The following is a 139,773-nucleotide window of genomic DNA, read 5'->3' on the forward strand; positions in this document are numbered from 1 at the left end:
GCAAATTGAGTTGGTTTTTGCAACACACAAGCCTACATAGGAAGACATTGATCAAAGTTAAGAAAATGACATTAAACCAATTTGACCAAGTAAAAATATAAATGCATAAGATTATTTAATTACTCATTATAATTGCTTTGAACGATAAATGTTAAGGGAAATAAACACGTATTATTGTAATATTATCATTGAATTTGCAAAATGGTACTAAGATTAGTTCTTAGGTTAATAGCAACGTTGTTTGAAAAATACATAGTGGATAATCACCAACCGTTAGAATAAAACAAAACTTAAAAATACACAGTGAAAAAAACAAAAGAATAAAACAAAACTTAAAAACAAAGAATCAGCACAAACAACAAACAACTGACTTCATAATATCGATCCCAGAGATAATCACCAACCATTAGATTGCTTCCAAAAAATAAACAACAATAACTTAAGACTTTATCCAAGGATTAACCAAACTTTAATTGAACAACTTGGAGTGTAGTGTGTAAATAGCCAACATTAATACGACCCACGACTTAACCTTCACACAAGTTAAATAACCAAATAAGAACAAGCTTCAACGTCAAATCTCACCAAGGATGTTCACTCCAATAAAAGCACTCGAAATTTGAGTAGTTATTGTCACTCATAAATATGTGAGAGGAATCAAAGCAATAGGATGTACTCACATAATCAAAATGAAGGCACAAGATATGAATAAAAGATCTCATGGAAAGATATCGCATACTTAAAAATATTTAAACCATCCGACCATAGTCCTTCCACACCTATTCTCCACATGATGAACCACACTTTTCCTTGGATCAAATAGGACTTTTACTAAAGTTGTAATGGGACTTAGAGTGATGGGTGAAACAAGAAAAATGTATGAAAAACAACAAAGTCTAGAGAACCAGTAATAAAGCATCCCTTGATAATGAGAGATTGTTGAACTTTGTGTCATGCAAGAGTAGACTCGAAATTTTGAGCTTTTCTTTTTCTCTTCTTTACTTTTCTTGAATTTGCCAATTCTTTTGATGAGTTACCATACCCCCTAACTTATGGTTTTGACACACTTTGGATATTGCACTTTTTTTCTCTTTTGATTTTGTTTTTGTTTTTTTGTTTTACAATATTTTTCACATTTGTTTTCTTTTCTTCTGTAAACTCTTTGAAGTCCTTGCATTCTTGAGAATGTCTTTAAAATATAATGCTTTACTACTTCTCTAGGAAGGGTAAGGATGTATATATTGAAGGGTTATTCGGGTACAGGTGATGTGGTTTAAACAAACGAATAGGCTCAATGTAGAAGGCTCAAAGGGTTAATTGGGGATAATTAATGAACGGGTTGGCTAGAAAGGCTCAAACGAAATAAACAAGGCCTATATCATTTCCTCGGATCCATGTGGTTTATGAAATATGCCTCAAATAGATAGTGAAAGTAGTTCTAGCAAACAATTTAAATATCCTCAAGTACTTAACCAAAAGAAGGAATAATGAGATCATAAAGACTTGTAGCTCAAGAAAATTAAAGAATAGTATATAAACACTCAAGAAAGAAAGTCATAGGCTCAAAAGCTCACATAAAGAGGGTTATATAAGTCACACTAGCTCTTATTTACAAGGACGGACCGTCCCTTTAGTTAACATGGGCTATAGCCCAAGCGGTTCCTTTTTTTATTTTTTATTTTTTTTATAATATAAAATAACGAACCCAGCACACCTACCCTAAGTTTCAATCAACATAAAATAACAAACCCAGCATTGACTTGGTGAAACAATGAACTTTTTTGTTTCGAGAACAAAGAAACAATTTGTAATAACCCAAAATAAAATATCTAAAAAGAAAGAAAATATCTAAAAAGTAAGGAAAATATCTTTAAGCAAAAAGACAAGTTTGCCATCGCATATTTTAATGGGGGAAATTTGACTTTTTAATCGAGAAAGAATTTGGGATTTCCACGTACGCCATTGCGTAGAGCGCGGCGAAACGAGTTCGTAGACACGGAGTAGACCCGAATCGGAGCCGTAACGAAGAAGATATGGTCTAAAAATCGCGAAGGGCAAAACGGTAATTTGGGAAAAAAGTCAGATTTTTATCCCTTTCTCTCTACTCTCCCCCGTCACTTTCTCTCTCCTCCCTCTCTCTCCCCGCTCGAAACCCTCCCGCGGCTCTCCTCCCTTCCAGCTCGTCCAGCCGCCGCCACACGGCGTCTCGATCTCCGCCGTGGGTACCATCGGGTCCGCCTCCCTCTCGCCGTCAAAACCTGACCGACCTCCCCCCTTGGGCCGCCCGGAGCTGATCGGAAAACCATGTTTTCCGACGGATGTTCGTCCGAATCCAACCCAACTTCCAGCTCAAATTTCTCCTTCAATTCTCCACCAAATCGATCGAGTAAGGTATGGTTTCTGAGCTATTTTTCACGTTCTAGCTGATGGATGTATGGGTTTCGATCGATTTTAGCTCTAAAGCGATCAATTTTCGACTTGAATTCTGGCTGAAACTTCGGCTGCCCAAAACTACTGTTTTCGGTCACTTTTTGGGGTATGTCCAAGAACAAAAGTGACTCCAAATCGCTTAAGACACCCAAGTCTGCCCGCGCGTGCTGGGGCGCGTGGGCGAGGATGGTGAAGTAATTCTGTGCAGTTTTGTGACCCTCGTGTCGTCACGAGCGCGGAGGATTTAGCGGATCTCGATTCTTGGGTGCAGTGTCGTCAAATCGTCGGATCGCGCTGAATTTCGGATATGTCGGTCTACATGACTTCAGGATCGTGTAGGATTCAACGGATTACGAATCGGAGTCCCGGATACTCCGAAATCGGGAACCCTGGAGCTAGGGTTTGGATTTTAAGCGATAACGCGATTTTGGCCAATCCGACCTTCCGTTTTGGACCAAACTCGCAGAACAAGGTTCCCTCTCTGTAAGGAACCTTCAGGGAAGCCCAGATTGGCCATCGGAGATCGTGGACCCACGGAGTCCCGGGTCGGCCGATCTGGCAGATTCTCGCTTAGCTGAGCGTCGGACCTTCCAAAACTGGTCCAAGTATCTAAAAAGCTAATGTGGGCTCAGGAGTAACTTGGATTGGAATGCACGTATTTCTAGGAGCCGGGGGCAGGGTGTTTAATTTAATTCTTTTTATTCAGCAAATTATTGATTTATTTTTTATGGATAATCAGGCACCAGAGGTCCGGTCAACCCGCAGCCTTCGAAAGGTCAACTTAGCTCGGACCATCTGTGAGTAGACTTTCTTTCATAAATGATTTTATCTAAATGAGCTATATAAATGATTTATAAACTGAGTTTACTTAATGATTTTATCGTGATTTTATATAAATAAGTTTTATAAATGAGTTTATCTGAATAAGTTTTATTATGTTTACGAGCATGATTAGTACAGAAATAGTTTCATAGTTTTGGGCTGCTTACTTACACATGCTAAAGAGTTATAGAAAACAGAGTTTGAGGCTTATGGCAGATGAAATAGCAGCACAATTTGAGATTTCAGTTATTAATCAGATTTTTCTAAAGGAATTTATTTTAAACCCACCTCGTACCCATTTTCTTTGGTGATTACCCACAGTTGGACCGATGTCTACGGACATCCAGTCCGATTTCAGTTTATGTCAGTGCACTTGACTTTGTCTCACGAGTTTCGGGGACGCTCGGACCGTGAGTGCCAGAATTTGTGGCTCGGCAGACTTGGTGTCCCGAGACCTGCCAGGATTGCGGCTCGGCTGACTCTGTGTCCCCGAGACCTGCCAGGATTGCGGATCAAGCTGACTACGGTTCCCTGCATCCTACCAGAGCGACTCGAGCTGACTTGGTGTCATCGAGGAATCTGCTGGCGGGACAGGCTTATCATAGTCCCCTGATTTCGCCAGTTTGCAGCTCGGGTAGACTGTGTGGCACCCGAGACCTGCCAGGGGAATTGACGGATATGACAGGGGTACAAATAGGTGGTATTTTCAAAGGATTTTGAGTTTTCTTTATTTAATTATGATTTCCAGTTATTTTATATCAGTTTCTCTGATTTTTCAGGCATTGATACATTTATATATTTTTGTTCAGTTATGCAAGGTTTGAGTACAGTGCTTTTATACAAGTTTGATTTTAGTGTTTTATGCAAGCTTTGATTTCAGTGCTTTTGAGCGAAATTTATCAAGCTTGAATATGATTTACATAGAATGCCTTGAGTTTAGTATGCTTTAAATGGAGAGTACGTATTTAGTTTTATTTAACAATTTTTATAATGGGGGTTATTATGGTTATAAAGTTGTTTCTCAGAACCTTATTTTTGTCCACTCACATTTTCAACCTGTTTTTCGCCCCCAGGCCGTAGGAGTGCGCGAGATCCACCACCGGGGCCATTCAAAGCTTCCGCGACACCACGTAAGGTAGAGTTTCGTAGAAAATCCTTGGAACCCTGAAAAATTTAGAAAATGCTCTTTTAGAGGTAATATATGTTATCTTTTATCTCCTTTTACCATTTATGAATCAAAATTTTGCTTCCCAAATTTGAATTTTTTTAAAGTTAAATATTCAAGAAAATAAATTATGATGATATAAACTTAAATTAAATTAAGAAAAAATTAAACAAAAAATTATTCTAGAGTTAAATCATTTTTAAACAATTAATAAAGTTGAGTATGAGATATACATGAATAATTCTATTTTAGATCGGAAAATTTTGGGTTTGAGTTACCTAGTATTAGAGATGGACTTAATAGGTTTGTACGCAAGGAAAATTTAGCTCATCCCATTTTGAAATCCTAAGTCCGTCCCTGCTTATTTAGCAATTTAAATCAAGTGACATTTGCAATCTAAAATCATATTAGATGGCTATGTGCATATAGTTTTACCAAGATCATAAAAATATGGCTAACATAAAGATAATGTAAAGAATTATTGTCATGCTCACATTGTCTTGGAAGTTAATTGAAAATAAAGACCAAATGTCATCATAGAATTGGAAAGTAGTTACCAAAAAACAAATAATAAAAAAAATCAAACTAAAAAGAAAATATTTTTGGGTTTTCTTGAATAAAGAAAAAAAAGGACAAAATGAAACCAAAAAAGAAAAGAAAAAAAAAGAAAATGCATAAAAGCACAAACCAGTTAAATAAAAGCAAAAATTGAAAAAGAAATTCAACAACAAACAACGCATCATGTAAAAGAGTTAATTGTGACTCTTATTGGTAACTTTGGATTGTATATACTTGCACGTGTGTGGTTTTATCAATTGAAGTATTGATAGTATTTCTGTTTATCATATCCATGAAGGATTTATTTTTACTTGTATTTTTTTTATACGTAGTCCAAGCATAATGTCGTGGATAAAAACCAACTTCGTTTTCGAATTCAGGCACTTGGGGATTTTTTGTTCGTTTTCTCTTTACGGCTGCCCAAGCCCATTCGTCAGGCTGCTGGAACAAAAAGACCCCTATAGATTGCATATACTTCAGTGAGGTTAATGGGGTCATTTGCATAAGTAAAATTTTTTTTTTCTTCAATGAAATCATCAATTTTTTGACAATCAATCAATGAAAAAGGGTCTTGTGAAAACAAAATGGAATCTTAGGGGGAGTTCGTGTAATTTTTGAGAGCCGATGGGGTTTGTGAACAGGAAAAGAAGAAAAAATAAATAAAGTTAATTTAAGACGGGAGTTCAGATCCTCCGTCTCACATGCGTTGAAAGATCTGAACTCTCTTTCAGATGGACATTATTCGTGACTTAAATAGTTGTGAAACCCTAAACTTCTGGACTTATTCGTGAGTTGCATATTCTCGACTCTCTCCCTTTCTCTGAGCGTTTCAACAAGCACTCGAGCAAAAGCGAAAGAAAATAATTCAAAAAGCAAAAGCAATTCTTCACAAATTGATTCATAGACCATGAGCATCGAGCCTGTCAACAAGTACTCGTTCTTCAATTCCTGTGGGAACCTAATTAAATCAAACCCTAGATCAAATAATTCCTACTATTTGGGGATTATTTGACCAAATTGGGAATTGATCAACCTAATTGGGAGTTACTCAATTTAATTGGGAATTATCCAATTAAATTGAACGTTACCTAATTAGGTTGAGATTTGATTTGGTTAATTACCACGATCCCCAATTAAATTAGGAGTTACCTAATTGAATCGGGATTTGATTTGATGCCTACCACAATTAGGGATTTGATTTACCCTAATAAATCAAATCCCTAATTAATCAAATCAATCCCAAAAAGGGGAGGAATAATTCCCTTCCATCTACGGAATTATTCATCTGAAACCCTAGCCTCCGAGACCACTATAAAAGCATGGCCACACACAAGGGTGGAGGTACGCCTAAATTCCTACTAAAACTACAGAAATTATTTCTCAAAAACCCTAGCCACCCCCTCTCTTTCTCTCTCTCACACAAGGCTCGGGCCACCACACATGGCTCCGGCCACCCGGTTTTCCTTGAATTACCTTACCTAACTTAGGCATCGGAGGGCCTTTGGCCAACACCCCCCGGGTGTGGTCCCTTTACTCCGATCTGTTTTGCAGGGAGAAAGAGAGGCAGAGAAGACCAAGGAATTTTGGGCGAATATTCTCGTGGGGAAATTTGCTCCCACAATTCCAATTCAATTTTCTAAAAAAATAAGTGTTAATTAATGTACTTCGTGCATTGTGGTTGTCCTAGTAATCCATTTGAGCTCCATTTGATGACTTAAGATTTAGGTAATCCACAATGTAGTTCGTGCATTGTGGTTGTCCTAAAAAAACAAAAGTTTGACTTTTCTTCCTCACTTATTTCTGATAATTGCTTGAAGTTATTCCTTAAGATTTAGGTAAACCCTAAACCCTGGCTATTGATAACCGTAGCTATTGTTGTTAGATTTAAAGCCTTTGAACTGAGTTTCAGTTCAGTTCAAAGTGTTGTCTTCTCTAAACAACCGAAACAATGACAACAATTTCAAATGCACCTCAACTTTCTTACCTATTCATTTGCTTTTGTGGTTTTCGATTTTACAACAGAAGCCATCCTCTTTCACATTCTGCAATTGCATGTTTTACAGAGTACCCTCTATTTTGTGGAGGTTGCGAATGTGAATTTTTTTGCAGAATTTGTGGTTTGTGCTGGCCAATTTTGCCGCACGCAACCATCATGATGTTGTTGTACGTTGGAAACAAAAGTTTGACGTTTCTTCCTCACTTGTTTCTAATAATTGCCTGAAGTTATCCCTTAAGGATTAGGTAAACCCTAAACTCTAGTTATTGATAACGGTAGCTATTGTTGTTAGATTTAAAGCCTTTGAACTGAGTTTCAGTTCAGTTCAAAGTGTTGTCTTCTCTAAACAACCGAAACAATGACAACAATTTTAAATGCACCTCAACTTTCTTACCTATTCATTTGCTTTTGTGGTTTTCGATTTTACAACAGAAGCCATCCTCTTTCACATTTTGCAATTGCATGTTTTACCGAGTACCCTATATTTTGTGGAGGTTGCGAATGTGAATTTTTTTGCCGAATTTGTGGTTTGTGCTGGCCAATTTTGCCGCACGCAACCATCATGATGTTGTTGTATGTTGGAAACAAAAGTTTGACGTTTCTTCCTCACTTGTTTCTAATAATTGCCTGAAGTTATCCCTTAAGGATTAGGTAAACCCTAAACCCTAGTTATTGATAACGGTAGCTATTGTTATTAGATTTAAAGCCTTTGAACTGAGTTTCAGTTCAGTTCAAAGTGTTGTCTTCTCTAAACAACCGAAACAATGACAACAATTTCAAATGCACCTCAACTTTCTTACTTATTCATTTGCTTTTGTGGTTTTCGATTTTACAACAGAAGCCATCCTCTTTCACATTCTGCAATTGCATGTTTTACCAAGTACCCTATATTTTGTGGAGGTTGCGAATGTGAATTTTTTTGCCGAATTTGTGGTTTGTGTTGGCCAATTTTGCCGCACGCAACCATCATGATGTTGTTGTATGTTGGAAACAAAAGTTTGACGTTTCTTCCTCACTTATTTCTGATAATTGCCTGAAGTTATCCCTTAAGGATCAGGTAAACCCTATACCCTAGCTATTGATAACCGTAGCTGTTGTTGTTAGATTTAAAGCCTTTGAACTGAGTTTCAGTTCAGTTCAAACTTTTGTCTGCTCTAAACATCCGAAACAATGACAACAATTTCAAATGCATCTCAACTTTCTTACCTATTCATTTGCTTTTGTGATTTTCGATTTTACAACAAAAGCCATCTTCTTTCACATTCTGCAATTGCATGTTTTACCGACTATCCCCTATTTTGTGGAGGTAGCGAATGTGAATTTTTTTGCCGAATTTGTGGTTTGTGCTGGCCAAATCTTGCCGCACACAACCATCATGATGTTGTTGTATGTTGAAATCAAAAGTTTGACGTTTCTTCCACACTTATTTCTGACATTCGCCTGAAGTTATCCCTTAAGGATCAGGCAAACCCTAAACCCTAGCTATTGATAATCGTAGCTATTGTTGTTAGATTTAAAGCCTTTGAACTGAGTTTCAGTTCATTTCAAAGTGTTGTATGCCCGAAACAACTGAAACAATGACAACAATTTCAAATGCACCTCAACTTTCTTACATATTCATTTGCTTTTGTGGTTTTCAATTTTACAACAGAAGCGGTCTTCTTTCTCATTCTGCCATTGCATGTTTTGCCGACTACCCTCTATTTTGTGGAGGTTGCGAATGTGAATTTTTTTGCCGAATCTGTGGTTTGTGGTGGCCAAATCTGGCCGCACGCAACCATCATGATGTTGTTGAACGTTGGAATCAAAAGTTTGATGTTTCTTCCTCACTTCTTTCTAACAATCGTTTGAAGTTGCCCCTTAAGGATTAGGTAACCCTTAAACCTTAACTATTGATAACCGTAGCTATTGTTGTTAGATTTAAAGCCTTTGAACTGAGTTTCAGTTCAGTTCAAAGTGTTGTCTGCCCTAGACAACCGAAACAATGACAACACCTCAACTTTCTTACTTATTCATCTATTTTTGTGGTTTTTGATTTGACAACAGACACCATATTCTTTCTCATTTCGCTATTTGCTGTCGTTATCTCCCTTTACTCTACGAGGAACACTCTCCGTTATCTTTCTCCCTCATCTCTTCTCCCTTTGCTATCCTTTTCCTCTGCCGGGAACTCCCTCCATTATCTTTCTCCCTAATCTCTTCTCCCTTTACTATCCCTTTACTTTATCGGAAACCCTTTCTATTATCTCTCTTCATCCTCTCTTATCCCTTTGCTCTCCCTTTCCTTTATCGAGAACTCTCTCAATTATTTCCTCCATTTGCTCTCCTTTTCCTCTACCTGAAACCCTCTCGATTATCTATTTCCTTCCTTTCTTCTCCATTTTCTCTATCGGGAGCTCTCTCGATTATCTCTCTCCTTCCTCTCTTCTCCATTTCCTTTACCGAGAACTCTCTCCATTATCTTTCCCTCCTCTCTTCTCCCTTTTCTCTACGGAGAAGTCTCTCGATTATCTCTCTCCTTCCTCTCTTCTTCATTTGAACTCTCTCGATTATCTCTCTCCCTCCTCTCTTCTGCTTTTGCTATCAATTTCCTCTTCTAGGAACCCTCTCGATTATCTCTCTACCTCATCTGCTTTTACAAACTTTTATTGATTTATATTTATATTTAATTTATGAATAATGTTTATCTTTTAATATGTATCATAGAGTAGTATAACAAAAAAAGAAATCACAATTGCTCGTCTAGAAAAATGTCACTTAGAATTGTTTCTCTAGAAAAATGTCAGTAATAAATAACTCACACTAGGCTCAGAGGGTGCCCTTGTTTGTAAATATCTTAAGGGAGTGAAAGGTAGAAAAAAGAGTTTAAAGCTAAGGGACACCGCGGTGCTTGACTAGAAGGGTCGACCGAATCTCCTAGTCCTAGTCCTTAATTGGCTCAGTGTTGTGGTTCAAATGAAACATAATATTATTCAAAGGATTATTGGTCAGAAACGTATGTCTTGTCCATAAAAAAAATGTTGTTAATGTGCTGGCCCACAGCTTTAAAATAAGTTTTACAAGCTTACACCACCCACAAGTTGCGACAACTGATACGAAATGAAACATCAATCCAACCTTGTCGTCGTGGTTCAAAACTTTTGTATTTTTTCCTCCAACTCGGTGAAAAGAATAGTATATGCGGGAAGATAGCATTAACTGACATTTTCTCCATAAATAATAATTTGCAATATTACAAAAAGCCAAACTTAATATCATATGGAAAAACTCTCCTAAAGTACAAACTCACTTAAAACATCACAACTGAAAATAAAAATAAAATGCATGTATCCAAATAATTATGTAAGAGGAAGAATCTTTGGGATCTCTTTTCTTTTTCTTTTAGGATAAGTTTTATATTTCATAAATTACCATATCCTGTGTTATTTTGAATTGCTTTATATCAACCATAAGGCGTAGAAATTCGTTTATTTCATAGATGCCTTATTCTTACGGATTTAATATATAAATCGACAAACCTTTTCATAAATGCAAGACATACAAAAGTTTGATATTTCTTCTGCGATTTGTGCTGGCTAGATCTGACCACATGCAACCATCATAATGTTGTTGAACATTGGAATCAAAAGTTCGACATTTCTTCCTTGCTTCTTTCTGACAATTGCCTGAAGCTATCCCTCACGGATCAAGTAAACCCTAAACCATAGCTATTGATAACCGTAGCTATTGTTGTTAGATTTGAAGCCTTTGAACTGAGTTTCAGTTCAGTTCAAAGTGTTGTCTGCCCTAGACAACCGAAACAATGACAACAATATCCACCTCAACTTTTTTACCGATACTTTTGCTTTTGTGGTTTTCGGTTTTACAATAGACGCCGTCTTCTTTCTCATTCTGTCGTTGCATGTTTTACCGACTCCTTTACAGTTCGTGGAGGTTGTGAAGGTGAATTCTTTTGCCGAATCTGTGGTTTGTGCTAGCTATATCTGGCCACACACAATAATTATGATTCTGTTAAACGTTGGAATCAAAAGTTTGACGTTCTTTGTTGCTTCTTTCTGACAATCTCATGAAATTATCCCTCACGGATCAGATAAATCTTAAACTCTAGCTATTGATAACCGTAGCTATTGTTAGATTTAAAGCCTTTGAACTGAGTTTCAGTTCAGGTCATAGTGTTGTTTGCCCTAGACAACCGAAACAATAACAACAATTTCAAATCCACCTTAACTTTCTTACCTATTCATTTGCTTTTGTGGTTTTCGGTTTTACAACAGACACCATCTTTTTTCTTATTCCGTCGTTGCATGTTTTACCGACAACCCTTTATTTCGTGGAGGTTGCTAAGGTGAATTCTTTTGTCATATCTGTGGTCTGTTCTGGCTATATCTGGCCACACTCAACCATCATGATGATGTTGAACGTTGGAATCAAAAGTTTGACGTTTATTCCTTGCTACTTTTTGACAATCGCCTGAAGTTATCCCTCACGAATCAAGTAAACCCTAAACCCTAGCTATTGTTGTTAGATTTAGAGTTAACAGGATAAAATCAATTAGATGGTGTTTGCATGTTGACTTCTTTTATACAATAGTACAGATGTTTTATAAGTAAACATATACTCATAGTTTGTGATGTAAGTTAGCTGGTCATCCCTTGTACTTTGGAAACCTTTTATGCAAGAACTTGCTTGGTATTTTTATTATTTTATCATTCTCAATTCCCTTATCTCTATGTATTCTCTATCTCCCCGCTAAGCAACGACCCCATTTACCTCGATTATCTCTATCACAACCAAGCAGCTTCTTGATTATATTTCTCAATCCCCTTCTATCTCTGTTTGTTCTCCCATTTGCTTTCCATATCTCCCTTTACTCTACCAGGAACTCTCCATTATCTTTCTCCCTCATCTCTTCTCCCTTTGCTATCATTTTCCTCTACTGAGAACCCTCTCGATTATCTCTCTTCATCCTTTCTTCTCCCTTTCATTTACTGGGAACTCTCTCGATTATCTCTTCTCCCTTTGCTCTCCCTTTTCTCTACTTGGAACCCTCTCGATTATCTCTCTCCCTCCTCGCTTCTCCATTTTCTCTCGATTTCCTCTACTGGGAACTCTCGATTATCTCTTTCCCTTCTCTCTTCTCCCATTACTCTCACTTTCCTCTATTGGGAACCATCTCGATTATCTCTCCCTCATCTCTTCTCCTTTTGCTATCCTTTTCCTCTACTAGGAACTCTCTCCCTCATCTCTTCTCCCTTTTCTATCCATTACCTCTACCGGGAGCCCTCTCGATTATCCCTCTACCTCATCTCTTCTCCCTTTGCTATCCCTTTCCTCTACCGGGAACTCTCAATTATCTCTCTCCCTCCTCTTTTCTCAATTTGCTCTCTCTTTCCTTTACCGGGAACTCTCTCGATTATCTTTCTTCCTCATCTCTTCTCTCTTTGCTATCCATTTCCTCTACCAGGAACTCTCTCCATTAACTCTCCCTCCTCTCTTCTCCATTTCTTTTACTGGGAACTCTCTCAATTATCTCTCTCCCTCCCCTCTTCTCCCTTTGAACTCTCTTGATTCTCTCTCTCTCTCTCTCTTCTCTTCTACCTTTGCTATCCTTTTTCCTTTATCGGGAACCCTCTCGATTATCTCTCTCCCTCTCCTCTACCGAGAACTCTCTCGATTATCTATCTCCCTCTTCTCTTCTCCCTTTGCTATCCATTTTCTCTACCGGGAACCCTCTCGATTATCTCTCTACCTCATCTTTTCTCCCTTTGCTATCCCTTTCCTATACCAGGAAATCTCTCGATTATATCTCTCCCTCCTCTTTTCTCCCTTTGCTATCCCTTTCCTTTACCAAGAACCCTCTCGATTATCTCTGTCCCTCATCTTTTCTCCCTTTGCTATCCCTTTCCTCTACCGGGAACCCTCTCGATTATCTTTTATATAGGAGAAGAATATAACGTGTAAGTAAGAGCTTCTCTCTTGGATTGAAAATATCCCTGATGGTGTTGTTGCTTACTTGGCTAACGCCTATATCTCTCTCATAACAGATTCGAAGGTAAGTTAAAATATGTAATTTATTCATATTTTTGGTATGATGTTTTGTTGTTTTAACAATTTTTTATATATTTGTTTTGTACATTGTACATGCTTTGGTATATTCCAAACAAGTTGTTATACTTCATTCTGATGTATTTTGGAGCAGTTTTGTGCTCTGGAATTGAAGATGAACCGTTTTGTACTCCACTCTATTTCCCTGCTCGTTTTTAATTGCCTATGTCTTAGCTACGTGCTCTGGTTCAACTTGAAGACACAATTATGTGATTAAATGTCTATACTGGATGACAGCTCTTACTTTTGACTTTGAAGAGTTAAATGTGTCTTTGGAAATTACATCAAATATGAATATCCATTAGGCTTGTATTTTGGAGCAGTTTTGTGCTCTGGAATTGAGGGTGAGCCGTTTTGTGCTCTTTTCTACTTCCATGCTCATTTTTCATTGCCTGTGTCTTAGCTACCTGTTCGGGTTCAACTTAAAGACGCAATTATGACATTAAATGTCTATACTGGATCCCAGCTCTAACTTTTGACTTTGAAGAGTTAAATGTGTTTGGAAATTACATCAAATATTTATAGACATTAGGTTTGTATTTTGGAGCAGTTTTGTGCTCTGGAATTGAGGGTGAGCCGTTTTGTGATCTCCTCTATTTCCCTGCTTGTTTTTAATTGTCTGTCTCTTAGCTACCTACTCTGGTTCAACTTGAAGACATCTATTACTTTTGACTTTGAAGAGTTAAATGTGTTTTGAAAATTACATCAAATATGAATATACATTAGGTTTGTACAGTTTTGTGCTATGGATTTGAGGGTGAGCCGTTTTTAATTGCATGTGTCTTAGCTACCTGCTCTGGTTAAACTTGAAGACGCAATTATGTGATTAAATGTTTATACTAGATCCCAGCTCTTACTTTTGACTTTGAGGAGTTAAATGTGTTCTAGAAATGATATCAAATATGAATATACATTAGGTTTTGTATTTTGGAGCAATTTTGTGCTCTGGAATTGAGAGTGAGCAATTTTTTACTCTTCTCTATTTCCTTCTCGTTTTTAATTGTCTGTGTCTAAGCTATCTGCTCTGGTTCAACTTGAAGACGCAATTATGCGATTAAATGTCCTTATCAAAGAACATTATCATATTTTGTGAGATATATTCAGCAATGAGTACCACAATTGAAGGTAGCGAGATATATTTAGCACTTCTAGATGTTCTATTTTGTCCAAAATAAATACCAAAGCCTCCTTGTGCACCGTTATGCTCTGAAGACTTAAAAGACCTTATGTTTTGATGTATAGGCAGGCAGCATGGCCTTTGCAAAATCTATGTCAAAAGGGAGCATAACTTTAAGCTCAAATAAGTTCTTGCAATGAGTACCAATAACCTTCTTGAATTCAGCGCAAAAATAAAAACAAGGAACAGCCAATGACACAAGCTCTTTCCAATTAATTCTTGATATCTTGTTCAAATCCCTCCACTGCTATGACATTCCAGGGTGGTAGAACAAGTTGTTTGAGGCGAGGACGTCTGCAAGAAAATTCGCCAGCAGAAGTCAGTGCGTTGACTGTCAATGGAGTATACCAAACTCATCAAATCTGCCAAGAACCGAAAAGCAACCGGATCACCAATGGGCACATACACATTTAACTAATCGAAGACTAAAATTTTAACATGTCCACAAATGTAACCTTCTTGTTTTTATTGTTAATTTGTGACTTGAATGTCTTTTTTGTTTTTGTTTTCTGTTTCAAACCATTTTCTTTCGTTGAAGCTCCTTTGTGTGCTCTTGTATTTGACGTAGTGTGCTCTTAAGTATTTGCCATATATTTTGTACAATGAACACTTTTGCCATGGCTGAAGGTGGAAATATACTCATTTTATATAATTATTTCTTCCATATCATACATTTTCTATACCACAATTTCGTATTTGAATTAATGTACAAGTCAAAAGTATGATAATATGCGTTGAGTTTTTAGATTTTCTCATTATACATCCTTCTTAATGCAAGTATATCCTACTCAACTTGTCGATCATAACTTCATGTTGTAAATTAAATATGATGGATGAAATATTAAACAATATGATTGGGTTTTAAATTTGTGTGCTTGTAGCTATATATGCTAGATTAGAGCAGCTCCAGCAATGCAGGCCAGCCCAAGGCGAGGGCAGGAAAAAAAAAAAAAAAAAGTCGCTCCAGCGTGCAGCCTAGGCCCGGGGGTGGTGTGGGACCCACCAACTCGGGCCAGCCCGAGGTCCAACTCGCGTGTTGCTGACGTCAGCCTCGCGTCACGCTGACGTCAGCGTGACGCCAGCTCCAACAGTTGTGTGCCACGTGTCGCCTCCCCAGCCTTCTGATCTGCTTCTCCAAATTAATCCAACGGCTGAGGCTTTTTTGGGCAAAAAAAATATGAAAAAAAATCGTAAATTTTTTTTAAAAATTCTTGTATTTTTTTTCTTTCTATAAATACCTATCAATACCCTTCACTTTCAACATCAATACTCTTACATTTCATTATACTTCTACTATTATTCACTCTTTTTACTCAACATTTTCCTCTTTTTCATCTAGCATTTTGATTTCATATTTTTATGGCTTCTTCTATCGAAACCGGAGGGGCTTGGAGCACAATGGAAGATGTTTCCTTGTGTGAGGCTTGGCTCCAAATTTGTCATTGTCCCGTGTCCGGCAATGAAATGAAATTTTTTCATATGTGGAAAAAAATTCATGCCGAATTTTGTGAAAAAATTCCGGGGTCTACTCGTACGGAGATGACATTATCCAGTAGGTGGAAAATTCTGAATAAAGAGTTGGGTAAATGGAGAAATGCCCTAGCAAAAACGATGGACAACTATAGAAGTGGGCAAAATTGTACTAACGAGGTAAGTATTTTATAATTTTTGTTTTCTTAAGTTTAATCTCCTAATATATATATTTTGTTAATATTGCTTGCATTTTCAATATTTTGTTAATATTTCTTGCAATTTAAATATTTTGTTAATATTTATTGCATTTTCAATATTGCTTGCATTTTCAATATGTTGTTAATATTTCATGCATTTTCAATATTTTGTTAATATTGCTTACATTTTCAATATGTTAAATATTTATTGCATTTCCATTTTTTTGTTAAATATTTATTGCATTTCCATTTTTTTGTTAAATAGATGATTCAAGCACAAATGTGGTTCGGTGCAACTGCGGGTGGCAAAAAAAGTTTCACTCATCATGAATGTTGGGAGGTGGTGAAATATTGCAAATGCTTCATAATTATTCCGACGGATCCGGAGGTTGTGTTAAACGAGACGCCACTCCGTGATTCAATGACATCGGATTCACCTCTCGATTCTCCTATGAGTCAAGACTCACCCATTGAAAAGGAGCCGAGGCCCATTGGCCGAAAGGCCACGAAGAAGAAGAAAGCGGGTAATTCAAGCAATCAAAATTCACAATTTTTGGAGGAAATTGCAAGGCAAAACGGCATAAGAATAGAAATGGAGCAAAAACGCCAAGATAACGAGTTGGCCCTTCAAGCTGAGTATGCACGAGAAAGGGAGTATTTGCGCAAAAAAGATATGGACAAGACGGATCGGGAAACCATGGCGATGGATACAAGTCATATGTCCCCTGAAACAAAACAATTTTGGAAGCTAGAACGAAGGGATGTTATGAGAAGAAGACTTTTCCGGGATGATGGGCCTAGCAACACGGATTGGTTAAATGATGGAAACCATTAAATCAGTTAGCATACCTTTTATGTATTTGTATTTTTCATGTTTTCTATTAAAGTTGTTGTAATTCATGTATTAGATTACTTTTTTAATGACTTGTATTAGATTTCTTTATTTAATAAACAAAGCATTCAATAAATTACCTTTTTATTCAACATATTCCATACTTCAAATATCATGCATGACTTTATTGAACAAATGAGGTTGCATTCTAAATCGCCTTCGAAAATCAACATCAGAGTACAAAGAAGTTGGGATAAAATAATCTTCCAAAAGATTCTTACCCCGAGAATGCCTATGTCTTTCCACATTCTGGCGCCGGCCGACTTGTGAACCACGACGGCGACCTTGGTTCTCTTCTTCTTGCAAAGCCACTGCTATGAGAACTTGCTCATCGACTTGTCTCTGCAACTCATTGATTTCATCTGCTCTACGGTTTCTCTCATTTGTTTCTCGCTCTTGCATCTCCAAGCATCTCCTAAATTCTTCCATTGAGAATGAAAGAAGTATGAATTCTAAACTCTGAGAAATGAAAATATAGAAAGATGTGGTGTGAGAAGTATGAGCTGAGCCTCTGGTTTTATAGAAAATTTTGGCAAGATAGACATGCCACGTGGCTTGATTTTATTGGATGAAAATCTTATCTGAAATTTGAAATTCATCCGAAATTTAAACCCTAATTTGTATGAAATTTGAATTTTGAAATTCATCCGAAATTTAAACCCAAATTTATCTGAAATTTGAACCCAAATTTATCTGAAATTTGAACCCAAATTCATTCGAAATTTGAACCCAAAAATTTATCTGAAATTTGAACTTTGAAATTCATCCCAAATTTGAATCCAAAAATCTTATTCGAAAATTTTATCTGATTATGAATAGTCTTGACACGTAGGAACCCGAAAATTTTATCTGAAAATATTACCCAAATTAATTATTTTCATTAAAAAATATGAGGAAAAAACAAAAAAATGAATAGTAATTGCCCTTAGCTAGGGCAACGGGTGGAAACACAAATTACTATTTGTAAGGGCAACCACTATTCACGTGAATAGTGGTCGCCCTATCTCCACCCTTGCCATGACTAAGGGCAAATGGGTGGAGTTGCTCTTAATAAGTAGATCTCCAAACAAAAATTAAAATTGGAAGTTTTAAGGCACATTACTGGTTTGGTCTAGCTGCCCCCAATCCCCACTAAAATTAAACGTTTATAATTCCTGGATATTGACAGTATTGGGTGTCGAAGAGGTGACCATGAGGGGCGAGGGGGTTAGCTTACCACTACGGTAAACTAAACTTATTTTGAGAAAATGTGAATTCATATTACACAAGAGGGTATTTTGGTAAATGTGGATAACTAAGCGCCAATTTAAAACCCAGAATTTAAAAGTTCGGTTTTTTTCCTTGTCCACCCATTTTATACTGGAGGAGATGGTCCCCCTTATTTTTTATTGATATAAAATCACATTCAGAGTCAGAGAGATGCACAGATAGCAAAGCAAGAAAGATGCTCATTCAATCTCAGTGCTCCGTACTCTCTCCCATTCGCCTCACAAACCCTCACCGCAGTTTACCAATCATCTCCCGCCATGCCCCTTTTAACGGTAATACGAATTTCATTCTTTGGAAATATATTTCTTTAAATTCAGTGAATATTTTATGATATTTTGTTTTCTTTCTCCAATTTAATTTATTATTGTTCAGCATGTCGAATGAATGGAGCTGTTGTGATCAGTACATGGTTGGGGAGGAAAAAGAATCGGGGAGTTACACTTTCGGCTACGGAGGAGCAGAGCTCAAGCCTCAATGTGCAGAAGAAAAGGTTCCATTGCTCTTCCAACTTTTTTCATTTTTTCATTTTCTTTGATGAATAAATTTAAGAGGCAGACTTAAATATAAGTTTACCCAATTTGGGGTTTTGCATTTTTACTTGTATGAATTTGAGATTGGCTTTACCATATCGGAAAGTTGCTTTCTTTTGTATTTTCTCTTTGGGGTAATGCTGCATTTTTGTAACACTTTAGCTAACCATGTGACGTAGCCGATGGGTGTTACTTGTTACATTAGTAACATTTCTCTAATTTCCATTTTACTCAGAAAGGTTGTTGACCACATATGCCTACTGAAAGCAAAGGAGGATTTATCTGATGAGGAAGAGAAGGATATGCTGGATTTTCTTTATACAACCCAGTATCAAATGCGAGGCATTCTTTCGGTATCATTAGGTGAGCTTTACTTGTATAAAATCAATAGTCAAAACAATGCTGTCTCAAACTTTCGAAACTCAAATACTTGTTTCAGTTTAATCGTTTTTCTGTTGTCTGATTTTCATTAAAACATGGCCTTATATGTTCGATCACATTTGTAGGACGTATCTTGAATGAAAATATCGACAAGTATACACATGCTGTCTACATGCGTTTCCAGAGAAAAGAAGACATTGGGAAGTTTTACGAGAACCCTTTCTACTTGCGAGTACTCAATGAGCATGTATTGCCTTACTGCCATGTATGCCCTGACATGTAAACACCGACACTCTGTGCTTTAGGCTTCCATTTCTTTAGTTTCTGCCTTATCAACTTTCCTTTGAGTAGTTTAGTATTTTTTTCAACTTATTGGTAATGTACATAAACAGGGATTGACTAATGTGGATTACGAATCTGAAGTAGAAGACGATATCATACCTATATTCCGCAAAGGAGAGGTTGGAAGCAACATCCTTCCCAATTTGGTTTTATTGATTGAATAAAATTATTTCGAGTTCAGATACTAGATTCTTTGTCTAGTACACAGGAGTTCACGTACTTTATATCTCATTTCTAATTATGGGAATGAAGATGCATGCATTCAAAAGAATTTTAAGGCTTTTAAAACTGTACATGACTTTGCTTATTGGCATTTAAGTTCTAATTTTTCTGAACCACTTTGGTTGCAACCTAACTTTCTAAACTCTTTTGGTTCTAGACATTTCCACGTGCTTTTTGTTTGTGATTTCTTGGATCTAAAAGTTCTTTCTCAAAAGGGAAGCTAATTGCTCTTGCAAGCAGGAATTCAACTTCGGTGTGGAGTTTGTGCTTCTTCTTTCCTTGGTTGATAATGCATCTGGACGCGTGGAAGAGGCATTGGTTTCTTTGGAAGGGCTTATTATGGGATTTCCATCCATAATAGTCCAATCTACTCAAGGTTTGTTTGAGCTAAAAGCTGATTAACTGCAAAACAAAGCATATTTTATTCTCTTAGCCCTTGTTTCTGTTTGTACAATATTTATTCTGATGATATAGTAGAAACTCCAATGTGTGGTATGAAATAATTATGTATCATATCTTATTAGTATTTGATTTTCAGGTCTGAATTTTAATCCCAGCAGCAAGGAGTTTACACATGGAGTAGTGATCAGATTTCGGTCTCGTGAGTTCTTGTTTGCATTATGTAGATTCACATACATGCCTCTGTTTTGTTGACTGTCATTCACTGGTATATTTTGTAGTTGACGCTTTTGAGATATTTGTGGGAAGCTCAGAGTACAAAGAAGTGAGTAGTTTGTTTCTATTTCGATCCTATTTTTCCCCATCAACTTCGGCATGAACCTAAATAGAATGCATTCTTATCCAAATCTTACTCTAAACCCAAAAAAGAAAAAGAAAAAAATATAGTTCTAAACATCTAGAGTCCATGATGAAAACTTTTAAGTGTTCCCAATCTTTTATACCAGCTAGTATAGAGTTTGATTCTTGCCTAATTTGAGGTGCAGACACATTTTGGAATTATAGCTCTTAGATTTGTCTCCATTGCAGTCGGCCGACATTTCATTAATATTTGGAAATTTTACAAAATTGCAGATATGGAAGTCTAAGTTTGATAAAATCACTCGGAAAACACTTTCGCTTCATTTTTCAGTTGATCCAGTCGGCAGTGAGATTATGTAGCGAAACTTCTTTGAGGTTTGTTTCCCCTGTTTGTCTAAACCACGGAATCTATGAAGAGTACTAAATCTTATAATGTATGAATAGAGCAATCTATTTGGTTGGAAGCTCTGTCTATCTTGTCTAAACGGAAAAGTGTGCAATGTATTGGTGTGACTCAGAACCATCTACCGGGCACTCAATCCATCTTGAAAAATCCTCTGTTCAAAATTCAAGCAATCTAATCAGTCCAATCCTTAGAGATCATAAGAGGTAAAAGTGTTTACCATACAGTAGGATCTGTATATTTTATTTATAATATTTCTGGTATGATTTCAAATCATCACTTGCATTTAGAGGAAAATTCTTTGTGAGGGATCTATATCATTCTGATCACTCAAACTTCCACAAAGCTGGGTTGCTTGTAACACTAATCTTCTTTGTGCTTTCAGGATGAATAAAAGAAACTAATTTTATATACATTGCATTGGCATATGTACTTAAAAAATTTCTACCTTCCCATTTGTTTTCTTCTAACATGGAAGTTACATCAGAGAATCCTTCCAAATCTATTGTTTGACCTCATATGGAAAAACAAACACACACATAAATATGCAAACAGATTATGAATATTTTAAGTTTCAATTATTTTATACTCCAGAAGAGCCAAAACTGTGCCCCACCACCCAGGACAAAATCAATTAGATGGTGTTTGCATGTTGACTTGTTATATACAACATTACAGGTGCTTTATAAGTACACACATACTACTAGTTTGTGATGTAATTAAGTTAGTTGGTCATCTCTTGTACTTTGAAAACCTTTTCTGCAAGAACTTGCTTTGTAGGTTCTGACTTTTTTCTTTGAACTATAATATTTATTTAGTGATAGAATAAGAAAAAGATCAAGATTATTCAGTCAGTCTATTTCTTCAACTAAGATATTCACCACATAATGCAGCCCCTCTTGAGAACATGTTTACCATTCAATCAAAAACTATTTACAGACTTACACGTTGTTCATAGACTAGTGTTGCTCACATTCTTTCCCAACTGGTCTATGAGACTATGAGTACCAAAAAAAAAAAAAAAATTGATTTACACTAGAAACTGATAAAAGTATTTGTCTGACTGAATAACACACTTAATTGCAAGAGGGCTGATCAGTTGTGAAGAGGGTTTGGTCCACTTGGAACTTCTCGTAGAGAAACGCCTTTGAGGGGGCTGATCTCATCTCTGCTGCTGGATACCTCTGGAGCTTCTGTGGAGAAATGCCATGAAAACCTGGAATAGGATTCAGATTTATCTGTTTGCTTGGATTCTTTAGCTGTCACTCTGTGGATGTGACGATAACTTGATATCTGACTGATCATAAGCATGATCATGAAGACCACACATACGACTCTGAGATGCTGAATTCTCATGATTCCTGAGATGATAAATTTCAGTATTTCTTACAAAGAAAGAGGAAGCAAGTTAGGAAAACTGAGTATGTTCTCTCATTCCGCAAATGCAAGCAGGCGTGAAGTCTTTTAATATGGGATGGCAACCTGTGGGAAAGATGGAGCCAAAACTCACAATTAATTCTACTGAAATGACATAAATGCCCGATCGTCGTTGCGTATTTGCGAAACATCCTTTAAAATACCCAAATTGCCCAAACTCAGAAAAATCATCTTGCATTTGTCATCTCTTTCTGCAGTTTTATGCATGTAGCTGTTGTTTCCAATATACTAATCGAAGATGGTTTGTGTTGCAGCCTTGCAGATCATTGCAGAAAGCTCTGAGAGTGTGAACAGATGCCTGTTTTTTTACTTCATTCTTATACATTTGAAGGCTAATCTGGTCTTTTAGTACCCAATGAAGTGTTAATGTGAAAAACGGTTTGTGATGGGCTGTGGGGAGTTGACTTAAACATTAATTGTTTCTTTCTATGCTGATTTTAGCTCATAGTTTTATTTGTGATGTAATTATTGGGGAAGACTTGAGGTACAGTTAGAGACACTTGGTACAAGATCCCACTGACACGTGGCATCCACGGTCTGTGCTCTTAGGGTTTGCTTGCTGCATCACCATCACGTGTTTAGGCTTCTAAGCTATTGATTTAATTCTAATTGGATATCAAAGGATGACCATCACATGACTAATTAAGTATATTCCAGCAGGATTATTAATAACAAGTTGTGCCATATATACACACAAACACAACCACCCAAATGTGGGCTCCCATTGATCCTTCTTCATTCTTCCAATCTTCCAATGACAAAATAATAGGGCCCATAAAAAAGGAAAAATTCATGAAAAGTTGATTAATGCGAAGAGAATTTAGAACAAAACAGGTCTGTTGTAAACCGGCAAGTGGTAAGGATGGATGAGAAGATGAATTATAATTAGGTTAGGTAAGAGTTTTTATACAAGAAAATTAGTAGGTATAATGTTACATCAACAGTTGACAGTTATTTACGTATAAATGCGGACTTAATTGACCATCATGATAGTAGTTTAGGTGGACAAGAAAACTGATGAGGTTTTGAAGTTTTCCAAGTGTGGCGTGTCTGAGTTGAAGTGAATCCATTCAAAGACAATGTTGTCTTCTAGTTTTTATAGTTTTCTTTGGAACGTCATCAGCTTGCACCGACCCTGAGAAATAATGCTCTTGTCATTGTTTGCAATTCGAGTCAAGATGATTAACTGATTTATGTTAAGATAAATGCCATATTAATAACGCTGGTGACGGTCTAGAATGTTTATATAGTCTCCTTATCATGATATGTATGTGGAATCTAAAACACATTTCGAGAGAAAAGTAATATATCATCGGCGCATATAATAACACTACTATATTATTGCGATATTAAATGTTAAGCATCCAACAATGATTTATTAAAAGAAATTTTTTCAAACATGGCATCTTAAACGAAAATCGTGATGGCAAAGTGGAGTTTTTTCTATTAGATTTATAAATCAATAAATCAATTCTAGAGATTAAGTCTACGAAATATAGGAGATCAATCATCTGATTGGATGCAAGACTAGGGCGCAAAGAGTATATGGTCTTCTGTCATTTGTTTTGGCATCCATTTCTGATAGACTAGAAGCCTAGACTACGGTCTAGTAGTAGCTTCACAACAGCCTGACAGGTTAGTTTTGCAATAACATTCTTTAATAGCTTCTTTTGGATCCTATTATAGAGAAAAACTTGCATGTCATGGACATAGCAAGGCTATCCCCGACAATCACGTTCCGACACTCGTGATAAGAATTTCACATAACATAACTTAATTAGATGGATAACAAAATAATGATATTCCCGTGGCATGCAAGTTCTTCTCCCTATTACGGGGCCTGAATAATTAGATTTGATACTTTGATTAGGACAGGCTCTAAAGCCTTGTACACATGCTCTATAGTCTCTATTGCTAGGGTTGTGAGAGAGACACACACACCTACCCATGACCTCTCATCGAAAACAAGTTTTGGTATGCTTTTGTTTTGTTTCGTTTTTTATATGAAGGATTGGGGAGGGGGTAATTAAACCTCGGACTTTGAATGCAAAAGTAAATGTTCTTAAATTCTTATTCACTTGAGCTACAAGCCCTTTGCGCTTTTATATTTTTTTTTCTTAGTTTGAGCTTTATTTGACCATAAGCATTTTGTTCAAAGCCTCTTCACGTTGTTTTAAAACTGAATTGAGAGCTTGATTCGGCTGTAAGAAGAACATTTCAGTAATGTTCTTTGGCCTTTGAAGCATTAAAACAGCGGCTGCCTAATTTGACTTCCTTTATAATAAAAGAAAACAATATTTGCTTCCCATTTTTCTTGCCTGCAAACATTTGTAAGTGATGACGACCATTGGACGCCTTGTCTTTGATTAAAGAAATGCACGGCAAATAAATTATTTCAAAACATCACTATACTTGTTACAGAAAAATAGGGATTCTTCTGACGTCAGTGTTATTTTGATGTTGAACTTATATGGAAAAATTCACGATTAATGTCCTTATCAAGGAACATTATCAAATTGAGTGATGGCTTGAATTTGCAATCTATTGGGTAATGGCCAGGCACAATCAAAATGACTGTTGTAGAATACGGTATTCACCTTCGGAGAAGTACGTAAATCACATTAGACTCTAGTATAATTTTTGGGCAGCTAAGGTTACAATTGATGATCTTTCTAGTCCAGAAAAAGTCCAAGGTTGCTTTGTTCATCAGAAAAAAAAAAGGAAAAGAAAAAAAAGAAGACCTTTATAGACGTATTCAGGCATAACACAAGCTATCTGCAGCATGAAAAGGAAATAGTCTACAAAAGCAAACTTTATTTACAGCATGTCCACATTTATGGTGCCCCTTACATTATGCAGGACTCCCTCTGACAAAAAAAGAAACGTATTGAGCCGTGAGGTCAAGGATTGACTTGTCGAGATGTTTATGTTCGACAATGGAGCCTGGAGATTCGGAGTCCTCTTTAAGGAGGCAGTGAGATATATTCAGCACTTAGAGCAACTCCATCCATTTGCCTTTAACCATGGTAAGGGTGGAGCTAGGGCAACCACTATTCACGTGAATAGCGGCTGCCCTTGCAAATAGTATTTTGTGTTTCCACCCATTGCCATGGCCAGGGGTGGGCACTCAAACCGGCAAACCGGAAATCCGAGCCGAACCACACCGAACCAAACCGGAAAAAAATCGAGTTGACCAAAAAGTCAAAAACCGAACCGGACCTGTTTGGACCGGTTTCGGGTCCGGTTCCATGTCTTCAAAAACCGAACCGGGCCGAACCGAACCGGTGAAACTAAAAAAATATATAATTTCAATATATATTTATATTTAATGCTATATTTTTAATTTCACTAAAAAAAACTTAATATTTATCCAAGTTCAATGTCAAAATATCTCTCTTTTCTCACTTTAATATTTATTTTTTATATGAAATTGAATAATTTGTTAATTTTCAAGTAAAAAAAATAATATTTCAGTTGAGAATTGTATTACAAAACAATTTTAAAAAATAATTTTTATAATCCGGTTCAAAACCGAACCGGAACCGGAATCGGACCGGACAATTTTTGAATTTTTTTAATTAAAACCGAACCGAAAACCGGTCCAAACCGAACCGTGCCCACCTCTAGCCATGGCTAAGGGCAATTACTATTCATTTTTTTGTTTTTTTCACAAATTTTTTAATAAAAAAATTAATTTATATAATATTTTTGGGTTCGTACATATCAATATTTATTATAAAATTCATATCTCAATCGGATAAAATTTTGGTATTTATAGAAAAAAAAAAAAGAGTATTTTTTTGGTTTTTTTTTAAAAAAAAATTCAATTTTTTTCATTTTTTTATTGCACAAAAATTGGCTGCCGTTGGATTGGAGAAAAAAATCTGATCGGAGAGCCCAGAGTGCGACACGTGGACTTTTAGTGGTACTGTAGCGCCAGACACTAGCATCACTGTAGCACTTCGGCACTGTAGCGATACTGTAGCACCAAAACGAGGGCTGGAGCTCGGGCCAACCTTGCCCTCGGGCCAGCCCAGGTTGCTGGGTCCCACCTTGCCCTCGGGCCTGGGCTGTGCGCTGGAACACTTTTTTTTTTTTTTTTCCTCCCCTAGCCTCGGGCTAGGCTATGCCGCTGAAAAGGCTCTTATAGATGTTCCATTTTGTCCAATATAAAAACCAAAGCCTCCTTGTGCACCATTATGCTCTGAAGACTTAAAAGACCTTAAGTTTTGATGTATAGGTAGCTGGCCCTTGCAAAATCTATGTCAAAAGGGAACATAACTTTTAAGTTCTTGCAATGAGTACCAATAACCTTGATGAATTCAGCGCAAAATAAAGACAAGGAACAGCCAATGACACAAGCTCTTTCCAATTAATTCTTGATAGCTTGTTCAAATCCACCCACTGACATGACATTCCAGGCAGGAAGAACAAATTGTTTGAGGTAAGTCTGCAAGGAAAGAGTGTCAGCATGATCAGACAATTTCTTTTTCAATCGAACACCAATTTGTACACTTTTGGAAGTGAAATTTAGGCATTCGGGCTGCGCAAATCAAGTGCATATTACTCGTGAATGCATGGAAATGGAAAATCAAATTTAGACATTTGGACTGCGCAAAAATTTACTCATTCTTTCCAAAAATGCATATTACTCGTGAATGCATGGAAATGGAAAATCAAATTTAGACATTTGGACTGCGCAAAAATTTACTCATTCTTTCCAAAAATATCATTGTTTTTACTGCAAACAGTAATAATTGACATTCACATATATATGATATCAGTTGCTCAAATTCCCAAACTCAATTAGTTCATATCAACATTTTTATGAGTTGCTCTACATTTTTACACTGAAGACGATATAAAAAAGAGAAAATGCAGCTTCATGTTATAATTAGAATGTTTACAATACGGATAGAATGTACAATGAGGCATACATCTGCTTCACAAATATCACTATATAGCATGATGCAACCTAAAGAAACCACATTGTATATGGCAATAACATGTGATAAAGGTGTGCTTCTAAAGCCATTTCAACGACCAGTGCTAGACCAGGCAGGCATTCACCTTAAGACAACTTTTCATGTGAAACAACTTGAACTAGGTGAACCTGTTTTACACACTTTAAACGAGAATGGAGGTCCTTGACTTCCTTGTCTTCCTATCCCAGCCAGTCAAATCAGCAGGTTGCTTATCCATGTTCCAAATGTATGCTACTTTCGTATTCTTATGCCAGGTATATCTCTCAAGCCCATCTTCAATGCTGTCTTTCTAAAGAGAGAAGGAGGTTTTTGCAAACCAATTGATTGACAAAATTGGTTGGCTTGCTCAACAAGTGTGGTTTTATCCCTGCCAATTTCCCTGATCGAGTTATAGTACCCAAGCCAAGCATGAAAGGCGGCTTCTTTGACACTACCATCAATCTTGGCTAATGAATCCTCAATCTGCAAGAATAAGCGAAAACCCAGCTTTATAAATAAGAAACCTGCACATGATTGTATTTCAAACTAACTGATACAAACAAGATAATGAAAACCTAGAAGCTACTAGCAGATATCCTAAATACTAATAAAACAAATATGGGAAATTTAAATGATCAAAACCTAGTTCATCACTAGGATTCAGGTATTGACTGCCATGTCTAGTAAAAATTCCAGAAATCTGAAATCTACAAATTGACTTAATTAATTATTTCATCAATGGTTGTTTTGGACCATGAAAAGAGAGCAAGCTTTAAGAAACTTCAACTTGTAAACTGTAAACACCACCTCTTTTTGATTCAATAAGTTTTTTTTTTTTCTTCAGATTTTATTCAACTTCATTTTAAATTTTGTTCTTTCCCATATGGTCAGAATTAGTATCTGAACTCAATAATGTGATTCAGAATTCAGATGCAAGTACAAAGAAAAGAATTGGAGATGATGCAAGAACCTTAAGTTTAGTGCCTGGATCCAATCGCAGCGTAGGAAATTTTTCAACAGGCAAATCTTTTAATTCATCCAGAAAATACTCCTCCCATGGTGCAAGTAACAATATGCCTTGTCCTTCTTTGCCTTCTCGTCCCGTTCTTCCAAGACGATGTATATATTGATCCCGGTCAGAAGGAATACCCACCTGGCAACAATCAGACTACATATTACTTTTACTACAAGTTAATGCAGCCACACAAAAAAACTCATAAATCAGTTATATTTAAAATCCTTTTTTCCTTCTTTGTTAGTTTAATGTGACATAGTTAATAGATGCAGACATTTATGTTCTAATGTGCTATGGTGAGTAGCTCTTTATGCATTCAAATATGTTCGAGTCCCCCACAAACCTCGATGCTGAATGAGTAATTTAATGGAAACAAATATGTGGCTGTTGGACCTCCACATAGCTGAATGAGTGGATCAATGCAAAGTGAGCTACTTCTGCCTCTAACATATTTTCAGAAAAACAATTCAACAAATCTCATAACCCCTAAATCTAAGTAATGATTGGGAAACTAATACTCAAGAAGAAACTATATACACTAACGCTCAATGTGAGAAGCACTACCATCGTCATTGAACATAAAAGCCAACACTTAACACTATACACAATGTAGGCTTGGGAATGCTATGTAAATCTAAGAAGAAAAAAAAATAAACTCCTGCTGAGCTACCGCCTCTGTATTCAGTTAGAACATATTAAAGTTGGTCCACTACATCATTTATGTACACAGAAAATAGATATACAAGTAATCTTGGCATATGTTAGAAAAACCAACGAATTCACATGTCAGTGATATATTTAAGGTTCAACCTATAAGAAAAACATAATTGGGCTGGCAAATACCTGAATGACCAAGGTAACATCAGGATAATTCATTCCACGTGCGGATACATCAGAGGTAACAAGAATCAGCTGTTTTGATACCTTGAATTCCTCAGAGATACGAGTTCGATAGAGTTGAGGCTTCCTGGAATGCATCTCCTTAACATTCATTTTCATTTCACGAAGAACATGATAGAGGAGGGATGTTACCATTCCAGTTGTACAGAAAACAATAACCTGAAAGGTACAACGTTAGGCCCTTTTCGTCCATAAAAATAAACATTAGGCCTCAGGCACATACAACACAACCAAACATTTGAATCCAAAAGCTATAACATCAAACCTTATAATTAGGTGATTGCGAGATATGCTCCATAAGAAGCTGGTGCACTATTTGAAAATGCAATTCATGTGGTTCAACAAGACACGACTGCTTAACCTGCACTCACAAGTAGAGATGGATTCATGACTCCAATTGTCATATTTTATGCTTCAGGTATTATCAGAACCATTTCAACCATATATAATAAAGTAATTAAAATGATGTACACCAGAACTGTTTCACATTAAGAGGCTGAACAGAGATGTGAAAGCAAGATTCATAATAATTTCTATATTGGAAACTACACCAACTGGTCAATGTTATATACCTTATCATGAGTTTCAACACAACCTAAACCCACTGTGTCAACAAAAGCATGGTCCTTTTTCAAGACAAGCTGTGATATTCGGCGAACCTGCATATCCATAATCAAGTAAAATCTGGGCTTTGAGTGGTTTCATACAGCAAAAAATACCAAGTGCCTAGTAAAATTGTTCCTTTAAACTTCAGACTTGAAGTATAAGGATAGTCGAACCTCTTTCGGAATTGTTACAGTAAACAGCAAGGACTGCCTTCGACGAGGCAAACAATCAACAATTTTCTCTATATCCTTCCGAAATCCTAGGTCTAGCAAGTGGCCAGCTTCATCAAGTATCAGCATTTTCAGTCCCATCAATCGCACCGACAAGCCTGACTTATTCTCAATGTGGTCCAGCAACCTGCCAGGAGTTGCAACTATTATCTGCGAAACATTTGTACAATGGATTTTTACTCTATTCACGACCACACTAAAATCAAGCAGGACTTTCAATGACCAAGCCAAATGTACAAACCTGGCATGGATTTGATTCTAGACGTTTCTGGTCCTCTTTGAATCGCGTGCCTCCAACTAATGTTTGCAGACCTATGCCATCATGGTACTTCAACAAAACATTTGTTTCTGCAGCTATCTGACTTGCAAGTTCTCTTGTGGGGCAGAGGATAAGAACAAGAACTGGAGACACCCGTTGATTGGTATTGCTAGTCTTAGCCTTCACAACTGCTTCAATAGCAGGAAGCTGTTTGTGTTTAACAAGAGAATTGAAAAGAGAGAACCTAAAATGCTATGAATCACTCCAAAATAACAAAAAGGTAAAATGATGTACCACAAAAGCTGCAGTTTTTCCAGTGCCTGTTTTAGCTTTGATCAATGCATCTTTTCCTGTAACAAATAAGAGTGAAAATCATCGCATACTGTTTGATTTTTTTTGTTAAAAGAATCGTCACACGCTTTTTTCAAGTCAAATAGGCCAGAGGACCAAGAAATTAACCATCGATCACATGATATGATCATATGAGTTTGGACAATTGATTAACAAAACGTCCCCTAGAGGACACCTTAGCGGATTAGAATCTCATCCACCCCTAGGATGACAGGGGTTTGAACTATAGTGGAGGCGTTCTATGTAATTTAGCAAGGAAAGAAAAACCAAATAACATGGCTAAAACAAGTAGCCAACTCCTCACCTTCAAGGCAAACAGAAAGAGCAGCCTCCTGTACCCTTGTCATTTGAATATAGCCAGCAGAAGTCAGTGCCTTGACTGTCAATGGAGATATACCACACTCATCAAATCTGCCAAAAACCGAAAACCAATCGGATCACCAATGGGCACATACACATTTAACTAATCTAAGACTAAAATTTTAACATGTCCACAAATGTAATCTAAGAAAACCAACCAAAGTACAATAATTTTCCATACCTCTTTCCACTAAGAATTGTCTCCTCCTGTTCCCTATCCTCCCCTCGTTCATTTGCAGCAGCATTTTTCTTACTAAGCTCGTACCTTATCGACTCGACCTGCTGCGCAAAATCACTCTCCTCGTCTAATGAATTAAGGGGCACCCTCCTCTTAATAATCTTCACATCATACTTCCCCAATGAAGCACTACTCCCTAATTTCCTCACATTTCTCCCAAATTTCGAATTCTCATTAGCAAAGGGCTGTACGGACTCACCTTCTGAATCGAAATCCGAGTCTTCATCGCTTGAATTATCGTTTCTCCGAAACCGCCCACGGCTCTGAACCGAGTAGTTCCTAACCCTAACCTGATTGCCACTCAAATTGATCAAATTTACACTTCCACCATTTCCCGCCAAATCATGACCTTTCGATATCAGCTTCCTCAGGTCTAACGGTGGTGCGGTAACCGATCTCGTCCGTGCGTCCGAGCCAACCGGTGGAGGCCGGTCATCAATCGGCCCATCCTTTTCGTTCCACAAATCTTCTGCGCCTTCTTTCATGAACCGATCGGCTAGGGCTTTAAGGTGCTCGTTGGGGTTCATAGGGTTGTGCCCGGTTTCTGAACCCTGATTTGAAAACGGGTCGGGTTTCCCGGCGACTTTGGCCCTGATTTGGGAGCGGAGACGGGCCTCGTAGAGCTCTTTCTCTTGTTCTAAGAGGCGCTTCTCCTTCTCTTTGGCTCGTTTTTCGTGCATGCGCTTCCATTTCCATTTGGTGACGCCTCCCGGGAAGGTCCGGGGCCCGCCGCCCATGGGTCGGGTCAGTACGAGCCTGCATAGAAGCTTCGAGAAGTCTCTCGACCGTTCCAAAAGGATTGAAGCGGACATTGTGTGTGGTTAGTGATTCAGTGATCGGAGAGGGAGGGAGAGAGAGAGAGGGGAAGGGTTTTACTGGTTTAGGGTTTAAGGAAGACGATTGGGATGGCCCTACCTTTTAATTTGAAGCTGAGGTTTGTCATGCTTCGCTATAAAATGGGCCTTTGTTGTTTAGGATTCAAGGAAGACGATGGTGTTGTTGGGCCTCCTTGTGTGTGGGTTTCAAATTTCAATAAATGGCCATTTCTTGTTATTTTCAGGTTTTTCTTTTTTTCTTTTTTTTGGTCACAATTTGTTATTATTTTCAATTTAAGGAAGAGAAAAAAAATTGTCGTAGAAGTGGTTAAGAGCGTTTAACCCACACACGAGTCCGAATCTTTTAAGTTTTTTTTTTTTTTTTTTTCCTAAATTCAGCGAAAGGATATGGAGTCATACATTTAAATACAACAATATTTTGTTAAAAACGTGATGAAGTTTAACACAAGGCATTTGAAGTCAAGTTTGCTAAATGTCAACTAGCTTTTGGTCCATTAATTTCTCGTTCTAGAAGACACTGGAAACTCAAAGTGTTGCTACCAACCTGTTGCAACTTGCAAGCCCATTGATGAAAACAAACAAAAATTCATGCAAGTTAAAAACCTGAACGTAGAAATAATAAGCAGCTTTGTCAGCCCTGACCTCAATGGATCTCAATCGAAATACTTATAATTTGTTGCGAACCAATCATAGACAACTTAAGACCATTTCATAAATTAAAAAAAAAAAGTCAATACGGGAATATAATATCCCCAACAATTCATGGTGGCTACGGGGCCGTAGACACATTGGAAAGCAAAAGCAAAAAGCACTTTGGAAAGATGTCATGGCATACGAGACCAGGTGAATCAACTTTGACAATTTAGTAGATAGACAAACTATAAATATCTTCAAGAACAGAAAGCAGAAGCACTTGGAATTCCTTGTAAACCATCATCTACAGAAAATGGAAGAAACAACAATCACTTTTGGGTCTAAGAGGTACATCATTCTTTCAATTTGTTTGTTAATTTCACCATTGAATTAAAATTCTTTCTTAATTTTGGTTTTGAATTTCCTCAAAATAGGATTGCAGTTGTAACTGGAGGCAACAAAGGGATTGGACTTGAGATAAGCAGGCAATTAGGTTCTAATGGAGTTGGGGTGATATTAACTGCAAGAGATGAGAAGAGGGGCACAGAAGCTGTTGAGAAGCTAAAGGCTTCTGGCTTCTCTGATGTGGTCTTTCATCAGCTGGATGTCACTGACCAAACTAGCATTGCTTCTCTGGCTGATTTTCTCCAAACTCAGTTTGGAAAGCTTGACATATTGGTAACTCTTTTGATCTCTCTCTCTCTCTCTCTATATGCATCTTCTTGTGGAAACTGTATGTTATCTTTTCTTCTCATCACTTTCTTTTTCTCAACCATTTATAACAGAAATGTGTTTTTTTATTACAAATATATTGCAGGTCAATAATGCAGGAGTTATTGGATCTTTATTCCTCACTGATGACAAAGAGAAGTTGGCAATTAGGCCTGAGGATGTAAGTTAATAACATTCAGATATTTCTTTAGGGAAAAAAAAAAAAAAAAACTAGAACTCAATCTGTATCAAGCTAAGCTAACAATTTTATGATATATATTTTATGTACTTGCATCACTTACTAATGAATATATCATTGATAAGAGCAAATACCGATGCAGCTTATAGGTCCCAATGGTATCAAGAACGAATATGTAAAGCAAACCTACGAGACAGCAGGGGATTGCTTCAAAACAAACTACTATGGAATTAAGCATCTCACAAAAGCACTTATTCCACTTCTTCAAAAATCCGACTCGGCAAGGGTAGTCAATGTCTCCTCTGCGTTGGGACAACTAAGAGTACACAGCACAACCGAACCCAAATCATAAATCTATTACAACAATGTGTTATGTTATGTTGTTAGACTGATATAAACGTATCGGTTTATTGATTTTTAGGTTATTCCAAATGAGGAAGCCAAGAAGGAGCTAGGAGACAGTGATAGCCTCACAGAAGAGAAAGTGGACAACTTAGTTGAGGGATTTTTGGAGGATGTGAAGCACAATTTGATTGAAGCCAAAAGCTGGCCTATTAATCAATCTGCCTACATTGTATCCAAAGCAGCTCTTAATGCTTATACCAGAGTCTTGGCTACAAAGTATCCTAGCATTGCCATTAACGCAGTCAGTCCTGGTTTTACCGCCACAGACATGAACAATTATACCGGTATCCTCACAGCTGAAGAAGCTGCTAAAGGTCCGGTGAAGGCGGCCTTGTTGCCGGATATTAGAGTTTCTGGCTGCTACTTTGAACAGACTGAATTGTCAACCTTTGAATGAAAATCTGAGATGTAAAATGATATAATTGTTTGCTTTTAATATACCTATGCACATTGTGACATGTACGTGTGTATGCACAATGTGTTTTGAACAATAAATTTTAGTTCTAATAAAGGTTTCAATTTCCAGATCTCTTCTCTTCTTTTTCAATTCATGTTGGAAAGAAATATCACTAAACAATGTGGTCTCATGTTAAAATTTGGGAGAAAGAGAGAAAGGGAGAATAAAATAATAAAATATTTGAGATTAGCTAAAATAGAGAACATTGCTGAAGAAAACACATTTTAAGTAGTTTGCTATAACGACATTACTTACTTATACATGATTCTGGATGATGCCACATGGCAAGCATGCCGAGAGAAAAGGATAACCATTTCCTAGCTTTTCAAGAAAGAGGTGATATAGAAAGGCGATGAATAGTGCAGGTTGATGTAGTGTGGGTGACGGTCCTATCACTTTATTTCATCTTCACCCGACATAAGTTTCTACAACTCCAGTGTAAGCCTTGCGTTGCCAGACAAAACAATTTCCACCGTACAGTGTATTTTGCGTACACCCAAGAGTGATCCAAACCAGACGTGACAAACAATACAAACTTGTCTTCCCCATGAATTCCTATGATGTTAGCTTTGCCAATTCTTTTGATGAAATTCTCGAAGAAAGTAAAAGTACCACATCGGATCGGAAACAAACATAACAGAAAATAATACTTCTCACTCAAATCTCTGACTGTTAAAGAAATTATATAATTTGTTTCCATAGAATCATAAATCATTTTTTACAAAAAACTTTTGACAGATAGCCTCCAGCCAGAAAGTAGCGACCCATTCTATGAAGGAACAATTTCTTTGTTTCAATCAACAAGAAGAAGAAATCATTCACAGGTTGCACAAATAGATCTTCAGGAACAACAGTTTTCTCCCCCTTGGAGGGTTTCTAAGGTAGGGCCATTTCTAATCTTTAGAACGGATTCTTGCAGCATTTCGTCTCGCGCAGCATCCCACAAAATATATCATAGACTGACATTGCACAACAAAAGGAAGGTCAGGAAATCAAGCACTCACAGGAGCATATTGAGAGTAAAAGTAGAAAGTCAGTTATTGAATCCTTCTCAACAAGAGACTAAATATATGAATATAGTATATTTGTTTTTCACTAATCTTCAGCCGTTTCGCATTGCATAGAAAAAGTGCCTGTTTTATTTTTTATTGGTAGTTCAGCTTTCAATATTAATCGAAGAGAATTCCATTAAGTTGAGAGAGAAAATGCTTCACCAGAACAACAAATAGAGCCACGTTAAAGATCGCAACCACTCTCCACTCAGTTTTCATGTATTGTGCAACTCCAGCCCTTGAAAATGATAGAAGTACGGCAAATATACGTGAGAAAATTTATACAAAAGAAGAAAAGATAATTGAGATAGAGGTGATGCTTACTTGCATGAATCGCAATTGTAGCACTTAATGTCTCGGGCATTTTTGTAAAGTTTGCAGTCCTTGTTCGAACTAACTGGGTGGAAGCTCATGTCATAGTGTGAAGCATTAACAGCAGGATAACCGCATCTAGGAATAAAGTTTAATCCCAGCAATTGGTATTATCAGTAAGATGGAGTTTCACTAGTCTGAATTATGTCTGAAATAAACTGCATATAAACTAATTAAACTTCCATGAACCACACATAAAATGATTGAGGAAAACAACTTTATTTGTTCTCTTCCCCACCAGACTTATGTAATAATATAATAAACACAAATATGTATAAAAATGGGACCTGACACAATCACATATCATAACGAAAACATTAAACAATTAATTTATTCTCTAGTAAAATCTTTAAAAATGTCCTTAAATAAGGATTTGTTTCTCAACTGTTAGATCAGAAATAGACAATTGAAATGCATAGTAAGTAAGATGTGTCTCAATGCATCTTAGTTGTCCATATCTTATCCAAGAAACAAATATATATATTTGAACACTTTAATCAAGGACCTTATTATAAAACATTTATGTGTACATAAATATAAAAGGAAGCATTCTGATTTTCCACTGGAAAGCAGAAAGACGCCCAGGAGGGTGATGGGAAGGAAACTTACCAAAGAACAAAACGACACAAAAATGAAAAATAGAAGGATGACACCTACTCAGATGGTGGTCGACAACAACCAGCCTCGATAGGGGTTAGCTTTGCCAATTTGTATTGCTTGAGAGTCTGCATCCGACAAGTTCAGTGAAACATCTTCAGTCAATGGAAAAGAAAAGGGAAAGAAAATCATAACTAGGTGATTGGCGATAAATGAGAAATTTAAACAAGTTCAGAATTGGACCTTATACTTTTTGGATAGGTTTTTGCAGTCATCAGATTTCACAAGACAACTCTGTAAGTGCTTCCAGTTACGGGTATTGTTCAACTAAAACAAGAAAGTGAATAACTGATATCAATAAATGCATAACAAAGTTGGGACTTCATATCAATATTTTACATGGCTAAAAGAGCAAAAGAAACTCACTTGTTTTACAAACCATGGACTGTAATCATGGAGTTGATACTCCTTGTACCTGACCAGACAAGAAGATATTAATTGCACCCATCATACCAATTCTAGCTGACCAGTGCATAAGAAAAAGAAAAAAAAGGATAAAGAAATAATTATCTTTTTATTCCTAAAGAGTGGTCTTTTGACAAAATAAATTTGAAACTTGTTGCTGCATTCATAAGATGATTTGAAGCTGCCAAACTTTTACAGATTCTTTTTTCTCTCTATATTTTTCATAGTACTGCTCAGATACTTTCAGGAGTAGATATTATAAATCAGCATTATACCCATCCGAAAAGCAAGATGAGGGACCAAATGAATGCTAACCTCAAGCCAGCTACGCTATGACCAGAACCATTATTTGTGACAATGAACCTACAAGTAAAGGCACAAAATTATGCAACAGCAAATTCATGAGCAGTAGTAATCTGTGCACTTATCGTGATATTCACGACACAGGCCCAATGAAAATTAAACCATTGAGGAGCAGATGTTGAATTGGTGTAAGCCAGCGAGTCAAAACTTACAAATTGAATTGGGGGAATACTAAATTCACAACATTAATTGCAGGGAGATTGAGAAAATATAGTGACTACTTAGAAAATATCACATATCAACTGTATCTTTTCGGGGAAAAAAAGTGTATCTTCACAGACATATTCCAGCGTAACAACATATTGACACAAGAAGGTACTTCATCATCCTAAGATACATGCTGAACCCCTATATCAGCTTGCATCTTAAGATACAAGCTGAACCCCTATATCAGCTTGCATCTTAGGATGATGAAGTACCTTCCAAATTAACCAATGTATAGTAGTATCTACATGAGGACTGGCCTTTACTAAATAAAACATGTCCAAGCACATAATACATCTTTCTGCGAAATTTTTTTTCAGACTAATCGCATCCAGGATATCTTTGGACATGAACTATAATACTAAATTGATTTTATTCTACCTCCAAACCATCTAGGATATCTCAATAAACATTGGTTATTATTTTATTTACCATGACGCCTAAGAATCCACCAAAAGAAGACAATAAGCTAACATATCCCATAGCAGACAGCACCATGGTCAGGTCATAAACAAAACTTCCTTTCTGTAGTACACGGAAATTTGGACCTTTAGACCAACCAATTTCATTTCAAATCCTAGGAGGTAAGCCAATAATATTTTGTCTTTCTGATCTAAATTACCCTATTTGGTTAAAAACATCCCACAGTCCCACAGTCCCACTTGTGACTGAAGTTTTTCTAAAATGTACCATCCAAATGTTACAGACCTTTAAATACATCTCTTCAGACTTTTCAATCAACTGTTGCAGAAAAATCAGATAATACAGAAATGCGACATGAAATATAAACTAAATTACATAATGTTGAGCTTCTGCATGATGTTTACTTACGCTAATACTGTGAACACCAAAACTCCCACCGATATGAAGCACAAGAGAATCAGATACTGCAAAGGAAAAGTCAAGGAACAAACAAGAAGGAAGATGGAAATACAATCTTAATAACAAATAAATCAATCAGTAAGGATACAATCCACAACAGTATGGAGCTATTTTTCAGCGCGCCCAAGAAGCCGATTATAGAGCTAACAGCCACAAAACACAAACATAAGTAGATTCCTTGATATTAACAGAGTTAAAATTGGAATATCAATGCAATAAAGAATCAGGTGACGGAAAAAGCAAAGCATACACTAAAAAGATGACGGCGCCAATGCCTATAACAGGGATAGTGAGGGATCTCCGACAGTTATCATGATGAGTGCTCATCCATACCCCAAAAACTGCAACGGCAATTGCTAACAGCTGCAGAATGAACATAATAACATAGTATGAGCATACCATAACAGAATGCCATCAAATTTCATGTACAGCAATAGCACATATCAGCTAGAACTTCTCACTACTTAAATTAGCTAACTAATAACATAAATTTCAACAGGTCTTCTTCGACAATTTGAAGTTGAAGAAACAAGCTAAAAACCTTATGCCGCTGCATGACAATGTAAAGACTAAAACAGAAAACTTTGCACAACCATGGACAAAACAAAAGCATCAAAATCATATGGTCTGAAAGAAAACCCAATGCACATTAACAAAACAAATTTTAGACCTTGGAGCACAGGGATTGAGCATCAAAACCCAGCAACAGAAACAAACCCATTTAGTCATTTAGGAGATAACTGGCCTTCAAATAAGCAAATGCCCAGAAATGGAGTTAACAAAAAGAACAAAAAGAAGCAATCTTTTCAGTTTTCGCAAAGCTCCCACAAAGAACAAAAGTTAAAAACATACCATGGTGAGAAAGTTGATCCATCTGATGACAAATGTGCTTGTTCCCATACCCATTTCTCTCTTTTCTCTTCCTCCACCCCACTATTTCTCTTTATCTAATCTTTTCTAAACTTTGCACTAAAGAAGAAGCAACACAGAGAGACACAGAGAGAGAGAGAGAGAGAGAGAGAGAGAGAGAGAGTTTTTTTCTTCAGGGTTTTGAATATTCTGGTTCTGAGCCGATGAAGCAAGTGGCATTCGGAGATAATTAAAGACAGGGAGGGGGGCAGAGGGGGGGATAATGATGACTTATGAAGGGTATTTTCGTCAATAGAGAACCGCATGCACATGGTTCATGACTCCATGGATTTTACTAGCAGACACGACACGACACCGAGATATAACCGAAACAAGGCCACGCTTATTCAGGAAGCTAACCTTGCAGTCAAAGTTGAAAGTACGACGTTGACTGTTTTTGTCGACGTTTCGGTTCACTGCGGCCATCATAGATTCTTCTTTTCTTTGTTTGTTGAGAATTACTTTCTTAGTAAATTTAAGTTTTAGTCATAAAAAAAATTTAACTTTTAAAAAAAGAAAGACAGAAAAATCTCTTAATTTTTAAACTACAGACATGTAAATGTAAATGATTCTTTAAGAAATTCAAAAATAAATAAGGACAATTTTGTCTATTTTGACTTCTTTTAAAAAATTTCTCACTTCTTTGGCCTTCAAACATTTTTACCAGTAACAAACGTGATATTTTTATTTCCTTTTTGTTCTTTTTTATAATCCATTGGACTGAAATTTTTTTTCTCTTTATATTATCTAACCTATATACTAAATATATTATCAAATTGCTTAAAAATAATGAGATATTGTGAATTTCATAAGTGACTAACAAAATCGAACCAGTAACTCGTGCTATAATTTTTTTTTTAAAATCTGAAAGTTGGAAGAGGGACGCTCAAGTTTGAATCCCTTAGTAATAGTGCTAAATTAAATAAATACTACTTATATTGATGTGATTTTTCATTATAGCTTGGAGGATTACAGACCCCTGCCTCTACAAAATGAACAAACAATTTCGATCCTTTTCTACCTCTCTACAAAATTTCTAAAGATGCTTGTCATGAATGAAACTGCCTTCTCCAAGTTTACAACCCAGATAACGAGAAAGAACAGAACTAGCCTACTCTGCTGGTACATGTTAGAATCAGAGACTTCATCTCTTCCTTGTCCAATGATGCTTGAACTATAACCTGCAAAAAGTAATGCAATCAATTATTGATTCTTCACTTTAATATAACTACTTAAGTGTCTACTTCAGGAAAATGTACATTTACATTGAGTTCAATAAAACTTTGGCAAAACCAGAGTATTGTGATCTAGTTCTGTTGGATGGTCACCAAAACTAGCAAAACCTAATTAACTCACCTCCTGTACTTCATCTTCAGATCGAGCAAGTAACTTATACTGATTCTCAAACATGGATGCCATATAAAACTGAATTTTAAAAGATAGATCCGAAGCAGATACTTGAGTATGGTATATTTTGAAAATGTACAAAGATTTAGGCAAGCTTGAACTAGTTTCTCTAACATGATACAAAAACACATGTTGTTTATCTGCAGTGGTGAGGCTCAAACTATAGCATTTGAGAGAGAGAGAGAGAGAGAGAGAGAGAGAGAGAGAGAGAGAGAGAGTCAACACAAGGTGATGCCTTGAGTAAATATTTGTGTCATGCACACATTGTTAGGTATCGATATGTGCGGTTTGTTAAACAAACTCATCAACCATGCAGCATCGACATGTTACTTTCTAAAAACAAGGGCATTATAAGTAATTTGGTGAGAATAACACAATTTGATCACTTCAAATGTGCCAATTTTCTAGCAGAAAAGGCTTATGTTGAAAAGGCTTTTGTGTTGTGTGTAGCTTCTAATCACTGTGTGTGTTAGAACGGTCAACATAAAAAGTAGAATAACAGAAGATGATCAATGTATCTGTTATTTAAAGAGTCGAGCCAAGTGGGTATACTTTTTTTAAACACGTGGCGGGCAATAGGCGCTAGGCGGTTCCAATTTTTATTATTATAATAAATAGTATAGCCCTCTGGAATTTTTTTTTTTTTTTTCCTAAAGCGTATAGCCACTCGGCTTTACTTGGTTCTTTTTTAAAATTTTTTTATATATATAGTATGGATGGTGTAATAACCCAAAACAAAATATTTAAAAAGTAACAAAATATCTAAAAAGTAGGATTAATATCTTCTAGAAAAAAGACAATTTTGCCCTCGCATTATTTAATATGGACAAAGTTGACTTTTTGATCGAGAAAGAATTTGGCAATTCTGCTTACGCCGTTGCGTAGAGCACGGCGAAACGAGTTCGTAGCCACGGAGTAGACTCGAATCGGAGTTGTAACGAAGAAAATACGATCAAAATATCGAGAAGGGCAAAACGGTAATTTGAGAAAAGGTCAGATTTTTATCTCTTCTCTCTCTCCTCCCCCGTCAGTTTTCTCTCTCCTCTCCTCTCTCTCCTCCCGCGCGATTCTCCCCCGACCTCCGCCTCTTCTCATCGACACCCCGGCCACCACAGGCCGGGTTGATCTCCGCCGTGGGTACCGTCGGGACCGTGACATCCTCGCCGTTCTTCCCCGACCCGCCGCCGACTTGGAGACCCCCGGAACTGGCCGGAATCTGGAGCTTTTCGCCGGATTTCAGTTTAAACTTCATCTCCTTCGTTCTCCTTCAATTCTCCACCAAATCGATCGAGTAAGGTATGGTTTCTCAGCTATTTTTCGTGTTCTAACTGATGGATGCATGGGTTTCGATCGATTTTGTCTCTAGATCACTCGATTTTCAACTTGAAAATTGGCCGAAACTTCGGCCACCGTGATCGGCCATTTTCGGTCACTTTTTGGGGTATGTCCAAGAACAAAAGTGACTCCAAATGGGGTGTTTTACCTAGGATAGGAGTTTGGAGTCTTGGTTCCGAGTTTTTCCGGCAACCCATAATCGCTTTGGACACCCAATCTGCCCGCACGTGTGGCGGCGCGTGGGCAAGGGTGGTGAACTGACTCTATGTAGTTTTGCGATCCTCGTGTCTTCACGAGCGCGTAAGATTTCGCGGATCTCGATTCGGAGTCCGTTTGAGCCCTAAACGGATTTTCCATATCGCGCGATCCTTGGGTGCAGTGTCGTCAAATCGTTGGATCGCACTCAATTTTGGATATGTCGTACTACATGATTCCAGGATCGTGTAGGATTCGACGGATTGCGAATCGGAGTCCCGGATACTCCGAAATCGCAAACCCTGGGGCTAGGGTTTGGATTTTAAGCGATAACGCGATTTTGGCCAATCCGACCATCCGTTTCGGACCAAACTCGCGGAACATGGTTCCTTCTCTATGAGGAACCTTCAGAGAAGCCCAGATTGGCCATCGGAGATCGTGGACCCCACGGGTCCCGGATCGGCCGGTCTGACAGTTTATCGCTTAGTAAGCTTCGGGTCTTCCAAGACCGTTCTAATTGTTTGAAAAGTCAAAGTGGGCATAGGAGTAACTTGAAATGAGTGCACGCACTTCTAGGAGCCGGGGGCAGGGTGTTTAATTTAATTATTTTTATTGAGCAGTTTATTAATTTATTATTTATGGTTAATCAGGCACCAGAGGTCCGATCGACCCACAAGAGGGACCTTCAAAGGGTCCAGCTAGCTCGGACCAGCAGTGAGTGGACTTTTCTTTCCTAAACGATTTTATATTTATATTTTATATTTGATCTTGAATAAGTGTTATTATATGTTTTCTGGGCATAAATTGCATCGTGAAATATCTTTATTTTATATAATATTTAGTTGAACAGCAGACTTGAGATTTTTGATACAGCATTAGCAATTTAGCTCAGATTTATCAGATTACGGAGAATTATCAGAGTTTCCAAAAATAGTTATTTTTGAACCACCATGTACCCATTTGTTTTTGGTGATTACCCACAGTTGGACCGATGTCTACGGACATCCAGTCTGATTTCAGTTACGTCAGTGCACTTGACTTTGCCTCACGAGTTTCGGGGACGCTCGGACCGTGAGTGCCAGGATTTGCGGCTCGGCAGACTTGGTGTCCCGCGACCTGCCAGGATTGCGGCTCGGCTGACTCTGTGTCCCCGAGACCTGCCAGGATTGCGGATCAGGCTGACTACGGTCCCTTGTATCTTGCCAGAGCGGCTCGAGTCGACTTGGTGTCATCGAGACCTGCCGGCGGATCAGGCTGACCATAGTCCCCTGTATCCTGCCAGTTTGAAGATCGGATAGACTGCGTGTTGCCCGAGACCTGCCAGGGGAATTGACGGATTGACAAGGGTACAATTAGGTGGTAGTTTAAAAAGGAATTTTAGTATTCTTATAACATTATTACTTTCAGAAATTTTATATCAGTTTACTTGATATTCGTACCCGTTTCTTACTTCATACATACATACATATACATATACCTATCGATTTAGATACTTTTTGTTGAATACAGTTGAATTTTAGACTTACATATCGAGTTATTTTTACCGTGGGGGTTATTATAATTGTAGACTGTTTTCAAGAACATTATGTTTGGTCCACTCATATTTTCAACTTGTTTTTCGCCCCCAGGCCGTAGAAGTGCGCAAGATCCACCACCGGGCCGTTCCTAGCTTCCGCGCCACCAAGCAATGTAGAGTTTTGTGGAAAAGTCCTTGAAACCCTGTAGACTTTAGAAAATGCTCTGATATCTAATTTTAGTAAGAAACTTGAGCTGGTGAATGGTTGTTTGGATGTATTCTGGCAGTTGGGTGAATTTATTTACTTGTTTCACAGGTGGAAAATTTTGGGTTTGGTCAAAATACAGGGGAGACTCTGCCGAATTTTCGGCAGGAGTCCAAGGAAAGTTTTCATAGTAACTGTAGCAGGAAGGGTAAAAGGGTCATTTGTGCCCGACAGTTGCCAGATGTCGGACACGCACAGGGCTTGGTTCGAATTCCAAAGTGGAATTGTGATCGGGTCCTGTCAGATGGCCATACTCTTTACATAGACACTGTGATCTTTTTTTATAATTGTTTTTCCCCTATTTTTCTTTATCTATAAGAGTAGTTTACTTTATCTATAAGAGTAGTTTAGAGCGTTATTCATTACTATTAGGTCATTAACCAAGTCTCTATTGTCCTCTTTTGAGGTTTTACATTACCAGAGTTATTTCCCATATAAAAAATTTAGCATTTTTACGTTTAATACTTGTGTTGTATATGTACGTTAATACACTTGTTTTTTTTACCAAATTTTCAATACACACACAAAATTCACGTATAATACACAAAAATTTCGCATACTATTGATTAAAAATTAATATCTATAAATAAAGTATAAACTAATGCAACTAGAAAGGTCATTTTTTAAAAATTTTACTAGCCTCTCCACACGCGCTTCCGCGCCTATGAGAAGCTTTTTAAAAAAAATATTTTTAAATTTATTTTAGAATTAAAAAAGATAATAGTTAGTTTTGTTGCATAAAAATAAGATCCATTGTCTGAATTTTCTTTTAATTTTAATTTTTTTAATATAAAAAGTGTGAATTTATTATATTGGTGAATCGCTTGGCGGGCAATAGGCTCTAGGCAGGTCCCCTTTTTAAAAAATATATATATATCATAGCCGCGCGGCTATACCCTTGATTTTTGAAAAATATATAAAAGTACAGCCGTGCGGCGTTACATAGGTCGTTTTTTCAAAGGGAGATTCACTATTATACCCAATATAGGAGCTCAAATTATTAAATTAAAAAAAAAAACTCTATATGAAATGGACTTTAGAAACACACCCAAAACCCATTTACAACATAACAAAAAGACTCTTAACTTCTTTTAAATTACAAAACTGCCATTAATTTTTTAAAACAAACCCAACCCAAAAACTCATTAAAAAAAAAGCCCAAAACACTCAATAAGGCATTAAAGTAATTTAATAATCAAAATTAAATTTAATAGGGCCAGCTATCTCTTTTTGGGTTTTTTTTTTGGGTATGTTTATAGAAATTAAATGGTGTATGGTTTATTTATAGTTTTAGTACTAAGAATGGGTATATGACTAAATATCTCTTTTTAAAAAATAGTATAGCCGTGCGGCTAGACTCAGGATTTTTTTTTTAACTGCGTATAAAAGAGTACAGCCGCCCGGCTTTACATGGGTTGTTTGTTTTATTTTTTATTTTTATAAATAGTATAAACGTAACTTCAATTCGAGCTCACTACGTGTTTACGGACTCATCTCGGTACGATTTACGTAAAAATACTAGTCACTTGCCCAAAATCCTTTCGGATTAAAAGTGATCAAATTACCCCTACCTCGAGAGCAAATTTGAAATTTCATAATTTATTAAATTAATTACATTATCGAATCTTTTAAATTTGGATCGGGATATTACAATAACAATACAAATCTTTATTGTAAATGTTTAACAAGTTTATAAAAAAAATTAAAATACGTAGAAAAAGATAAGTTACAAATGAACAACTATTCATCAAAACCATTCACTCTGTTCTTTAAGTAAATTATCGTCCCCTGAAAATCCATCATGTGCACTAATATTGGATAGTCCATGGAATTGATTTAACATATTTCCAGGGATAGAATTTCTGAGTTGGGTGGCAATCAAAACGGCCAAACAGGCTAGCAACAAAAAGCAGCTACTAAAAAGGTCAAAAACTATAAGCTTCTTGTAATCTACCAAATTATGTGGCTCTTAAAATATTGGAGGAACCTCTACGCAGTTTACTTTTGACTTCAAAAAAAAGCACAAATGGTCTAGGATTGTCAATCAGTACGCAGTTGAGTTAAACGAAAATAACACGTACACTTTATTCAAACAAAACATCGAACAGCATAGGGAAGACAGTTGATCTGATTGAGCTCTCTGGAAGTCTGGGGAGACAACCCTTGACGACCTCCTTCATCTGGTGAGCAGTTCAGATTATGATTATCTTCCTCTTTCTCTATCCTCCAAAAAGACAGGTTTGGCACTGGAAGCAATCATGCTTTTTGTTATCTTCCTTGCAGCTTTCGACTGCTGAGGTGAATGAAAAACTGTCATTTTCTTCAAATTCTGCGCATGCTCGAGCACATATTTTGCAAACTGAATTCCATTAGATCCAATGGAAAGCTCTATGGTTACTCCTTAAGTTGATGAATAAAAGAAATGTTTTGCAATCTCCAATATCCCATATTAAACCCAGAACACTACAGGAAAGGCAACAATCAACAAGCAAATCAGTTGAAATTTCCGCACCCAAAAAAAAACTAATAATGAAAGAGGGGGGGAAAGAAATAGGCAACACTTTCACTTACATCAGTTTTAGGTTCAAGGAATTCTGGGTCAGACATTATTTCCAAAGTACTCAAATTACACATTCCTTGAAAAGTGGAGACCATTCCTGGGACTGGCAAATCACGAAAGCTTCCAACATGAATAGACAAATAACAAACATTCTCTAATAGCAGTGGCATGAAATCTCCATAGAATTACTAACTAAAAGTTGAAACTATCATGGTTTTTGAAGTACTTGATCTGTCAAAGTACTATTACAAAGTTTCAGACTGACAATTCTAAAACAAACAAGAAACATCAACATGAAATTTCATTCTAGCCAGTATAACCAAAATTAATGAAAAATATAACCAAATTTTATTGCCATCAGTTTTCTGAAATTAACTTACCCCTATTGCCATGCTGGGAAAGAACATAAACTAAACAAGACAAAATTGAAAAAACAAAAACCATTAAATAAAAAGAACATCTTGAAGAGTAGTGTCTAGTTACCATGGTGGTCTCTCTGTTTAGAACAAGAGTTTCAACCTTGTTTATACTGCAGAGAACCTCAGACAATATTTTAAAGCAACGGCCATTAGATTCCAGAAAAAACTGGGCTTTTTCTAAAGACGTAGATTTCCCCAAACTTTGGCCAATCCATACATCATCCCCTGAAAATTTCAAGCACAAAACTAAAAGATTTCAAAGAGGAGCTTGCAATGGTGATCTGATTTATTCCAAAAATATCTTCAAGATGTAACTCCTTGACGCACTTACATGAACATGAGATCCATTTGAAAAACCCCTCATCTTCTATGAAAACATCATCCAACTTCAAGTGTTTCAGTCAATCGCAGTGTTTGAAAAATCGCAGTGTTTGCACTAAAGAGAGAGAGAGAGAGAGAGAGAGAGAGAGAGAGAGAGAGAGAGGTGTCAGTTTTTTTTTCTTCTTCAGGGTTTTGAATATTCTGGTTATGAGCTGACGAAGCAAGTGGCATTCGGAGATAATTACTGGGAGGGCGCCAGCCAGAGGGGGATAATGATGATTTATGAAGGGTATTTTCATCAATAGAGAACCGCCTGCGTATTGTTCATGACTCCATGGATTTTACTAGCAGACACGACACGCCGAGATAACGGAAACACGCTTATTCAGGAAGCTAACCTTGCAGTCAAAGTTGAAAGTACGACGTTGACTGTTTTTGTCGACGTAGTTCGGTTCACTGTGGCCAACATAGATTCTTCTTTTCTTTGTTTGTTGAGAATTAGATTCTTCAAACATTTTTACCAATAACAAACGTGAAATTTTTATTTTTTTTCGTTCTTTTTGGTAATCCCTTGGACCGAAATTTTCTTTCTCTTTATATTATCTGACCTATATACTAAATATATCATCAAATTGCTCAAAAATAATGAGAGATTGTGGATTTCATAAGTGACTAACAAAACCGATTCAATAACTCGTGCTGTAATAGTTTTTTTTTTTTTTTCTTCTCGAAGTTTGATGAGGGACGCTCAAGTTTGAATCCCTTAGTAATAGTACTAAATTAAATAAATATTACTTATATTGATGTGATTTTTCATTATAGCTTGGAGGATTTACAGACCGCTGCCTCTACAAAATGAACAAACAATTTCGATCCTTTTCTACCTCTCTACAAAATTTCTAAAGATGCTTGTCATGAACGAAACTGCCTTCTCCAAGTTTACAACCTAGATAACAAGAAAGAACAGAACTAGCCTACTCTGCTGGTACATGTTAGAATCACAGACTTCATCTCTTCCTTGTCCAGTGATGTTTGAACTATAACCTGCAAAAAGTAATGCAATCAATTATTGATTCTTCACTCTAATATAATCACTTAAGTGTCTACTTTTAAGAAATGCTACTAATGTCTGGGTTTTGGTTGAGAAAAGCAAACGCGATCATATATTAGATGGAATAACAATAATGGATGACATTTTTGGAATTATTTTCAATAAAATTTCTGTAATCAACTATGAAGGGTAGGGAAGCAGGAGGGTCATTTGGTCAAAGCATAAAAGTCGGACTTCAGGAACACGTACATTTAGATGAGTTCCATAAAAACTATTGCCTCTTCAGCAATGAATTTATCAAAAGCATGAGATTTTCAAATTCGGCAACACCAGAGTATCGTGATCTAGTTCTCTTGGATTGTCAATAAAACTGGCAAAACCTACCTCCTGTACTTTATTTTCAGATCGAGCAAGTAACTTGTACTGATTCTCAAACATGGATGCCATATAAACCTGCATTTAGAAGATAGATTGAAGAAGATACTTGAGTATGGCAAGAAAAGTTTAAACTATTTTGAAAATGTAGAGATTTAGGAAATGATAAGCTGAACTAGTTTTTCTAACGTGATATGAAAACATATTTGTGTATCTGCAGTGGCGAGGCCCAGCATAATATTGAAAATATAGCATTAAAACGGGGCAGAGAGAGAATCAACACAATGAGATGCCTTGAATAAATATTTGTATCACACACACATTGTTAAGTACCAATATGTGCAGTTTGTTAAACAAACTCATCAACCATGCATCATTGACATATTACGTCTTTTGAAATCTAGATTACTATACACTATGCAAATAATTCCTAACCAAATGCCACAAATCTAAAAGTTTTCGTGATTAACTTAGATGAAGAAAGTTACAAGACGACACTTCTTAAAGCACACAATGCTATCCACCTTCATATCAACCTTATATTTTTATCTACCTAACTGAATCCAGGAAATCTAGATCTTCATACCTGAAATATTGGAGCTAAGCCCGGGCTCAAGAAAAAACGACCTTTTAATACAGACTGGATTCCTTCAGTTTGCTGCAGCTCTTTTATAAGAGATTCTACATCAACCCACTGTCAAAAAACCATGGAATTGGATAATATGAATTAGCAATGGAAACATAATTTACATAGTCCATTCAATCGGTTACAAGATAATTTACATATGTATCATATAGGTTCATGTCCTCCCTATCAAACCACCAAAGAGATCAACATATGATGAATGAACTTAGATTGATGATCAAAGAGATAAATTAGATTGGCAACAACTAATAGCTTTCTGAACCAAATTCTGAGGCACCTTACTAATGCAGGTATATATACAAAGAGGCAAAATAAACTATATACATACTAACTTTTTTTTCCCTAGTCCATGCATCTTAAACAAAATAAGTTCTTGGCTTCTTGCTTATTTAAACCCTTGCAACTAAAAAGTTCTCGAAAACCTCCCACTTTACCAGCATTAAAGCCTCTTTTTTCACTGTTTCATTGTCACATATATGTTTCCTATTATTCTTAACTAAAGATGATTTTAATAATTACAGGTCACGAGTATGCTCTGTGCGGTGCACAACTATGATGATGTAACCAGCTAATAGTCCCTACTCAACATGTGAAAAAATAATAATAATAACCTCAGTATCTGCTTGTGCTGCTTCTAATCTCCCATCCACGCTATCACGATCACCAACCACAGACTCCAAGGCCTCCATCAATGGATCTGGCTGCCACAGATAGGAATTGATCTTTCTTTGAAAGCTCAATAAAAATTACAAATTTGTATGTACAAAAGGTATAAGTTATACATTACCATAATCTCCTTTAATGATAAAAAGATGCGTTCAAGTGAAAAATCCAGTTGGTAAACTTTTGCCTCCAAAATCTGAGATCAGAAAGAGTTTCTTTACATGTATAACAAGATACATAGAGAAAAGTAGCCTATAGAAATGGAAAGAATACAAAGCATTTCATTGGGTTCAGCCAAGAGAAAAGCACAAAATAATTGAACAGATAAGACAGCTTTTACTCAACCAAGATATATGTTCATCGTGCCTTCATTACTGGCCCAGTCTCAAACTTCAGAAGCATAGACTTAGTAAACAATAGTAAATATGCTACAGTTTGATCATTCACCATATTACCTGACCAACTTTGAAGTATGAAGAAGGATCCACAGTGGCATCCCAAGATATTTCTGTCTGATGGATTAATGCAGGCACTCCTTCAACCTACATCATTTTAATTAGGATCAGTTTTGATTAGAAAAATGGTTCAGTGATTATACCACAAAGCATGGAGCTCAAACCGGATGGTACCAAGGGCAGTTAATCAAGAAATAGTTTTGATTAGATAAATAAATACAAAAATCCTCATCATGGAACCAAACTGTAATCAGAACACTAAAGTAAAAAAACTTCCCAAGAAAATGAGCGGCAAACCTTTCAGTTACCTCAACAAAAATACCAAAATAAGTAATTTTCTTGATGCAGCATTTCACGACATCCCCGACTTGAAGTTTGGCCTGCCATAAGAATTTCCATAAGAGATTAAGACTACATAGTGCAGATTCGCTAAATGCTCAAAAAGCTTTAGAAAAAAACATGGCATTCAGACACCTATCAAGGATGAGATTACTTTTCAGTTATTTGGATGAAATAATAAACCCCAATTTTGGGAATAAAGGATAAGGGTTCACATAGAATTCTAATATATCTATCATATACAACAGTCATTTAAAGATAAATTTCCTTTCCAAGTTCCAACCACAAAAAGTACACCCCTTAGCATGTCATACTCAAAAATCTATTATAAAAAATGTGGTTTTCACCACCCTTCATAAAGCAAAAATATTTGGTTTTCGGAAAATATTGAACATGAAAAACTCTTGAATTTAGAAAGTGGAAATAATTGTTACCAAACAGTGTAATTTAAAGAATAGGTGCAAAAGATTAACAGACAACATGCCAGATACATCACAACTGGATGTGGTCTCTCACCATGAGACTTCTTTTTCTCTCAACCAACTCTTCCTTCTCTTTCGGCCTCACTGAAAATACAAGCTTCCCAAACTTTCTGTTGGCCAACACCACATTTACTTTTATTTTCTACAAAAGTAAGTTTTAAATAATAAATATTCATTAAAAGGAATAAAATAGTGACAATAGAGTTTCCAAATGCAACTGTCATTTTTCGAATTGCAGTTCACTTTCTTCAAACCTGGCCAACAAATGATGACAAGAATTTGATTTTCTCCTGGTCATAAATCATAAGAAGTTCTTCCAATTTCATATCTGGTGAAACTTCTCCGTCGTTTTTTATAACTACATTAGGATCCAGGCTTGGATTAAGAAGAGCATTCTTGTCCACAATATCATAACTTCCAATGATCCCCAAATTTCGCCTGTACAATGATGGGTCTAAGCCCTTTTGTCTCAACCATGACTCAAAAGCTAAGAACTTCCACTTGGAAGCAAGATTACGGTATGGCAGAAATCCTATTAAAGAGCGAAAAGATACCTGTCACAAAGGTTAAATCAAATTCAGAAAGGTGAAATGCAAAGATGTATGGTTAACAAAAAATAAAAGAAGTGCATTACATTTTAAAGCCTAGGAAGAATGCCTGAAGTGTACTTACAACAAAACCTCTGGTGCTAGCACTTATCAGTTCTACATCTCCCCTATCTCCTCTCTTAACCAGATTTTCAGCCATAACCCAATCAGCATCTTCATGTCCCTATAGTAATATTTATAGAGAATGAGGCCTTTGTAACAGGAAATAAATCAAATTAGGGAAATAACTAAGTCAAAAGTAAGAAATAACCTGACCTCAATGGGTGATGTAGAAAGGAGATTCCCAGACTCAACAAGATTACTTTCTGCTTCTTTAACAGATGCTTCTTTCACAGGTAGGTCAAATCTGTAAGAAAACAACCTATTAATCAGACAAAATAGAAACTTAATGGTGGAGACAAACAATTAAGACTGACTTTACTTACCTTTTTGGTTTTCCTTGTAGTGCAGTGTCTATAGACAACTCAACATTAGAAACAGGTAAGTTTGTATCGGACAGTTCACTCACAGCAGATACCTCTTCATTGGACTCCATAGTGCTCTGCTCATATTGCTGTAATCCTTAAAATTTCAAGCACAATATTAATTTGACAATCCTAGCTGAATAAATTCTATAATGCAACATAGAGTAGTACCTATAAGGGAGTCATCCTTGGATTCTTCAAGACTGTTTCTTGTTCCTTCGCTAGTTGCAGTAGATCCATACAAATCCTTCAATCCATTATTATCTTGAACATTATCAGTGGCACTGGATTCTTGATTCTCAAGTTGCTCATTATCATTTTCACTCTTTGTTTCGACGCCGATTGCTATGGGCTTTTCTAATAGAGTAAAACCACTAACTTCATCATTTTCTTCTTCTCTCCACTCTTCCAATTCTGCATCACCAATGACATTCCTGTCTACATCACTAGATTGCTCTTTTTTATTTTCACTACTTTTATCAACACTCGCCGCTTGGGGCTTTCTCAACAATGTCATATCACTAAACATCTCCTTTGGTTGCTCATTTCTCATCTTCACCGATAAATTCGGTTTTATTCTCAACCTCGACGACATATCTTCATCGTCATCCTCATAATACGAAGTTGGCTTTCTCAAAATAACATTAGGAACACTACTTTTAGTACGTTCCACAGGCTTGGCAACTGGGCGTCTCAGGTTCTTAATCTCGGACACTCTTGGCTTATAATCCACTTCAAATTTGACTCCTTTCTTTGGCACCGGTCGAACCAAGTTCAAACCATCCAAGGAAGTAGATGACTGAACTTTCCTGGGCCCATCAAAAGGTACCTTCTTTTCTTGGGTGGTTGGAACTTCCTTAGACCCATCAAAAGGTACCTCCTTTATCTCAATCAATTTACCCTTGTTCTTGTAAAAACTTTTCTCAATTTCCATATAAGTAGCTTCTGGGTTTGCTTTTCTACCCAATATCTACAACACAAAATAATAATATTCTCAAAAAAATTACATTTCAACAGAACCACTCATAAGAATATATACATACACATATACATACAGAGAAGATAACTCTTCTCACTTTCAATATAACTAACTTCTGGGTTTGCTTTTCTACCAATATGACAAGTTCATATGCAACTTTTAGCAAACAAATGCCATAATACACAAACAACACATACATACCTTGGCTAAAGTAAGTTTGGGGTCCTCGCCGATCAAGCGACCGAATTTCATCTCCATTTGGTCCAGTGGGTCTAGCCTCGGCTCTTCTTTGGAACTGAAAACAATGAATTTAGTATTCTTCGGCGGGAAAATTTGGGTTTTTAGTCTTCTTGATGTTCTGGATGAAAGTAAAGGAATTCTAGTTGAAGTAGGAAAGAAAGAGGTGGCGTTGGAGGTGAGGGTGAGAGAGAAGCCGTCCATCTCTTGAGAGATAAGGGAGCAGCCACGCTCTTCGGAATTCAGAGAGCGTTAATGGAGGCCATTCGGATAATCATAAGATTACTGAGTAAAGGCTTTGAGCTGTGAAACTGAGAGTGATTGAGTGACAGAGTGAGCTCTTGGAGATTTTGTACCAACGTGGCATTTAATTATCTTTTCTTTTTTTTTAATTTATTTTAAGGAAGGCAATTTAATTATCTTTTAACAAAATCGTAATTGTTAATTTCTGCCCACTGTAACTTTTTCCATGGGAAGCAATTACCATTCACCACCCCCAGTAATTATACAACAAATAATTTTCTTTTTTTGGTATTGTTTGTATAGAATTAGTTAATGTTATATATTCCATGGGAAGCAATTATCAGTCTAATTTCTTTCTAATTTTTCCTTCACTCTAATTATATAATACTTGAAAATGGAGCCCTTCTCCTTTCAAGGGCCTATCTGAATGAGGTTTAGTATTTTTTTTTGTCGTGAATATCTGAATTGGATTAATCGCTCTGTGAATTTGCATATATGTTTTTCAAAAATCAACTATAAATAAAGAGTTGAAAAATAAACGATTGGAGTTCGATATTTAAATATAATTATATATTTTAAAATAAAGTTTGTATGTGATCCATAACCTTCGAGCCCAGTACAACAAATTCCATTGACCCAACGAAACATAGCAGCTTGGGCCTTTAATTGTAAGAAAGATCGAGGATGTTACTTTCATTGCATTGAAATTTCAACTTCCTCAAGACATCGATTCAAATGATCAGCAAAAAAAAAAAAAGCAGAAATTCTGTTTTCCTTTTAACATGTTTTACAAATCATTAAAGCAAAAATCCCAACACCACAAGCTTAGTGGAGCATGGCATTGGGTGGTGCACATTTTTATGATTGCCCCTGTGGGGCTGAATCCTGTGCTGCTTCTGCTTCTCCCTCTGCTTCTTGTTTTGGGTCTTCTGCTACTTCTTGTGCCTTCTCTGAATCGGCTTCCTCGGGTTTCATTTCGGGCATTGGAGCTCCATTTTTCTTGACTGAAGCAGTCTTGGTGAGGTGGTTGTAGCTGCCCTTCTCCTTGAACAGTTGGGCAAAGTGGTGCTTGCAATAAAGAATGCCATCCAGAGCAGCACAGTTTGAGGGTGAGAGGAAGCAACCCCCATGATTACACCTGAAGCATGACTTGTGGTAAAACTCTCCCTCCATAGTAACCTGTATTACAAAATATCTCTTAGAATTCACCAAATCTAAAGCCACACCACATACTATTAATTACACGGTGCATCAAATTACAAACTGAAATAATATTCCACTCTCAATTTATTATCATTTACCTAATTTTTAAACGCTTTAAAATATTAATTTTGAAGTGTATGATAACAAATTTGCAGTGTGTTACATACGAAATACCTTGTGGTCACTTTGCAACATGTTAATTCGTGAGAGAGAAATGGGGAGATGTGGGATTCAAACCTTCTCTAGTGGATACACAGTTTTGGTGCAGACTGCACATTTGTCTACAGTCCCAGAGAACATTGAGGACAGTTTGCTAGGGGTCCTACCCTGTACATATAAAGAAGAATGTGTATAAGCTTTAGCAGAAACCAAGAACAAAGAAATATTAAGCATATAATAATGAGTTTAGGGTATAAAATGTGTACCAATTCAGTTTGTGACTTTCCACCTGTACATCAAACATATGGAACGAAACATTGTTAGGTCAAAAATGGGAAATCAGAAAAGAAGAAAAAAGAGAGAGAGAAAATGGATTTATATACCAAGATAGTTTGCAATGGGAAGAGGGATCTTACATGTAAGTTTCTTAGAGAAACTTCCAGACTCCCTGAACAGTTGCTCGAAATGAGGCTTGCAGTACAAAACTCCCTCCATGGAGGAGTAGCTACTCATCTGTAAAATACACACAAGCAAACAACTGCCTCATCCTACATCCAAAGCTTGTTTATTTCTTTCAGCCCTAAACCAAGTTGATTTAGAAGACCAATTTTAACTACAAGCCCATATTTGATATGCTCTTTAATTCTCCGGATTTTTCTACAATACGAGTTCACATTTTATGGAAACACGAATATAGTCTTTGTTTGATTTATGTTTCACCATTCTCCACTATAGAGTAGATGGATCACAATCCCTTGAATTATATATATTCTCATCATCTCTATATCTCTTGCAAAGTGTGACATATTAAGTTGTAAGATTATAAATCTAGACACACATTTAAACAAGCTTTCAAATTAAAATATATGTAAGTATATTCAAGCACTAATCAGTTAATACATTAATACGGTGCTAGCTAGGTAAAAAGTCACATGTATGTAAACCTACCGAAAGTTGTCCATTGCAATGACTGCATTTAAAGCAGGGCCTATGGTACGTGACACCATCAGCAGATAACTGGTCAATGAAATGAACAGTCTTATCACAGGCCTTGCATTTCTGTTGGGTTCCACTGAACGACATTTTTCCTGTTGTCCCAAAAATATCAATGAAGATCGCTCAACAGAAAAGATGGTTTAATAGGAGACAAATAATTTGCAACAAGATTTAATGAGCGTTCAGCAGGAAACCTTGGAAGTTCAATCTCCAATTGCTTGCAATTTGAGATTGAACTAACTCTGATTTTTGCCCATCAACTATCACCTTTTTCTTGTAGTTGGGGAAAGTAAATTAAAGGTCCAAAATCAAATGGGTAAATGAGTGGAGAAGGTAAGTTCCAAGTTGTATGGAGGACACGTGAAGAAAGTTCCATTGGTTTTGGAGCTTAAAATAACTCAATGGCAGATTGGTTTGACTGAGTTTTCCAGAAATAGGATCCAGGGTAAGTTTTAGCTTGTTCATTATGGGATTATTCCTATTTTTAGATCATATATATGTAACTCGATCAAATGGCTAGTAGCTAGAATGAGTTGTATATATATATATATATATACACACATTTTGATTGTGTAGGAATCTTTTGATGTTTTTTGAATCAAACCCTAATTTTATTTATAGCCTATATTATACAATCATGCATATGTCAAACCAATAAAAGGTTACCAAAATTTATTTTTAAATATAAACAAAAAAAGTTAATTAAATATTCAACATCTTGTGAGGCTATCCAAGGCAAATACATGTAGGCAAAATCAGTATATGTGTAATGGTTTACCTAATAGTATCACTTTATTATATGTTATGTGTTAAGAGCGTCCCACGTACCCAATATTTTATGTTCGATTTTTCATTTCTATATCGTTTGTAATTTTTTTATTTTATTTTATAAAAAGTTGTATTTTGTAATAGACAAAATTTAGGTTTACTTTTGAAGAAGAACATTGATATATATTCGTACAAAATCACATTTCCTCGTCTTGAATATCCATGAACAAAATAGTTATTAAACAGAAACCATATTTGTCTGGCTTTGAAATCGATTTGGACATCTAATACGTTCACGGGCCTCACGGCAGTAAAAATAATTAAACAACTCGTTCTCTTGCTTATATCACTTAGGGAAAAGTATTAGTGCACGTAGGAATTAACTTCATGGAAATGGTGGTTGTGGTGTTCAAGTTTCAACAATTTTAAAAGGTCACGCTGCCCAAGCCCAAGGATGATCCGCACGGCTTCTCCCATGGACCATTCAACTTTCCGACCACGACAACGGCAACCGCTTCCAAGGATGAAGCCAATGACAATAGTGTTTTCTGGAACGAATGGTGAATGTTTACTTGGTTAGTTGATCTCATACATATTTCTTCTCTCCCATCTCATGATTTTTCCCAATCCAACTAGAATAATAAACATGCCAAGCCTAATCAAATTGTTTTTGGTAATAAAATGCGAAGTCACGTGTTAGTAGGGATGTCGTTTTAGTTTATCAGCAGCACCACATCAGCTTGGCAAAGAATTGATATTTGATACAAGACTGATAAAATCGGCTACATTAATTATTTCTTTTTGAAAAGACGAATTTTATGTGTGATTGGCTCATACAAAATCTCATTAGATAAAAATGTACCACAGATGTTTTAGCCTTGGGTTACATAAATATATGCCCAACATTGGCATTAAATTTCACATGTTGTATACTAAAAACTATCGAGTGAAGCACACAAAACAAAAAAAACACACAAACACACACAAATTTCAAAAGTTAAAACATAGGATTTTCTTTGGTACATGCCCAATTTCACGGAATTTGTCAGCCTTCTCTTCTACCTTTGTACGTTCTTCCTCTTTCACATCTTCAACTATCGTCCTTTTTTCGTCTGCTTTCTTATGAATCTCAGCAACTTTGTTTTGCATCTTTTCTACGTACATTGCCTTCTTCCTTTCTAGTTTTTGCTGTCACATTTCAAAAGCAACAATAATCAATAGCCCTTTCTAATTAATTAATACATATATTCTTATGAGAATAAGCCACGAGCGTCAAAGTTTTGAATCGCAACTATATGACAACGTTTCATAAGTTATGTGTTCGTATCATATCTGGACACATTTTCAATCTCAAACTTCTTTTGACGCTCTATTATTATTGTCAAAAGATTAATGCCTTGAATCTAGTGTTAGTCCTATTAATTACCTCAAACTTCTTCTGTCGCGCATCAATGTATGCTTGCTTGCTGAGCTCCCATGCAACAACATTAGATAACTTTTTATTTGTCCTAATCAACAATTTCAATACATTATTGTTAGAAAATGTGGAAAGTAAAAACATAAGCTCTTAAAATAAATGTAATAATCAATTGTGCGAAGTTTCTCCTATCAAATAGAGAAATGTGTTAATTGCCAAAATGGTTTGGCAAAATGTAGAATTAGCATAGAGATTTGGGTCTTACTTGTTGTCTACTTTTGTTTTCTCGCTTTCTTCCCATGCTTTGATTAAACCCAACGACTTGGTTGACAAAACTGTTGTGCAATCACAACATAAACAGATTATTAATACGAGAATATAAACTAAAAGAACTTCAAGATGGTGCCCGGAAATTACCTTTTTTTATTGCACTTGTATCCTCTGCATGCACAACAAAAAATTTCCAAAATTAGAAGTCGGTCGAAAACCATTTGAAGAGAGAGAGAGAGAGGGTCAGAGAGAGATGTTTTACTTTCAAGAGCAGCCTTTTGCTTTTCATCGGCCATGGGATTTGGACGTAAAACTTAAATGCACCCTAATATCTTTGTAGTAAATTGAATTAGAACACCCAAACAACGAAGAAGAGAAAATCAAAGGCCTAAGAAGTAACTTCTTAGACGCTTCAATATTATCTCTGCTTTTTTCTTCTTCGTTCTTAGATGGCTATCTGGGTGATCACGGAAAGAAAGGTAATGAGAAAAAGAAAATATGAAGAAAAAAAATTAATATTATATATGCTGGTGAAAAAAGAATTAGAATATTTAGTGTCGAATTTAAGCGACCCTAAAGTTAATCTAAACCACCAATTACTATTGGAGGTAAACGAAGATAGTCCTCAAAGCTAGCCGTGGGTATTACGTTTTCCTAAATTTCGGATTGTGGGTACGTTGGTGGAATTACGTGGCATTCCTATTAATTTTTTTCACTTCTTCTCTAATTTTGTTTACATTAGAGTCCGAAGGACACTATAAATTGAGGAGTATCATAATCCAATAGGTTTAGGGGTCATATAAAAAAGGGTATTGATGTTATTAGTAGTGAAATTATTCATTATATGTTGTTGTTTATGCATAAATTCTGCGCGTCAGTCCCGACACAAGGACGGGTTTGACAGCCTTGTCTAAGCCTAACTGGCCTAACTGGCCTAACTGTCTAGTCTAAGCCTACCATTACACATTCAACAAAAGTAGACCAAATATCAACCGAACATTATATTCGGTTAAGGCTAGATTCAAACCCAATAAATTTAAATTGCATTGTTTTCTAGTAAATGTTTATTTATATAGACCATATTTCAACAAAACCCACATGCATGTACCTAGCTAGCTATGAGCTGTAGGGGCAATTCTGTAATTAACGAGACCAAATCTCAACCCATCGAACAGTTTCCGAATTGTGCTTCAAAAGCCGAACATAAAACGACCATCAAGTTGAATAAAATACAATTAAAAACGAACCACGATCTATTTGTATGTGTAGCATTATTTCATGCCATGCCACAATACACAAATTTGTCGCCAAGGATCCTTGTTAACACTTGTTACTGTGCATGCTTGTTTATTGTTCAAGGTGACGTACCACTTCATTATATATTTATATGGTTTGAAAAAAAAATGAAGGTCCTCAACTGTTTATCATAAACAAATCAATTTACTTGGTCATTAGATTTAATTAGCCGGCTTAAGCAGTCTGGCCCGCCCTGCCGGCTGCCCTCTTATCATATATAACCTCCATGTCTCATAGAGTGGAAGACGTACAATTTCGTCAAAACTTATAGCTTTTGAGATAATTTAAGTGCATTTATCTCTGCATCTAAGATCAATCATACTACGTTTAACTTTTAAAGAAATGAGGCAACCGGGAAGGTACTCGGGATTCATGATGCATGGAGGCATATCTGGGAGGACTGGGCCCCACTCATTACCCTTGGCGAGGATCAAGAAGATCATGAAGAAGTCCGGGGAAGACGTGAAGATGATATCTGGCGAGGCTCCAATTGTGTTCTCAAAGGCATGTGAGCTGTTCATAGAGGAACTCACGCGGAGGTCTTGGATGACAACCCTGGAAGGGAAGAGAAGGACACTGCACAAAGACGACGTTGCCTCGGCCGTCGTAGGCACCGATATCTTTGATTTTCTTGTGAGTTTGGTTTCGGATTCTTGCCATTCTGAAGACATCACGCCGGAGGAAAAGGAGGCATTGGGGGGATCATAGTTCATCTTTCTCTCAAAATCCCAAAGTGTATCTACGTTACTTATGAATATATATAAATATATATATATAAAGCGGAGGCTATGGTGGCGTCTTTTGTTGACTCAAAATTGAGTTGACAATTTTGGCATTGTTGTCTGTGTGCTTTATTTTTATTTTATTTTTTCAGTCACGACGAGATCCAACCCCAACACTCAGAAGGAGGCTCAACTCAAGGGTTTACTAGAAAGAAACTATTACTGCAGTACAATATATTCCGTCAATTAATATGTGTTTTAAAAGATTGGCTATAGAGTGGTATTTAATTCATTGACTCAAATAGGATGTCCATATTTGAAGGAAAATAATGACATAATTCCTATAAAGGAAGATAAATACTTTTATACCCATATGCATTGTGCCCCACTTTCTCTATCTTTCTTGTCACATGCGTGATAGATCACATAAGAAGAAAGATAGAGAGAATAAAAATCGTAGTGTAAGAGAATAAGGTAGTTTTCCTCCTCTCATAGTCACGATAGGAGTAGTGTGATCCCCAAATCCCACTCTAAAAATGTGAATGAAAAAATCTCTTCAGTACTTAAGGTTTAAAAGTCACCAACTAACTCTTGGTCTATTGATACTTCTCTTCCTAATATTGAAAGAAATTCCAACTTCGAAACCCCCCTAACCTCCATTGATTTAAAAAAAAAGAAAAAAGAAAGAGGGTTTAGAAGTCCATAAATAAACTTCAGCTTTATAATTTCTGCACCCTTCTCAGAGTATGTCGTGCAGGAGTGTCAAATATACATGTTCCCCTATTTATAAGGCGATGCACATTGGATTGGATTAATTTTGTAGAGGCATATATCTCAAGTAATAAAAGGTCTAAAGTTAATTTCTAGCTGCTAATAAGATATTAAAATTTCAAAACACCATAAGCATATACAATATCTCATCATCTAAGTAAATTAGGCTGAGAAGCAGCTAAAAACAATGCCATCACTCAGTCCACTAGAAACCATAACATCATGGTCATGATTTGGCCGAGCTTTTCTTCTCCTCTCCTCATCAGACCTTTTCGTAGAAGATTCAGACGCCATGCTTGAACTTTTCCCATTTCCACCAGCAGCAGCTGCCTTTCTCTCAACCCTTCGCTTCACAACATACTCTTCTGAAATAAAAACATCCATTTTTGTAGGTTTTTGTTGTGCTTTTTCCAAGTTTGGTGCCAAAAGAGAAAGGGTGAGCAAATATATATATATATCTATGGGGTTATGGGAAAGGAGGGGGATATACCATGGGCTTTGGACCCATGTTTTGATTCAAACAAGCAAACAAGTACTTTCTTGAAATGAAGAAATCAAGCGACAATTGTTTGGTTTCTTGGAAAACTTTGGCTCTTGTGCTTGTGTGTAACGGCTGCAAAAGCGCATGTGGAAAGCTTCCTTCCAGACAAGTACTGTTGTGAACTGACTAAAATTTCTGTGGGATTATGTGTCATGTCAGATTGTATATGATTTTTTTTTTTTTTAATGTTTAATTTTTGTTTTGTATTTGAATTCAGAATTTCCTTTAACAAAAGTAAGAGCCACTTGTCATGTTTACTAGAATATACGTTATTTCTACTCGATTGTAGGGTGCTTCTTCATTACGGAGTCCCGCAATGCGGATCCGTTACGAAGTCCTGTTCTTGACCGTCCGATGATTTGAATTGTTTATATCTCGCCCCTCTCTTTTTTTTTTTTTTCTCTCTTCTCTCTCCTCTCCTCTCTTTTTCTTTATTCTTTATTTTCTCTCTCTCCTCTCTCCCTCTCTTTCTTTTTTCTCTCTCAGCCAGTTTTTTTTCTTCCTCTTGTCATGGGGTGATTTTTTTTCTTCTTCTCTCTTCTTGTTAGTTTCTTGAGTCAGGTCATGGTGATGTAAGGTTGACCTAGGATAGCAGGATTCTTGGATTGATTGTCGTTCTCTTCAATCAGGTCATGGGGGAGAAAATAACAGACAGGGGAGGGGGAGCGAATGGGTCTGTGTCTGGTTTTCTTGTTCTCTTTTTCTTCTTCTTCTCTCTTCTGGCTATAGGACAACAAAACAAGGCAAAATAGCCGCAGCTCCAGCCACAGAGTCATACTCTTCCATACCACAGCTCCTGCAATCACACAACAAACCAGCATTGCCCTTTTGTCACTGTGCTCTACAACCACCACATCCTTATTATGCTGCAGATATTGCGATGAGGGATTGAGTTGCAGAGATTGGAAGAGAGAAGAAGAAAACAGGCGGAGAGAGAGAGAGAGAGAGAGAGAGGAGATATGTAAACGCACGGTCAAAAGTGGGCTCCATAATGGAGAAGCACCGCTCGCTTGTATTATAAACCTTCTTGTATTAACTCTTGACAATTTCAAGGTATGTAAGAGCATGTCTAATGCAAGGGCACGGCGAAAGTAGCTAGGTGTTGTTTTAGCCATTCAAAATGATATTATTAATAAAATCTAATCTCTCAAATTTGTTGTAGTTTTAGTGGTGATGAGGGTTCGGAGCTAAAACTCAAAATTTGTTATTTTAATTTATGATAAAAAATCAAAGCATAAAAAAGCAACACAAAAATTTATTTTTGTAAACAATTTTGAAGGGCTTGGGTATAACCCTTCTTTTGTTTTTTTTGTTTTTTTTTTCTAAAAATTTGACCGTAGGGCCTACTCTTGTCCAGGCCAGCCCTTAGGCAAAATCAGCCCCTTATCTTACTTTAGGGTAAATTGGACTAGCCCAAACACATGCATTAGAAAATATTTTATTTATTTATTTTTCATTTGAGGCCATATATGAACCTAGCCCAAGCTAGATAAGTCCCATTAGACTTCCTCTAGGGAGTTTGTAGCTCAAAGGTTAATAATAGAATAGTTATACATGTACCTATCACATTCCGGGATCGGCTCCGCCGTAGCACGATATTGTCCGCTTTGGGCCTCTCTTTCTGCCCTTACGGTTTTGTTTCTGGGAACTCACGAGCAACTTCTCAGTGAGTCACCTATCCTGAGATTGTTCTAGCTCCCAACTCGCTTGACTTCGGAGTTCCCATGACTCCGAAGCCAGTGAACTCCCAAACGGCCTCGTGCTAGATAGAGGTGGGCATGTACATATAAGGTACATCACCCCCTCTCCGTTGGTCGATGTAAGATGTTACATACCAATATTTCTGTTTGAATCCTATATTTTCCAATATCGATTGTATAAAAACATTAAAAACAATTTCAAGGTAGAAGAAAATGATATGGGAATGCATATAACTTTATTGATGTTAGAGGATCTGAGCTCTTATGATCAATGCATACGGTAACAAACATATTAATGAGGAAGAAGATGAGCATGTGAATTTTCTATCTTACCTAAATAGTTTTTTTTTTTATATGCGTATCTAAATAGTTTTTGCGATGAACTCTTATTTGAGTATTTTATTTTATTTTATTTTTCTTGTGATGAATCTTATTCAAATAATTAAAATAATCTAAATGGTGGTCAATGTTTGTGGCTGATTGAGCATGTGTTTTCTGGTCCGACTAGGCAGATTCATCCCTCCAAGTCCAAAGCATTTCGTGGTCGGTTAATATTTGTCAGTGTTTTGTTTAAGATAACGTAATTAACCACCGCCAAAAGTTTATAAAGTTCAAAAGTAAAAAAAAAAAAAAAAAAAACACATGTACAAAATCTTCAGAGCTTTTAGTTTTAGCTTTTACTAGAGTTAAAAGTGAAAAACATACCGACATACTTTTTCAGGAAGGAAATGGGAACTTTTTTGTTTCTTTACCCCCAAAAAAAAAAAACAAACAAACAAACTCTAGCATCGTTAATAAGAGCAAAGTTTAGGCCATAATTTAAGCCATCATAACAAACAAGAAGACAATAAAGTTGAAATATAGAGAAATTGGTGAAGACCAATAACTTATTGGGCCTCTCCAGCATGTTCCTCAAGAATTTCAAAAAACATTGAGGTCCCACAATTAAACGGTGTCCATTGGATTAACCTTGCATGGAAATTTTTTTATTTTTTATTGAGATATTTAGTCATATATTTATTCTTAATATTAAAATTATAAATAAACTCTACATCATTTAATTTCTATAAACAAACCCAAAAAAAAATATAAAAAATGACAGCTAGCCTTGTATGTACGAAGGTTGAGAAAGATAAAATTTATAAGTTTTTTAAATGAGAACAATAAAGAAAAGGAAGAAGAAAAAAAGAAAAGGCTTGGTGGCTTGGTGGGTATTACATTGTTGACATGACCCGTTTAATAAATGGGTTATTTGATATTTCAACGGGTTGGGAGGTTGACTTGAAATCCACCCATTTATCAAACGAGTCATGGCAGATTTACTCGAAAATGACCTAAAATTTTAATGCTTCAAATTGAAACGTTAATTTTCCATGTGGGGTTCAAATCGTGTATAATGTATCGGGTCATATAAACAATTACAAATCTATCAAACCCGGCTGTATAATCAACTTGTAAAAGTTGCATCCTTCGGTAACTTTTTATATAATAAAATACTAGCCCCTTGGCACATTCGTTTCTTTTTATTTTATATTTTATTTTTAGAATTAAGAAAAGATAACATGCATAGTTATGTTCCATAAAAATATGACCTACTATTTGATTTTGTTTTTAATTTTAATTTTTTTAAATATGAAAAAAATGTGAATTTACCATATTATCCTCATTTAGTTAATAATTTCAATTTTTAATTTTTGAATTAACTAAGGGTATTTTTTGGTATTTTGAATGTTTCACAATTCTCTACATTTTGCTTTATATATAGATTAGCATCTCTATACTCGCGGAAGAGAGACTTTTTTTAGTCATGCACGCTACGCGAGACTTATAGAACTTTTTATTTTTTTAATCTACATATAGGATAACTTTTTCACTTGTCATTATATTATTGGTTGGAGATAGCAAAATAATGCTACGTTCTATTAAAATTGCGACATGTGGATATTAATATATTTCTCCAAAATGACATTTACTCCCTCCAAAACCTCTGTCTATTCCTTTCTTCATGTGCTCAAAAGACATTTTCTGAAATCTTGAGACTGTCGAAAATCCGCGAACTATAATCCGAAATCACTATAAAAAGTTGCAACTTCTATCTACAAGGATGTAGTATTTTGCTCTAATGGTTTGCCCATGAATACATCCACTGGGAGACCCAATACATGCCTACTGTGGGTAGCTACCCACACTTAGGTGGTGAAACACTTTGCCAATATAAATAAGATACTTGGCTAATATTTTGCATGCAAAATCCCCACTCACCACCCTGCATAAGTAAAGCTTTGTATATTGAAAATATCAAGGCCCAAGACTTAATAAACATGTTGTCCAATATATACAGAATTAGATTTTGGCCCAAAATCATATATTAAAAAATTATTGAAATAGATTATGTGTTATAATATATATCGTATTGCCATGAAAACCTAGACTTTGTAGGAGTCGGGTACGAAATTGCTTTTTATTCCCCCAAATGAAAGCGTGAAGTTCTAATATATATGCTTTTATTTTTCATCTGCTCCTTGAAAATAAAGAGATTAGTTCCTTATGGTGTATGATAGAACTTCATGTATATTCTAGGGAATTATATTTATAATCCTTTTTTATTGAGGGATCCCTTAAATAATTTTATTTAAAGGACACATTTTAGGGTCCCTTACGAATTATTTTTCAACAATTTAAACCATTTATTTTTTAAGTTTACATTCATAGATCATCTTTGCAAAAAATTAGACAAATTGAAAACCGTTTCGACATCTAATTCTATCATACAAAATCAATGAATATGGTGCTTCAAGAAAGTACTAAAATTTCAAAAACTTAATTTATTGGTCAAATGATATCGGATTCAAGTGATTTTTTGTTTGTTTTGGTATATATGATCTTTGAATGATTATCTAAAAATAGACAGTTTGATTAGTGAAATAAAATGCTGAGTGGGCTCTACAAGGGTATCCCTCAATAAACTCTCTCTCTCTCTCTCTCTCTCTCTCTCTCTCTCTCTATATATATATATATATATATATATATACACACAGAGAGAGCTTTCATTGAGGGATCCCTCAAATAACTTATTTGAGGGATACCCCTTGTAGGCCCCACTCCGGATTGTTTCACTAATCCAAACCGTCTATTTTGTAGATACTCATTCAAAGATCATCTCTACAAAAAAATCACTTAAATCAGATATCACTTGATCATTTGACCACTCAATTGAGTTATTGAAATTTTAGTATTTTCTTGAAGCATCGTGTTCATTGATTTTATAAGACACAATTGGATGTCGGAATGGGTTCCGAATTGTCTAATTTTTTGTAAGGATGATTTATGAATGAAGACTTAAAAAATAGATGGTTTGGATCATTGAGAAAAAAATTGTAGGGTACCCTAAAGGGCGTCCCTCAATAGAAGGGAACTGTATATATATATATATATATATATATTTTCATGGTTGTTTATGTTAATGGTGTGTTTACTAATCAAGAATTGGAATTCTCATCAGGAATTGAATTCTACATATAGAGGATTCCTTCGTTTACTACACATCAAGGAATTGAAAAGTAAATGGGGTAAACACCAAATTTGGAATTGAATTCCTAAATTTAGAGGAATCCAATTCTTAGGTGGGAGGTAGTACTTTAATTCCTAGAAAACTAACCCATTAGGAATTCATCTTTTTCACCCATTATATCCTCACACAATTTTCAAAATTTCAAATTTGCCATCTACTTTAACCCAACAACAAAGACATTTTAGTAATTAGGACCACTCCTACTCCAATTCTGAAATCTAATTCCTCTCAATCCATATGGTTTAGTAAACAAAGGGACCATGCAACTTAGGGTGGAGAATAAAAAGGTTGAGGAGAGGAAGCATGGGGATTGCATGTATCCTTGCCAGCCACTTTCTCTTCTGGAAACACTGCAAGCATGAAATGAACTGAACCCAAGGAAATTTTTTTAATTTTTAAGTAACTATAATTTTCTGTTACCCAATTTAATTATGTAAATTACAATTCAACTATGATCTGTTTTTTAATTCTTGCATTCAATCTGTTTCCGGAGTTCATATTTTGTGCATATTCTTCATCTAACATGTAAATTTCTCGATCATACGGTCGTACCAGAGAGTGCATACCCTGCTGTAAAGAAAGACATAACAGGAGGGGGTTCAACTGAGAGAGGTATGTGGCTGATGTTCTTGTTACTTTGGATCAATTTTGGCTATAATTTATGACATGTATAAATCACCATCTTCTTCATGATGCTTTTTCAGATGCATTGTATGCACAAATTGAAACAGGGAAACGGTTGGCCCTAATTAAAGCATGGGAGGAAAGTGAGAAAACAAAAGCAGAGAACAAGTATGAGGGAGGCTATTGTGCTTTTTATAAGCTTAAACATGAAAATTATTGGAGTGTCTATTGCTTTACAATAATCATGATCTTTCATGCTTGATTAAGGTAATTAAATTAATCCAACATTGTCAACCATTGACAGGGCATATAGAAGAATGTCAACAGTAGAATTGTGGGAAGACAGCAAGAGAACTTCTGTGGAGGCAGAACTCAAAAAAATTGAGGTAAGAAAACCCTGTTTTGCAGTAGATTATGATCTTTAATAAAAATAAAATGAAAATGAAAATTGGAACTTTGTCGTCGTCGTGAAATAATCTTGTGTTACACCCTTTTGGACAGGAATTCTTTTTTTGTCATACCATTTATCTGACAATGTATTTTGTACCAACTTAACATGTACATTGCTTGAAATTAACACTAATTCATATAATCTAACTAAAACCCTTTTTTGATATTTGACCAAAATGTGTTTCGATCGACTAATCTGTGGGGACTAATGACAGGAAAATTTTGAGAGCAATGCCCCAGGGTGGAGGAGACAGCTGCAAAGTTTTGTTCTCCCGGAATTACACTAAAGAAATTGCTACTTGGGTGCTTCATCAGCCAGCATTCTGCAATTATGTAATTAACCATAAAAAATAAGGGAGAGGCTTGTTTTCCACTTTGGTTTGAGCTTTTTATTTCTAATGCAACATTTATAAAAATAAAATAAAAAACAAAGCAAACCATATAAACTTTTAGAAATTCTTCTATACAGACGTCCAGACGTTATTATCGTGTGGACGCCATGTATTTTTTACTATCTCACTCTGTTTTCCTCTTTGTTTACAATAACATTCACACAATAATAACATATGAACATCCGATGAGAGAATAACTGTATAAACTTTTGTTCTTAGGATTGGTAAAGTGTATAACAATTTACATATATAGCTATGAAAAATAGGCAACTTTTGAAATTTCTGAGCTCATTCCAAGCCCATTGCAATAATCCACCCCAAACACTTGGAATTAAACTTCCACTTCCATAAGCCCACTTGAACGTTGGGCTTCTAAATTTTGGGCCACTACTTTTCCCATTGCTATTATTTTTTTAATTTTATATTTTAAATGGTGGTATTGTATCCTCCCTTAACTAGTCCTACCCATCTACTTCTTGTTCCATCCACACAACAAATAAAATAAAAGCAATAATTTTACTCAATCCACCCACTAAATACACTATATGGTGTTTTTTTTTACGGACCATTGAGATATTTTTAATTACTTTAATTTACAAGAAAGAAACTTTAGACTCGAGTGCATAGAGACGGACACACTACTCTAACTAATTGGTCTAACTCACATTTACATTCTCGTTTACTTCTCATTTTTATTTTGATTCTTGCAACTAACTTATGCCGAACAGTTTGTGTCATATAGGCCCCATTCGCATTACTTGCTCCCAAAATTGGTTGAAATCTAAAGAACTGGTAGTTGAGTGAGTAGTGCTTGAAGAATTATGGCCCAATATTTGCTTCTCAGTAACCAAACACACGTTGCCAAACTCTTGTTTCTTTTGTTTTCCAGATGCTCCGTTTAAATAAAGTCAGATTCTGTTTCTAAATTGGATTTCATGCGTATGTTAATTATTATCTAACGAAGAAAAAAAAAGAGATTCATGAGCTCGCAGGCCCACTCAAAGGTCCCCACTCCCCACCCACCCCCTTTTTTCCACCCTCACTTGAGATTTCTTTCGTCACGTGATACCTGTTCACTTTGGGCTGTCTTAGCACGTGATTTTCTTTACTTATTTGTGTTTTCACTTTCGTATTTTTTATTTTCATCTTTTTCCCTTTGGCACTTGATGCTTGAACTAGATGTCTTTTTACATATAACACTATTTTTTTTAGCTCATACATACATATATATAACATTGTTGGAGAGAGACATAATACATTTGGTTTGCAAATTTTTCGTTATCCGTTTCTTTAAAATTCATGTATGATAAGAATTTTTAGGGTATTCTCGTTGTAATTTTATCGATCAGTTCTAAAAAATGAAAGAAAAGAAAAAAACTGTTTAAAAGAGAGGGAGAAAGAGAGAGACAGCTTGAGGTGCTTCCAGGGGAGCAAACCAAACCAATGGACCTTCTTGAAAAGTATCTTAGATGGTGTCTCTTTAATTATGCCTTGTAACTTTGCAAGAGCTGGTGTGCTTCCAGTTTTTCTATCTTTCATATGTTTGTGGATACCACCTTCACATGGGCACCTTCTGTTGTCTCTCATGTGTGCAAGTCTCATCATTTCCCATCTCCTTTGTTGGGATTCAGCCGAGTCCTTGTCCAACAAATTTTTTTATGACAATTATGCAAATAGGAACATAAAGATAAAGTAAAATGAAACCAAAAAAGATTAAGTTGTCTTTATATGATCTTTTTATTTCCACAAGCTAACCAAATGGCTAATCACACTGTGCACTTTGTATATGATATGTTGTCACATGATACACAGATAAAAGTAAGTACAAAGAAATCTTCTTCACATGACTGATCAAGCTCTGAAACATATGCAAGAAGCTAGCTAAATTTATATCTTAGACCCAAATTACAATTTAGATTTAAAAAAAAAACATGCATGAGCTTGTTTGGGACTGTTTTTTAAAGAAGCACTTATGCTCATAAGCTCTTTTTATAAAAGTGCTTTTATTATAAAGATGTCGAAATTTTCATAAGAAATTCAAGTGCTTCTCCAGAAAACGCTTTTATGACCTAGAAGCACTTCAAACATTTTATACCAAACGTTTCCCAAATAGACTCATAGTCTTTTTCTTGGATTAGCAATATTGTGAAAGATTTAGGCTATTTGCATGTGAGTCGAATCCTTGATTTTATATGTGTTCTAGAAGAAAACTAATTTGTCTTTGATGAAAATCTTGTTGCTATAATAATGTGCTTGTGATGATAAATAATAATACAAAAAGTTTAATGATTAGCTTTGGGTTCATTAATATTTTCAGTACCTACAACATGCGAGAGGTTGTTGAATTAGGTTTACCTAATAATTATAAGATTCCCAAAGTTGATGGGAAGTACATTGTTGCTCGCTATACATTTGAAGGAGAAAAAAGAAATTAAGAGAGGAAATTTATAGATCCATCTATTTTCCAACTTCATAATCATGATAATAAATATTTTCAACGACAATGCAGCTTGACCAACTTTTAAATGCTTAAATGGGTAATTTCATGCATTATGATCCTAGATTCTTAAGATTTGATAGCTTAATAATGATCCCAAAAAGTATTCCACTTCGGTAATTTGATGTACATAAGCTGTGTGACTCGAGCCTATATGTGTAATAATAATAATATATATGGATGCTAAAACTTTAAAGCCAAGATCTCAACCGACAAGTGGATTAGGGGTCCCTCTCATTGCTAATAAGGTGGAAAAGTTTTAAAGGGACCATCTAGCAAGTCATGATTACCATCTCCCCTCTGCTCTGCAACATTATCCTAAGCATCAATTTACATCTTTATCTATGCTTCTCACTGCTACTTTTCTCTGCAGATAGAGGCCCTTCTCCAACTTCTTCCTGGCTCCCCACCAATGACTTTTTCTTTATCATAATCTAACATGGGTTTAAAAGTCCATGCATTCATTTATAAGTTATAACCTTTAATTTTTCTGGATAACTCTTAGTGGTATGTTTACTTACTTGAAACGAGAGAAGTAAAAAATCAGAAAACTTAGAAATAAGGGAAGTAAAGAATTGGAATTATATTAACTGAGTCCTCTAGTTGATCCAATTCTTGATTTTGAGGCTATTGCGCTAATAATTTTAAGATTATGTTCTAGAAAATGTGGAGAAGCCAAGAATTGACATAATTCTATTTCTTCTTATACCCATTACTGATAAGTGAATTTGCCATTAAAAAAACTTCGGAATCTCTTAAAGCACCCATAAATCTCTCGGAGATTTCCTCTATTTTTGTTGAGATGTAAGGAAAGACTTCTCATCTATAGTAGCAAACTAGCGATTTTTCACACTTACGTATTTGCAGTATAGTAAAACATCTAATGAAAATCAAAGCACAAAAAGTACAAAGGAATTGAAAGATAGGAGTTTGCATGATTGTTGAGCTATGCAAATTAAATGCAATTCACAGGAACTCACGAGCACACCAAAAGGAAGAAACTAATTAATAGATAGAGCCATACGTGTGTGGTAAATGAAACCAAAAACAATAATGGATATGTCAGTCTGCTGAAAATTTTGAACTTGGCGCATGATAGAAGTAGTGGCGCATTACAATTTTGCATGGCCCTCAGCATTCAAGTAAATGGACCCCTTGTTCTGTGTTCTCTTCTCTTCTCAAACTTGTCCGTCACTTGCAATGAACTGTAGGAGGTTTGATGATGCAAATACAGTTGGCCACATTGATTTAGGCCAAACAACACATGGAGTTGTTTGTGACAAGACACAAGCATCCTTTAGGGTCCTCCTATGTTGTCAAATTCCGTTTTTTAATTTTCTTATGTGTGGGGCTTTTTCTTTTTGTTTGCTAAAATGTGGGTCGAAAGTTTCTTGTGGTTGAAGATATTGGAGAAGCTTCCTCTTAACCCTTTTAGCCCCCACCTCACTTCGGGCTCGTTTGATAACCATTTTAATTTTAGTTTTTAGTTTTCATTTTTTGTACTAGAGTATAGAGGAAAAGGAGGGAGAATGGAAGTGAGAATGAGAGTGGAGATGAGATTGAAAATAAAGATGAGAGGATAGGATGAGAGGGAGAAGTAACAAAAGTGAAAACAAAAACTGAATTCTATTTCAAATTGTTTTCACTTTTGTTACTCCTCCCTCTCATCCTCTCTCTAAATCTCATCCTCACTCTCATTCTCACTCTCATTTTCCTCTATACTCTCAACTGTTAATAACATTGTAACATTGAATTCAAAATCAATTAGTAATATAGAGAGAGATTTACGATTTAATCTGTTGCAAAATTTACATAGGTTGAGTCTTCATATTAGCCAACATAGAATGCAATAATGTGAGACTTTTGGTTATCACAACGCGCCTCTTAAATACGCTGTCAAACTATGTTAAGAATTTTGCTAACCTCAGTCATCTATGCGTGTGTGATAAATTTTAGACAGCTGATAAGACGTGGGCTCCATATTTATGGCATGTGAGTGATTCATTGTAACACAACTCCTACGTTATAAACTCGAAACATCCAATCAAAAAAATCAAATGTTAAGTAGTGAAAGAAGCTCAAAGTTTTTATTGACTTAAACGCAAGGCTTAAAATGTCGGATATTCTGAAAAACAACGTCCCTGTAATAGATATGTGCATAGACAGAGAGACACAGAGGACCACACAGCCACAAGATGAAGAGCCAAAAAGCAAAAGATGTACATGGGGTTGGGCATGGAGCCCATTCAAGGGCAGTTGGGTTGACAGTTATTAAAGTTATATATATATATAATTCAGAAACTCTCTTGGACTTTAGAAATTGTAAGATATTTACATGTCACATGTTTTACTTGGAAGAAATTGAGGTGGTGAGTCTGGTGCTGCCTGCAGACGCACGCTTTGCTTTGGAGCTGTGGAGGTGGAGTCAGTAGACTACTTATTGACTGTGGTTATAAGCTTCGGCCAACAGAAGAGAACAGAAAAGATGAGGCAGCTTTAAAGCCAAGCAAAGAAAAGAAATACAGAGACAGACAGACAGCAGCAACCCCAACTCCCTATCATCTTCCCACATCTAAAGCTTTCTTCTCCTGCCTCCTCCCACGTACCACACCTTAAAAGGTGTACCAGAATTTCATTGTTCCAAACCTACACACTCTAGCTACCCCATTCTCCGTCTTCTATCTTTCTTTTTACCCTTCCTTTTTTTATTTTGTTAATGATTTTTAATTTCGTAACATATGTGAATAAAACTATTTATACCATATTTTATATTGCTAAAAATGCATACCATATTTTATATTGCTAAAAATGCATCTTTTGCGAAAATGATGTCACATTAGAGTCATGGTACCCACTATTTATACCATATTTTATATTGCTAAAAATGCATCTTTTGCGAAAATGATGTCACATTAGAGTCATGGTACCCACACAAATGTCTCATATTTAAATGAAATATAATGTGGTACATACGTGAATGTGACACTCTTTTTAAGTAATGTCAAAATTTCAAGTAAACTTCGAATACATGAAATAACTAGTCAACATTTGAAGAAGAATGAAATGGATTTAAAGTGATACGTGTGTATAGTTATTTCACATCCAATTCAGATATACTACATCTAGTCAGTTCAAATACATTAGTCTAATGTATTTTCTAATTCTTGTAGTAAATTTAACCTTGTTAATGTGCATTCTTTCGTCCAAATGTAGCCCAAGTATTTGAGTGTACACCACATCAACCCCATGCTCATATCTTAATTATCACTGTGTCATCCATAGGGTTGCGGCAACATTACTCATATTGTATGGGTTGAAATTTATGGTTATGGAATTCAGATAGGATACTTTGGTATAAACGCTTCTTGGGAAATTAAAGTTTCTCTTCTCTATGCCCCTAACTTACCTAACCAGCAGTGCCATACAATACGACAGTCAAATTATACATATCTTAACGTGATTCGCTTGGTAAAAGACATTAGAACCAATCCAACAAGCTACCTAATTCTTTTATCAAATTTCGCACAAATCTTCTAATTCTAAATGCTCAATAAAAAATAAAAAAAATCAACAGTTTGATTTTTTTTGTTGCATCAAAAGGTACAATTCTGATCTCTTGGACTACAGGGGTCTAAAAATATATTTTCATTAAAATAAAACAATGAAACAGTACATCGACTTCAAAACAGACAGACCTCATTAAAATATATCAACCGTTCGATACTTGAAATGAGGTATTTGACAAACGAAAAATAATAATATTTAATTTATAATACTATTAGCTGTGGCTACTTGCTAACCAACTTGGTCATATGCCTAAACAACCCAATGAAGAATATAAAAAAACTAATAAACATCGAAAGAGCATCAATCAAACTGGGCTTAATATAATTTTAATCACACGTGGTTGAAAGTAAAGCAATATTTTTATTTTAAAATGGATTTATAATTCAACAAAGGCACAGTTAAAGCCTGCCTCCAGCTTAGGTTAAAAGTGGACTATAAGTAAACGCAAGGGGATTTTATGTTCAACTACCATTTACCTCTACTTGCCAAGTGCCAACCATAAATAGGTAAAAAGAAGAATTTATTTTCCCTTTCTTTCAGTTGCATACGCTAAAATTAAATAGTAATATAATGATTTATGTGACATTTTGACACTATGCAAGTTTTTTTTTCTAATCTCCATCATAAATAGTTAATACTATAACATTTTATTATGATTTTTAAAAGAGAATAAATAATAACGAGCCCTGCTATTAAAAAATATTTTAAAAAAATTTAGACATCAATTTTGAGACCATTTTGTCCTTTAATTTTCATTATTTATATTTATATGCATCTCAATTGAACATATCGGTTGAAGATGTTCATTCTTTTTGAGAAGAAGAGTCAAATGTCTTAATGCACCTTTGTAATTGTGAGCATTTTAATGCACCAATAAGCTAACAGTGTGTGGTTTTTATACCAAGTCAGCAGGTATTGGTAGGCATTAATATTCAGAAAATTAAGTGCTAGCTTTAATTGAAACCTACAATAATTTGTTGCTTTTTGGCTGGAGAACGCTCCAATTTGGTTAAATGTCATTTTCTTCAAATTTCTATAATCAAGGAAATTAAATTGGTCATTGCTGACCGACCGTTGGTGTTTCTTTTTAGGCCTTTTTTTTCCCGTTAATTAGAATGACTAAATTGACACTTCCAAATTAAGAAAACCCAACCAAATCCTTACATCACAATCCTTCACATTCTTTGTGGTAAAATAAAAACCCAACAAAACCCAGTTTCGAGTTTCTTGTCTTTGTCATCTGCCATAAACCCTGCAAGGGTCAGAATTGAAACGCAGCACATTTGGTCGGAAAAATCTGAAAGCTCTGTTGTTTGTGATGGGGGCATTTGCGGAAGCCAAGTGCCAAGGGCCCCCTGGTTACTGGCTAGTTTGTTTAATTTAGGAAGAAATTAAATTACTGGACCCAGCAAGCAAGCATGCATTCTTGGGTGAACTATAAATAGGAAAAAATGTGTAAGCTTTTTTTCTGGGGTCTTATCATATACAGAAGAATCCATTTGATCATATTCGAGTTTTTTTTTTTAATTTCCTTTTTCTTGAGAAATTAGATTAGATGGGAGAACCAAGCTCAATATGAAGATACAAATTTGTAAAATCTTGCTGGAAAACCCAGTCTTATTATTGTACAACCATTCGAATTAAATTCGGATACTCCATAATCCACTTTCTCGTAATGCGTAAGGTTAATAAATAAAATTCTAAACACATACGATCGTATGTAAATTATACATTGTTACTTATCAGTAAAACGCACAAGAAAGTTAGTAAAAGAAAGAGATGCCTTTGTCAAAATTGTTTATCTTCGAGTATTTTAAGAGGAAAAAGAAATGCTTATGCTATGTGACAATGTCCAAAATTTGATAGCAATTTTAACCACAATACAACTGGACAAACATGGGAGAAACGTTAAATTTAAATATCTGAATCAAATCAAAATAAAATCTTAATTGCTTTATTGGAATTTACCAAAAAATAAAATAAAAATTGCCAGAGTAATATAACTCCTGAAAACACAAGGGCATGTATGTCAAATCAAAAGTTTGACCCACTATAAAAAATTGGATAAAAAAACTAATTTATTTTTTCCAAATTAATTTTCTATTACCTTAATAAATCATAAATTATTTTACAGAAGCTTCTCCCTCAATTTTTTACGACATAAATATAAATTTCCTCCCAATTTTTCTTTTGAAAAAGTTAGAATACATGTGTCATCGCTCTCTAAAAGACTGTTACAAAGAGAGAAGAGAAAGCTCTTCAGATCTGCTTAATTTTGTTGTCTTCCGTGCATATCTCTCGAAACCATTCCCGAAAACTCACAGTCCAAGCTTCCCTGAAATCTTTTCATCGAGTCGACTCGCATTGATCCACCGAGTCAGCTACCTGTTTCATGCTCTGTTTTTAAGCCAATGAGCTAAAACTTCAAAAGTGCAGAGCTTGGTTCTCAGTTTGGATTGTTCACCGGCAGAATGGTGGTGTTCCGGCGGGTTGTACCGGAGCTCCGGTGAGTGTCGGAGTTCCGGTGAGTGTTCCGGCGAGGCTTGCTTTGGGTTTTGGATAGTGTAAAATGTTCAAGTCAGCGAGATGGAGAAGCGACAAGAACAAGATCAAAGCCGTCTTCAAATTGCAGTTCCATGCAACTCAGGTTGTTTAACACTCATTGCCTTTGTAATTGAAGCTTTGTGATTGTTTTTTTTCTGAATTGGGTATTGTTTGGTGTCTGAGAAAATGCAGGGAAATGAAAACCAAATAATGTTTTGTTATAGAAGTTTCAATCTTTTATGTCTGACTCGATGAGTGTTTAGAACCGGAGAGCTGATTATTGCATACTCAATTTAGCATTTCACTGTGAGCAAAATGTTTATTTTCTTTCTTTTCTTATCCTGGCAACTAAGTGGAGGAAATTGAAGAATGTGAATCTGTGAATGTGATTGAGGTGTTGGAATTGTATAATAAAAGTGTGTTTTTGTGTGATTTCAGGTGCCAAAGTTGGGTGTGGATACATTGACGGTATCTGTTATTCCGGGGGATGTGGGAAAAGCAACTGTGAAATTAGAAAAAGCTACAGTTCGAGATGGGAGCTGTCGATGGGAAAATCCGGCCCATGAAACAGTAAAATTCGTCCATGAGCCGAAAACTGGGAAGATCAAGGAGTGTCTCTACAACTTTGTTGTCTCAACTGTATGAATTATTAACAAAATGTCAAGCATTGAATTGTTAGATTTTTTTTTTTTTTTTTTTTTTTCTGGTTAATATCAACTTTGTTTATGAATATCTGATTTCTTTTAACATGTGTGTAGGGATCTTCTAAAGCTAGTGTTCTTGGGGATGTTTCTGTTGATTTTGCTGACTATGCTGAGGCTACTAAAACTTCCTGTGTCTCTCTTCCCCTTAAGAATTCTAATTCTAATGCAGTTTTACATGTTAGTATTCTCCCACTTTATCTGGTTTTAAAATTCTACAGCGCTGCTGATAACTAGATAAAGACTACAATTTGATTGTTGCGTCTTATGAACCTCTTTTTGTTTTTTAATAGGTTACCATTCAAAGATTGCAGGAAAACGTTGATCAGAGGTAAACTTGTATTTAGTTTCCTTAGTCTTTGGAGTTTGCTTTTATATGAATTCTGATTTTTGATTTTCCCCTTGCCTGGTAAATTTTAAAGAGAGGAAGAAGGCTGTGAAGATGCGACTGTTAAATCCCAGGATAGAAGCTTGAAGAATCACTTAAGCAATCATGATGCAGATGAGAGGGTTTTGATCGTGAGTTTCATGCCATACATACAAAGAATGCATATATATTTTTTTTATTATTGAAAAGTTTTTTTATTTGTTCCTAATTATCATACATCAGTTCTTCTTTCTGTTGAGATGGTTGGAGGGTGGTTGAATAGATGATAATAAAATCATTTCAAGTTTAATGTGAAGATCTTCTTTTTATTGTTTTGAAATTTTCCTTGCTGATTCACAGGATGAAAGAATCAATAGAACCACCCAAAATGCTGATTTCAATCGTAGGGCATCTATAGGATCTGACATTACATTGTCAAGTTCTGACAGCGGTTCTGGACTCGATACTCCTCGAGAACATGGACTGAGAAGCATTAATATCGGTCATGATCCTTCAAGCTTTCCGTCATCTCTTAGTCATGCCTCAGTACAACATAAACCTGCTGTTTATACCCCGACAACAACCTATGACGAGCATCAGCGATCACAATGGGCATGGTCTGCAGGTTCTGAACATGGAGTAAGTACTGATGGTTCAACAAAGAGTTCTCACGACACCCTTCCAAGAGAAAGGCCTTCAGATGACGAGATCGAAAAGCTAAAAGCTGAACTTGTTGTTTTAGCTAGACAGGCAGATATGTCAGAGTTAGAATTACAAACATTAAGGAAGCAGATAGTCAAAGAGAGCAAAAGGGGGCAGGATCTTTCAAAAGAAGTCATTAGCTTGAAAGAGGAGCGAGATGCTTTCAAGGCAGAATGTGAAAAACTAAAAGCCTTTCAGAAGAAACGTATGGATGATGCACAAATTAAACACAGGTTCCAGTTAGAAGGTGGAGATCTGCAGGCTCTTGTAGATGAAATCAGACAAGAACTAAGTTATGAGAAGGACCTGACTTTCAATCTCCGTTTACAGCTCCAGAAGACGCAAGAATCAAATTCTGAGTTGATTCTTGCTGTACGAGACCTGGAGGAGATATTGGAGCAGAAGAATAGTGAAATAGCTGACATTTCCAACAGACCAGAATCCACTGAAGATGCTGCAGGGTTGAAGGCAACCATCTCAAAAGGTGGGACCAGTGAGGATGAGGAGCAGATGGAGCTGGAGGATCTTGTTAAGGAGCACAGCAATGCCAGGGAAACACACCTGCTTGCGAAACAGATTGCAGACCTCTATAGTGAAATAGAAATCTATAGACGAGACAAAGATGAGCTTGAGATCCAAATGGAGCAGCTTGCACTTGACTATGAGATATTGAAACAAGAAAACCATGACATCTCATATAAACTAGAGCAAAGCCAACTGCAAGAACAACTTAAAATGCAGTATGAATGTTCATCTCCCTCTGCTAGCATGAATGAACTTGAATCCCAAGTTGAGGATTTGGAAACAGAACTGAAGAAGCAGGCTGAAGATTTTTCTAATTCGTTGGCTACCATAAAGGAACTTGAATCACATATCAAAAGCTTGGAGGATGAACTGGAGAAGCAGGCACAAGTATTTGAAGCTGATTTAGAAGCTGTGACATGTGCGAAAGTTGAGCAGGAGCAAAGAGCCATCCGAGCAGAGGGGGCACTGAGGAAAACTAGATCCAAAAATGCTAATACAGCTGAGAGGCTTCAGGAAGAATTTAGAAGACTCTCTGTGCAAATGGCCTCAACATTTGATGCAAATGAAAAGGTAGCTTTGAAAGCAATGACAGAAGCCAATGAACTGTGTGTACAGAAATGTCAACTAGAAGAAATGCTCCAGAAAACTACGGAAGAGCTTCAGGAAGTTAGAAATGATTATGAGGCAAGATTGCAGAAGATCTCCGACCAAATAGATGAGAAAACCGAACAGATAGAACAAATGTTAGTGGAAATTGAGAATAAATCCAAGCAGCTTGAACATCAGCAGAAGCAAGAGGAAGAAGTTAAGGGGCATTTCTCCCAGGTGATCTTACAGCTCCAGTCTGAGATTGATAGGCTTAAAACTGAAAATAATAGCCTTTCTGAGCAAGCAGAGGAAAACAAAAATTTGAGAGCAGATTTGGAACAAATGAAGAAATCAATTGAGGAAACTGAGATGCTGATACAAAGTGGAGATGCGGAAAGAATTGAGCTGGTGAGTACAATTGCTATGCTGAAGGAGGAAGCAGAGAAGTCATTGGAGAAGTTGAATAGAATGAGGGAGCTCAAAGAAGAAAAAGAAGCGATAGTTGGACTCCTACAGTCGGAACTAGAAGAGCTTAAAACTCAATGTAATGACTTGAAACATTCGATATCTGAGGATGAGGTAGAGAAAGAAAAACTTAGAAAGCAGGTCTTCCAGCTAAAGGCTGACCTGAGAAAGAAGGAAGATGCATTCACAACCATTGAAAAGAAGCTCAAGGATAGCAATGGACGTGCATTAGTTTCTGATGGAATTAAATGTACTCACAGAAACAATAAGTCTTTGCCAGTTCCTAAAGGTTCAAAAGAAGTTGCAGGTCTTAGGGAGAGAATAAAATTGCTCGAGGTAAATTTTAAATTCTTAGTCATATATTGAAACAATTTTGATACGAAACTTTATTTATGAAACGATCTTTATTTTTATTTTTATGAAAGATAAACCAAGAGAAGATCAGTTAAATTTGCAACAATAAGAGAGGATATTAAAACCTGTAAACATCTTCTGATACATCCAAATCATTTTCTAGCTACTGTCTTTATTGATGCATGAGCAGATAATGTCTCTAATTTTTAATTTTTTAATTTTACAGGGACAAATAAAGTTAAGGGAAGCTGCTTTGGAAACCTCAACTGCTTCATTTTTGGAGAAGGAAAAGGATCTTCAAAACATAATCGAAGAGTTAGAGAGCAGGGTGGAAGAAATCAATCAGAATAGTTCAGTTATGAAGGTGGGTAATCTCTTAGTATTACGTAATGCACCAGATACAATGCTTATGCTTATAAGAAGGATTATGATCTAAAAGAAAAATCATATTCCAACAAAAAAAAAAAAAAAAAACGAAATTAGATTGTAATGCTATTTGATACGGGATTACCTACGTAAATAGGCATTAGTTATAGGGTTTTAGATGTGAGGCATATTGAGCAAGAACATTGACTTCGAGTTTAGGGTAGTTCTCATCTTGCTCTAGTTCTTCTTCTTCTCTTCTTACTCTAATTCTTGAATAATGTCTATGCTGAGCTTTTTGCCTTTGCCATTAAATGCTGTCTAATTGTATCTGAAGGTATTTGTGCAATCATCTTATGGTACAGGTAGGCAAAGATATCACTGGTATAACTTCAAATGAAGAAGAGAGGAGTGGATCTGAATACTTGGGCCACTCAGCATTATTGCCCAAAGAAAATGGAAATGATATGTCTTGTATCAAGAGGTCTGATTTGTAGAAACAAATTATCAATTTCACTGAGTCAGTTATTTTTTTGTTTTATACGTTTTACAATTTTACTCTGCTTGTTCCTAGTATGCAGCAAGTTACTGAAGTACTGTTTTTTTTTTTTTGGGCCTTCCACAGTGCTGATGAAATGTCATCAGAGCAAGAACCAAGACTCGCCAATGTGGATCATAGAAATGGCTACCATGATGACTTATTAACTGAATTAGCGTCAATTAAGGAGAGGAATACATCAATGGAAAGTGAACTAAAGGAGATGCAAGAGAGATATTCAGAGATAAGTCTCAAATTTGCAGAGGTAGAAGGTGAAAGACAACAGCTTGTAATGACAGTACGCAACCTCAAAAATTTGAAGAGGAGCTAAAAAACTGTTCATAATCCTATATTACCATGTACAGTTAAAACAACTGGAGTATGTTCACACCAAAAATCAAGACCTGACAGTTCATTGCAGTGAGTAAATTTATGCACACAGGTCATATAATTTTTCCCCTCACTTGCTTTATGCTGTGTGTCTTCTCCCATGTCTAATGTAGTTCATGTGGTTCAGTGTTCTGTCCATGCTTTTTTCTGTGATTCTTTTAAAGCTTATCAATGTTCTCATGTCCAACATATATGACGATTATATCATTAATATATTCTTTATATTTTTTGATCCTTTCAATTTTGCAGCTCTTGTTAATATTATCAGAAGAGTTGTACGTTTTTATGTGTAGAGTATCTATATATCTTAGTATAGTTTTTGTACTTCTGGCCATGGCCAAGAGTGCAGCGGTTTTCGTGGACTGAACTCAATTAGCTTGTGATGCGTGGCCAAAATCTACACCCTTGTTTCTTGCCTTGGCCTCGTGAAGGACAACTGACCATTAAAATTTGTGGAGATCAAGTACCACACCAGTCAAATTATGGCTGCTTCAATCTATATGTGTTCCTTTGGCTGGTGGCCTTCTGGTAGGCATTAGTAGTTGTGTTTCGTTCTTTGAGTATTATAGATTAAAAAACAAATCTCAAAATTGTGGATCAATTGGTTAAGAGCATTTACTCCTGCACCCAAAGTGCTAGGTTCGAGTCCCCCGTCCCCCAATATTACTGTTAACTAGGCATGTTATGCACTTAAGTTGTTTTTTACAACTAACATCATGGTGTACTACTTCAAATTTGAAAGGACTTTTGGTGATTGGTCTTATTGTTCTATGCTGACAACTAAGATGTGGGTGATTTGGGTCATAATAGTTAAACAAGAGGTAGATTTCTAATTAGAATTTGTAACTTAGCAATTGGATGTTTCTAATTGTGGCCTTCATTTTCACGTTTTATTTCCAAATGAAGTCAAGTTGCCTATAATGAAAATTTATTCAGATGCATGCACTTATTAGACAGCTATACAAGTTCCAATAGGCCTCATCATTTGGCCCGCGGGCTCATGGGCTGATAGGGGCCTGCCTGGCCCATTGAAAAAAAGCCCTTCTCCGCCCGTTATGGGCTTTGAGATTGCCCGGCCCGCCTTGGCCTTGGGTGTTTAAGCTCGGTCATAGGTCCGGCCCGATTAAGCCCAAGAAAGTCCGACCCAGCCCGCCCACAAAAGCCTAACCCGTTAGGCCCGCATACATATATAATTATGTATAAATAAGAGTTTAGGTTTAGGATTATATCACTTAAATCACATATATATAATTTGTTTCATTTCATTTACTTTTCTTTACTCATTACTAGTTTATAATTGGATGATTAGCACATAAATATGTGTCAATTGTTAATCCAACAATTATAATTGGATGATTAGCACACTAATCATATATATAAGATGAACAACATATCATATCACTAAATATAATCATATCATGAAACATAATCGTACCACCAAATAAAATCATGCTTTTCTTGAACACATCACCAAATATTTGCATATTTATTCATACCATCCTTTAAAAAAATATTTTTTTGATACTTATTATTTTTTAAAATTATTTCTTAAAACGTATTACGATCTAATTATGTAATAATCTTAAAAATAATACATGGTTTTTAATATTTTTGTGAAAAATCTTATAAGTTGTGTAATTTTATTGGGTGTTTTATGAATTTGGTTTGAAGTAAAAATATTGGAATTAAGTGAGTTTAATCTTAAATTTGGACTAAAATGCCTTTATGATTAAGTTTATGATTTTTTTTGAATGAAGCAGGGTCCGACCCGGCCCGATGGGCTTTCTTAAGCCCGGCTCATGGGTCGGGCTTGGGCTTTGAATTTTCTAAAAAAATGCGGCCCGACCCGGCCCAATATTTTCTCTCTCCTCTTTAAAACTCTGCCCGACTCGACCCGGCTCATTGACGAGCCCTAAGTTCCAATCATGCATGCTTGCCTGCTGCAGAAAATTTGTACATTCACTATGCATCAAGAAAAAAAAAACATGATACACATGGAATTCATTTAAACAAGACCCACAAAAAAAGGTGGATCGAGAGAGAGAGAGAGAGAGGACTAAAAGACTAGGCTACAGCTAAGCTCCTAATCAACATAGAGTCCAAATCCTTATCTGATTAGAAGACCACATTAAGTGGTTCAAGACATTTTAACTTCTTACAAGAGAGAGAGAGAGAGAGAGGACCTCTGTCAGGATATTAGTTTAATTCCAGGCTTAAAGCATTGTTGGGTTGTGTTAATACATGAAATATTAGCTTGCTGTATAGGAAAATGGAAAATATACTATATTAGGCTGAATTAATCTGCTCAATCCCACAAAATCTCAATTAAAATTCCAACAAAAGGAAACAATAAGAGAGGTTCCATGAGCAACAACATTGCCAACCACAAAATCGGTCGTATTCACATAGACCAAAAACGAAAAAAAGAAAAAGAAACCAGAGTTACTAGCTCTAAAGATGTAAGCTCATAATTGATGTCTAATTAATCCATAAACAGTGACAAGGGCCATGATAAGGGAGTGATCTACATGAGCCTCCACCACCAAACTCAGCACATCATCTCCCAATACAACTCCTGAACTTGACTGCTTTCTCTTTGCCTCTGCTACAAATCCTCCATTGCTGTCTGTAATTCTAAATGCTGATGATTTACCCCCCAAGGCTTCTAACTTGTAGCTGCAACTGGTCTCAGATCCCATGCTTACTTTATAAGAACACTCGTTATTTCCAAGAATTGCTCTACAACTTTTCCTCACTCGAAACATTGGCCTATTGGCACCAACAAAAGTGTTGCTTTTGTAGCCCTCCCAGCTTAGAAAACCACACATTTTCTTCTCACAAACAGTGAAGAGAAGCTTGCCCCGGAGATCCATGAGATAAACTTCGTTGCTGTGCTTGTTGTCGTAGTTATCGATTCGATAAACGATTTCTCCACTTTCATCAAACGCAGTGCATCCGTTTCCTTGCATCACAAGCGATTTCATCCATATGGTGAATGTTTCTCTCTTTGAAGTCATGTACTTGTTAGAACACGATGAAGTACTAGCAGTAGAGCTAGAAGGAGCTTCATGGCTGCCGTTGAGTATTATGAGAGGATGTATCTTAGCCATTTGAGAGCTGAGAGAGATGAACCAAAATTTTGGTTTGCGTGAGACTTCTTCAATATGAAGTTACTATTTTATACTCCACCCAAAATTGGGAAAAAACCATTGAGAGAAATTGGTATATAATAATCGTTTGGTCATCACGCATCCAAAGAGACCTCCACGTTTTAACCTATATGTGCATGTGATATGTGGTGTGGGGATATGTTCATAGCCACACGTTTTATTTTTCTTTTTATCAAAATAAGTTTATATTGGTGATTATCTTCGACATTTTTTTGACTCCTTGTAGGCTGTCTGTCCAGTATTAAAGGAATAGAGATTTTAACATTATTTGGTTGCTCACATGGCTAGCTAACGGGGACTTGTTGTATATTGTATGTTAGTCTATCGACTTGTCAGTAAGTTATTTATTATTTGTTTTTAATTTATTTTCATTTTAATAAAATATTGTTTTACGTATTTGCATGTATATCGAAAAAATTAATTATGGTTTCTATAATTTTGTTCATATCCGTATCCTTATTATGATTTGATGATAATTTAATTAATATGGGGAAAGTGTCACACGTCCTCTGTTGTGGGTGGCTATATCTGTAAGGAATCTTGTGCATAAGGGACGACAAAAGTGTTTATTTTAACTCTCATTCCTTCATCTTCCCTTACTTCTTGACCGGCTTAACCCTACTGATTTAAAATGCTAACAGATCTAATACAATGGTATGCATGAGAGAGTTATTCAGAAAAGATAAGGAAAGAGAATAACTTGTGTCTTTATATTATTTGTTTTTTGAGAAAGCATTTATCCTTATTCTATTTACTTGTGTCTTTACCGCACTACGAAGTTGATAATGATATTATACATATATTTTACTTATTCGTAGGAAGATATTATACATTAAGTAAACAATTGTACAATATATATATAAGTTCATCAATGTCTTGGGAGGGCTTTTCTTTTGTTTGTTATTCAATCAATTTATCCTAAATATATGGAAGAAGTTGATGCCATGAACAACAAGATATTGTTTGTTTTTAGTTATCAACTTATCGTCATCCTCTTATGTTGACTTCAATCTGATCCAAAAATATAATGGCATGAGGGTCATTGTTTGTGCAAATATTATCGTGGAAGAATATTCGCTTCAAGATTTTTCGCCTTTTGAACTTCTTTCTCTCTCTATGGGGAGAACCAAATGACCGGAGCCGTGTATGAAAATATGGAGACATGAGAGAGGTGTGGCCGGCGACAGTTATGGTGCCATCGACTTGGAGAGAGAGAGTGGAGTTTCTCAGGAATTTTTGCTAGGTCTAGGATTACCTTGTGTGTTGAATGTAGCCATGTATTTATAGGGCTCTAGGCATCTAGGGTTTTTCAAAGAATATCTTCTTATTGGGATCAAATCACTAACTAATGATGATATCTCCAAATTTGGATAATCTTAATTGGTGATATTATCTTTTAAAATAAAGATAATATCCCTATTTTTTTAGTATCAATTAATTTGTCAAATAAATTGTCTCAATTAATTGACATAAGAGATGATCTTCTTGTCCACGTGGCGCCTTGTGATTGAAAGCCAAATTATTTGCTCCCACAGTCACAATAGCGAGAAATTTGTGTGTATTAAGAAGAATTTAAAATCTTGTCCATTGTTACTATGAATGTGAAGTTGTAAGCCAGGAACTGAATGGAGTTAAGATGAGTTCATATTGAAAACTACAAGAACATGAAATATGGGTAAAAAAAATCATTTATGTTTTGATTTCATTCTATACACCACTATTTGCTACAAGCATGGATATGTATATTTGATACAGCTAACTCTGAGTCATATTTGATGTCTAATTAAGCCATAAATAGTGACAAGAGCCATGATAAAGGAGTGGTCAACATGAGGCTCCACCACCAAAGTGAACACATCATCTCCCAAAACGACCCCTGAACTTGACTGCTTTCTCTTTGCCTCTGCTACAACTCCTCCATTGCTGTCTGTGACTCTAAATTCTGATGATTTACCACTCAAACTCTCTAACCTGTAACAGCTGCTATCAGATCTCATGGTTACTTTATAGGAAAACCCTTTCTTCTCAAAAATTGATCTGCAACTTCTTCTCACTTGAAACCATGGCTTATTGTTATTGACACCACTGCTTTTGTAGCCCTTCCAACTTGGAAAAACACATATTTTCATCTCACACAGGGTGAAGAGAAGCTTTCCTCGGAGATCCATGAGATAAACTTCGCTGCTGTGCTTGTTGTCGTAGTTATCGATTCGATACACAATCTCTCCATTCTCATCAAACGCAGTGCATCCGCTTCCTTGCATCACAAGCGATTTCATCCATATAGTGAATGTTTCTCGCTTTGAAGTTATATATTTATTATTAGAACAAGAAGCAAAACCAGTAGCTGAAGAAGCCTCATCAGTAGTACTGGGTATTATGAGGGGATGAACCTTGGCCATTTGGGAGAGGAGAGATATATGAGACAAGTTTAATTTTTGGTTTGTGAGACTTGAAACAAGTTAGTAATTTATAGTCAGTACTGAAATTTGGGAACTAAGAATAAAATCTAAGACCTCCACGTTTTATGTATGTGCATAGAAATTGGTTTAAAGTGGCTTGAAAAACGTTTTTAGAGCTTTAAAGTAGTTTGAAAACCTTTTTTTAGAGGATCCATCGTGTGTGCAAGTATACATATACACATATATATTCATACCGATCCACATATTTTCGACATTTTTTGACTACTTCTAGGCTCTCATGAGTATTATAAGAGGAACTTGTCGGGTTTTTGTGTTAATTATATGATCAATTTCTTAATCCTCTTACCAACAAATAATATTAATTATATGGAATCTGTCAATTAATTATGATAATTGAGGTCTTATCTGTTAGTACATGGTTTCTCAAATATATGGAGGGTGACACGCTTATTTGTCGCATTGAGTGACTTTGCAAAGAGAAGTCATTAACGAATCTTAAGCCTGTTTAAAATTTAGTATGGCTATTTAAAATTTAAATAAATAAGATGTGACCTAAGACAAACATGGAAAGAACATATTTGTGTTGTCAAAAGAATAAAAAAAAGAAAAGTGAAAAGGAGATGTTGGCTACTTTGCTTGTACTTCTGCCACGTTTATAACTTTTTAAAGGCCGCCTCCTTATGTAGAAAGTCCAACTAGCTTGTACAAATGGGATTCTCTTCTCATTTTATCTACTCACTTTTGAAGGTTCTACATGCTCTCTCTCTCTCTCTCTCTCTCTCTCTCTCTCTCTCTCTCTCTCTCTCTCTTCAAATTTAGAAGAATCAAAGTAATTAACATGATCGGAGCATATATTTGGCCTCTCTCTTCAAATTTAGAAGAATCAAAGTAATTAACATGATCGGAGCATATATTTGGCTAAGGAGAAGCCTTGGAGAAAGGAGCTTTTAGAAAATGAAAATAACTGAGTTAATAATTAATTACTTTATAATATCCCATATTGATACAAGTGGGGTGGAATTCCCACCAAAAGGGTTGGAATCTTGAGAAAAATTGGTCAAGAAACTCAATTGATTTCACTAAGAACCACCATTTGCTACAAGTATATATATGTATGTATGTATATCTATTTCACACAGCTAATCCTAAGTCAGATTTGATGTCTAATTAAGCCATAAACAGTAACGAGAGCCATGACAAAGGAGTGATCAACATGAGGCTCCACCACCAAAGTGAACACATCATCTCCCAATACAACTCCTGAATTTGACTGCTTTCTCTTTGCCTCTGCTACAACTCCTCCATTGCCATCTGTGATTCTGAATTCTGATGATTTACCACTCAAACCCTCTAATCTGTAAAAAGTACTATCAGATCCCATGGTTACTTTATAAGAAATCCCTTTCTTTCCAAGAACCGATCTCCAGCTTTTTCTCACTTGAAAAAATGGCTTATTGGCACCATTAATTTTAAACCCCTTCCAACTTGGAAAGCCGCACATTTTCTTCTCACACACAGTGAAGAGAAGTTTTCCGCGGAGATCCATGAGATAAACTTCGTTGCTGTGCTTGTTGTCGTAGTTATCGATTCGATAAACGACCTCTCCATTTCCATCAAACGCAGTGCATCCGTTTCCTTGCATCACAAGCGATTTCATCCATATTGTGAATGTTTCTCTCGTTGAAGTCATATGTGTATGAATAGTACAGCTTGAAGATGCATCATCGCTATTGGTACTGTTGGGTATTATGAGAGGATGAACCTTGGCCATTTTGGGTGTGAAGATATGAAAGAGAATACTCGATGTGTGTGTGTGAGACTGCTTCATTCAAGTTACTTAGTAATTTATAAAATGTTTTCAATATTAGTTTATATGATCATCCAGAAATCCACGTTTTTAATGTATGCCTTTGTGCATAGAAAATTATACGAAATATTCAAATTAATTATGCTTTCTATTTTTATTATTTTTATTTTGTATTCAAGTTGTAATGTATGTTATCATACCAAAACAAAAAAGTAGTTATCTCTAGTTCTGACGTGATCATAAATTAATAATGGAGTGTATCACGCGGTTATCTAGTAGTTGGGTTTAGGGGTTAGGGTTCTTTTTTATTTGTTGATTAATAAATTTCTCTCGTATCGTCAAAGTTTTATATCAATCGAATTTCTTAATCCACTTATATCAATGAATCACTTATACAATGTTATCTTTCGCCAACAAATTATTGGTTTGGATGAGTATGATATTAATATTGAGTGCTTATCTTTTAATTAGTTATGGTTACCAATTTGTGCATGCACTCTGCCATAAACTAACGAACAAAAGGAACAATGTAACTATACATTGATGTTGATTCTATTCCCAAATATGTTAACTAAAGAACTTAAATTTATGACGTGGCTATTTGTCGCATTGAGTCAAAAAGGAAAAGGAGATGTTTGCTACTTTGCTTGTTGTTGTATTCCCCCCCTTGAACAAACTTTTTTTGGGCCGCCTCCAAATGTTGAATCACCATTTTGCTGAGGACCAAAAAGGGGCCTTTGCATTAATTTTTCTAACTAAATTTTAGTTAAAGTTGTTAGGATGGCTAATTTTTATTTTTATTTTATTTTTATTTTTTTTTTGTTGCTGCAGATTAGAATCGATGGCACACTTTTGTTACTATTATGGCTCCTATTATTCTCTCGGATCAAAACAAATGAGATACTTGGTGAATTATTTGAAATATTGGTGTTGAAGTCTGAATCTTTTCAGCCAATTAGATCGGCTTCTTTCGTCATTCAAACCACTCGTGTGGGCTTAAAAGTCTCTTTTTAGGCCCAAATCATTGTCTTTCTTCAATTGTCGTTATTTAGAAGCTTCACTCGTTTTAGGCCCATGAATGAACATCTAAGTCCAAACAATTAGATATATAAATATATACACACACACTTCAAGTGGTCTGGTGAAATACGTATATTGATCTTATTGTCATTCTCTGACTCGTTCTAGGCTCTATATATACATATACAATAGAAAAATAATAAAGGGGATTTCAACATTATTCGGAGGGTGACACTTTGCTGGCTAACAAGGACTTCGCGCTTTAATCTACATATATATCAATTTCTTATATCTCTAGCTAGTTGTGGTTGTGATTTTAATCATAATTTAATTATGGAGGGTATATCACGCGGTTATGATCTAGTAGTTAGGGCTCCTCAGTACTTGTCACATTGTGTGGTCTTGCCTACCGCTTTGGGAACAGCATGGGCAAATTTCACAGAATCGTTGATGATATAGAAATTACAAATTAAATTGATAGGATATAAACTAATTGAGTCTTTAAGCATTCCGAATAATTACATTAAACATTATACAAGATGAGGAAGGAAGATGAGGGCAACTTTCACCAATTGTTTTTACTTTAACTAATTTATCATAGTAATATGGAAAGAATTGCAAAAACGTCTTTCGAGTTAAAACCTCACACTGGAATGGGTGCATTCGCCCTAACCAACCAATGTATTAGATTTATGTGATTAAGTTAGGGACAATAATCTTGAACTTAGTAGTGGCCATGCCGGTCTAATACACAACATGATTAATGGATCTTCATTACCTCAAGCCAAATAAAAACTCCTATCAAATTCTGATTTCCATGTGATGGTCATTGTCTTTAAGAGATAGTTAACGCAAGCCAAGATGAGTATAGACTGATAATCAAAACATGAAATACTTCCTTTTTGTACCGCCAACGAGAAGAGGAAATGAGAAATGAGAATCAATTCCTATTCCTTGATAAAGTGGTCATGTATTACTTATGGAACACTATAAGTACAAAATTGGCCCAAAAAAGACTCAGTTGATTTCATTCTAGATCTGCACACTAGAAGAATATAGTATATACATGCATATATGTATCTGAGACAGCTCTAATTAAGTCATATTTGATGTCTAATTAAGCCATAAACAGTGACAAGGGCCATGATGAAGGAGTGATCAACATGAGGCTCCACCACCAAAGTGAACACATCATCTCCCAATACAACTCCTGAACTTGACTGCTTTCTCTTTGTCTCTGCTACAACTCCTCCATTGCTATCTGTTATTCTGAATTCTGATGATTTACCACTCAAACCCTCTAGCCGGTAACAGCTGCCATCAGATCTCATGGTTACTTTATAAGCAAACCCTTTCTTTCCAAGAATTGATCTGCAACTTTTTCTCACTTGAAACAATGGCTTATTGGCACCATTATTTTTATACCCCTTCCAACTTGGAAAAAAGCACATTTTCTTCTCACACACGGTGAAGAGAAGTTTCCCACAGAGATCCATGAGATAAACTTCGTTGCTGTGCTTGGCGTCGTAGTTATCGATTCGATAAACGATCTCTCCATTTTCGTCAAACGCAGTGCATCCTTTTCCTTGCATCACAAGCGATTTCATCCATATTGTGAATGTTTCTCTCTTTGAGGTCACGTACTTGTTATTAGAACATGAGGAAGTGCTAGCAGTAGAAGCATCGTCAGTCTTGGATATTGAAAGAGGATGAACCTTGGCCATTTGGGAGCAAATTAGAGATGAAAGAACTTTAGTCTTTGGTTTGTGAAAGAAGATACTTGGTGTGTGATGATGAGAGTACTTCAATCAAGTTTGTAATTTATACTCCCTCAAAATGAGAGTATAATTAATGCAGTCTAATTAAATATTAGTTTCTTAATCCAAGAACTCCACGTTTAATTTGTGCACACAATTATGTAATTGCATAAAATAATGAGAAGCATATGGGATATGTGCCTAGAAATTGTATATAAATTTTAATTTTAATTGGTTTTTTTAATCAAAATATTATAATTTTGGTTTGACAAACATTGGTTTTAAGAGCTTCTTATATCTTATTGAAATTATCTTGGACATTTTTTGACTTCTTCTAGGCTCTCACGAGTATTATATGAAATATGCAATAGATTAATTTACAAAGGGGATTTTAACATTATTCGGATGGTGATCTTGATGGCACATGGCTAGCTAAGAAGGACTCGCCGTTTTCTGTACATATTTTTATGTTTTGCAAATTAATTTATATAATTTATGGGTTGTTGTTCGTTTGTTGTGATTTTATCTTAATTTTCTATTAATTTGAGGCCCCGAAAACTGTCACATTGCGTGGGGTCTGCCAACGTGGAAGCGACATAATTAATTAACAAATTCCTATATATAACAGTGCAAAAAATTAATTAATTAATAATAAATTGGTGTGCTTAGCTGTAATAGATTAAAGAAAGAAGAGATGACCTCAGAAAAACATGGAGGGAACATGTTTGTGTTGTCGCGCAAAAAGTCTAAAAGAACAAAAAAAAGAAAAAAAAAAAAAAAGAAAAAGAAAAAAAAGAAGTAATGGACAAATGAGAAGCATATGTAGCTAGAAAGATCTTTATTAGGTCTCTAAAGTAGCTAGAACATAACGTTAAATCAATTCTAGATGGCAAGTTTTACAATGCATTGTTGAGCTAAAATTTAAGAGCAATACCATATGAACTTAAGATCCTATGTTCAAATTCTCCCAATAATGTTTTTATCAATTGTTACGTACATATATAGCAATTTACATTATGAAAGGATGGAAAGTATTAAACTTTACTGCTATGTATATGCAATATCATGTAAATGGAAAATTCATAATAACTGCATATACCCTCTCTCTACGTACAAATAATTTGACATACATACATCACCAAGAACATATGTATGACAAAAATAGGGAAGGTGTGGAGATTTGATTCCTAATAGTACAATTAAAACTAAAAAGATATTAAAAAATAGAAAGAAAAAAAAGTATAAGGAATATCGCAAAATGATTGGCCATAAACAATTATAGGCAAGGTATCCGTACAAAATAATGTGCTAAATGAAACACCTACATGCGTCTTTTTGGTACTTCTAAGAAGCACACCAAGTAGAAATTTGCAGCTTTTCTTGGACTTGAAATTCTAAACTATATACGTACATTCAACTATATATATATAGCTTGTCTTTATTCAATCTTTCCAGATGATGAAATGATTCTTACAAATAAATTATCTGTCAAGTGAAGTTGAAGTTCATTTTGTATTGTGCACTTGGGGCGTGCATTATTATGATTATAATAGCTCAATGTCTCAAGAATCAATTGGAATTCTCTGTTGAAAATTATTAAACGCCGGGCTCTCATTGGCTCTCTCTCTAATTCCATGGCTCTTGCTTGCTCGACGATCTTGATGTATATAGAGAGCTAGCTATAGAATAATCCTTCTAGAAAGAGTTTTTATATACGGTTGCTCGATGCTCCCAAAAGGTAAACAAAGAAGTCGGTGGTGGCATTACGTTAAAAAAGTAGCTAATTGACACTTAAATAACAGCTTACCTAATCAATAATTCAGACTAAAATATATAGCGTATTTCTTAAGGAAGTTGAGGTTTCACTTTAAAATGAATTGGCAGTATGGGAGTAACTCATCTCCTTATAAACTCATGCTAGGTCTCTCAACAGTTTTGAAAATGAATGATCAGATATATACAATGTTAGACATCCATTAATCCCGAAAATTTACGCCTTGAGACAAATATATAGGTGGGAGAGAAAAAGAGGAAAATTCAGGGCCTATTGCAAAGAAGGCTTTGAAATATACTAGACAATCACTAACCCGAAAAGTTGATGTTGTCAAAAAATCAGTCAATCCAACTTACATATTAATGTTTTTTTGCCAGACTGTCTTAGAATATGATGTGCTCATACGTCAAATAGCGAATTTGAACCATTAATTAAGTTAGTTCTTGTCTAAATGTGTGATTCAAGATCGCAATGTGGCAGCATTTTTCAGCGGCAGTACGTGCCTGGTTTGAGAGTAAAGTAGTAATCAATTGAGCAGGAGATCTTTTTTGGATGCATATCAAAGTAGTGATTAACTAAATAATGAATATATACAAGCTTAACCACACAATCTATGTCATTACCATAGAATTTAAAGGGAAAAACAACATAACATTAACTCAGAAATCTCCTCTTAATTTGCTTGCATGCTTGGAGTTGGAGATAACCATGCTATTATGCAAACAAGATGGACCATTTACATTTTGCGACAAAGCAATCCATACACAGCTATTATAGCCATTATAAGGGCATGCTCCATATGAGGCACCACCTCCAGAGTTAATACATCACTCCCCAGAACTACCCCAGAAGATGATACCTTCTGCTTTGCCTGCACAAACCCATAAAACGAATTTTAAAAAAATTATTAGCAAATTAATTATAGTGATAAAATATGTATTGGTAGATCCTTATATATATATATATATATATATATATATATATATATATATATATATATATATATATAGCAATTAAAGAGACTAGCTAGGCTCACCTCTGCAACAATATCTCCATTAACGTCAACAATTCTAAATCTTACAGTACTCTTGCCTGCCAATCTCACTATCCAGTACTTGTCACAATCTACTGTAATTTGACAAGCTATGCTTCCCATAAACATTCTACTATATCTTGTCACTTGAAACCAAGGCTTCTCCTTCTCCACTTTAGAAGGGGCGCTCAATCTATAGCCATCCCATCGTTCAAAAGCTTGCAACTTCTACAAAATCAAAAGCAATTTACAACCATAAGGTACTCGGATTCGCGATTAGAAAACGCAACTGTATTTGTTCATGTATTTACCTTTTTACGTATGGTATAAAGAACTTTGCCTTGGAGATCCATGAGATGAACTTCGTTGCTACACTTTTTGTCGTAGTTGTCCACTCGATAAACCACGTCACCCTTGGAATTATAGATCGTGCAACCATTGGTATGGCACACAAGTGATTTCATCCAAATGGTATATGTTTCTCTCTTTGAAGAGCCACTCATGTAGGGAGGGATAGAGAGAACTTGGGAAGCTTGAGGACACACCTTAGCCATATATTAGTGGAAAGAAATTCAAATTGGAACTTCGGTGGTAGCTAGAGATGTCTAAAAGATCTTATTTATGTTGCAACGTTGAGCTAAGAAAATTGCTAGTTAATTTATGCACTTTATTATTCTAATCATTATTAAAGTTATTTATAAGTTAATTTTGTCCTTGATTTGATATGTAGGAGCACTTCTTCCATATGATTGGTCGCTAATTAGTAGAGAGAGAGAGAGAGAGAGAGAGAGAGATTGCGAATAGTACTAGTCGAAGATCAATGGGTCAACCAGCTTGTTAGATGCGACTAATTCAATCAAAAACGTTTAAGTCATGCAAGAAAATATAGAAAAGCTTTTCAAGTTTACTTCTGAAAATTCTTTATGGAGTTGTAACCGTTTTGGAAGATGAAGTATAATGAAGCACGATGGCCAATTTGAATTACTTGATGAACTCATTAAACTATTGGGAGATGTCAGGATGTTGATGTCATGACTCATGCTAAGTACATAGAGATATGCATATGCACTGCTTTTGCCTCGTGTATGATTATTTGGTTAGACATATAGCAATAGGCTCAGTAACCTAATCGCTTGAATTATTCTATATTAATCTGATCAATGATTTAATGACGGACAACCACTCTTTTTGGGCTTCTCATTTGATGAACAAGAGTCTGAGCACATGCTTTTGGTTTCCATATATAATTCTTTTCGTTTACTTGCTACGTAATTTTAAAGAATATCTTCAGAATTCGAACCGACGGAACTTTTGTATTTGGACACAAGAGGTGACACTTAGCCCACCGGCCATATTCAATTATATAATATTTTTCTTATACAAGCGATATTAGAATGAAAAGAATGAACACATGACCTCATATGCAAAGTGAATATTAATCACGTGTATTACAAACCTCTTGCACATTTCTTTATTTTTTTCCCTTAGAAATAAGAAGCTCTATATAATTTTTACTGGAAAATTTGCCGTCAAAGGAGGTGAGCTTACGTGTTTATTAATGTATTCTTGAACTTAGACTGACTTTGATTACTTGATAGGATGATAGAATTCATACAAACCTAAATTGCTATATATTTGGACTAACCTAAATTACTTCGGTTTAGACTATATATTTAGACTAACCTAATTTAGACTAACATATTGGAGTAATCATACAAACCTAAATTGCTATATATTTTATATTCTTGCAACATATCATACAAACCGATCGGTTATTATTTGAACATATGAAAACACGACTTTGTATGATTCAAGGTCTAAAATATCGGTGATATTGGAAATATTGGTAGTCCAAAAACACGGAAATTTTGATGGAAATATCGGGATATTATCGATATTGATAAAAATTGAATAAAAACCACGGAAATTGTAAGAAAAACTTGGAAATTTTTATTGAAACTTTGGAGGATGCTTATTTAGTCAATTATCTATTAGTTTATCACAAAAAATTGGAAGGAAATGCATTGCATGATGGATTTAACTAATTTAAGTTGATTATATAGCGAGCTGACAAACACTGTGAGTGTAGAAAATATGTAGTAATTAATGAAAAAATATTAAACACACCACAATCATTTATATATAATGATTTACTACAATATTTTACATTTTATACATTGCATGGTAAGATACATAAGTGACTTAGTACCACATAGAGTTCCTATGAGGTTCAAATTTTTCATTATCTTCATCATCTCTATGTGTAGAGTAAGTGTATTGTGAAGAGTAGTCATCAAATGATAAATCCCCAAAATAGTTTTCCATGTAATTGTTAACATGTCACCCATATGGATCAGAGATTGGTTGACGCTGTCCATGAGCAAAATCATTTGAAGATTGAGTCTTGGATTATTTTCATGAGCTGCTCGATTCCTTCCCAAAAGGAATGGGATATGAAGGGTGGGGAAATGGTTGGTTATGAGTATAATCATAGTTACTACTTCCCACTCCAACAGAGTTCGAAGTTATAGATAACGAATCATCTTCTTGAAAAAATCGCCTTGCCTCTTTCTCTACGAGTAAACAGTGCAGAATGGCCCCCATTTTTATACAAATTAAGAAGAAATTGGTTTCAAGAGTCTCATTTTTATACGTCCCAAAATAAAATAAAATAATGATATACATGTGTGAACATTATCAAATTAAGAAATTTAAGGTCCATCATTCCTTGCCTGTCCATGTCTCAATATTCAGAAGAAAAAAGAACTTACCACTTGGACACCACAATACAAAGCAAAGCAAGGATGACTTTACAAGAGGAAACACCTTGAATCCCCTTTGTGTTTTTTTCCTTTTTTTTTTTCCCTTTTTTCCCTTTTTTATTTTTTTATTACATCGATATTTTTGATATTTTAGCGATATTGTAACAAAATATTGCTGAAGTGTGAGCGACATTATCGAAGTCGATATTTTCCGATATTATCGTCGATATTATCGATATTTATACGATATGTTTCGAAATATCTGTGATTCGAAAAAACGATAATATCCTTGATATTTTGTCGATATTATCGATATTTTAAATTATGGTATGATCTGTTTGTTCATATATATTTTGTGTTTTCGACACAAACACTTTATTGTGATTTTATTTTTCACAAAGAGTTTTCCACTTTCATTATTGATGTGTGTTGAGGGAGTGGCTATTTGGGTTTGGACTAGGGTTTGGGAAGTGGGGTTGGTTTGGAAAATGAAAATTAAAATAAAATAAAAGAGGGATTGAGTCTACTCAATTTTCTAAAAGTTTGTATAGCATTGTTCATTTAGATTTCTTAATTTATTTGGTTCGATGTAAAGAGTTTGTAATTAATGATATGACTTAAGTTGACGGGCACTGATTAGAATATGCCTAACATATTTGGTTTAACAGTGATAATGTCTATGCTTTGGGTGGTAGTGTGTGCGTGATTGGAGTGGTATGTGGTATAGCAGATTCAAGTGTTTGTGCTTGAAGGGCTAGTATTGTGTGTGTACGGGAGAAAAAGAAAGAAACACGCTTGGGTTAAAACTAAGCAGCTTCAACGCCGTTAAGGATAGGGTTTAATGAGTTTTGGAAAATTAAAATAATATGACTTAAATGTTTGATGTTGTGTCTTGTATTAAGTCGTTAGATTATTTGAATAATTTAAATTTAACAAAATACGAGTAAATATACGGACCTAAATGCATAAGCTCAGAATAGCTTGAATTATTCTATATTAATCTGATCAATAATTTAATGGCGGACAACCACTCTTTTGGGCCTTCTCATTTGATTTACAAGAGACTGAGCACATGCTTTTGGTTTCCATATGTAATTCTTTTCATTTACTTGCTACGTATGTTTAAAGAATATCTTTCAAATTCGAACCGACGAAACTTTTATACTTGGACACAAAGAGGTGACACTTAGACCACCGGCTATATTCAATTATATAATATATATATTTTTTTTTTTATACAAATGATATTAGAATGAAAAGAATGAACACATGATCTCATATACAAAGTGAATATTAATTACGTGTATAATTTTTATTTTTTTCCCTTAGAAATAACAAGCTCTATATAATTTTTACTGGAAAAATGCCGTCAAAGGAGGTGAGCTTACATGTTTATTAATGCTATATTTTTGAACTTTACGTAACTAACTCATAAACTGACCGCAGTTTTGATTATATATTGGGTTACGTTATAGGATGAAAGAATTTTGACTGTTCATCAATTTGATGAGTTTGGAATATGGACTAACCTAACTCAAAACGAAAATGCCATTTTCTACATTAGCATCGGTGTGCCCAGTAGCGGATCCACAGAGGAGTAAGGGTGGTCAATTGATCCCTGCAACCTTTGAAATCCTTCAATAGAGCCGCCCATGTTGACCCTAGCAAGGTGCTCGACGAAATGCCCCAGTGGGGCAACTTCTATGCAGCTGGAGACACTGGCGTACCCATAAATTTTTTAGCGGAAGTGCAATATTGACTAAGTATGAAAAATGGTTTTTCAGAATAATAATTTTCTCAAGATAATTTTTTGCGGGTTTTATTCCTTACACATCAAGTAAGAAAACTTGATTTTATAGAATTTTAGTATGAAGTATATATTGACTTAATGAGCCATCATTTTTAGCCTAAATCGTATTTTACACTAAAACCGAATTTTCATATTTTGATTTGGTGGGAATTTGATTTTCTAGTATTTTTATTTGAATCCAAATGGGGGGTACTTCCTTATTTATATTGTAAACTTAAGTAAATGTCTTTGTCCTTTTACTTTTATTTACTTAAATGTTGAAAATGGAAATAAGGTAATCTGTACACCAGTTGAGCAAAGCAATAATTTGAAACACCTACAATGATTTTTCCGGCGTGGGGAGGTGCAGCTGCACCTCCTTGTGCCTTACTAGGTCCGGCAGTGGCTGGAGAGGCTAGCGCGAAGGGCGCGTCCTTTTTTTTTTTTTTTGCGCGCTTGACGTCAAAACGAAGTCGTTGCACTTACCCTTTTTTTAGCTGCACCTCCTTGTGCCTTACTAGGTCCGCTAGTGGCTGGAGAGGCTTGCGCTCAGGGCGCGCGTCCTTTTTTTTTTTGTTCGCTCAACGTCAAATCGACATCATTTCATTTAAGTGTTTTTTGTTTTTTTTTTTGCGCGCTTGACGTCAAAAAATAATTTTTTTTAATTATCATTAAACGACGTCGTTTTGGCACAGGTTTAGCACAGAAGCGTGCTGCCCGATAATTCTCCCCCAAATCAGTTTCAACCCATTTCAACACCAATGTCAAGTTCTCAACCCAAATTCCAACCCCAACTAAAAACAACTAACCTCCAAATTCATCGGTGGTTTTCCCTCCCCCCACAAATCCCCGGTGGAGGGTAAAGAAAGTGGCGCCGGCGGAAGTGGCAGCAGAAAATTGAATAAGTGCCCAAATTCAATTTGATTTCAAAGGTGGATTTTCCCTCAAATTTGTCCTATTTTCTTTAAATTTAAAATTAGTAAAGATATGTTATCCTAATTTGTTTTTGTTGTTGAGATTTTATTTTATGCTTTAATTAATTAGTAAAGATTCTTATATGTTAGTGTTTTTCTTGATTAGTTGTTGTTGTTGTTTGTTGTTGAGATTTTATTTTAGTTTGTTAGTTTGAATTAACTAGGGCTTTTATGTTAGTTTGAATAAATTAGAGGTTTTGGGTAGTTAGTTTGAATAAATTATCGTTTTATTTTTATGTTAGATTATATGATTATCTTGGTTAGTTTCAATTAATTAGGGGTTTTGATTTTGGTTAGTTAGTTTGAATAAATTAGGATTTTACTTTTATGTAAGATTATATCTCTTGGTTAGTTTGAATAAATTAAGGGCTTCTAGTTTTGGTTAGTTTGTTTGAATAAATTAGTGTTTTATGTTAGATAATAATTGGTAAATTTGATTAGTTGTTGAGTTTTATTTTGGTTAGTTTGCATAAGTTATGGCTTTTTAATATTGTAGATGTTTGATTAGTTATTTCTACCAATACAGTTATGGAACGATACTTTAAGAGAAGGTTCGCATCAACTACTTCTAGTTCGGATAATGTGGGTAGTTCGAGTTCGAGAGATGTGGATATTTCTAGAGATGTGGATAGTTCGAAAGAAAGTGAGTTGCAAGATATCTTAGCTAATCTTATTGCAGACCCTGGACTTCGACCTCAAATGTTGGATTATGATCCTAACATTAGAGACGAAGTTCGAAGAGCATATCTACAAAAGGGTCCATGTCAGCCCAAGGATCACACATTTCCACAAACTGATCTTTCAGGGTATGATCGACGCTTTAATGTCAAGTGGTTTGATGAGTTTGACTGGTTGGAGTACAGTATTAGTAAAGATGCTGCATTTTGCCTTTATTGTTATCTCTTCAAATCCAATTTCAGAATTGGTCAAGGGTGTGGCGACGCCTTCACAGAGATGGGTTTTAGGAATTGGAAGAAGAAAGATAAAATTAGGCAACATGTTGGACCTGTTGGAAGTGTTCATAATCAATCTAGACAATATTGTGTGGATCTTATGAATCAAAAGCAACACATCCGAACAGCTTTGATAAAGCAATCAGAGCAAGCTCGTATTGATTATCGTATTTGCTTGACAGCTTCTCTTGATTGTGTGAGATTTTTATTGAGGCAAGGTCTTCCTTTTCGTGGGCATGATGAGAGTGACACTTCAAGCAACAAGGGGAATTATTTAGAGCTCTTACAGTTTCTTGCTGATCATGATGAGAAAGTGAAGGCCGTTGTGTTAGAAAATGCTCCCGGGAATCTCAAGTTAATAGCTCCAACAATTCAAAAAGATCTTGTGAATGCTTGTGCCACTGAAACTATTAAGAAAATCATCAAGGATATGGATGGTGCATTCTTCTCTTTATTAGTTGATGAATCACGTGATGTGTCAGTAAAAGAACAGATGGCGGTGGTGTTTCGTTATGTGGACAAAAGTGGGGATGTAATTGAGAGGTTTGTGGGCATTCAACATGTTAGGGATACTACATCAAACTCACTCAAGGAGGCTATTGACATATTGTTTGCAAGAGAGGAATTGAGCATTTCCATGCTAAGAGGACAAGGATATGATGGAGCTAGTAATATGAAGGGTGAGTTCAATGGTCTTAAAACACAGATTTTGAGAGAAAATCCTTGTGCCTATTATATTCATTGTTTTGCACATCAACTTCAATTAGCTCTTGTGGCCGTGACAAAGGGAAATGCTGATATTGCCACTTTCTTCACATCTTGCAATAGCTTGGTTAATATTGTTGGAGCATCGTGCAAGCGTCGTGACATTCTTAGAGATCAACTACAAAAGGATGTTACGGAAGCTCTAGAAAAAGATACTTTTCCAACAGGACGAGGCTTAAATCAAGAAACTTGTCTCAAGCGTCCCGGTGATACACGTTGGAACTCACATTATGGTACATTACTTAGTATCATTTCCATGTTTAAATCTGTGGTGAAAGTGCTCAAATTTATTATTGAGGATGGCTCCACTGATAATCTAGGTGAAGCAAATAGGTCATTGAGAGAAATACAATCTTTTGAGTTTGTATTTCACCTATTTTTCATGAGATCTATATTGGGAGCCACAAATGACTTGTCACAAGCATTACAGAGGAAAGACCAAGATATTGAGAATGCAATGACTTTAGTCAAAGTTTGCAAGGACCAACTACAACACATGAGAGAGAATGCATTTGAAGCCTTGCTTGATCAAGTATCTTCCTTTTGTGCCAAACATGATATCTTGGTTCCAAACATGGATGATGCATATGTAGCTCAATGGAGATCACATCGGAGAGCTCCTATAATAACACACCTCCATCATTATCGTGTGGACATCTTTATTCAAATCATTGAGTGGCAACTTGCGGAATTAAATCATCGCTTCAGTGAGGTAAATACTGAGTTACTTCTTCGTTTGGCATGTTTGAGTCTGGATGATTCATTCATAGCTTTTGACAAACAAAAGCTACTTCGTTTTGCTGAATTTTATCCTCAAGATTTTAATTCCCGAGATCTCTTGGCACTTGAAGATCAACTTGATATTTATATTACTCATATGCATACGATGACCGATTTTTCTCAATTGAAAGGGTTTGGTAGCTTTGCAAGAAAAATGGTGGAGAAAATGTTGCATAGAACATATAATTATGTTTATTTGCTTCTCACATTAGCCTTAACTTTACCTGTTGCAGCTGCTTCTGTGGAGAGAGCATTTTCTGTTATGAATATTGTGAAAGGTCCATTTCGCAACCGAATGGGAGATCAATGGTTGATTGATAGCTTACTTGTTTTTATTGAGAAAGATGTGTTTGCTTGTATTGATAATGAAACTATAATGCTACGTTTCATAATATGGAAACTCATCGTGGACAATTGTAATGTGATCTTTTTTTTCTATGAATTATGAATTATAATATTATCGTTTCATTTTTATGAGTATATTTTGTATAAATTTTTTTAACTTTCAGACGTTGACCCTTGGAAGGAAATTTCTTGAATCCGCCAATGGGTGTGCTGCATCGCATAGCTAGGTTTGGGGTCTATTGGTGTTGGTATGCTCTATAAATCGGTGACTAGCTGTATATATGGACAATTGAAAAGTCTCCAAAAATAATGCTAAGAACAGTTTAAAAGTACATATCATTTGTTGAGAGATAACGGCACATTGATCGGAAAAATTTGGTTGAAAATTATTGAATTAAAAATAATAAAAATTTATGTCAAAACTATGAAATTTTTTTGGTTTAAGTAACTCAAAAGTGTAATTTAATTTAAACTTATGAATATCTAATGTATATACTTTTAGAAGCATTAATTATTTTCACCATTCTTTTTGGTGTCCTTTGCAATGAACTCATTGAATCAAGGTAGAATGAGATATTTCACATACTCACATCTGATATAAAACACTGTCGCTCTCTAATTGTTCAGGCGATTGAAGATCTAAGAAAGGAGATTCTCTCTTATTTCTGAGTTCTTCAATATTCTACTTCTTCTTTCAGCCTCAATTCTCCTTCCTTATACTGTTAACATGGTATCAGTCGCCAGGACTCAATCCTGTTCTTCTTTCTCTTCTCTGCTGCATGATTTCTCCAAATCCATATTTTTTTCCCAACATTTTCTCAAACCCTAAATTCTTTGCTTGTGAGTTCTTCAATCTCATGGCGTCTTCTTCGTCTACCTCCTCTCTCAAGATTGAGAGTCTTCTTGGCATGCTTACCATTTGCTTGAGTGAGGACAACTATCTGAATTGGAGCTATCAGCTTGAGTCGGTGTTACAGGGCTACGACCTCTTTGGACATCTTGATGGCTCTGTGACTTCTCCTCCGAAATTTGCGATTCTGGATGAGGAAGCTGTTACCGCTGAAGTCAATGTTGCTTACAAAGAATGGCTGTGCACTGATAAAGCTCTCATGAGTCTGCTGATTGCCTCTCTCTCCGATGAAGCTTTTGAGTATGTCATTGGAAGTCGCACTGCTCGTGAGGCCTGACTTAATCTTACAGGTCCCTATGCTTCAGTTTCTCAAGCATGTATCAACCACTTGAAGACTGAATGGCAAACAACGCAGAAAGGTGGTGACTCGATCGAATGATTCGCTCTTCGTTTGAAGCATATTCGAGATCAATTGCATTCTGCTGGTGTGAAGATTTCTGATGACGATTTTGTCATCGCTACTCTCAACAGTTTGCCGCCGGAGTATGATATCATCAAAACTGTATTAATTGCTCGAGATACTTCACTTTTTCTCAGAGACTTCCTCGCTCAACTTCTTGTTGCTGAGTAAACCGCTGAGGCTAGGGTTGTGACACATTCTGCAATGTTTACTTCTGAATCTGCCCAGAATTCACACTCTGTTCCTAGGTCTGCAAGCTATGGTCCTTCGTTTGGTCAAGGCTTGCTTCCTACACCGGTGCAAGGTCCGGTTGGCTATGGTGGATCTAACATGCGTTTTTTTGGTCCTCGTCCTAATTTCAACAGCAATTATGGTCGTGGCAGTTTTGGTTCTGGTAAATCTGGTTCATCTCAATTCCGTCCGTCCTCTGCTGGATTTCGCAATGGTTTCTCTACCAATAAATCTGCAGTTCCAGAGTGTCAAATCTACAGTAAGTATGGGCACACTACTGCTAATTGTTACCATCGCCATTCTTCTCCTAATCCTACTGCCTTGTCTATGATAATTGAGTGCCAAATTTGTGGTAAAAAGATGCATGGTGCTTTGGATTGTTACCATCGCTCCAATTGTGCATTTCAAGGTCAATCTCCTCCTTCGTCCTTGACTGCAATGACTGCTCAGCTGCCTACAATCCTGATCAAGTATGGATAGCTGAAAGTGGTGCGTTTCTGTCGATCACCTTAATAATGTGGCTGCTTGTGATTTTGCTGAGAAGGTGACTGTTGGCAATGGGGAAGGTTTGCAAATTGGTCACATGGGAACTGCTAAACTTTCTTCTTTTAACACTTCCATCTGTGTTTCATGTTCCACATCTCACGACTAATCTCTTATTTGTGCATTAACTGTGTAAAGATAACAATCGCAATATTATCTTTGATGTTTTTGGATTTTATATACAGGACAAGCTCACTAAGCAAATTCTGCTCCAAGGCAAGAGTAGCCAGGGGCTCTATCCTCCATTGTCTCTGCAATCTTCAGTTTTTGTGTCATCTCTTATACAACATTCTCAGCCGTCTGTCTCAATTAGTTGCGTTTCTTGGTCATCTGGTTAAATCTTCCATGTGGCGTCACAGGTTTGGCCATCCAACTAATGAAGTGGTGAAGTATATGCTCAAAGCTGCTCAACTTCCCTATTGTGATGATTCTCGGTTTTTCGTGTGTTCTGATTGTCTTAATGGCAAAATGCATAAACTCCCTTGATCATGTAAAAGTTACCATTCCATTTCAGAAAATACATAGTGATGTGTGGGTCCTTCTAGGATGAAATATGTTGATGGCTAACGGTTTTATGTGATCTTTGTTGATGAGTGTACTGTCTATATGTGGTTGTATCCACTTTATAATAAATCAGAAGTTTATGCTACTTTTCTCAAGTTTCATGCCATGCTTGTTACTCAGTTTACTGCTGTTGTCAAGTGTTTGCAAAGTGATAGAGGTGGGGAGTTTACTAGTAAGTTGTTCACTGATTATTTGGCTTCTAAGGGCATTGAACCTCAATTATCCTGTCCATACACTCTTTAGCAACATGATTTAGCTGAGAGGAAGAATAAACATCTCATTGAAACCTCTATTACTCTTTTGACTGCTTCTCATCTTCCTAGTCAGTTTTGGTCAACTGACTAGAAGCAAGGATCTGTGTCTAAAAGTTCGACTGAAGCAGAATACAGAGCATTGGCCAATACAGTTGCAGATTTAGCTTGAATTCGACATGTCTTGTTGGATTTGAAAATATGTTTACTTGAGCCTCCTACAATTTCATGTGATAATTTGTCTGCATTGGCTCTAAATTCTAATCTTATATATCACTCACGCATCAAGCACCTCGACATTAATTCTATTTCATGCGTGAAAGGGTGCAAAGGAATGATCTTACTATCCAGTATATACCTACTGAAGAACAACTAGATACGTCTTTACTAAAGGACTACATAGTCCTATTTTCTTGAGCCATTGTGCAAACATGAGGCTGGGCAACCTAGAGCTGGGTTTGAGGGGCAATGATAACAGTAATAGTTAGTTAAGAGTTTGTTAGTATTGGCGTGTGGTTCACATGTCACAGCTATAATTGTTAGTGTTGGCACATCTTATTTCTGAGTTCTTCTTCAATAGTCTTCTTCTTCATTCAGGCTCAATTCTTCTTCCTTATACTTATACTATTAACACATACATGGATTCCATTCGACATTGGAATGCAGTAAGCTTTCTTAATCTTCAAATTCACTTCAGCCTGAAATTCTGTGATATATGTCAAAAAATTGAATTCTCATTTGGTAGCATACATTGAAATCTAACCCCTCGCTTTAAAGAGTTCGTACCGAAACTGGTCTCCAAAAAGCTTGGTTGGTTGCAAACAGCTTATATTCTTACAATTATCAAACATATTTAGTTCACTCCAATATCTTAGATAAACATTTTATATTCTTGAAGTGTTGTTTTTACTATAGACAACCAGCATAAAAAGTTAATTTACTCTAATATTCCAACCATCATTATATATTATATATTCTTGTAACATAGCAAACCGATGAGCTATTATTTGAACATATGAAAACACGACTTGTATGATCTGTTTGTTCATATATATTGTGTGTTTTCGACACAAACACTTTATTGTGATTTTGTTTTTCCACTTTCATTATTGATGTGTGGTGAGGGAGTGGCTATTTGGTTTGGACTTGGGTTTGGGACGTGGGGTTGAGTTTGTATAGCATTGTTCATTTAGATTTCTTAATTTATTTGGTTCGATGTAAAGAGTTCGTAATTAATGATATGATTTGACGCGCACTGATTAGAATATGCCTAACATATTTGGTTTAACAGTGATAGTGTCTATGCTTTGGGTGGTAGTGTGTGTGTGCTTGGAGTGGTACGTGGTATAGCAGATTCAAGTGTTTGTGCTTGAAGTGCTAGTATTGCGTGTGCGCGGGAGAAAAAGAAAGAAACACGCTTGCGTTAAAACTAAGCAGCCTCTCAACGCGGTTAAGGATAGGGTTTAATGAGTTTTGGAAAATTAAAATAAAATAAAATAATATGATTCAAATGTTTGATGATGTGTTTAGTATTAAATCGTTAAATTATTTAAGTGATTTAAATTTAACAAAATACGAGTAGATGCACTAGCCTAAATGCATAGGCTCCAAATCTGGTTTAGAGAACTATATCAAATAGGGGGTGGGCTGGGCTACAAGCTGCAAAAGAGTGGATTTAGCCCAAAAATAGGTTTGGCAATGTTTCAGAACCCAAGTCAGCTAATGCATCTATAATTTTCACTTCCAATACCCAGGTGAATTTACCCAAGGCATACAAAAAATTTGCTGCCTGTGAGAATTTTCTTGCCAAGGGATTTCCAGTGGGTTCCAATTAAAGGCAAAGGCAAAAAAAGTGTGTTTGAAAATAGATTATGCAGATTAAGTAGATTCAGTAAATTACCAGGATTAGCTACATAATTCAAGTAAAGATCGAATTAAGGCAGAAATCTGGTTAGAGTTTTGAAATAGACGACACTCAAAATGTAAAGCAACTTTTCATACAATACTCATTCCAGCGCCTTAGAGTGGCTCCAGCGAAGGAGCCCAGCCCGAGGCAAGGGCAGAAAAAAAAAAAAAGTCCCTCCAGCGTGCAGCCCAAGCCCGAGTTTGGTGTGGGACCCACCAACTCGGGCCAGCCCGAAGGCCAAACCAGCCCCAGGTCCAAAACTCGGTTGCTGACGTCACGCTGACGTCAGCTAGCTACAGTATCGCTACAGTGCCCCCGCAGTGCTACAGTACCACTAAAAGTCCACGTGTCGCACTCTGAGCTCTCCGATCAGATTTTTTTTTCTCCAATCCAACGGCAGCCAATTTTTGTGCAATAAAAAAAATGAAAAAAATTGAATTTTTTTAAAAAAAAAAACCAAAAAAATACTCTTTTTTTTTTCTATAAATACCAAAATTTTTTCCGATTGAGATATGAATTTTATAATAAATATTGATATGTACGAACCCAAAAATATTATCCAAAAATATTATCTAAATTAATTATTTTTATTAAAACATTTGTGAAAAAAACAAAAAAATGAATAGTAATTGCCCTTAGCTAGGGCAACGGGTGGAAACACAATTTACTATTTGCAAGGGCAAGCACTATTCACGTGAATAGTGCTTGCCCTAGCTCCACCCTTGCCATGGCTAAGGGCAAACGGGTGGAGTTGCTCTAAGAGCCTAAAACGAATGAAGAAGATAAAATCTGTACACTCATCTCGAGTAATGCACAGAAATATTTGCTTACAATGTAACAGTCTACAAACGTTCTCAACGTTTTACACCTCTTGGCTAGCTAACAAAGCAGCACATCTACTTAATTTGGGTTTAGGGCATTGCCACAGCAAATTTTCTTAAAAGGAAACAGAGTTAAAAACTTGCTTGGGAAAATACTCATGTGGCCAGTCATCGCAAGGATGTGCTCCGCATGTTAATATAGCAAACATCTCTCCAAATAACAGACTGCAAAAATTATATATATATACTAAAGCTCAATCCACCCTACACTGTTCTTAAGCTCGAGTACAATGACGGGAATGCTCCTCTTTTTTAATGTTGTTTTCAGTTTTGTTTTCTCTTCAGCACAGTGAATTGCCGAAAATGCCCTCCACTAAACCTTTTCTACTCTTCCCTTTTGCCCCTTCTCCTTTTCTGCTCTTCAATTTGTTTCACTTTGTTATGTTTCTATTTTGAAAGATAACAAGCAACATATAAAACATGTTATTAGTCTTTATTTTGTAACTTAAACTTGCTACATATTTTCATAACTTTATACATATTTCAGATGGTTTTAAAACCCGCAGCATCGCGCGGGCACCTTTGCTAGTACTTTTCTAGATGATATACATTACTTATTAGTCGGAGATACCGAGAAAACAAAGAACGACATGCATGCTAGATGGTCTTCTCATCCACCAATTAGTATAGAGCAGAAGGGCAAATATGAGAGAATCTGAGCTCCATTGCATTCATCACCTGGTGACTCTATACTTCTACAAAACCAAACAACAGCGTGGTTGAGTTTTCCTCCAACTAATAAATTAAGGCAACTTTGAACTAATAATTCTGAGATATATGTAATGAAGAAAACAAATTTTTATCTAAAGGCAAAACCAGAAAATACCTTGACACTTTGCAATAGCTGTTTGGCAGTTTCGTCATTCTTGAAGTGTGCGCGTACAGGCTGCATTCAGGAAAAACAAAGTCAAGCCTACCTCCAGTATTTTGTTCAAATTCAAAACAACATTGCATATATATATAATTAAGCCTACCTCCAGTATTTTGTTCAATGCTTTTGATAAAGCTGATTTAAGGTCAGCTGGATGTAGCTCACCACTTTCATAATCAGCAGCCAATTCTTCAAAGCTTTTGAAGCTCCTGTATTGGGGGGAAGCAAAAGGAACAATTACAACCAATACGAGGTTCAATTGGGTAACCAAGCAAAAGCTTTTTAAATAAATTATATTTACCAGTATAAATCTAAAGTCTATCACTTACTGATTTCCCCCATTCTCTTCGGAGCGCTCTACAATGAACTCATTGAACCAAGGTAGGATGAGATATTTCACGTACTCCATACATGGATTCCCTTCAACTACATTTGGAGGGCAGTAAGCTTTCTTTATCTTCAAATTCACTTCCGCCTGAGATTCAGTGATATATATCAAAAAATTGAATAAATATTTGGTGGCATACATTGAAAATGAAAGCTAAAGCCCCTAACTTAAAACAACCCACCTCTTCATCTTCCATGAATACGGAGGACGATACATCACTTTTAGACATCTTCTCCTGCCCTTGCTGCAAACCAGGTAACATGTCTGCAAATCATCATTAAGAAAAACAAACAAATACTATGTAAGTACTCTCATTTTAAAGCACAAAACAGTAGAGCATTGCAACAGCAAAAATACTAATAGGAATTAGAATGTTACGGTGTGACAAGATAATAGGCTTGTCCTTCTTTTTGATTTCATCACAATACTCTCTTGCAAGAACATTCACTTTACGCTGATCCATTCCCATCTGGCAGATGTCAGCCTATTAAAAAAAAACGTTTCACACGTCACCATGACATATTTGTTGAAATCGAACATTTTTTCTCTCTTCTGTTGGTGGAAAATAAAACATGTATCAAATTATCAATTTGATTAACAATGCTTGAAAGATAAGAGCTAAGACTGGGAAAAAAAACATTGAACAAAGGGCAGATCAGCTAGCCAAATGACAAAATCCATGATCACACAAGAGCACAAACAGCAGATTTATAGCAAGAAAATATATTGACCTCTACAAGTATGCTCATAAAAGTTGTAAACATCCACTATTTAATTTGAGTATTGTGCACAATAAGGCAAATCATGCGTTCAAAACACCTGAAAGGTATATGATGTTCTTCATTCTTCTCCATATAGCAAAAATCTAGCAGTTTTCTATCTTATAAGCATTAATAAAATATCCAAAAGTAAAACAGCGAGCACCTGAAGGAAGAATATATCTGCACATTGCATACATGGGTAGAAAATTTGGGCTGCAGTTAAATCTTCTTCCACATTTCGACCCATAACCGGACAACACCTGGATATATAGAAGGAAAAAAAATACTTAAGTCCATATTCAACACACACACACGCATATGTGTATATATATAATGGGCACAATAAGCATCGTAATAGGGTAGCTACCTAGTTATCCTTTGAACTGTATACTTTTGAGCTATGTCCATCACACGAGGCCAGTACTCATCTGGTCTCGCATTTATCTCCTTTGAAGACCACAAAAACTCAACTTTGCCATTTTCCAAATTCATCCCAGAAGCCCTCCATATCTCTATCATGTAGCGCCCAACAGTCTCTATCTTTTTCAGATCACCCCCCATCTTATTGTTTAGCATTGCAAACCAATCTGCAATCCATATTTTCACTCTGCAGCCAGCGGAGGTCATCTTGTTCACATTTATGGTCTTCATAACCCCCTAGACAACAACACATTTGAACCTCACAAAATTAACAATGATATAATGAAAACATGCGGCCCCTTAAATTTCTTACTACAATTATTCTTTCAAAACACAAGAAAGTCCATTGCAATCCAAATAACCAATACACGAGAAGAACACACTGCATAATCTCAATTTGAGTACCTTCTCTCCACAAAATGTATCAAATCTTGTTCAAAATCAACTATTGAAATTTACAGATATATAATCAACATCAATTATGTCTTATGAATTTTATGACTGCTAAAGAAAATTTGAAAAAACACCTGAGCAATATGCATTCGGCCGGAGGGTTCAAACCCATCATAGGCGATGGGTTCAGGCTTATGAGCCAGCAAATTCCGAAGCTCGTCCTCTTGGATACATTCGTCTGCCAAGCTCCTCAACATCTGGTACTTCTCCTCCAAACTCATTCTTCACCAAAATCACACCCACAAGTTTGAATTAAGTTCATATCAACGGAAAAATTTAGAAACATCTGGGCCAATCTGGTAATGTTTTCAGAAAATGAATTTGCATTTTCAAAATTTGAGAATGTGTATAATAACTTCATCGAAAAACAGCTTTTGAAAACGAAACAATAAAAACGTGTTTGGTATGGATACAGGAAAAAAAAAAAAAAAAAACAAGAATGATTAATATAAATTGGCAAATAATATTGGAAAACAATTCTTCACTAAATTCAGCATTAGTGCATTCACTCCTTCATAAAATAAAATAAAAAACTTTAATCCTATTGATAAATTGACAATATTATTTTAAATGATCGATTTAAATTAAGGATTGTGGGTTATATTTTCATTATCGGGAGACTTTGGAAAAAACCAAAGGAGAGAGAATATTTGTAAAAGAAGCCAAAATGGACAAAATTGCCCTTATTTATTTTTTGATTTCCTAAGGAATCCTTTACATTTGCATGTCTTTGGTTTGAAAGTTGAGAGGTTTTTTTGTTTTTTTTGAAAAAGTTTTGGTTTTTTCCAAAAGTGAAAGTTTTTTTATTGGCAAAACCTAAATTTACTATAAGTAAATCAGTTTAAAGCACTCTAGAGACTTCAGGATGTCCATCAACAGAGCAGTTCTCAAATCCAGGCTTTCTTGATGCACATAGATGAAACTTTAGGATATGAAGCACGAACACAAATACGAATACTACTATACGATATGACACGATACAGAGATACAGAGATACGACACGACAGGAGAATAAATCTTCAAAAACTATTATGGATATGGTTATTAAAAATATATATTAATATATTAATAAATATATATATCTTTAAACAAATTTTTAATTAAAAAATTGAAAATTATAAATATAGTACGTAGCATTTTGGGCTTCTTTTTTTTTTTCTTTTTTTTTTTTCTGATTTTTGATATTTTTTAGGCCTGTATAGCTTTTTTCACTCTAACATATCGTTACCCAAAACTCATTTTAATACTATTGCTTAAGACCCAAACCCATAAACAGATCTATGTAAAAAAATAAAAAAATAAAAAAATAAAAATTACAAATCCTGTAGTCGACATCTTCTTCCTCGCGCGCCGATCTCTCTCCCTCTTCACACGCAGTGCCCAGGGGCTCAACAGCCCCTCAACAGCAAACTTCGCCCGGAAGAATGTATCTGAAAAGTCAGGTACTCGTGTCCGGAATGTCAGATACATACGTATCCAAACGAGTATCCGATGCAGGATACGCCACTAAATTGGCGTATCCATGCTTCATAATACACGCATGGAAGCAACGATCAGCCTCCGTGTCCCCAAATCTTGAAAACACCACGTTTCCAAACTCAAGGCACAAATCTGAATATGTTTTCTGAAATTGATTTTGTGTGTTTTTCAAAACGGCCCCTAAGAAAATGATAAGAAAAGCGAGAGAAGCTTACTGGATAGTTGGGTTTGATGAACTGGATTGTGCAGGCTCGGAGATTGAAAGAGATTGGACTCCGTAGGCTGCCCGGGCTTGCTCTGGAGTTTCAGTCGCCATAGGAGAGGTTAAGTGTGAAGCTTTCCCAAAAGCTTTGTAGGGTTTTCCGTGTGCCGTTGTTACGTGGTAGCTTGTAAGTCACGGCAATCGGGCTTTATACAGTCCAATTTTCCTGTGCCCACCCTGTTGCTCTCCTATTTTTATGACACGTAGCTTATCACTTGACACTACCCTATTTGCAGATCAATCTAAACGGGCCCCCTTCGCTGTCTTTAATTAGATCTCCTAATTCTAATTGGAAAGGAATCCTATTCTCTAACAGAATAAATCTTCCCCTAATTTTGAGAATAAACACTTTGAAGTAGTGGGTGTACAAATGTGTTACTTTGTGGCAGACATTTAGAGCACGAACGCCAAGTATTTGTGCTTTTATTTTGACAAGTGACTAAATTACTAGATAGAATGATTTGACAGATGTGAGCTAAGCATACAATTTCAAAATATAAAAATTATAAACACAATTTGAAAACTGTACTCAATGCCAATTGTTTAAATAAATAAAAAAAATTACACACTGAAATTTCATTTCCACTTAATATAGTATGGTATTTCAGACCTTTTCAATATATATATATATATATATAATATTATTTAATGTATATATTAAATAACAAAGTGAAATTTCATTTCCATTTAATATAGTGATTAGATACAATAACTGAAAAAAAACAAAAAAAAAAACAAAACTTGGTACTTAAAACTGAACATATCTAACATCAATGAATTAGAAGCTCCAAATAAAACACCCTTTATGGGCCTATGTCTGCCTTTGTAAGCCTCCTTAATCACATTATCTGCCAAATAAAAGCATCGGCATTAGAGAGAGGAGAGAGAGAATCTACCAGAATAGATAACCAGTTCAAGAGAGAGGGATAATCCTCCTTCAATATTTCAGCAATACTATCAAGTTCCAACAAAACTAATGGCTACATACGTTCATGGTCTACATTGGATTCAATTATATTGAAAGCGGGAACTAAACCAAATCTAACTACACAATTTATATTTCTCCATTATCAAATTCTCATAATTTTAACTCTTGGCTTTCGAATTCTACATGGATATTTGTAATCTTAAATGTACAATGATTCTTGACAGTTGATGTCAATCTTAAACCTTCCGCCAGTTGGAGACCCACTCCCTAACATAACAAACTGAAAAAACTAAGGCCATGGTAATGAATTTTAAGTACCTATGATGAAAAGAAGAAAGGTAATGCCTTATCACTACAAATCTGGAAACATCTAATTCCTCCATGTTCATTAAAATGTTACAAACTAGTAACCGAGGCTGCTAATTATATGTCGCACATCTACCCTGTACCTACATGATTCTTGCTGCAAGAACTGCGTGCAGATCTAAAACATCCAAGAGAATAACAGAAGGCAAATATTTCCGTCGTAAGAATATGGGTGACAAAAATGTAATAATTACATATCATAGGGAAAAAGAAACATTTAAGATAAAAATCCTATCTTCAAACACGCAGACATTAAAGCAGAAAAAAGTTATCATTCATAACAAAACCAAAGCTTGAAGCAAGATGAAACAAGCAACACACAGAGATTGAGACACAGAAATACATACAAATTTACCTTAGAATGAACTAGAGCCCTCCACAATTTGCAAGGATTCGCTCCAAAAACCAATGAAATTGGATGATGTTTGGATAGGTTTGGAGGGGGAGAACGAGTCTCTAGACTCTAAGGGGTCGTTTGTTACACAGGCTTGGACTAAATTTAGTATCATGTTTGTTTCATCTAATCCTAATCTTAGATGGGATTGCTAATACCAGGCCCACCAAAAACACCTTCCACTACTACATTTTAGTCTTTGCGCGACGCATAACAAAACGTCGCGCAAAGTCGAATGTTGTCGCACTAACATCAGCGCGACAAAAAATTCGTCGCGCGTATTCCGTCGCGCGAAGATCGTGAAGAAAGCCTTTGCGCGACGAGGTACATCCATTCGTCGCGCAAGACTGTGCGACGGGTAAACCAGCGTTGCACCAACGGTATGGAGACGGAACAACAGTTCGTCGCATAAACTTTGCGCGACGATCCAGTATTCGACGCACATATCTTTGCGCGACGAAAATATATCGTCGCGCAAAACGTGTTCGGAGACGCAGAAGTTCGCCGCAGAACCATTCGCGCGATGAGAAAGATTTCGTCGCTCTTATATTTGCGCGACGAAAGTATATTTCGTCGCCCCAGCTAACATGCGCGACGAAACTTTTCGTCGCGCACAAAGTGTTTGCGAGACGTATGTATTCGTCGCGCAAGAATTAAAAGAAATAAAAAAGATGATGTTTTTATTTTTTTTTGTTCCATGCGGGTTTGCGCGACGACATATTTGCCGTCGCGCAAACGTTATATTACAAATTTTTTTATTTTTTTATTTTTTTATTTTTTATTTTAAATAAAATTGGTTTTTTTTATTGATTAAACAATGAAATTGCAATAAAAATAAATTAGAATAAAATGTTGTTATAAAATAAAATAAATGTATTACAAATAAAATAAATACACTAATGAAATAATGCATCAAAATCAACCGAGTCGTCGCCAATATGCGGGTCGGAGGTCTGGGTGTTCACTGGGTCGGAGGTCTGGGCGTTCACCGGGTCGGAGGTCTGGTGGGGATGCTCGGGATGCACGGGCTCGGAGGTCGGCACATCAAAATTTGGGACTGGAATGCCGGACTGTGCGAGGGACTGCATAAGGACCGACAGATGGGTCCGAAGAGTGGCCACCTCTGCTGTCAAAGCAGTGACCTGACTGTTTGACTGCGCTGATGAACGGTGTCTGGGTTCCCTCCGCCTGGCATTCCCCATCCCTCGACAATATGTCCCCGGTCTCCTCCCTAGAGTCTGATCCAATGTCTCCGTCAAGATCTGAAACCCAGCATCCTGTGGAGGATCCACAGCCTCGAGCGGAGTATCGGGAGGAAGTTGGGAGGCAGACTCCTGAAGAACCAACTGGCTCCTCTCCACCATCGTCGTCTGTTTAGCATAACATAAAATATAAATTCTCATATAATAACCTTTAAAGTTGAATGCGTAACATAAGAATTAAAAATAAATAACACTTACATGAAGGGACTCGGCCAATTCATTCCCAGGTCGAACATAAACGTCGCCAAATACGTCGATCTCTGGGAATTTGGACCCTCCCTAAATTGAACAAAAGAAGAAAATTATTAGAACGAAAAAATAAATTAAGAATAATTAAAAATTAAAAAATAAAAAAAATTTATTTTATTATTACCTGACGCCGGGCATCCATCCTATAGGAGAAGGGCCTGGAACCCGAATGATGGAGAAGAGTCTTCTTCTTCCTATTGCCCTTATTGACTTTGGCTTTATTCTGTTATACAAAAAATAAAATGTATTAGTTGAAATTTAAATTAAATAAAAAAAAGTAAATAAACATTAGTAAGAAAATAAAAATAAATATAAAAAATTACCACAAAAGCGGGCGCCTGAAAATGAGCGCAGAGCCATGCCCAACTATCCTCCCGCCCCTCAAGCTCTTTCGGGCACCCCTCTTGAAGAGCGACTTGCGGATCATCGAACGCCTCAAAATGGTGGTGCAAGTCGCTCTTCCATTGCTTGTACCTCTCAGAGAAGAGTCTGTTGACGTACACCAACGACTCTTCATCAAGGTCCTCCAAGTTGTAGTTCGTCTGCAATAAATTAATTACATACATTTAAATAATATAAATTTAACGTTTGAAAGAAAAAGAATGAAAAGGCCTACATACCGACAACTAGACGCGAACCTCAGTCTTGGTCTCGTCAGGCATCACCTTCCAAGACTTCCATTGCATCGGGCAATAGCTCCGAATGACATGACCAATGTCGTGGGCCAAGGAGCTATGCAACTCCGCCGTCGGTGCAACCCGATGTCGCTCGTCGTATCCGATGTCAATACGACTGTTGGTCACCCGGGTGACCTTCGCCGTCTTCAACTGCCGACACGGCCCTCGGGTGTTCTTCTTGGCTGCAAAGAAGGATGACATGAATGTTAAATAAATAACAAATTGAACAATCAAATACACACACACACACACACACAAAAACAAGAAATAACAATAAAATTAAATGGAGAAAAAGGAAAACTATACCTGGCTGTGACCCCGAAGTGGATGTGGCGTCGGTGGTGTTGGCGGGCCGATGACGCCGCCTGGCGCAAACAGGCTGCGCCACTGATGACGCTGATGAGGCAGGCGCCTGGGACCCCGCAGGCCCAACTGCCAAGTGGTCCATCAATGCTGGCGCAGTGGCAGCAGCTGTCAGCTGAGTCGGGGGCTCCGAACCCTGCGTGGTCGTCACCGCCCTACGACGTGTAATCAGGTCTGACATCTGCACAATTTCATTAATACACATACAAATTAATAAAATATACAAATATATGAAAACACATACAATTTTATTCACATTATTGACCTAGGGTTTGCGAGTTCGGAGAATCCGGGACTCCGATCCACGATCCGTCGAATCGTAGACGATCCAAGAAATACAAGGTACACCATACGTGAGTTTGAGTTCGATCCAACGGTCCGAACATAACAACCCCAGAAATCGCACAATCGGCAAAATCCATTCGAGACGCAAACGGTAACCAAATTCCAATCCGAAAACACCTATGCGCTCGTGACAACTACAGGATTGCAGTAGGACCTAATTCAGGTGGCTGCAGTCAGCCACGCGCCGCCCCACGCGCCGCCCCACGCGCCGCCCCAAGCGGGTGTCCAAAGCGATACCAATCGCCGGAAAATTCTTAAAACTAAGGGCCAAGGTTCCTACCCTAGGTTCAAAACATCAATTGGAGCCACTTTTGTTCTCGGGCATACCCCGAAAAATGGCCGGAAGAGGCCGGAATTTAAAATCAAAATCCGGCCAAAACTTAGGGTTTCAAATTAAGCGGCCTAGTGCAACAAATTCACAAATCCTACCCAACATTCAGCTAAAGCATGAAAAATAGGACAGAAACCATACTTGAGGTGGCGGAATTGGTCGCCGGAGGAGGGAGAATCACGGCGGAGGAGATTCGGCCAAAACCGAAGAAAACGCGGCGGCTGGCTCGACGGTGACGGCGGGGGAGCTCCGGGGTACCACCTTCGTCGCGGGCGCGGTCCAATTCCACCGGGGGAGGAGGCAGCGGCGGCGGCGGGGAGAGAGACGGCGGAGCTGAGGATTTTCAGAAACTGGGGAAGAAGGAGGCCATCGCGTGGTTTCTGAAATTTTATTCGATTTTGTGCGACGAACAAGAGATTTCGTCGCGCAAGAAATTTTAAATGACCCATGCACGACGAAAAAAATATATCTTCCGTCGCGCAATGTTAAAATATAGTTTTTGCGCGACGCAGAAATGATTAACTTCGTCGCGCAATGTTGGCATTCCGCCTAAAAATTTGGGGTTTAGGGTTTAGCGGGCGAGATTGAATTCTTGCGCGACGCATGAGTTAAATTTCGTCGCGCAATGTTGGCAGTCCGCCAAAAAATTTGGGATTTGGGTTTGGCGGGCGAGATTGAACTCTTGCGCGATGCAAGAATTCTATTCGTCGCGCAATCACAAAAAAATTTGGAATTCTTGCGCGACGCAATATATTTTTTTGTCGCGCAATGTTGGCAGTCCGCCAAAAAATTTGGGTTTAGGGTTTGGGGGCGAGATTGAACTCTTGCGCGACGTATACGTACCGCGTCGCGCAAAACCTCGAAAAAAAACTTTCGCTAAGTGTCCAAGGAGGGAGAGAGTGGAATGTGACAGTTCTGGCTGGTATGACGCGACGATTCCACTCTTTCCGTCGCGCAAAACCTTCCAAAAAAAAATTTCGCTAAGTATCCGAGGAGGGAGAGACTGAAATGTGAAAGTTCTTGCTATATTGCGCGACGAAGTATACACTTTGTCGCGCTGCCTTGTGCGACCAAACACGTTTATTCGTCGCGCAAACCATGAACCGTAAACCCTAAACCCTAAACCCTAAACCGCAGAAACCCTAAACCCGAAACTAGTTTTCATGATCCAACCGGCAAAATTGTTTTTTTACAAATCAAGATCGTATATGCCAAAAATCGAAAAAAACAAACATTCAGAGATAGAGGAACAGGACGAAACTTGTCGACGGTTGTAAATGAAAAGTCAAGATTTAACGGTTATTTTAGCTCTGATTTGTGTAATTTTTTGCAGCTACTTTTCTTTACCCTATATGAATACAATTGGTCAATTTGATCTTCAATTTCAGATGTTTACACTAGGGTGATATGACATCATGTTATGTTATGTTTAACGAATGTATAAGTAAACTAGTTATTGTTTGTGAATATATGGTTGCTATGCCAAACGCATTCTACGAAAGTTGTTTCAGCAATCCAGCCGCCAAACTCGTTTATTTGTACTTCGAGATCTTAGACCCCAAAAATCGAAAAAAAAAAAACATTCAGAGATCAAGTAACGGGACAAAACTTTTGAACGGTTATAAATGATAACTCATGATTTAACGGTTATTTTAATTCCGATTTTGATGAATTTTTACACCCACACTCCAGGACCCTATATGAAACAATACTCTAACTCGATCGTCAATTTCAAATATATATGTGTATATATAATATATATTATAAAATAATATATATTGCGCGACGAACAAATGTTTATCGTCGCGCAAACTTTCGCGCGTGACGGGGGACACTTTGTCGCGCAATTAATTAACTTCACGCGACTAGTGTATTTTGAGTCGCGCAAACTTTGCACGACGAGTTTTCCTTCGTCGCGCAAACGATGTCCACTTCGTCGCGCAAGGGTTTTCAGTTTTGAAAAATGTTTATTGTCAATAGTTTTCATACTTTGTATAAAAATGATTGGATATATTTATTGATCAATCAATGTTTTATAACAAATTTTGTATCATTTTCATTTTATAAATGTGTTTTGTCAAAAACAAAAATTAAAAATGATTATTAAAAGGGTTTGGATATATTGATTTACAAATGTGTTATAACTAAATTTATTTGAATAAAGTTTGAGTTGTGCACATATATAAGGTTTGGATATTTGTACTATATATATTCAAACATTTGTATTACACAAAGTCTGTACACTAACATAATAAAATTAGAACAAATGTAATTATTCATCATCTGAACTATAATAACTTTTGTTATCGTCGCTATCATCACTTTCGGTCTCCCAATCCTCCTCCTCCTCGTCTACTATAACTACATCATCTTCGCTGCTCATGCCCACTGCAACATCGAATCTTGGAAGATCCCTGAGGTCAATTGTAATTGACTGAATCGGTATTTCAATTGAAGACACTCCTTGGATTTGAAACGGTTCTTGTATAACATGTGTATCTCGAAGTGTTTCCGCATCAATTTCCATTGATGATTCTAAACGTTGGTCAGCCACATTGTCGACGTCGTTGTCAGTTAGGTCTAGTTCTGGTATAGCATACACGTTCCTATGATCCATCTTCTGAACAAATTTCCAGCTGCTCCCGGCTTTAGGGTCATCTAGATACACAATTTGTGTTGCCATGTTCGCCAAAATGTAAGGGTCGTCATCATACCAAGTTCTGTTAATGTTCACAGACAGTACTCCATGGTCGATTTTAACACTGCCCGCCTTATTTGGGTTGGTATCGAACCATCGACACTTAAACATGATGACTTGGTATCGATCTTTGTAAAGCAATTGCACGACATTTGTGAGTTTGCCATAGAAATCAATGTTTGTACTTTCGCCTCCACCTGGGACATGGACACCGCTGTTTTGCGTACACAACTTGTCATCTCGTGCAGCCCCCAAAAATTTAACACCGTTAATATAACAACCGAAAAACAATTCAGCGCGAATAGGGCCGAAGGCCAAGTTATATAACTCATCACTGTACATGGGGGAATTCGATGATTTCAACTTATTCACCTAATATAATAGAAAACCATTCACATGTTAGTCTGATAAAATTAAATACTACAATTTATATTTGTCAAATACAAAACACTTATAACTTACAGATTCCAAAAACCATTGTGGAAATAATTCACGTTGTTTCTGGTCAACTAAATGTGATGGATGTTCTCGCTTCATCATCTCTTCATGCTCATCTAAGTATGCCATTATCTCATCACAATTGTTCAGTACGAACCAATGCGCTACTTCCATGTCATTTCTAGAAAACGACTCCCCTCGTCCAGGATCTCCAAAGGGCCGTGCGCTTTGGGCAAAAATAGAAAGTTTTTCCTTTCTCATACCTCCGTCGTTATTACGCTGAGGACGATTGAAAGCCGTCTCCACATCTTGTAAATACATTCCCCAGAAAGTAAGCGACTCATATTGAACCCAAGCCTCTACAATTGATCCTTCGGGCTTCGCCCTGTTACGTACACTTTTTTTCAGCTCTCCGAGAAGCCTGTCAAAATAAAAAGATATGATACAAATTAGCAAGCCTGTGATAATGATGCATACACAAACGAAAAGGATTATATACCTTTCTATTGGATACATCCAGCGATAGTTGACAGGACCAGCAAGCAATGCCTCTTCTGGCAAGTGAACCATCCCGTGCATCATACTTGTAAAGAAAGCTGGCGGAAATATCATCTCAAACTTGCATAGGACTTGGACAATGTCATGGCGCAACTGAAACATGTCTGTCCTTCGCAATGTTTTTGCCGTCAATTGGGAAAAAAATCTGGATAACAAGATGATTGGCTTCACCACATCTTCCGGCAGTAGGTGTCGAATACCCACAGGAAGTAGGCGTTGCATAAACACATGGCAGTCATGGCTCTTAAGTCCAGTAAATTTACCCTCATCGACATTCACGCAACGTGCGATATTAGAAGCATACCCATCGGGAAATTTGACAGACGATACAAACTTTAGAAACTTTTTTTTGTCATTCGGTTTCATAGAAAAGAATGCAAGATCCCTTCTAGCTTTATCACTGTCCCTATTCATCCATAAACCCCTTCGTATGCCCATTCTTTCCAAATCAAGCCGAGCTTTGATCGTGTCCTTCGTCTTCCCCTCGATATCTAGAATCGTGCCCACCAATGTGTCGAATACATTTTTCTCAACATGCATGACATCTAGATTGTGCCTCAATTTCAGTTTCGACCAATATGGGAGCTCAAAAAACATAGGCTTGTGCGTCCAGTTCAAATGGGTAGAAGGTCTAGTCCGACTAACTTTTTTCCCGAACGGAGCAAAATCCAAACGGTTCAGCTGTTCCAAGATCTCATCACCGGACCATTCTCTAGGGCTGAGGCGACGCTCTGTGTTCCCGTCGAACTCTTTATCTTTTTCCCGCCATTCGTGGTCCCATGGCAACCATCTCCGATGACCAAGGTAACAAACTTTTCCAGCGTGCCAACCAGAAGTTACATCTTCCTTGCATACAGGACATACCATATAACCCTTTGTGCTCCACCCAGAAACCATTGCATATGCTGGAAAATCATTCACAGTCCACATAACTGCTGCTCTCAAAGTGAACATCCTCCCAGTTGATTTATCGAACGTGCGAACACCGTTTGTCCATAAATCCTTCAGCTCATCAACCAGCGGCCTTAAGTACACATCAATTGACCTGCCCGGATCCTCAGTTATCAAAACAGTCATCATCATGTATTCTTTTTTCATGCATTTCCAAAGCGGCAAATTATATGGGAATGCGAAAATCGGCCAAGTGCTGTGGTGTTGGTTTAGAACCCCATACGGATTGAATCCGTCAGTGGCAAGTCCCAATCTAACATTTAGGGGATCAGCAGCAAACTCGGGGAACGTTCGATCGAACTCTTTCCATGCCTCCCCATCTGCAGGATGCCGCATCACATCATCGTCTACCCGTTTTTCCTTATGCCATCTCATGTTTGTGGCAGTATGCGTCGACATATACAATCTCTGCAACCTAGGTTTAAAGGGCAGATAACGCATCACTTTTTGTGGTATCTTAGTCGTTCTATTCTGGGATGTCATTTTGAACCTCGACTCATTACATATAGGGCATGTATCCAACGTTTCATGCTCTTTGTAGAATAACATGCAATTGTTTTTGCAAGCGTGGATTTTTTCATAACCCAATCCAAGACCATGCAACACCTTCTGTGCATGTTTATGATCTTTCGGCAAACAATTGCCCGTCGGAAGCATTCTCTTGAAAACCCCCAAAAAGTAATCGAAACACAAGTTCGACATACGATACTTTATTTTTTCGTGCATTAGCTCCACAATGGCAGTGAGAACGGAAAAGCTCTCGAACCCCGGGTATAACTCTTGGTTGGCATTTTTTAACAGTTTTTCATACTGTTCAAACTCCGCACTGTCTATTGGTGTAGGCGCGTCATCTTCCCCTTCCTGATTGATGTTGGTCGATGCGAATGGAAAAGCATCCTGTATAATACCCATGACTTGATCATTAGGATCCACAATAGGTTCAACATTGTCCACTCTTGGGGCATTTGAAGACGAAGCATGGTCTACTTGTTAGCCGTGAAGGTTCCAAATGCTATATGTTTCAATCATTCCATTCCTTACTAAATGAAATCCAACATTTTCAATTGTCTCAAACAACGTGTTGTTACACCTCCTACAAGGACAACGGATTCTAGTTGCACCCGGTTTGTGTCTACGTGCAAACTCAATAAAATCCTCGATTCCATCCAAGTATTCGTCTGCGCATCTATTCGGGTTCTGTATCCATCTTCTGCTCATAATTCCTGAAACCACAATCACGACACAACAATCACAACAACTTCATGCGAAGTTATAATGTCACCTTATGCCTCCGGTAAGGGCCCTATCCCATTCGGGAATGCATAGTCCTGTCACGTAACCTACGGCTACATGAGATTAGATTTCGGCGTGGATTAATTTCGACAGCATCTCAACACAGTTCTTGAAGTGGGCATAGGTATAAATACCTACGTACCACCCGAAGAACGTACCGAGATGACACCAAAATCTCCACAATCGAAACCTAATCATGTAGCCGAAGATTATGTGACAACACTATGCATTACCAAACTGTCCAAATAATGGGACAATTCAAGAATTAATTGGACCGCAGTCATGCCTTACGCATCCATGCACGAAATCCAACTAATCTCGAACGGGAAACTTCGTGTTACTAAACATAAAAATAAAAGTACGAAGTTAATTTCAATTAACTTCGTACATCACAACACATTGTGCTACGTCACGCACAATTTCACAACATTATAAACATATAACTTCACAAAAAAAAATACAAACATAACAAACAAACTTTTACAATAACATACCTTCTCAATCGTTCTCCACCAATCACTAATCACAAATATCCCTAACGAGAACAAAATTAATAGCATTAGTACGAATTTACATTAATGCATTTAAACTAACGACACAAAATACATACTTAATACACGTACAGAATTCACAGCAGAGCAGCAGGAGGGAGGGAGAGTGAGAGAGAGGCAGAATGCAATTCTTGCATTCTGCCTCTGCAATGGCAGACACAAATATGGAGAAGAAGGACTTTGCGCAACGAATAGGAAAATTCGTCGCGCAAAACGCGGTCGCGAAAACCCACTTTTCCGTCGCACAAAAAAAAATTTCCGTCGCGCAATCACGTGTCGACATCTGCTTTTTTGCGCGACGAAAATAATTATTCGTCGCACAAAATTCCGTCGCGCGTATACAATATAGCGTCGCGCAAAGTATACATTTCGTCGCGCAAATGTAACTACTTCGTCGCGCAAGACTGCACCACTATTACACTTTACGCGACGACGGGATTTCCGTCGCGCAAAAACCCACCTGTATATTGGCGCCAAAAATAAGTTTCCCTCGTTTTCTTACGCGACGGTTGATTTTGTCGTCGCACTAAGTTGTCTTTTGAGACGAAAACTCTCGTCGCGCAAAATTTTTTTACCGCCATAATAGGGGCCAATTTTCTGTCCATCTTTGCGCGACGAAGACGTGTCATTGTCGCGCAATGTGGTCATGCGCGACGACATGTGTCGTCGCGCAAGGATGTGGAGACGAAATATATTTACGTCGCGCATAGCCTCTTTCCGCGACGAAATTTTTTGTCGCGCTAGTTTTCTGTAGTATGCGCGACGGAATATTTTTTTCGTCGCATTTGTGCTCCTTGCGCGACGAAATGTCCTTCGTCGCGCAAACGTCCGTCGCGCAAATAGTAAATCGTAGTAGTGTTCTTAGGAGGGGACTACTAAACCCATGTGAAAATGAAGGATTAATTAGTCTCATGCTCACCAACCAACCCAGTCAAATTGGTCAATCAAGCCAACCCAATCAACCCCAGTCACTCCGAGTCCTCCCATCATCAATGAGTCAAGCTAAATATGAGCCTCCTTCCCAGATCGTCCCCTTTCCGGGATGCTCTCCTATCCAAATCAGTAACAAATTTGCCAACCTAGGAGCCACAGTCGGCCAGGTTCGCCCTAGTTTCCAGTCTGCTTTAATTTCCAGTCATGATCCTTTATAGGATATTGCCGTCACTAACCCCCCAGTTGCTTCTTACCATAAGACATCTCCATACATGGTCAAAAGTCATAGTCACTTGTTTGTCATTGAGTCCAAATATAATTCAATCGCTAATCCCATCACCATTGCTAAATCCTATTTTCCACCCAATGGTCATTTCATTCCCCCAGCACCATTTAAGAATCTAAAATATTACATAGATATTCTTCATGAGACCCATTCTATCACCATTAAGCCAATTAAAGACAGAGAAAATCCCCATATCATCCTCTATCATTCACTTTATATTCACCAAATTGTCAATGAAAATGAATGGAGTAGTCACCTCTATGATCTCAAAGTTCTCCAATCATAACTTCAATATAGCTATTATGATTATATCGAAGCATGGTATTCTATCTTGCTTCACCAAACAGTTGATTTCAGTCACTCCTGGTTCTTAAATTTTGATAGCAAATTCAAGAGTCCTTTTCCTTACTGGTTCAATCACTGGTGGGAAAAACATGGTCTAGTCATTGATTTATTTCCTCATCCTATGCAAGAATTAGTCAATTATTTTACTAATAAAAATAAGTTCAAAGAATCTGAGCTGTTCTTCCCCAACCTTCTCCATTTTGTTGCCAAGTATAAAGTCCCTTGGATCCTCAAATGGTCATATCAAGTTAATTGGGAAACCAGAGTCCTATCTCGCCAGTTTTCAATCAAATGGTGGGATAAATTTAAACTTGAGCGTATTGCAAATTATGTTTATTCTGATTTTCCTCCAGTCAGGAATCCGCATTCTGAGAAAAAGAGTTCCCCTGCTACATCACATTCTTCTCTCCCAATCGAGGGAAGATCTAAGTCTGAGTTACAAGAAATTGCTCGCCAATTAATGCTCCAAGCATCCCAGATGAATGATGATGCAGATAGTGATGCCTCCCCTGCGTCACAAACATCTACTAGTCAGCCAAAGCCAATCAATCAACAGACTTCTGCCCAAAGTTGCGGTGGAGTGATTACCTAGATGAGCAAGACCCCTATGATTTCGGTCCTTTCAATCTAGGGGATGATTAAAGTAAAAGTAAAAGTTGCCGAGCATCATGAGCCCTGAAGAAAATCATCCGAACCCGTGCATTCATCAGTCTGAAAGTCGTGTTCTTTTTGAGATTCCCCGACAAAATAAAAGTTGTTGCACTCAATAAAAGCAAAAGCTTTCGCGTGCTCCTACAGTTACTTTTTCACAAGCATCCAAAGTTGCCAGCTCACCAAAAGCTATATGAATTTGTATTATTTGTCTATTTAAGAAGGCCCCGGCCTTTGTCTTCTTCAGAATGTAATTTAGTACACTATAATTTTCTCAGTTTCAAAAGTTCTATCAGTACCAATACTCTGAAGAACTAAGGTGGTGAAACTAGGATTTTTGTAAGTGTTTTGCATTCTCCAAGTTATCAATATATTTGAGATATTTTGAGAATTAATTATTTTGATTAATGCTTATTTTCATTACAGCTATTGTCATATATATATATATATATATATATATATTTGGGATGAGTGGCTCTCAACAAGGCCTAGGAACTGATATTATCAAATTCCAATATTTAATATTATACTGCGTCAACAGCAAAAATAAACCTACAAAATCATAAATGAAAAATCTGCAAAATAGAGAGAAGGAATTCTGATGTACACCATATGCAATTCAAGAAGCAACAGTGTCTATAATTTATAAAATTAATACATTAAAAGAGATAATTTATTTGTATGAGACATGTCGAATTGGATATCAGTTTTTAATCAAATTCAAGGTTTTGATAATTATGAAAATGATTTAATTGTGGGAGAGAAGGGGGAAATGCCGCATGGGAGAGGAAGATGTGGGTAAGTGATACAGTGCAAAAAAAGGAGTTTTAATCTAATACAATTATGATGAGGTGGAATAATTAAATTCCATTGGATTAATTAAAGAGTAATGCTACATTTATCATATTTTTATTCTACATTTCTATACCATATAATGTGGCATGTCCATATCATATGCCACATCAATTAAATCGATGAAGTGTATTTTAATAAATAAAGTTTAATTAACAGTTTTTTTAAAGTATTAATAAAAAATCATAAAAGAAAAGAAAATATTAAATAATTTTAATTGATGTGGCTATCCACCTCATCTGCCACATGAGGTGGTATGCGAATGTTGTATACAAATGTGGTAAGTGTAGCATTATTCTAATTAAGATTTTTTTAAATGCATGTAAATACACCGAAGCTAAATGCAAAGACTCAGGATTGACGTGGGGTAGGGATGAGTAAGGGGGCTAGGTGGTGATGCGGCAGCGCTCCAAGCCCACCATTTCTACTTCATATATATGTCTTTTGTACTGTGATGGTGGGTGTGGCTGAGATTGGTGGTTAGGGAAGAGACAGGGGGGTTAGATTTGATCAGGAAGAAGGGAAAGAGAGGTTCAGAGAGAGCTACTTAGTGTCTCAATGGCAGGGGTTCAAAATTCTTTGAAAGCGCTTTGTGGCCAGGGGCAAGCCGAACCTCGAGCAGGGATTAATCCCACCCTTTGGTGTGGGGTCACCTCGTGGTATTTACCAACCAAAAAAAAAAATTTGTTTGTTTTCCTATTTTTGTAATTGAATTTTAAAAGTTTTATTAATATTTTATTCAAATTATGTTTTAAAAATTTATTTTATTTTATTTAAGAAAAATAATTTTGGTTTCTTTTTTTTTTTTAAATTTATAAATTTAAAATTATTTTTTAAATGTATATTTTTAATATAATACACATGGCGTCATTTCATTGGATATGTGAGTCCAACATGTATGCCACATTAGCAATTTAACATATTTTTGGACTGAAACTAACGACAAGGACTTTTGTGAGCACCCATATTAATCATGGGGACCACGAATGACACAAAAAAAACAAGAACGAAACAATTTGATAGTTTCGTTAACCTCATGGACGTTTTGCGATAAAAAGCCTAAAAAAAAATATTAAGAGAAGAGGTGGGATAAATAAATGTCATGTTGTTAGAGAGAAAGAGAGTGATTGGGATAGATATACCATTGATATATATATATATATATATATTTTTATTAATACAAATGATAATATAAGGGTGTTGATTTTCTGACTCTCCTTTAGTTCACTTACATTTCCTTTTGTTTAAAAAAAAAATATTTTACAGAGTTGGTAGTGGGTCGTGTCGTGTCGTATCGTCTTAAACTGGTTACCTGGTTAATAACATTTTTAACAAAAAGTGGTAGCAACTAGTAGCAAGCGGGATTTGGTTGCCCAAAAAAAAAAAAAAATTTGTTGAATAACTAGTTGACATGTTTTGTCTTATTTTTTTGGGACCTGTTTCTTTTTCTTTTTGAAGTTACAAAAAAGTAAAGTAAAAAAGAAATTTTTTTACTGGAGTTCGATCCTAGTTCACACCAACACAAAGCACGTGAATGAACAACTTAACTAAATATTCATTTGTGGACTGAACGCTTACTTTTATATAAATATTTATAAATAAAAGGGTTATATATGAATTTTAGCGGGTTGACGGATTGATTAAAATTGATCCGTGTATTAAATGGATCATGGTGGGTTCAGTCGAAAATGACTTGAATTTTTATCATGCGGGTTGAATTGAATAATTTCTCATGTGGGTTTCGAGTTCTGTAACGGGTCATATCGAAAATTTCCACTTTATTAGGAACTTACAATTTTCAATAAATGGAGGGTAATTTAAATAAATAAAAAAAGAGTAGGAAAGTTACCTCTCTTTTTGAAATAATGTTGAACCACGAGAAGATTGAGTTGATGTTTTCATATCAGTCGTCAATGGTTGGAACTAGGAATTTTGATAGAACTAGGCTAAATTTTTTTTTCATGACTTTTTCTATAATATAATATATGATGCTTCAAATTGTCAAAAAAAATTTTGGTTGGGGGCCTAAAGCCGAAAAAGAATACAGAGAATGCTAAAATATGAAAACTATGAGAGAATATTTGTTTGTGGGAATTTTTTGTGTATTCTTCTCCTTGTGGGAGGTCATATTTATAATACAACGAAACCTGAATGGGCAAGTAAATAATAAATTCATAAATCTATTTATAGTAGGAAATCAGGAATTAAAGTAAATCAATTACAATTATAATAGGAATTCTTGGTGTGTAAGGAAAGTAAGTCAATATCCATAAGTCACGCCAACACTCCCCCTCACGTTGGTGCATAGATGTCGCCAATGCCCAACTGATCCAGTGAATTGTGGAATGCTTTACTGGAAATCACCTTTGTCAAAATATCTGCCAATTGATCCTCGGATTTCACAAAAGGAAACTAAAACACTTTAGCCTCAAGCTTCTGTTTGATGAAGTGTCGATCCACCTCAACATGTTTAATACGATCATGCTGAACCGGATTCTGTGCAATGGCTATAGCAGCCTTGTTGTCACAAAAGAGATTCATTGTGGATGTAGGTTTATACCCGAGTTCAATAAGCAACTTTCTTAACCAAAGAAGTTCACAAATCCCTTTAGTCATGCCTCTGAACTCGGCTTCTGCACTGGATAAAGCTACTACATTCTGTTTCTTGCTCCTCCATGTCACCAAATTACCTCTCACGAATGTGAAGTAACCCGATGTGGATTTTCTATCTGTTACATTACCTGCCCAATCTGCATCTAAATAACCATCAGAACATAAGTCCTTTTCCAGGTGCAGACTTCAAATATCTAAGTATCCGAAGAACTGCATTCATGTGGTCTTCACTTGGAGAGTACATAAATTGACTGACAACGCTCACCGCATAAGCAATGTCTGGTCGTGTATGTGACAAATATATCAATCTTCCTACTAACCTTTGGTATATTTCTTTGTTAGTTGGAACTTGATCCGGATATTCTCTAAGATGATGATTCTGAACAATATGAGTGTCCGCAAATTTACAATCTAGCATTCATGTGTCTGTCAACAAGTCCAAGACATATTTCCTTTGAGAGAGAAATATGCCTTGCTGCGATCGAGCCACCTCAATTCCCAAGAAATACTTGAGTCCACCTAGATCCTTCATCTCAAACTCCATAGCCAGATAGTCTTGTAGCTGTGATATTTCCTGTTTATCATTCCCAGTAATAATCATATCATCAACATAGATTATTAATGTTGTTACCTTCCCTTTTCAATGTTTCAAGAACATAGTATGATCTGAGTTGCACTGTTTGAAACCATTGTTCTTCATTGCCATGGTGAACCGTCCAAACCATGCACGTGGTGACTGTTTCAATCTATACAATGCTTTTCGTAACCTGCAAACTGTTCCAGTCTGAGTAGTATTATATCCAGGAGGAATGTCCATGTACACCTCCTCCATGAGTTCGCCATGTAGAAAAGCATTCTTTACATCAAACTGGTGTAGTGGCCAATCCAAATTAGCTGCAAGGGACAATAAGAATCTGACGGTGTTTAACTTTGCAACTGGTGCAAAAGTTTCTTCATAGTCTATACCATAGGTCTGTGTGTATCCTTTTGCCACAAGTCTTGCCTTGTATCGCTCAATAGATCCATCTGCATTGTGTTTTATAGTAAACACTCATCTACATTCGATAGTCTTTTTTCCTCGTGGTATAGTCTCCAATGTCCAAGTCTGATTTTTCTCAAGAGTTTTCATCTCATCTTTTATAGCTTGGACCCACTTAGGATCTTTCAATGCTTCAGAGACCTTGGTTGGAATATGGATAGCAGACAACTGATGCACAAAAGCCTTGAGTGGTTCAGACAGCTTCTCAGTGGATACATGATTTGCAATTGGATACTTGGATGTCTTGCCAATATCAGGTGAATAACGGTTTGGTGGCTTCCCACGATTTTGCCTGAAAGGTAATTGATATCTAATAGTTTTATCATCTAAATGCACAAGTCTAGTAGGAGTAGTTACCTCAAGGATATCCTCAAGAGATTGGTCTGTTGGTACTGTTGAGTTAGAAGGGGGTCTTCATCTTATTGTTCTGTATTGTCTGTAGGTGTGAGACTTGGATCAGAAATATCTTCGCATGGATCAGGTGGGTCAGGCAATTGATCGCTATGAATGGGCGATTGGTCGCTTTTCAACAGAGAGTAATCTCGTGCTCCAGACTCGGGATGATCAATCATTTCTGTACATAGGAGAATTTCTTTGTTTTCCAAGTTGCTCAAATTCTACTCTTCACTTCGTATCTCCCCCTGAAGCGCAGAATTGGATGATGGGTCATAGAAGAACAGCTCAGATTCCAGAAAGGTCACATCCAAAGTGACATAGGTTCGTTGGGTATGAGGGTGATAACAGCGGTAACCTTTCTGATGAGTGGCATAACCCACAAAACACAACGAAGCGCACAGGGATCAAGTTTGCTACGTTGATTTTTGTGGAGCTGAACGAAAGCCACACATCCAAAGATTTGGGGTGTGAGTACCAAAACAGAGGGCAGAGGTCTGTGTTGCTCAAGCACCTGTAAAGGAGTTTTAAAGGTCAATACACCATAAAGCATGCGGTTGATCAGGTGAACTGCAGTGACAATAGCATCATCCCAGTTATGGCGAGGAACATGAGCACCAACCAGAAGTGCTCAGGCGGTTTCAAGAAGATGTCGATTCTTTCGTTCAGCAACACCATTTTGTTGCAGTGTCTGAGGACAAGTCATCTCATGGATAATTCCATGTTGTTGGAAGTAAGTCTGAAAGTCATGATTGACAAATTCTTCACCATTGTCTAAGCGTAGAATCTGGATTTGAGCATTAAACTGAGTTTTCATCTGTTTGTGGAAGGACTGAAAACGAGAAAACACTTCGTTTTTATTCTTTAGCAAATAAAGCCATGTCATCCGTGTACAATCATCGATGAATGTGACAAACCATCGAACACCAGAAAGAGCAGTGATAGGCGAAGGTCCCCAGACATCATAGTGAATTAACGTAAATGGAGTAGTACACTTGTTCGTACTCAACGGGTAGGGCACATGGTGACTCTTGGCCAAAATACAAGTATCACATGTGAAGTCGGAGTCCTTGAAACCTGAGAATAAATCTGGTATAAGATGCTTCATATAACTAAAAGACGGATGTCCCAATCGACGATGCCACAACCAGATTTGCTTTTGTTGCTATCAAAGGGATGTGTCACACTGTTAGCCACTCCGGGACTGAAGTCATCGACATAATATAGCCCCCCTCTCTTAGTATCACGACCAAGAATCTCCTTAGTGTGAATATCCTGAAGCAAACAAAAACTCGGGTAAATGAGTACACAACAATTCAATTGTTCAGTAAGTTGACTAACTGACAACAATTTAGTGGATAAAGATGGAACAAGTAAAGTATTAGACAGGGTGAGAGAGGATGAGAGTGCAATAGTGCCAGTCCCTGTCACAGGATAAGTAACACCATTGACATTTACAATACAGGTTCGTCGAGGTGTGTAGTATTCAGAAAATCATCAGGGTCAAACGTCATATGATCAGTTGCACCAGAATCAATTATCCAGCTCTTGGAATCAATCTTATCAGAAGTATGAAATCCATAACCAGTACCATTACTGGTCATATTGCATTGTCCTCGATCTGTAAGAGTAGCCCACCAATTGGGGTAGCCATGTGATTTAAAACAAGTCTCACAAGTGTGTCTCGGATCACAACAATATGCGCAATTTGGTCCATGTGTCTGGGTCGTTAGTCTAGAAGTCATAATCTGTGCAGCGGAAGATGCATAGGATACAGGTTGAGTAGGAATTTGGATCGGAATCTGAGCCAGAGTCGGGGTCGGAGTCAGAGTCGAAATCGGGATCGGGGTCTGAATCAAAGACAAATTCGAGGTTGGGGTTATCATCGGAGTGGGGGTCGTAGTCGTCTTCGGAGTCGGGGTCGGGGTCGTCGTCGTCATGGTCGGGGTCGGGGTCGGGGTCGTCAAAAGAGGATCCTGATTCTGGATCGGGTTCGGGATCAAAGTCTGCATCTGTAGGGGCAGAGCCATCTGGGCACTCAACTCAACGATGGTTGGTTGAGAATAAGAGAAGGAGTCAGTGGTGCTACCTCCATGAGGGTTGAAAAAATCATCTACCCCATAGCGGCGGCGGGGGTTTGAAACTAGAGTCAGAAATTCCAAGATCGCCGCTCTGATATCATGCTAAAATATGAAAACTATGAAAGAATATTTGTTTGTGAGAATTTTCTGTGTATTCTTCTCCTTGTAGGAAGTCATATTTATAATACAACGAAACATAAATGGGCAAGTAAATAATAAATTCATAAATCTATTTATAGTAGGAAATCAGGAATTAAGTAGTAAATCAATTACAATTATAATAGGAATTCTTGGTGTGTAAGGAAAGTAAGTCAATATCCACAAGTCACGACAACAGAAAAGAGTGAAGAAGTAGAGAGAGAAAAAGAGAAAGAGAGAGTGAAAAAAATAAAAAAATAAAAAAAATAAAAATAAAAGTGAAGGAAAAGGTAATAAAAACACAACCAAACAATCGAAAATTGAATTGTGGCAGTTGTTTTTTAACATCAACCAGACAAAACAATTTATATTAATATATCTGCAGCAAGCATAAGACTTTGTGGAACAAAATACAATAAATGGTGGGCTGGGCTACATAGCTTATAAAATTTGCAAAAATGGTGGGCTTGTATGTCTGAGCCTTCTGGGTGTTTTTAACTCTCATCGTACTTGTATTTTGGAGCTGTCTCCCTTCTTCTTTGTATTGCCCTTAGACCTTTTCTTCCCAATAGGCTCCTGCCTAATTTCTTGCCCTCCCCTTGGGAGAAACATTTGTTTTTAACAGGAATATCACTGTTTTGCTATTTCTAATCAATTACATTATAATATATGTGATAATTTTTCCACTTAACATAGAGTGAGTTTTTCTACCTCGTGAGGGTTTAATATGAAGTTTTCATAACACCCAAAAAAAAAAAAACAGAGAGAACATGAAAAATATAAATGTGGACGAGGAAACTTGTAATTCAAGATCCTTGTATATATTTTACTGATTCTGATCAGAGTGCATTCAAATGATGTCATAGCTCCATAAATTCTTCTTGTCTCTATCTTACCCTACAAAATTCTTATCTATATATTATACACACCTGTACAATTAAACAAAAAGACAAAACTGATTTAAGTGACTTTTTCTATTTTCTAGTCTTCCATTATTAATTACAGCTTTTAAAATTTTAATTCTTTATCATCAACTGAGAATTAATCTACAATTATAGTTTGAAGAGCACCAAGAATCTTCAACATGAACTAAGGAAAAACATAATAATTATCATAGGACTTTTCTGGTGGAGCACACAACTATAAATAAAATAAAACCCAAGCAAATGACTCACTAGTGTAATGGTTTAGAGTATTTACTCCCTCAAGTAAGGTCTTGGGTTCGAGTCCTAGCATCCTGTTGTGTGTGTGAGTTTAATATATTATCGTCCCTTTCAATAGGAAAGATCTTCAAAAAATAATAAATAAATAAATAAATAAACCCAAAAGAGAATTACAAGGGGTTTTCTCTGTCTTCAAATATGAAGAATTAAAGAGCTGCCTGCCAAACATTTATTTTTAGTTCAATGTTGCGTGAGTCTCCCCTGTTGCTTGTGTATCCTTTGCTCATGAAATTCCTTCAAGCAAATAGCTAAAAGAGTCACTCTATAATAGTGATTCATATTCAATATATACAAACAAATCCAACGGTGATTCACCAATGTAAATTTTGTACAAATCCAATAGTTATGAGTATCTAACTTGGACTATAGCCCATATGAGTCTTTTTTTCTTCTTATAATTAGTATACAGGTTTTACGGTTAGTTCAAAATCTAACTGCACATCCGTAAGGTAAATCTAGCACAGCCTATTTTGAAGTCCTAGGAATCCTAATTCCGTCCCTACTAACGGTGATTGTCCAAGTCAACTCGTCAATCAAATCATTTGAAAAATATTCGTATTGAATACAAATTCTACATTGGAACCACCAAAAAAAAAAAAAAAAAAAGAAGAAGGAATTCAACATACAGAATTTCCCGTAAAAAATAAGCAAAACCTGGTGAAAAATATTGAAAGCTTTTGGGAACCCCGATCATATTGGTTTTGCTGTCTTTTGGTGTGGTCTTTGTTCTGTTCTGAGCCTTCTTGGGGGGTCCTCTGTTGGTCCCTCTTTGCTGTGCCTTAACTCTCCTCGGGCTTGTAGTTTGGAGCTGTCTCCTCTCTTCTTTGTAATGCCCTTTGACATGTTCTTGCAAGTTGCAAGTAGGGTCCTGCCTAAGTTTCAGAACCAAAAAAAAAATATATACAGAGAGTGCATGCAAATGATGTCATAGCTCCATAAAATCTTCTTGGCTCTATCTTACGCTATAAAAATTCTTATCTATATAGTATACACACCTGTACAATTAAACAAAAGTCACAACTGATTTTCTTGACTTTTTCTATTTTCTAGTTTTCCTTTAATTACACCTTTTAAATTTTTAATTCTTTACCATCAACTGAGAATTAATCTAGAATTTCACCATTTGAGGAGAACCAAGAATCTTCACCATCAACTAAGGAAACGTCTCATAATTATCGAAGGACTTTTCTGGTGGAGCACACAACTATAAATAAAATAAAATAAAACTCAAAGGGGCACTGAAGCTCTAGACTTCTAGAACTCCAAGTCTTCTACTTCAGTTCAACCGAATTAAAGCAGACAAGGGGTTTTCTCTGTCTTCAAGTACGAAGAATTAAAGAGCTGCCTGCCCAATATTTATTTTTAGTTCAATGTTGCGTGGGTCTCGCTTGGTCAGGCCTTTTCAGTTCCAAGGGACAAGTTCAGATTGGCTGCCATCTTCTATCACGAAGAGCCCTGCAATCGCTGCTGCCACTAACACCATCCTCTTCTTGGGTCTCTTCATAATTTCTGCTGCCATTTTGTTTTCTTATTGGATCCAAATTGTAAGTTTCAGTCAACTTTTGGCATGTAGTTTTGAGACTTTTGGGTCGTTTTCTGAATGTTTAAATTTAGTTTGCCCCCTGAAATTTTTGTTTCATGTTTTGTGTGTCATGCAGTCCAATTTTCAGATTGGTAATTCTGCAAACGAAACCATATTAATCTCCAACAAGTATCAGGAACCCTTTAAGGTGATTGAATTCCCACTCAACTGCTCTATTGGCAGCAATATTAACCAGACACAAACCTGCCCAACAAGCTACCCTACAACCTTTGGCAACCTTGATGATCTTGAGCCATCATCAAGCCCAATATGCCCGGATTATTTTCGGTTCATCCACCAGGACCTAATGCCATGGAAAGCCACAGGGATCACAAGGGACATGGTGGAGAGAGCAAAGGAAACGGCACATTTTAGGCTAGTGATTGTGAAGGGCAAGGCCTATGTTGAAAAGTACAAGAAGTCCATACAGACAAGGGATGTGTTTACTATATGGGGCATTTTGCAGCTTCTTAGGAGGTACCCTGGGAGACTGCCTGACTTGGAGCTCATGTTTGACTGTGATGACAAGCCGGTCATCCGATCAAGAGACTTCCGGGGACCAAACTCGACTCAGGTGCCGCCACTGTTCCGGTATTGTGGTGACAGATGGACTAAGGACATTGTGTTCCCTGATTGGTCCTTTTGGGGTTGGTAAGTTTGAATTTTAGGCAAGGCCTAAAATTTCTCTGTCTTCTTATTCTGGCATGAAAATGATAGGGCACCAACCTCTCTAATGTCCATTCATGTTGGAAAGTTTCAAAAGTTATACTTAGTGATTTCCTTTCACTTTAAAGAAAAATAATATTTCATCAATTTAACTATACTTACTGAGATATGTTTGAGAGTTGAGAAATTTCTCGGGGACAATCTGTCATGTCAAATGTCAATCTTGACAATCAAGTATAGGTGGTCCAAATTCATAGTCACGCAACATAATATACTAGATATCTTACAAGAGAATTTTACCGTTTTTAATCATGCTCGCTTATTACTCATAAGCTACATGCATTTTTGAAGGGCTGAGATTAACATAAAACCATGGGAAGGTTTGTTGAAAGATCTCAAGAAAGGCAATGACAGGAGAAAATGGATGGAAAGAGAACCTTATGCATACTGGAAAGGAAACCCTTTTGTTGCCGAAAGCAGGAAAGACCTCCTCAAATGTAATGTCTCAGACTCACAGGATTGGAATGCTCGCCTATTCATCCAGGTAACACATAAGCAAATTCTTTGAAAACAAGGTGAGCAAATTTTGTAAGATATAGATTTTCATCTGAAAATCGATCATTCGGGCAATTAAATCAACTAACTAGTTGGGTATAATTGCAGGATTGGATCCTTGAATCTCAGCAAGGCTTCAAGCAATCAGATGTAGCCAGCCAATGCACGCACAGGTATGTCTCACAGAAGAGTAGTGTAAATAAAATAAAATCTTCTTGCTTCGTAAATTTTGATTTTTGATTTTCCATTTTATTTTCTCATGTGATTTATATAGGTACAAGATCTATATTGAGGGATATGCATGGTCTGTCAGTGAGAAATACATTCTAGCCTGTGATTCAGTAACACTAATTGTTAAACCACAATACTATGATTTCTTCACAAGAAGTCTGCAACCAGTGCACCATTATTGGCCTATAAGGCATGACGACAAATGTAAATCCATTAAGTTCGCTGTCGATTGGGGCAACAACCACAAACAAAAGGTGACTCCTCTAACCCCTTTAAACTCTGAGTAAAACTATTTGTACTATATTTATGAAAGTGCGCTCGTTGGTATTAGAGATGCAGTCCATAGTGTGATCCATATAAACCATTACCCTAAAATTCGGTGCTGTATAGTTTATAATACTTGTGGATTATAATTATTCCACAGGCACAAGCAATTGGAAAAGCAGCAAGCGACTTCATTCAGCAAGAGCTAAAGATGGACTTTGTGTATGACTACATGTTCCATCTGTTAAACAAATACGCAAAACTCTTAAGATTTGAGCCAAAAATACCCGAAGGCGCGACGCATTTGTGCTCGGAGAGTATGGCTTGCCCCGCAGCTGAGTCTGAGAAGAAGTTCATGACAGAGTCCTTGGTTAAGAGTCCATCAGTGACAAGCCCCTGCACCATGCCTCCTGCCTATAAACCCCAAGCACTTGGAAACTTGTATAGGAGGAATATCAATTTAAATAAACAAGTGCAGAAGTGGGAAGATAAGTACTGGGAAAATCTCTCCAAGCAGGATTAGCTGTACATTTTCACATGGGCTAGTTACAGATTACTTTTAAGATTTAATGTAAAGTACATAAAATAATCACAATTTGTCACCTGTTTGAAATAATAAGAAGAAAACTCAAACTACC

General features: G+C 36.4%; 19 protein-coding genes and 1 pseudogene across 25 annotated transcripts in view; 7 read left to right on the plus strand and 13 right to left on the minus strand.

Annotated features, from left to right (window-relative positions):
- Positions 1 to 18,253: 18,253 nt before the first annotated feature.
- On the plus strand, positions 18,254 to 21,442 carry LOC117628279. 2 transcript variants are annotated; one of them, XM_034360695.1, is made up of 9 exons: positions 18,254 to 18,356; positions 18,457 to 18,574; positions 18,850 to 18,977; positions 19,121 to 19,260; positions 19,388 to 19,456; positions 19,800 to 19,935; positions 20,098 to 20,160; positions 20,240 to 20,283; positions 20,592 to 21,442. In XM_034360695.1, the coding sequence occupies exons 1-9, from the start codon at positions 18,260 to 18,262 to the stop codon at positions 20,676 to 20,678; spliced, it is 882 nt and encodes a 293-aa protein (XP_034216586.1). In that variant the 5' UTR covers positions 18,254 to 18,259; the 3' UTR covers positions 20,679 to 21,442. The 2 variants fall into 2 exon arrangements, with proteins under 2 accessions (XP_034216586.1, XP_034216587.1); XM_034360696.1 differs by lacking the exon at positions 20,240 to 20,283.
- A 5,522-nt stretch (positions 21,443 to 26,964) lies between these two features.
- On the minus strand, positions 26,965 to 31,943 carry LOC117629352 (probable DEAD-box ATP-dependent RNA helicase 48). The gene is made up of 10 exons (XM_034361911.1): positions 31,025 to 31,943; positions 30,788 to 30,894; positions 30,427 to 30,482; positions 30,115 to 30,339; positions 29,817 to 30,023; positions 29,610 to 29,696; positions 29,303 to 29,398; positions 28,981 to 29,196; positions 28,093 to 28,275; positions 26,965 to 27,605 (listed from the first exon to the last, which is right to left on the minus strand). The coding sequence occupies exons 1-10, from the start codon at positions 31,891 to 31,893 to the stop codon at positions 27,375 to 27,377; spliced, it is 2,277 nt and encodes a 758-aa protein (XP_034217802.1). The 5' UTR covers positions 31,894 to 31,943; the 3' UTR covers positions 26,965 to 27,374.
- An 823-nt stretch (positions 31,944 to 32,766) lies between these two features.
- On the plus strand, positions 32,767 to 34,392 carry LOC117627933 ((+)-neomenthol dehydrogenase-like). Its single transcript, XM_034360252.1, has 5 exons — positions 32,767 to 32,898; positions 32,985 to 33,228; positions 33,368 to 33,442; positions 33,603 to 33,782; positions 33,882 to 34,392. Exons 1-5 carry the CDS (start codon positions 32,864 to 32,866, stop codon positions 34,260 to 34,262), a joined length of 915 nt encoding a protein of 304 aa, XP_034216143.1. The 5' UTR covers positions 32,767 to 32,863; the 3' UTR covers positions 34,263 to 34,392.
- A 564-nt stretch (positions 34,393 to 34,956) lies between these two features.
- LOC117628410 (tetraspanin-10) lies at positions 34,957 to 39,338 on the minus strand. Of its 3 annotated transcripts, XM_034360861.1 has the most exons (11): positions 39,110 to 39,338; positions 38,508 to 38,620; positions 38,346 to 38,400; positions 38,207 to 38,262; positions 37,124 to 37,171; positions 36,770 to 36,818; positions 36,587 to 36,670; positions 36,404 to 36,471; positions 35,699 to 35,824; positions 35,537 to 35,612; positions 34,957 to 35,281 (listed from the first exon to the last, which is right to left on the minus strand). In XM_034360861.1, exons 1-11 carry the CDS (start codon positions 39,161 to 39,163, stop codon positions 35,216 to 35,218), a joined length of 795 nt encoding a protein of 264 aa, XP_034216752.1. In that variant the 5' UTR covers positions 39,164 to 39,338; the 3' UTR covers positions 34,957 to 35,215. The 3 variants fall into 3 exon arrangements, with proteins under 3 accessions (XP_034216752.1, XP_034216753.1, XP_034216754.1); XM_034360862.1 differs by lacking the exon at positions 37,124 to 37,171; XM_034360863.1 differs by lacking the exon at positions 35,537 to 35,612.
- A 981-nt stretch (positions 39,339 to 40,319) lies between these two features.
- Positions 40,320 to 53,805, minus strand: LOC117627501. 4 transcript variants are annotated; one of them, XM_034359619.1, is made up of 14 exons: positions 53,448 to 53,795; positions 52,439 to 53,237; positions 52,229 to 52,364; positions 52,059 to 52,149; positions 51,868 to 51,966; positions 51,450 to 51,749; positions 51,230 to 51,337; positions 50,683 to 50,754; positions 50,375 to 50,461; positions 50,044 to 50,115; positions 49,868 to 49,957; positions 49,197 to 49,304; positions 48,485 to 48,688; positions 40,320 to 40,347 (listed from the first exon to the last, which is right to left on the minus strand). In XM_034359619.1, exons 1-13 carry the CDS (start codon positions 53,685 to 53,687, stop codon positions 48,533 to 48,535), a joined length of 2,358 nt encoding a protein of 785 aa, XP_034215510.1. In that variant the 5' UTR covers positions 53,688 to 53,795; the 3' UTR covers positions 40,320 to 40,347; positions 48,485 to 48,532. The 4 variants fall into 4 exon arrangements, 3 of the variants coding, with proteins under 3 accessions (XP_034215510.1, XP_034215511.1, XP_034215509.1); XM_034359620.1 differs by lacking the exon at positions 40,320 to 40,347 and adding an exon at positions 47,955 to 48,228 and having other exon boundaries at positions 48,620 to 48,688; positions 53,448 to 53,805; XM_034359618.1 differs by lacking the exon at positions 40,320 to 40,347 and adding an exon at positions 47,955 to 48,228.
- Positions 45,618 to 47,258, minus strand: LOC117628990 (annotated as a pseudogene).
- Positions 53,806 to 54,380: 575 nt separating the features above from the next.
- On the minus strand, positions 54,381 to 56,356 carry LOC117627661 (LIM domain-containing protein WLIM2b-like). Its single transcript, XM_034359839.1, has 5 exons — positions 56,037 to 56,356; positions 55,505 to 55,601; positions 55,355 to 55,377; positions 55,167 to 55,256; positions 54,381 to 54,905 (listed from the first exon to the last, which is right to left on the minus strand). The coding sequence occupies exons 1-5, from the start codon at positions 56,169 to 56,171 to the stop codon at positions 54,585 to 54,587; spliced, it is 666 nt and encodes a 221-aa protein (XP_034215730.1). The 5' UTR covers positions 56,172 to 56,356; the 3' UTR covers positions 54,381 to 54,584.
- A 1,266-nt stretch (positions 56,357 to 57,622) lies between these two features.
- LOC117628321 (remorin-like) lies at positions 57,623 to 59,055 on the minus strand. The gene is made up of 5 exons (XM_034360742.1): positions 58,802 to 59,055; positions 58,687 to 58,710; positions 58,535 to 58,604; positions 58,279 to 58,360; positions 57,623 to 58,040 (listed from the first exon to the last, which is right to left on the minus strand). The coding sequence occupies exons 1-5, from the start codon at positions 58,833 to 58,835 to the stop codon at positions 57,843 to 57,845; spliced, it is 408 nt and encodes a 135-aa protein (XP_034216633.1). The 5' UTR covers positions 58,836 to 59,055; the 3' UTR covers positions 57,623 to 57,842.
- Positions 59,056 to 60,050: 995 nt separating this feature from the next.
- On the plus strand, positions 60,051 to 60,563 carry LOC117628520 (nuclear transcription factor Y subunit C-3-like). The gene has a single exon (XM_034360999.1). It carries the CDS (start codon positions 60,178 to 60,180, stop codon positions 60,541 to 60,543), a length of 366 nt encoding a protein of 121 aa, XP_034216890.1. The 5' UTR covers positions 60,051 to 60,177; the 3' UTR covers positions 60,544 to 60,563.
- Positions 60,564 to 61,256: 693 nt separating this feature from the next.
- Positions 61,257 to 61,737, minus strand: LOC117628729. Its single transcript, XM_034361240.1, has one exon. The coding sequence runs from the start codon at positions 61,710 to 61,712 to the stop codon at positions 61,491 to 61,493; it is 222 nt and encodes a 73-aa protein (XP_034217131.1). The 5' UTR covers positions 61,713 to 61,737; the 3' UTR covers positions 61,257 to 61,490.
- Positions 61,738 to 67,400: 5,663 nt separating this feature from the next.
- LOC117628992 (remorin 1.4-like) lies at positions 67,401 to 68,645 on the plus strand. The gene is made up of 5 exons (XM_034361525.1): positions 67,401 to 67,456; positions 67,634 to 67,752; positions 67,845 to 67,932; positions 68,069 to 68,150; positions 68,444 to 68,645. The coding sequence occupies exons 1-5, from the start codon at positions 67,401 to 67,403 to the stop codon at positions 68,549 to 68,551; spliced, it is 453 nt and encodes a 150-aa protein (XP_034217416.1). The 3' UTR covers positions 68,552 to 68,645.
- Positions 68,646 to 76,812: 8,167 nt separating this feature from the next.
- Positions 76,813 to 82,442, plus strand: LOC117628660 (myosin-11-like). The gene is made up of 9 exons (XM_034361154.1): positions 76,813 to 77,317; positions 77,653 to 77,853; positions 77,973 to 78,095; positions 78,209 to 78,246; positions 78,338 to 78,434; positions 78,643 to 80,898; positions 81,143 to 81,280; positions 81,645 to 81,763; positions 81,905 to 82,442. The coding sequence occupies exons 1-9, from the start codon at positions 77,240 to 77,242 to the stop codon at positions 82,146 to 82,148; spliced, it is 3,294 nt and encodes a 1,097-aa protein (XP_034217045.1). The 5' UTR covers positions 76,813 to 77,239; the 3' UTR covers positions 82,149 to 82,442.
- Positions 82,443 to 84,503: 2,061 nt separating this feature from the next.
- Positions 84,504 to 85,393, minus strand: LOC117628519 (protein LURP-one-related 3-like). Its single transcript, XM_034360997.1, has one exon. It carries the CDS (start codon positions 85,315 to 85,317, stop codon positions 84,673 to 84,675), a length of 645 nt encoding a protein of 214 aa, XP_034216888.1. The 5' UTR covers positions 85,318 to 85,393; the 3' UTR covers positions 84,504 to 84,672.
- A 1,690-nt stretch (positions 85,394 to 87,083) lies between these two features.
- LOC117628685 (protein LURP-one-related 3-like) lies at positions 87,084 to 87,790 on the minus strand. The gene has a single exon (XM_034361183.1). The coding sequence runs from the start codon at positions 87,777 to 87,779 to the stop codon at positions 87,144 to 87,146; it is 636 nt and encodes a 211-aa protein (XP_034217074.1). The 5' UTR covers positions 87,780 to 87,790; the 3' UTR covers positions 87,084 to 87,143.
- Positions 87,791 to 88,804: 1,014 nt separating this feature from the next.
- Positions 88,805 to 89,619, minus strand: LOC117628621 (protein LURP-one-related 3-like). Its single transcript, XM_034361113.1, has one exon. The coding sequence runs from the start codon at positions 89,569 to 89,571 to the stop codon at positions 88,951 to 88,953; it is 621 nt and encodes a 206-aa protein (XP_034217004.1). The 5' UTR covers positions 89,572 to 89,619; the 3' UTR covers positions 88,805 to 88,950.
- A 2,108-nt stretch (positions 89,620 to 91,727) lies between these two features.
- LOC117629297 (protein LURP-one-related 3-like) lies at positions 91,728 to 92,351 on the minus strand. The gene has a single exon (XM_034361839.1). It carries the CDS (start codon positions 92,349 to 92,351, stop codon positions 91,728 to 91,730), a length of 624 nt encoding a protein of 207 aa, XP_034217730.1.
- A 2,543-nt stretch (positions 92,352 to 94,894) lies between these two features.
- On the minus strand, positions 94,895 to 95,745 carry LOC117629197 (protein LURP-one-related 4-like). The gene is made up of 3 exons (XM_034361707.1): positions 95,503 to 95,745; positions 95,195 to 95,419; positions 94,895 to 95,029 (listed from the first exon to the last, which is right to left on the minus strand). The coding sequence occupies exons 1-3, from the start codon at positions 95,743 to 95,745 to the stop codon at positions 94,895 to 94,897; spliced, it is 603 nt and encodes a 200-aa protein (XP_034217598.1).
- Positions 95,746 to 101,244: 5,499 nt separating this feature from the next.
- Positions 101,245 to 103,786, plus strand: LOC117628993 (zinc finger MYM-type protein 1-like). The gene is made up of 2 exons (XM_034361526.1): positions 101,245 to 103,635; positions 103,724 to 103,786. Exons 1-2 carry the CDS (start codon positions 101,245 to 101,247, stop codon positions 103,784 to 103,786), a joined length of 2,454 nt encoding a protein of 817 aa, XP_034217417.1.
- Positions 103,787 to 109,690: 5,904 nt separating this feature from the next.
- LOC117628096 (tyrosine--tRNA ligase 1, cytoplasmic-like) lies at positions 109,691 to 114,035 on the minus strand. The gene is made up of 10 exons (XM_034360462.1): positions 113,833 to 114,035; positions 112,213 to 112,360; positions 111,633 to 111,922; positions 111,429 to 111,525; positions 110,883 to 110,988; positions 110,686 to 110,768; positions 110,446 to 110,591; positions 110,220 to 110,325; positions 110,072 to 110,131; positions 109,691 to 109,940 (listed from the first exon to the last, which is right to left on the minus strand). Exons 1-10 carry the CDS (start codon positions 113,931 to 113,933, stop codon positions 109,920 to 109,922), a joined length of 1,158 nt encoding a protein of 385 aa, XP_034216353.1. The 5' UTR covers positions 113,934 to 114,035; the 3' UTR covers positions 109,691 to 109,919.
- A 23,018-nt stretch (positions 114,036 to 137,053) lies between these two features.
- LOC117628512 (protein O-glucosyltransferase 1-like) overlaps positions 137,054 to 139,773 on the plus strand; it is a 2,727-nt gene continuing 7 nt past the window's right edge. The window contains exons 1-6 of the mRNA XM_034360988.1: positions 137,054 to 137,381; positions 137,496 to 138,070; positions 138,437 to 138,629; positions 138,749 to 138,813; positions 138,915 to 139,125; positions 139,296 to 139,773. The exon at positions 139,296 to 139,773 is cut by the window's right edge and continues 7 nt beyond it. Of these exons, the coding sequence (XP_034216879.1) occupies positions 137,208 to 137,381; positions 137,496 to 138,070; positions 138,437 to 138,629; positions 138,749 to 138,813; positions 138,915 to 139,125; positions 139,296 to 139,658 (1,581 nt within the window). The 5' untranslated portion in view covers positions 137,054 to 137,207 and the 3' untranslated portion in view covers positions 139,659 to 139,773. The remainder of the gene's footprint in view (positions 137,382 to 137,495; positions 138,071 to 138,436; positions 138,630 to 138,748; positions 138,814 to 138,914; positions 139,126 to 139,295) is intronic.

Source organism: Prunus dulcis, chromosome 5 (genome assembly GCF_902201215.1).
Source record: "Prunus dulcis chromosome 5, ALMONDv2, whole genome shotgun sequence".
Classification (NCBI taxonomy): domain Eukaryota; kingdom Viridiplantae; phylum Streptophyta; class Magnoliopsida; order Rosales; family Rosaceae; genus Prunus; species Prunus dulcis.

Bases quoted from the DNA above. Each gene is read 5' to 3' on its own strand.
- LOC117628279 (XM_034360695.1), top strand. From the start codon at position 18,260: ATGCTCATTCAATCTCAGTGCTCCGTACTCTCTCCCATTCGCCTCACA. The intron at 19,261-19,387 runs GTATGCCCTGAC...GTACATAAACAG, and splicing joins ATGTATTGCCTTACTGCCAT to GGATTGACTAATGTGGATTA. The intron at 20,161-20,239 runs GTGAGTTCTTGT...TATATTTTGTAG, and splicing joins AGTGATCAGATTTCGGTCTC to TTGACGCTTTTGAGATATTT.
- LOC117629352 (XM_034361911.1), bottom strand. From the start codon at position 31,893: ATGTCCGCTTCAATCCTTTTGGAACGGTCGAGAGACTTCTCGAAGCTT. The intron at 30,024-30,114 runs GTTTGTACATTT...AATGTTTCGCAG, and splicing joins TAGAATCAAATCCATGCCAG to ATAATAGTTGCAACTCCTGG. The intron at 29,697-29,816 runs GTTCGACTATCC...ATGGATATGCAG, and splicing joins CTGTAACAATTCCGAAAGAG to GTTCGCCGAATATCACAGCT.
- LOC117627933 (XM_034360252.1), top strand. From the start codon at position 32,864: ATGGAAGAAACAACAATCACTTTTGGGTCTAAGAG. The intron at 32,899-32,984 runs GTACATCATTCT...TCCTCAAAATAG, and splicing joins ATCACTTTTGGGTCTAAGAG to GATTGCAGTTGTAACTGGAG. The intron at 33,229-33,367 runs GTAACTCTTTTG...AATATATTGCAG, and splicing joins TTGGAAAGCTTGACATATTG to GTCAATAATGCAGGAGTTAT.
- LOC117628410 (XM_034360861.1), bottom strand. From the start codon at position 39,163: ATGGGTATGGGAACAAGCACATTTGTCATCAGATGGATCAACTTTCTC. The intron at 38,263-38,345 runs GTATCCTTACTG...TTTCCTTTGCAG, and splicing joins GCTCCATACTGTTGTGGATT to TATCTGATTCTCTTGTGCTT. The intron at 35,282-35,536 runs GTGAAGCATTTT...GTGCAATGTCAG, and splicing joins TGGCTCTATTTGTTGTTCTG to TCTATGATATATTTTGTGGG.
- LOC117627501 (XM_034359619.1), bottom strand. From the start codon at position 53,687: ATGGACGGCTTCTCTCTCACCCTCACCTCCAACGCCACCTCTTTCTTT. The intron at 52,150-52,228 runs GTAAGTAAAGTC...GTTTTCTTACAG, and splicing joins CTACAAGGAAAACCAAAAAG to ATTTGACCTACCTGTGAAAG. The intron at 51,967-52,058 runs GTCAGGTTATTT...ATATTACTATAG, and splicing joins TTTCTACATCACCCATTGAG to GGACATGAAGATGCTGATTG.
- LOC117627661 (XM_034359839.1), bottom strand. From the start codon at position 56,171: ATGTCGTTCAGTGGAACCCAACAGAAATGCAAGGCCTGTGATAAGACT. The intron at 55,378-55,504 runs GTAAGATCCCTC...TTTGATGTACAG, and splicing joins TTTCTCTAAGAAACTTACAT to GTGGAAAGTCACAAACTGAA. The intron at 54,906-55,166 runs GTTTGAATCCCA...TTTGTAATACAG, and splicing joins CTGTGTATCCACTAGAGAAG to GTTACTATGGAGGGAGAGTT.
- LOC117628321 (XM_034360742.1), bottom strand. From the start codon at position 58,835: ATGGCCGATGAAAAGCAAAAGGCTGCTCTTGAAA. The intron at 58,605-58,686 runs GTAATTTCCGGG...ATTGCACAACAG, and splicing joins TACAAGTGCAATAAAAAAAG to TTTTGTCAACCAAGTCGTTG. The intron at 58,361-58,534 runs GTAAGACCCAAA...ATTGTTGATTAG, and splicing joins AAAACAAAAGTAGACAACAA to GACAAATAAAAAGTTATCTA.
- LOC117628520 (XM_034360999.1), top strand. From the start codon at position 60,178: ATGAGGCAACCGGGAAGGTACTCGGGATTCATGATGCATGGAGGCATA.
- LOC117628729 (XM_034361240.1), bottom strand. From the start codon at position 61,712: ATGGATGTTTTTATTTCAGAAGAGTATGTTGTGAAGCGAAGGGTTGAG.
- LOC117628992 (XM_034361525.1), top strand. From the start codon at position 67,401: ATGCAACTTAGGGTGGAGAATAAAAAGGTTGAGGAGAGGAAGCATGGG. The intron at 67,457-67,633 runs GTATCCTTGCCA...CTGTTTCCGGAG, and splicing joins AGGAAGCATGGGGATTGCAT to TTCATATTTTGTGCATATTC. The intron at 67,933-68,068 runs GTATGAGGGAGG...AACCATTGACAG, and splicing joins AAAACAAAAGCAGAGAACAA to GGCATATAGAAGAATGTCAA.
- LOC117628660 (XM_034361154.1), top strand. From the start codon at position 77,240: ATGTTCAAGTCAGCGAGATGGAGAAGCGACAAGAACAAGATCAAAGCC. The intron at 77,854-77,972 runs GTATGAATTATT...ACATGTGTGTAG, and splicing joins ACAACTTTGTTGTCTCAACT to GGATCTTCTAAAGCTAGTGT. The intron at 81,764-81,904 runs GTCTGATTTGTA...GGCCTTCCACAG, and splicing joins GATATGTCTTGTATCAAGAG to TGCTGATGAAATGTCATCAG.
- LOC117628519 (XM_034360997.1), bottom strand. From the start codon at position 85,317: ATGGCTAAGATACATCCTCTCATAATACTCAACGGCAGCCATGAAGCT.
- LOC117628685 (XM_034361183.1), bottom strand. From the start codon at position 87,779: ATGGCCAAGGTTCATCCCCTCATAATACCCAGTACTACTGATGAGGCT.
- LOC117628621 (XM_034361113.1), bottom strand. From the start codon at position 89,571: ATGGCCAAGGTTCATCCTCTCATAATACCCAACAGTACCAATAGCGAT.
- LOC117629297 (XM_034361839.1), bottom strand. From the start codon at position 92,351: ATGGCCAAGGTTCATCCTCTTTCAATATCCAAGACTGACGATGCTTCT.
- LOC117629197 (XM_034361707.1), bottom strand. From the start codon at position 95,745: ATGGCTAAGGTGTGTCCTCAAGCTTCCCAAGTTCTCTCTATCCCTCCC. The intron at 95,420-95,502 runs GTAAATACATGA...TTGATTTTGTAG, and splicing joins TTTATACCATACGTAAAAAG to AAGTTGCAAGCTTTTGAACG. The intron at 95,030-95,194 runs GTGAGCCTAGCT...GGGTTTGTGCAG, and splicing joins ATGGAGATATTGTTGCAGAG to GCAAAGCAGAAGGTATCATC.
- LOC117628993 (XM_034361526.1), top strand. From the start codon at position 101,245: ATGGAACGATACTTTAAGAGAAGGTTCGCATCAACTACTTCTAGTTCG. The intron at 103,636-103,723 runs GTGATCTTTTTT...TTTAACTTTCAG, and splicing joins TCATCGTGGACAATTGTAAT to ACGTTGACCCTTGGAAGGAA.
- LOC117628096 (XM_034360462.1), bottom strand. From the start codon at position 113,933: ATGGCGACTGAAACTCCAGAGCAAGCCCGGGCAGCCTACGGAGTCCAA. The intron at 110,769-110,882 runs GTAACATTCTAA...GATGATTTGCAG, and splicing joins GCCTATTATCTTGTCACACC to ACATGTTACCTGGTTTGCAG. The intron at 110,132-110,219 runs GTAGGCTTAATT...TCCTGAATGCAG, and splicing joins CATTGAACAAAATACTGGAG to CCTGTACGCGCACACTTCAA.